Source organism: Chanodichthys erythropterus, chromosome 2 (assembly GCF_024489055.1).
Source record: "Chanodichthys erythropterus isolate Z2021 chromosome 2, ASM2448905v1, whole genome shotgun sequence".
NCBI lineage: Eukaryota > Metazoa > Chordata > Actinopteri > Cypriniformes > Xenocyprididae > Chanodichthys > Chanodichthys erythropterus.
This window is the reverse complement of record NC_090222.1, coordinates 9,636,968-9,781,146: the sequence shown is the minus strand read 5'-3', so window position 1 is coordinate 9,781,146 and position 144,179 is coordinate 9,636,968. Positions and strand designations below refer to the sequence as shown.

At 39.7% G+C, this 144,179-nt stretch overlaps 3 protein-coding genes across 9 annotated transcripts; all 3 read right to left on the bottom strand.

Moving 5' to 3' along the window:
• Positions 1-24,452: 24,452 nt before the first annotated feature.
• Positions 24,453-28,851, bottom strand: LOC137024569 (uncharacterized). The gene is made up of 10 exons (XM_067392276.1): positions 27,911-28,851; positions 27,318-27,435; positions 27,042-27,086; positions 26,648-26,921; positions 26,397-26,569; positions 26,174-26,250; positions 25,707-25,887; positions 25,309-25,557; positions 25,020-25,191; positions 24,453-24,770 (listed from the first exon to the last, which is right to left on the bottom strand). Exons 5-10 carry the CDS (start codon positions 26,533-26,535, stop codon positions 24,737-24,739), a joined length of 852 nt encoding a protein of 283 aa, XP_067248377.1. The 5' UTR covers positions 26,536-26,569; positions 26,648-26,921; positions 27,042-27,086; positions 27,318-27,435; positions 27,911-28,851; the 3' UTR covers positions 24,453-24,736.
• A 19,941-nt stretch (positions 28,852-48,792) lies between these two features.
• mal2 (mal, T cell differentiation protein 2) lies at positions 48,793-125,025 on the bottom strand. 6 transcript variants are annotated; one of them, XR_010896409.1, is made up of 5 exons: positions 124,643-125,025; positions 124,181-124,351; positions 123,250-123,423; positions 53,093-53,190; positions 49,613-49,707 (listed from the first exon to the last, which is right to left on the bottom strand). XR_010896409.1 is itself a non-coding variant. In XM_067400722.1 (4 exons), exons 1-4 carry the CDS (start codon positions 124,760-124,762, stop codon positions 49,558-49,560), a joined length of 615 nt encoding a protein of 204 aa, XP_067256823.1. In that variant the 5' UTR covers positions 124,763-125,025; the 3' UTR covers positions 48,793-49,557. The 6 variants fall into 6 exon arrangements, 4 of the variants coding, with proteins under 4 accessions (XP_067256823.1, XP_067256831.1, XP_067256854.1 ...); XR_010896408.1 differs by lacking the exons at positions 49,613-49,707; positions 53,093-53,190 and adding exons at positions 79,502-79,878; positions 80,836-80,991; XM_067400722.1 differs by lacking the exon at positions 53,093-53,190 and having other exon boundaries at positions 48,793-49,707.
• A 1,085-nt stretch (positions 125,026-126,110) lies between these two features.
• Positions 126,111-132,058, bottom strand: colec10 (collectin sub-family member 10 (C-type lectin)). Of its 2 annotated transcripts, XM_067400703.1 has the most exons (6): positions 131,936-132,058; positions 130,303-130,374; positions 128,224-128,295; positions 127,721-127,774; positions 127,486-127,581; positions 126,111-126,993 (listed from the first exon to the last, which is right to left on the bottom strand). In XM_067400703.1, exons 1-6 carry the CDS (start codon positions 132,048-132,050, stop codon positions 126,587-126,589), a joined length of 816 nt encoding a protein of 271 aa, XP_067256804.1. In that variant the 5' UTR covers positions 132,051-132,058; the 3' UTR covers positions 126,111-126,586. The 2 variants fall into 2 exon arrangements, with proteins under 2 accessions (XP_067256804.1, XP_067256812.1); XM_067400711.1 differs by lacking the exon at positions 127,486-127,581.
• Between the last annotated feature and the right edge of the window lie 12,121 nt (positions 132,059-144,179).

The following is a 144,179-nucleotide window of genomic DNA, read 5'->3' as shown; positions in this document are numbered from 1 at the left end:
TAGTATGCCTGAGTTACAACGGCTTCCTTTTTCATGGCGGAACAAGAGACTTTGTCATTCAGCCATGGACACGCCCTTCAACGAAAACTCTAGATCTTCGCAATTTAACGTCACAAAGGCCTTTAGATTAGACTGACAAAAAATGACATTGATCTGATTAAATCTCCAAGAGGAGTTAATCACAGTGTAAAACATGTCATTTCCTGTTGCCCCCAGGTGGCGCTATGACTGTAACTGAATATTGTTATGAAGATGTCTTCAGGTCAGGATATGAAGTTTGGGGCAGATCAGACATTGTATGCCCGAGTTACAACAACTTCCTGTTTCATGGCGAAACATAGAAATTTGCCAGGCCGCCACGGACACGCCCTTCAGCAAAAACTCTAGATCTTCGCAATTTAACGTCTCGAAGGCCTTTAGATTAGACTGACCAAATATGATGTTGATCTGATTAAAGTTCTAGGAGGAGTTCATTAAAGTACAACGCCTGGAAAAGGCAAAAACTGCCCAAATTTTGCAAAGAAAATTCAAAATATCTCACTTCCTGTTGGTTTTCAGATTTCACTCCAAGAGACTTTTTTGTAAGTATTGGGCTGTTAAATGTGTGTACCAAATTTCATACCTGTACGTGAAACGTAATGTCAGGGGCACTTTGTTGAAATTTTTTAGGTGGCGCTATCGAGCCATTTTGCCACACTTAATTCTGAAACCCATATCAGACGTAAATTTTCACCACTTCTGACGTATCTGCAAAGTTTCATGAGTTTTCGAGTATGTTTCGGCCCTCAAAAAAGTGATTCACCTTACATGGCGAAACATCAGACTTTGTCGGTCACCACGGACACGCCCTTCAACGAAAACTCTAGATCTTCGCAATTTAACGTCACAAAGGCCTTTAGATTAGACTGACAAAAAATGACATTGATCTGATTAAATCTCTAGGAGGAGTTAATCACAGTGTAAACATGTCATTTCCTGTTGCCCCCAGGTGGCGCTATGACTGTAACTGAATATTGTTATGAAGATGTCTTCAGGTCAGGACTCTAATAAAACATGTGAAGTTTGGGGCAGATCAGACATTGTATGCCCGAGTTACAACAACTTCCTGTTTCATGGCGAAACATCGAACTTTGCCAGGCCGCCACGGACACGCCCTTCAGCAAAAACTCTAGATCTTCGCAATTTAACATCTCAAAGGCCTTTAGATTAGACTGACCAAATATGATGTTGATCTGATTAAAGCTCTAGGAGGAGTTCGTTAAAGTACAACATGTGGAAATGGCAAAAACTGCCAAAATTTTGTAGAGAAAATTCAAAATATCTCACTTCCTGTTGGGTTTACAAACTTTGCACCCAGGGGCTTTTTTGTAGGTATTGGGCTGTTACATCTGTCTACCGAATTTCAGAACTGTACGTGAAACATAGCACGAAGGGCGCTTAATTGAAATTTTGTAGGTGGCGCTATCGAGCCATTTTGCCACACCTAATTCTGAAACCCATATCAGATGTAAATTTTCACCACTTCTGACGCGTGTGCAAAGTTTCATGAGTTTTCGAGCACGTTTAGGCCCTCAAAAATGTGATTCATTTTGGAGAAGAAGAAAATTTTGGCTGAGCAATTCCAATAGGGTCCTCACACCATCGGTGCTCGGGCCCTAATAATAATAATAATAATAATAATAAACGGAGCAATTCCAATAGGGTCCTCACACCATCGGTGCTCGGGCCCTAATAATAATAATAATAATAATAATAATAATAAACGGAGCAATTCCAATAGGGTCCTCACACCATCGGTGCTCGGGCCCTAATAATAATAATAATAATAATAATAATAATAATAATAATAATAAACGGAGCAATTCCAATAGGGTCCTCACACCATCGGTGCTCGGGCCCTAATTAAAGCTGCAAGCAGCGTTGAGAGGGCCCTCGCACCCGGGCTCACCGCCACCCGTTGGCCTCAGGAAAACAGTGAACAGTGGGCGTCATGCATTTAAGTGAGTGAATACAGGAGAATTATGCCAAAGTCATTTCGAAATGCCACACTTCCTGCGGCCAACAGGTGGCGCTTTCACCGTAACTGAATTTTGCCATGTTGATGTCTTCAGGCCAGGACTATCATTGAACACGTGAAGTTTGAAGCAGATCGGACATTGTATGCCTGAGTTACAACAACTTCCTGTTTCTTTTGTGGCGTTAATTGCATAAATTAGCACTCAGCCAAGTGTTGCATGATTTAACGTGTTTCTAGCATGTCTGGTACTTCGTGGCATGATGAAATGTGAATCTGGTAGTGAATTACAGTATAAAGCATGCCACTTCCTGTTGCCAACAGGTGGCGCTATGACTAGCTGAATATTGTCATATAGACGTCTTTAGGCTAGGACTCTTATCACACAGATCGGACATAGTATGCCTGAGTTACGACAGTTTCCTCTTTCATGGCGAAACATCAGACTTTGTCAGGCCGCCACGGACACGCCTTTCACCGAAAACTCAAGATCTTTGATATTTATCATCGCTAAGGTCTTGAGATTAGACTGACAATATTTGATGTTGATTTGGTTAAATCTCTATGAGGAGTTAATCACAGTGCAAAACATGTCATTTCCTGTTGCCTGCAGGTGGCGCTATGACTGTAACTGAATATTGTTATGAAGATGTCTTCAGGTCAGGACTCTAATAAAACATGTGAAGTTTGGGGCAGATCAGACATTGTATGCCCGAGTTACAACAACTTCCTGTTTCATGGCGAAACATAGAACTTTGCCAGGCCGCCACGGACACGCCCTTCAGCAAAAACTCTAGATCTTCGCAATTTAACGTCTCGATGGCCTTTAGATTAGACTGACCAAATATGATGTTGATCTGATTAAAGCTCTAGGAGGAGTTCATTAAAGTACAACGCCTGGAAAAGGCAAAAACTGCCCAAATTTTGCAAAGAAAATTCAAAATATCTCACTTCCTGTTGGTTTTCAGATTTCACTCCAAGAGACTTTTTTGTAAGTATTGGGCTGTTAAATGTGTGTACCAAATTTCATACCTGTACGTGAAACGTAGTGTCAGGGGCACTTTGTTGAAATTTTTTAGGTGGCGCTATCGAGCCATTTTGCCACACTTAATTCTGAAACCCATATCAGACGTAAATTTTCACCACTTCTGACGTATCTGCAAAGTTTCATGAGTTTTCGAGTATGTTTCGGCCCTCAAAAAAGTGATTCACCTTACATGGCGAAACATCAGACTTTGTCGGTCACCACGGACACGCCCTTCAACGAAAACTCTAGATCTTCGCAATTTAACGTCACAAAGGCCTTTTGATTAGACTGACAAAAAATGACATTGATCTGATTAAATCTCTAGGAGGAGTTAATCACAGTGTAAAACATGTCATTTCCTGTTGCCCCCAGGTGGCCTTTAGATTAGACTGACCAAATATGATGTTGATCTGATTAAAGCTCTAGGAGGAGTTTGTTAAAGTACAACATGTGGAAATGGCAAAAACTGCCAAAATTTTGTAGAGAAAATTCAAAATATCTCACTTCCTGTTGGGTTTACAAACTTTGCACACAGGGGCTTTTTTGTAGGTATTGGGCTGTTACATCTGTCTACCGAATTTCAGAACTGTACGTGAAACATAGCACGAAGGGCGCCTAATTGAAATTTTGTAGGTGGCGCTATCGAGCCATTTTGCCACACCTAATTCTGAAACCCATATCAGATGTAAATTTTCACCACTTCTGACGCGTGTGCAAAGTTTCATGAGTTTTTGAGAACGTTTAGGCCCTCAAAAATGTGATTCATTTTGGAGAAGAAGAAAATTTTGGCTGAGCAATTCCAATAGGGTCCTCACACCATCGGTGCTCGGGCCCTAATAATTAAAGCTGCAAGCAGCGTTGAGAGGGCCCTCGCACCCGGGCTCACCGCCACCCGTTGGCCTCAGGAAAACAGTCAACAGTGGGCGTCATGCATTTAAGTGAGTGAATACAGGAGAATTATGCCAAAGTCATTTCGAAATGCCACACTTCCTGCGGCCAACAGGTGGCGCTTTCACCATAACTGAATTTTGCCATGTCTTCAGGCCAGGACTATCATTGAACACGTGAAGTTTGAAGCAGATCGGACATTGTATGCCTGAGTTACAACAACTTCCTGTTTCTTTCGTGGCGTTAATCGCATAAATTAGCACTCAGCCAAGTGTTGCATGATTTAACGTGTCTCTAGCATGTTTGGTACTTCGTGGCATAATGAAATGTGACTCTGTAAGTGAATTACATCCTGAAGCATGCCATTTCCTGTTGCCAGCAGGTGGCGCTATGACTAACTAAATATTGTCATATAGATGTCTTTAGGCCAGGACTCTTATCACACATGTGAAGTTTGGGGCAGATCGGACATTGTATGCCTGAGTTACAGCAGCTTCCTCTTTCATGGCGAAACATCAGACTTTGTCAGGCCGCCACAGACACGCCCTTCAGCGAAAACTCAAGATCTTTGAAATTTATCATCGCTAAGGTCTTGAGATTAGACTGACAACATTTGATGTTGATCTGGTTAAATCTCTATGAGGAGTTAATCACAGTATAAAACATGTCATTTCCTGTTGCCTGCAGGTGGCGCTATGACTGTAACTGAATATTGTTATGAAGATGTCTTCGGGTTAGGACTCTAATAAAGCATGTGAAGTTTGGGGCAGATCCGACATTGTTTGTCTGAGTTACAACAACTTCCTTTTTCATGGCGAAGACATCAAACTTTGTCAGGCCGCCACGGACACGCCCTTCAGTGAAAACTCTAGATCTTCGCAATTTAACGTCACAAAGGCCTTTAGATTAGACTGACCAAAAATGACATTGATCTGATTAAATCTCTAGGAGGAGTTTGTTAAAGTACAACGTCTGGAAAATGCAAAAAACGGTGAATTAATTCAAAATATCTGACTTCCTGTTTGGTTTCGGATTTCGCTCCAAGAGAATTTTTTGTAGGTACTGGGCTGATAAATGTGTGTACCGAATTTCAAAGCCCTAGTGTAATGTAGCGAGTGGGGCTGTACGTTAGATGGCGCTATCGAGCCATTTTGCCACGCCCAATTCCGAAACCCATAACAGACGTAAATTTTCACCACTTCTGACGCGTGTGCAAAGTTTCGTGAGTTTTCGAGCACGTTTAGGCCCTCTAAAATGCGATTCACTTTGGAGAAGAAGAAGAATAATAAATATAGCTGCGAGCAGCGATGGCGGGCCCAAGCCCGGTGGCACGGCCACCCCGGTGGCTTCAGGGAAACTGTGCACGGCGGGCAATAGGCATTTAAAACGGTTAAACATCAAAGGACTATGTCAAATTCACTCCACATTTACTGCACTACAAGGTGCCGCTATAGAGCCCCTCCTCCCTGCTCATTTTCAAAGGTTTACATGTGCCAAGTTTTAACATTATTCTGATGAATTTTGAAGCAAATCAGGTAAAAATAAGAGGGTGATCTCAATGTATGCTGAAAGTGACACATTTTCTGCTTCCAGTTGGTGGTGCTATGACTTTGAATCACAATAGTCAAATCCATGTGATCAGCCTTGTACAACGAAGACTAAGCCAAAGTTTCATCAAAATCAATTAATGTATGCAGAAGTTATAACACTTTGTTTCCCTTTTCTTGCCATAAATTCGTTGCCTCGCCACGGCCAAACCGTTTGAGGTATCCAAAATCCGTTTGCAATTAAACAACTTCAATGTGTTAGCAACAAGTTAAAAAAAGCTTGGTGTAAATTGGATAAACCCTGTAGGAGTAGTAGTATAAAATTCATAGCCTGTTTTTTCAAAAAATTAACATTCAAACAAAAATAGCCGACTTCCTGTTGGTCGGAGCTAATGAATGTAAATTAGAAAATTGTCCGGCTTGATGAGAACAATATGTGTACCGAGTTTGGTGACTGTAGGAAAAACTAACCCCCCCACTTTTGTCAAAAGGTGGCGCTACTGAGCCCCTCCACGACGCCCATTTCTATGGCTTTGTCCATGTCTACTGGTTGACAATATTGATGTGTGTGTCGAGTTTCATGCAATTTGAAGCATGTTAAGAGCCTCAAAAACACTCAAGAATATTATTACAGTTTGACCTGTTGCCATGGCAACAATATTTCAAATATCAAAAATCCTGTCATAGGTCTACATCTGCTGTGTATTGACATTACACTGATGAAGTTTGAAGCAAATCAGGTAAAAATAAGAGGGTGATCTCAAAGCATTTTAAAAGTGATACACTTCTTGCTGCCATTTGGTGGCGCTATAACTTTGACTCACAATAGTTACATCCATGTGATCAGACTACTACAACCAACACACTCCTGAAGTTTCATAAACATCAATCAATGTATGTAGAAGTTATAACACATTTCCTGTTTCCCTTTTCTCGCCATAAATTCGTTGCCTCGCCACGGCCAAACCGTTTGAGATATCCAAAATCCGTTTGCAATTAAACAACTTCAATGTGTTCGCAACAAGTTAAAAAAAGCTTGGTGTAAATTGGATAAACCCTGTAGGAGTAGTAGTATAAAATTCATAGCCTGTTTTTTCAAAAAATTAACATTCAAACCAAAATAGCTGACTTCCTGTTGGTCGGAGCTAATGAATGTAAATTAGAAAATTGTCCGGCTTGATGAGAATAATATGTGTACCGAGTTTGGTGACTGTAGGAAAAACTAACCCCCCACTTTTGTCAAAAGGTGGCGCTACTGAGCCCCTCCACCACGCCCATTTCTATGGCTTTGTCCATGTCTACTGGTTGACAATATTGATGTGTGTGTCGAGTTTCATGCAATTTGAAGCATGTTAAGAGCCTCAAAAACACTCAAGAATATTATTACAGTTTGACCTGTTGCCATGGCAACAATATTTCAAATATCAAAAATCCTGTCATAGGTCTACATCTGCTGTGTATTGACATTACACTGATGAAGTTTGAAGCAAATCAGGTAAAAATAAGAGGGTGATCTCAAAACATTTCAAAAAGTGATACACTTCCTGCTGCCAGTTGGTGGCGCTATAACTTTGACTCACAATAGTCACATCCAAGTGATCAGACTCCTATAACGAACACACTCGTGAAGTTTCATAAAGATCAATATATGTATTAAGACGTTATAACACATTTCCTGTTTCCTTTTTCTCGCCATAAATTCGTTGCCTCGCCACGGCCAAACCGTTCGAGATATCAAAAATCCCCTAGCAATTTTTAATCATCAGTGTCTTGACTTCATGCTGACCGAGTTTGGTGGCGATCGGATTAATCGTCTAGGAGGAGTATATCAAATTCCAGAGCATGCGTTTTTCAAACAACCCTTAATAGCTGACTTCCTGTTGGCGTGGCGATTAACTTAGAGCGCGAAAGTTGTTCGGCCCGATGAGGTCTATATGTGTACCGAGTTTCATACTAATACGTGCAAGCATGTTTAATATATGGACCAAATTTTCAGACTTTTTTCAAGGGGGCGCTGTCGAGCCCCCCTCCCACGCACGGGTACCAGCCTCTCCGGCGTCCTAATGGCCGCGGATTCCAATGTGTGTGCCAATTTTCAAGAGTTTTTGAGCATGTTAAGGCCCCCAAAAAGCCCCGGAAGACGGAAAAAAAAATAAATAAAAAAAAAAATAATAATAATCCTTAGAAGAACAAGAGGGCCCTGCGCGAATTTTCGCTTGGGCCCTAATAATCCTTAGAAGAACAAGAGGGCCCTGCGCGAATTTTCGCTTGGGCCCTAATTAAAGCTGCAAGCAGCGTTGAGAGGGCCCTCGCATCCGGGCTCACCGCCACCCGTTGACCTCAGGAAAACAGTGAAAAGTGGGTGACATGCATGTAAGCGAGTGAATACAGGAGAATCATGCCAAAGTCATTTCGAAATTCCACACTTCCTGCGGCCAACAGGTGGCGCTTTGACCGTAACTGAATTTTGCCATGTTGATGTCTTCAGGCCAGGACTATCATTGAACACGTGAAGTTTGAAGCAGATCGGACATTGTATGCCTGAGTTACAACAACTTCCTGTTTCTTTTGTGGCGTTAATCGCATAAATTAGCACTCAGCCAAGTGTTGCATGATTTAACGTGTCTCTAGCATGTTTGGTACTTTGTGGCATAATGAAATGTGACTCTGGTAGTGAATTACATCCTGAAGCATGCCATTTCCTGTTGCCAGCAGGTGGCGCTATGACTAACTAAATATTGTCATATAGATGTCTTTAGGCCAGGACTCTTATCACACAAGTGAAGTTTGGGGCAGATCGGACATTGTATGCCTGAGTTACAGCAGCTTCCTCTTTCATGGCGAAACATCAGACTTTGTCAGGCCGCCACAGACACGCCCTTCAGCGAAAACTCAAGATCTTTGAAATTTATCATCGCTAAGGTCTTGAGATTAGACTGACAACATTTGATGTTGATCTGGTTAAATCTCTATGAGGAGTTAATCACAGTATAAAACATGTCATTTCCTGTTGCCTGCAGGTGGCGCTATGACTGTAACTGAATATTGTTATGAAGATGTCTTCAGGTTAGGACTCTAATAAAGCATGTGAAGTTTGGGGCAGATCCGACATTGTTTCTCTGAGTTACAACAACTTCCTTTTTCATGGCGAAGACATCAAACTTTGTCAGGCCGCCACGGACACGCCCTTCAGTGAAAACTCTAGATCTTCGCAATTTAACGTCACAAAGGCCTTTAGATTAGACTGACCAAAAATGACATTGATCTGATTAAATCTCTAGGAGGAGTTTGTTAAAGTACAACGTCTGGAAAATGCAAAAAACTGTGAATTAATTCAAAATATCTGACTTCCTGTTTGGTTTCGGATTTCGCTCCAAGAGAATTTTTTGTAGGTACTGGGCTGATAAATGTGTGTACCGAATTTCAAAGCCCTAGTGTAATGTAGCGAGCGGGGCTGTACGTTAGATGGCGCTATCGAGCCATTTTGCCACGCCCAATTCCGAAACCCATAACAGACGTAAATTTTCACCACTTCTGACGCGTGTGCAAAGTTTCATGAGTTTTCGAGCACGTTTAGGCCCTCTAAAATGCGATTCACTTTGGAGAAGAAGAAGAAGAAGAAGAAGAAGAAGAAGAAGAAGAAGAAGAAGAAGAAGAAGAAATATAGCTGCGAGCAGCGATGGCGGGCCCAAGCCCGGTGGCACCGCCACCCCGGTGGCTTCAGGGCAACTGTGCACAGCGGGCAATAGGCACTTAAAACGGTTAAACATCAAAGGACTATGTCAAATTCACTCCACATTTACTGCACTACAAGGTGCCGCTATAGACCCCTTCCTCCCTGCCCATTTTCAAAGGATTACATGTGCCAAGTTTTAACATTATTCTGATGAATTTTGAAGCAAATCAGGTAAAAATAAGAGGGTGATCTCAATGTATGCTGAAAGTGACACATTTTCTGCTTCCAGTTGGTGGCGCTATGACTTTGAATCACAATAGTCAAATCCATGTGATCAGCCTTGTACAACGAAGACTAAGCCAAAGTTTCATCAAAATCAATTAATGTATGCAGAAGTTATAACACTTTGTTTCCCTTTTCTTGCCATAAATTCGTTGCATCGCCACGGCCAAACCGTTTGAGATATCCAAAATCCGTTTGCAATTAAACAACTTCAATGTGTTAGCAACAAGTTAAAAAAAGCTTGGTGTAAATTGGATAAACCCTGTAGGAGTAGTAGTATAAAATTCATAGCCTGTTTTTTCAAAAAATTAACATTCAAACCAAAATAGCTGACTTCCTGTTGGTCGGAGCTAATGAATGTAAATTAGAAAATTGTCCAGCTTGATGAGAATAATATGTGTACCGAGTTTGGTGACTGTAGGAAAAACTAACCCCCACTTTTGTCAAAAGGTGGCGCTACTGAGCCCCTCCACCACGCCCATTTCTATGGCTTTGTCCATGTCTACTGGTTGACAATATTGATGTGTGTGTCGAGTTTCATGCAATTTGAAGCATGTTAAGAGCCTCAAAAACACTCAAGAATATTATTACAGTTTGACCTGTTGCCATGGCAACAATATTTCAAATATCAAAAATCCTGTCATAGGTCTACATCTGCTGTGTATTGACATTACACTGATGAAGTTTGAAGCAAATCAGGTAAAAATAAGAGGGTGATCTCAAAGCATTTTAAAAGTGATACACTTCTTGCTGCCATTTGGTGGCGCTATAACTTTGACTCACAATAGTTACATCCATGTGATCAGACTACTACAACCAACACACTCCTGAAGTTTCATAAACATCAATCAATGTATGCAGAAGTTATAACACATTTCCTGTTTCCCTTTTCTCGCCATAAATTCGTTGCCTCGCCACGGCCAAACCGTTTGAGATATCCAAAATCCGTTTGCAATTAAACAACTTCAATGTGTTCGCAACAAGTTAAAAAAAGCTTGGTGTAAATTGGATAAACCCTGTAGGAGTAGTAGTATAAAATTCATAGCCTGTTTTTTCAAAAAATTAACATTCAAACCAAAATAGCTGACTTCCTGTTGGTCGGAGCTAATGAATGTAAATTAGAAAATTGTCCGGCTTGATGAGAATAATATGTGTACCGAGTTTGGTGACTGTAGGAAAAACTAACCCCCACTTTTGTCAAAAGGTGGCGCTACTGAGCCCCTCCACCACGCCCATTTCTATGGCTTTGTCCATGTCTACTGGTTGACAATATTGATGTGTGTGTCGAGTTTCATGCAATTTGAAGCATGTTAAGAGCCTCAAAAACACTCAAGAATATTATTACAGTTTGACCTGTTGCCATGGCAACAATATTTCAAATATCAAAAATCCTGTCATAGGTCTACATCTGCTGTGTATTGACATTACACTGATGAAGTTTGAAGCAAATCAGGAAAAAATAAGAGGGTGATCTCAAAACATTTCAAAAAGTGATACACTTCCTGCTGCCAGTTGGTGGCGCTATAACTTTGACTCACAATAGTTACATCCATGTGATCAGACTCCTATAACGAACACACTCGTGAAGTTTCATAAAGATCAATATATGTATTAAGACGTTATAACACATTTCCTGTTTCCTTTTTCTCGCCATAAATTCGTTGCCTCGCCACGGCCAAACCGTTCGAGATATCAAAAATCCCCTGGCAATTTTTAATCATCAGTGTCTTGACTTCATGCTGACCGAGTTTGGTGGCGATCGGATTAATCGTCTAGGAGGAGTATATCAAATTCCAGAGCATGCGTTTTTCAAACAACCCTTAATAGCTGACTTCCTGTTGGCGTGGCGATTAACTTAGAGCGCGAAAGTTGTTCGGCCCGATGAGGTCTATATGTGTACCGAGTTTCATACTAATACGTGCAAGCATGTTTAATATATGGACCAAATTTTCAGACTTTTTTCAAGGGGGCGCTGTCGAGCCCCCCTGCCACGCCCGGGTACCAGCCTCTCCGGCGTCCTAATGGCCGCGGATTCCAATGTGTGTGCCAATTTTCAAGAGTTTTTGAGCATGTTAAGGCCCCCAAAAAGCCCCGGAAGACGGAAAAAAAAAAAAAAAAAAAAATATAGCTGCGAGCAGCGATGGCGGGCCCAAGCCCGGTGGCACCGCCACCCCGGTGGCTTCAGGGCAACTGTGCACAGCGGGCAATAGGCACTTAAAACGGTTAAACATCAAAGGACTATGTCAAATTCACTCCACATTTACTGCACTACAAGGTGCCGCTATAGAGCCCCTCCTCCCTGCCCATTTTCAAAGGATTACATGTGCCAAGTTTTAACATTATTCTGATGAATTTTGAAGCAAATCAGGTAAAAATAAGAGGGTGATCTCAATGTATGCTGAAAGTGACACATTTTCTGCTTCCAGTTGGTGGCGCTATGACTTTGAATCACAATAGTCAAATCCATGTGATCAGCCTTGTACAACGAAGACTAAGCCAAAGTTTCATCAAAATCAATTAATGTATGCAGAAGTTATAACACTTTGTTTCCCTTTTCTTGCCATAAATTCGTTGCCTCGCCACGGCCAAACCGTTTGAGATATCCAAAATCCGTTTGCAATTAAACAACTTCAATGTGTTAGCAACAAGTTAAAAAAAGCTTGGTGTAAATTGGATAAACCCTGTAGGAGTAGTAGTATAAAATTCATAGCCTGTTTTTTCAAAAAATTAACATTCAAACCAAAATAGCCGACTTCCTGTTGGTCGGAGCTAATGAATGTAAATTAGAAAATTGTCCGGCTTGATGAGATCAATATATGTACCGAGTTTGGTGACTGTAGGAAAAACTAACCCCCCACTTTTGTCAAAAGGTGGCGCTACTGAGCCCCTCCACCACGCCCATTTCTATGGCTTTGTCCATGTCTACTGGTTGACAATATTGATGTGTGTGTCGAGTTTCATGCAAATTGAAGCATGTTAAGAGCCTCAAAAACACTCAAGAATATTATTACAGTTTGACCTGTCGCCATGGCAACGATATTTCAAATATCAAAAATCCTGTCATAGGTCTACATCTGCTGTGTATTGACATTACACTGATGAAGTTTGAAGCAAATCAGGTAAAAATAAGAGGGTGATCTCAAAGCATTTTAAAAGTGATACACTTCTTGCTGCCATTTGGTGGCGCTATAACTTTGACTCACAATAGTTACATCCATGTGATCAGACTACTACAACCAACACACTCCTGAAGTTTCATAAACATCAATCAATGTATGCAGAAGTTATAACACATTTCCTGTTTCCCTTTTCTCGCCATAAATTCGTTGCCTCGCCACGGCCAAACCGTTTGAGATATCCAAAATCCGTTTGCAATTAAACAACTTCAATGTGTTCGCAACAAGTTAAAAAAGCTTGGTGTAAATTGGATAAACCCTGTAGGAGTAGTAGTATAAAATTCATAGCCTGTTTTTTCAAAAAATTAACATTCAAACCAAAATAGCTGACTTCCTGTTGGTCGGAGCTAATGAATGTAAATTAGAAAATTGTTCGGCTTGATGAGAATAATATGTGTACCGAGTTTGGTGACTGTAGGAAAAACTAACCCCCCCACTTTTGTCAAAAGGTGGCGCTACTGAGCCCCTCCACCACGCCCATTTCTATGGCTTTGTCCATGTCTACTGGTTGACAATATTGATGTGTGTGTCGAGTTTCATGCAATTTGAAGCATGTTAAGAGCCTCAAAAACACTCAAGAATATTATTACAGTTTGACCTGTTGCCATGGCAACAATATTTCAAATATCAAAAATCCTGTCATAGGTCTACATCTGCTGTGTATTGACATTACACTGATGAAGTTTGAAGCAAATCAGGAAAAAATAAGAGGGTGATCTCAAAACATTTCAAAAAGTGATACACTTCCTGCTGCCAGTTGGTGGCGCTATAACTTTGACTCACAATAGTTACATCCATGTGATCAGACTCCTATAACGAACACACTCGTGAAGTTTCATAAAGATCAATATATGTATTAAGACGTTATAACACATTTCCTGTTTCCTTTTTCTCGCCATAAATTCGTTGCCTCGCCACGGCCAAACCGTTCGAGATATCAAAAATCCCCTGGCAATTTTTAATCATCAGTGTCTTGACTTCATGCTGACCGAGTTTGGTGGCGATCGGATTAATCGTCTAGGAGGAGTATATCAAATTCCAGAGCATGCGTTTTTCAAACAACCCTTAATAGCTGACTTCCTGTTGGCGTGGCGATTAACTTAGAGCGCGAAAGTTGTTCGGCCCGATGAGGTCTATATGTGTACCGAGTTTCATACTAATACGTGCAAGCATGTTTAATATATGGACCAAATTTTCAGACTTTTTTCAAGGGGGCGCTGTCGAGCCCCCTGCCACGCCCGGGTACCAGCCTCTCCGGCGTCCTAATGGCCGCGGATTCCAATGTGTGTGCCAATTTTCAAGAGTTTTTGAGCATGTTGAGGCCCCCAAAAAGCCCCGGAAGACGGAAAAAAAAAAAAAAAAAAAAAATATAGCTGCGAGCAGCGATGGCGGGCCCAAGCCCGGTGGCACCGCCACCCCGGTGGCTTCAGGGCAACTGTGCACAGCGGGCAATAGGCACTTAAAACGGTTAAACATCAAAGGACTATGTCAAATTCACTCCACATTTACTGCACTACAAGGTGCCGCTATAGAGCCCCTCCTCCCTGCCCATTTTCAAAGGATTACATGTGCCAAGTTTTAACATTATTCTGATGAATTTTGAAGCAAATCAGGTAAAAATAAGAGGGTGATCTCAATGTATGCTGAAAGTGACACATTTTCTGCTTCCAGTTGGTGGCGCTATGACTTTGAATCACAATAGTCAAATCCATGTGATCAGCCTTGTACAACGAAGACTAAGCCAAAGTTTCATCAAAATCAATTAATGTATGCAGAAGTTATAACACTTTGTTTCCCTTTTCTTGCCATAAATTCGTTGCCTCGCCACGGCCAAACCGTTTGAGATATCCAAAATCCGTTTGCAATTAAACAACTTCAATGTGTTAGCAACAAGTTAAAAAAGCTTGGTGTAAATTGGATAAACCCTGTAGGAGTAGTAGTATAAAATTCATAGCCTGTTTTTTCAAAAAATTAACATTCAAACCAAAATAGCCGACTTCCTGTTGGTCGGAGCTAATGAATGTAAATTAGAAAATTGTCCGGCTTGATGAGATCAATATATGTACCGAGTTTGGTGACTGTAGGAAAAACTAACCCCCCACTTTTGTCAAAAGGTGGCGCTACTGAGCCCCTCCACCACGCCCATTTCTATGGCTTTGTCCATGTCTACTGGTTGACAATATTGATGTGTGTGTCGAGTTTCATGCAAATTGAAGCATGTTAAGAGCCTCAAAAACACTCAAGAATATTATTACAGTTTGACCTGTCGCCATGGCAACGATATTTCAAATATCAAAAATCCTGTCATAGGTCTACATCTGCTGTGTATTGACATTACACTGATGAAGTTTGAAGCAAATCAGGTAAAAATAAGAGGGTGATCTCAAAGCATTTTAAAAGTGATACACTTCTTGCTGCCATTTGGTGGCGCTATAACTTTGACTCACAATAGTTACATCCATGTGATCAGACTACTACAACCAACACACTCCTGAAGTTTCATAAACATCAATCAATGTATGCAGAAGTTATAACACATTTCCTGTTTCCCTTTTCTCGCCATAAATTCGTTGCCTCGCCACGGCCAAACCGTTTGAGATATCCAAAATCCGTTTGCAATTAAACAACTTCAATGTGTTCGCAACAAGTTAAAAAAGCTTGGTGTAAATTGGATAAACCCTGTAGGAGTAGTAGTATAAAATTCATAGCCTGTTTTTTCAAAAAATTAACATTCAAACCAAAATAGCTGACTTCCTGTTGGTCGGAGCTAATGAATGTAAATTAGAAAATTGTTCGGCTTGATGAGAATAATATGTGTACCGAGTTTGGTGACTGTAGGAAAAACTAACCCCCACTTTTGTCAAAAGGTGGCGCTACTGAGCCCCTCCACCACGCCCATTTCTATGGCTTTGTCCATGTCTACTGGTTGACAATATTGATGTGTGTGTCGAGTTTCATGCAATTTGAAGCATGTTAAGAGCCTCAAAAACACTCAAGAATATTATTACAGTTTGACCTGTTGCCATGGCAACAATATTTCAAATATCAAAAATCCTGTCATAGGTCTACATCTGCTGTGTATTGACATTACACTGATGAAGTTTGAAGCAAATCAGGTAAAAATAAGAGGGTGATCTCAAAACATTTCAAAAAGTGATACACTTCCTGCTGCCAGTTGGTGGCGCTATAACTTTGACTCACAATAGTCACATCCATGTGATCAGACTCCTATAAGGAACACACTCGTGAAGTTTCATAAAGATCAATATATGTATTAAGACGTTATAACACATTTCCTGTTTCCTTTTTCTCGCCATAAATTCGTTGCCTCGCCACGGCCAAACTGTTCGAGATATCAAAAATCCCCTGGCAATTTTTAATCATCAGTGTCTTGACTTCATGCTGACCGAGTTTGGTGGCGATCGGATTAATCGTCTAGGAGGAGTATATCAAATTCCAGAGCATGCGTTTTTCAAACAACCCTTAATAGCTGACTTCCTGTTGGCGTGACGATTAACTTAGAGCACGAAAGTTGTTCGGCCCGATGAGGTCTATATGTGTACCGAGTTTCATACTAATACGTGCAAGCATGTTTAATATATGGACCAAATTTTCAGACTTTTTTCAAGGGGGCGCTGTCGAGCCCCCCTGCCACGCCCGGGTACCAGCCTCTCCGGCGTCCTAATGGCCGCGGATTCCAATGTGTGTGCCAATTTTCAAGAGTTTTTGAGCATGTTAAGGCCCCCAAAAAGCCCCGGAAGACGAAAAAAAATAAAAAAATAAATAAATAACGAGCAGCGATGGCGGGCCCAAGCCCGGTGGCACCGCCACCCCGGTGGCTTCAGGGCAACTGTGCACAGCGGGCAATAGGCACTTAAAACGGTTAAACATCAAAGGACTATGTCAAATTCACTCCACATTTACTGCACTACAAGGTGCCGTTATAGAGCCCCTCCTCCCTGCCCATTTTCAAAGGATTACATGTGCCAAGTTTTAACATTATTCTGATGAATTTTGAAGCAAATCAGGTAAAAATAAGAGGGTGATCTCAATGTATGCTGAAAGTGACACATTTTCTGCTTCCAGTTGGTGGCGCTATGACTTTGAATCACAATAGTCAAATCCATGTGATCAGCCTTGTACAACGAAGACTAAGCCAAAGTTTCATCAAAATCAATTAATGTATGCAGAAGTTATAACACTTTGTTTCCCTTTTCTTGCCATAAATTCGTTGCCTCGCCACGGCCAAACCGTTTGAGATATCCAAAATCCGTTTGCAATTAAACAACTTCAATGTGTTAGCAACAAGTTAAAAAAAGCTTGGTGTAAATTGGATAAACCCTGTAGGAGTAGTAGTATAAAATTCATAGCCTGTTTTTTCAAAAAATTAACATTCAAACCAAAATAGCTGACTTCCTGTTGGTCGGAGCTAATGAATGTAAATTAGAAAATTGTCCGGCTTGATGAGAATAATATGTGTACCGAGTTTGGTGACTGTAGGAAAAACTAACCCCCCCACTTTTGTCAAAAGGTGGCGCTACTGAGCCCCTCCACCACGCCCATTTCTATGGCTTTGTCCATGTCTACTGGTTGACAATATTGATGTGTGTGTCGAGTTTCATGCAATTTGAAGCATGTTAAGAGCCTCAAAAACACTCAAGAATATTATTACAGTTTGACCTGTTGCCATGGCAACAATATTTCAAATATCAAAAATCCTGTCATAGGTCTACATCTGCTGTGTATTGACATTACACTGATGAAGTTTGAAGCAAATCAGGTAAAAATAAGAGGGTGATCTCAAAGCATTTTAAAAGTGATACACTTCTTGCTGCCATTTGGTGGCGCTATAACTTTGACTCACAATAGTTACATCCATGTGATCAGACTACTACAACCAACACATTCCTGAAGTTTCATAAACATCAATCAATGTATGCAGAAGTTATAACACATTTCCTGTTTCCCTTTTCTCGCCATAAATTCGTTGCCTCGCCACGGCCAAACCGTTTGAGATATCCAAAATCCGTTTGCAATTAAACAACTTCAATGTGTTCGCAACAAGTTAAAAAAAGCTTGGTGTAAATTGGATAAACCCTGTAGGAGTAGTAGTATAAAATTCATAGCCTGTTTTTTCAAAAAATTAACATTCAAACCAAAATAGCTGACTTCCTGTTGGTCGGAGCTAATGAATGTAAATTAGAAAATTGTCCGGCTTGATGAGAATAATATGTGTACCGAGTTTGGTGACTGTAGGAATAACTAACCCCCACTTTTGTCAAAAGGTGGCGCTACTGAGCCCCTCCACCACGCCCATTTCTATGGCTTTGTCCATGTCTACTGGTTGACAATATTGATGTGTGTGTCGAGTTTCATGCAATTTGAAGCATGTTAAGAGCCTCAAAAACACTCAAGAATATTATTACAGTTTTACCTGTTGCCATGGCAACAATATTTCAAATATCAAAAATCCTGTCATAGGTCTACATCTGCTGTGTATTGACATTACACTGATGAAGTTTGAAGCAAATCAGGTAAAAATAAGAGGGTGATCTCAAAACATTTCAAAAAGTGATACACTTCCTGCTGCCAGTTGGTGGCGCTATAACTTTGACTCACAATAGTCACATCCATGTGATCAGACTCCTATAACGAACACACTCGTGAAGTTTCATAAAGATCAATATATGTATTAAGACGTTATAACACATTTCCTGTTTCCTTTTTCTCGCCATAAATTCGTTGCCTCGCCACGGCCAAACCGTTCGAGATATCAAAAATCCCCTGGCAATTTTTAATCATCAGTGTCTTGACTTCATGCTGACCGAGTTTGGTGGCGATCGGATTAATCGTCTAGGAGGAGTATATCAAATTCCAGAGCATGCGTTTTTCAAACAACCCTTAATAGCTGACTTCCTGTTGGCGTGGCGATTAACTTAGAGCGCGAAAGTTGTTCGGCCCGATGAGGTCTATATGTGTACCGAGTTTCATACTAATACGTGCAAGCATGTTTAATATATGGACCAAATTTTCAGACTTTTTTCAAGGGGGCGCTGTCGAGCCCCCCTGCCACGCCCGGGTACCAGCCTCTCCGGCGTCCTAATGGCCGCGGATTCCAATGTGTGTGCCAATTTTCAAGAGTTTTTGAGCATGTTAAGGCCCCCAAAAAGCCCCGGAAGACGTAAAAAAAAAAAAAAAAAAAAAAAAATAATAATAATCCTTAGAAGAACAAGAGGGCCCTGCGCGAATTTTCGCTTGGGCCCTAATAATAATAATCCTTAGAAGAACAAGAGGGCCCTGCGCGAATTTTCGCTTGGGCCCTAATTAAAGCTGCAAGCAGCGTTGAGAGGGCCCTCGCACCCGGGCTCACCGCCACCCGTTGGCCTCAGAAAAACAGTGAACAGTGGGCGTCATGCATTTAAGTGAGTGAATACAGGAGAATTATGCCAAAGTCATTTCGAAATGCCACACTTCCTGCGGCCAACAGGTGGCGCTTTCACCTTAACTGAATTTTGCCATGTTGATGTCTTCAGGCCAGGACTATCATTGAACACGTGAAGTTTGAAGCAGATCGGACATTGTATGCCTGAGTTACAACAACTTCCTGTTTCTTTCGTGGCGTTAATCGCATAAATTAGCACTCAGCCAAGTGTTGCATGATTTAACGTGTCTCTAGCATGTTTGGTACTTCGTGGCATAATGAAATGTGACTCTGGTAGTGAATTACATTGTGAAGCATGCCATTTCCTGTTGCCAGCAGGTGGCGCTATGACTAACTAAATATTGTCATATAGATGTCTTTAGGCCAGGACTCTTATCACACATGTGAAGTTTGGGGCAGATCGGACATTGTATGCCTGAGTTACAGCAGCTCCCTCTTTCATGGCGAAAGATCAGACTTTGTCAGGCCACCACAGACACGCCCTTCAGCGAAAACTCAATATCTTTGAAATTTATCATCGCTAAGGTCTTGAGATTAGACTGATAACATTTGATGTTGATCTGGTTAAATCTCTATGAGGAGTTAATCACAGTATAAAACATGTCATTTCCTGTTGCCTGCAGGTGGCGCTATGACTGTAACTGAATATTGTTATGAAGATGTCTTCAGGTTAGGACTCTAATAAAGCATGTGAAGTTTGGGGCAGATCGGACATTGTTTGTCTGAGTTACAACAACTTCCTTTTTCATGGCGAAGACATCAAACTTTGTCAGGCCGCCACGGACACGCCCTTCAGTGAAAACTCTAGATCTTCGCAATTTAACGTCACAAAGGCCTTTAGATTAGACTGACCAAAAATGACATTGATCTGATTAAATCTCTAGGAGGAGTTCGTTAAAGTACAACGTCTGGAAAATGCAAAAAACTGTGAATTGATTAAAAATATCTGACTTCCTGTTTGGTTTCGGATTTCACTCCAAGAGAATTTTTTGTAGGTACTGGGCTGATAAATGTGTGTACCGAATTTCAAAGCCCTAGTGTAATGTAGCGAGCGGGGCTGTACGTTAGATGGCGCTATCGAGCCATTTTGCCACGCCCAATTCCGAAACCCATAACAGACGTAAATTTTCACCACTTCTGACGCGTGTGCAAAGTTTTGTGAGTTTTCGAGCACGTTTAGGCCCTCTCAAATGCGATTCATTTTGGAGAATAATAATAATGATAATAATAATAATAATAATAATAATAATAATAATAAACGGAGCAATTCCAATAGGGTCCTCACACCATCGGTGCTCGGGCCCTAATAATAATAATAATAATAATAATAATAATAATAATAATAATAATAAACGGAGCAATTCCAATAGGGTCCTCACACCATCGGTGCTCTGGCCCTAATAATAATAATAATAATAATAATAATAATAATAAACGGAGCAATTCCAATAGGGTCCTCACACCATCGGTGCTCGGGCCCTAATAATAATAAATAATAATAATAATAATAATAATAATAATAATAAACGGAGCAATTCCAATAGGGTCCTCACACCATCGGTGCTCGGGCCCTAATAATAATAATAATAAGAATAATAATAATAATAATAATAATAATAATAAACGGAGCAATTCCAATAGGGTCCTCACACCATCGGTGCTCGGGCCCTAATAATAATAATAATAATAATAATAATAATAATAAACGGAGCAATTCCAATAGGGTCCTCACACCATCGGTGCTCGGGCCCTTATAATAATAATAATAATAAACGGAGCAATTCCAATAGGGTCCTCACACCATCGGTGCTCAGGCCCTAATAATAATAATAATAATAATAAACGGAGCAATTCCAATAGGGTCCTCACACCATCGGTGCTCGGGCCCTAATAATAATAATAATAAACGGAGCAATTCCAATAGGGTCCTCACACCATCGGTGCTCGGGCCCTAATAATAATAATAATAATAATAAACGGAGCAATTCCAATAGGGTCCTCACACCATCGGTGCTCGGGCCCTAATAATAATAATAATAATAATAAACGGAGCAATTCCAATAGGGTCCTCACACCATCGGTGCTCGGGCCCTAATAATAATAATAATAATAATAATAAACGGAGCAATTCCAATAGGGTCCTCACACCATCGGTGCTCGGGCCCTAATAAACGGAGCAATTCCAATAGGGTCCTCACACCATCGGTGCTCGGGCCCTAATAATAATAAACGGAGCAATTCCAATAGGGTCCTCACACCATCGGTGCTCGGGCCCTAATGACAATATTGGTTTCTCAGCTAGTAGGATTGATAACCATGCACCATGAAGCGTTTCTAGATGCGCGATCGGGGTTTATGGACGCCTACCAGTCTCCTTGTTAACCTGCTTGAGCCTAGGCTGGGTAGGATAACAGGATGAGGAGGGAAGGTAAAGTGAGTGTCATACTATTTTGAAAGAAGTGTTCCGTTTCCCAAATATTTGTTAAATATTTCTCAAACGCTCTGCTTTTATGACTTTCACAGGTACAAATCCAAAAACCACCAGCAGTAGTCAAACCAGAAGAGGACAGCTGAGAGGGGAAGAAAGAGAGTGGAGTTTTTTTCCAAAGTTTGGAGAAATTACAGGGTTGACAAAGTGGTGGCGCTTATTATAATTATAATCAAATTAATCAATCAAGTATCATCTGAATTAGGGAAGCCCAAATCCTAATTAATGACTAATGAATCTAAAATTTCAAAGCAATAATGTTTAGTTAATGATTAAAATTGACAGATGTTTGTAAGCAACTACCACTAAATCCACAAATATCCTTACCATATGAAAGCTAAACTGCAATTGATTATGAACTTGATTTTCAATTAAAATTGAAATCGATTAAAGTTTCCAATCAAAAATTCATATTCCCAGATGTCATTAAAATCAGTGAGAGCAGTTACAAATAACAGGAAATGTCCTCCAATGTAATCAGGATGATTGCTAATTGCTAAAACCAAAAGATCAACTTTAGGAGAGAGACAACTCCTCAACAAATGAGATTAACAAAACAGGTTATTAATTTAACATTTGTCTTTCTCTCAAATGGGAGGAGATGAGAAAAGATAAGATGTGTAAGTTAGAGAGAGAGAGAGGTGTAAGTTAGAGAGAGAGAGAGGTGAAAGTACTAGAGTGAATTAAAGTTCAGTAAGAAAGAAGTCATTCCAACATTACAACATTGCGTTCAGACCACAAAATGCTATGTTAGCCATTAGCTCTTTAGCAATGCTACTAGCTTTACATAGACTGTAATGCAACCGCGCTAGTTTTAGCTAGCTCAGCTTATGCTAGGCTTTGTTTACACACAGTTAAATATGGCGCTTGCAGACTGCGCATGCGCACTTAAAGGTTATCCCGGAAAAGGTTTCTTAGGGCTTCCGGGTTACAGCTTTCACTGTCGTGGTGACTGTGACGCACAACAAAGAATACAATTGTTCTATACTCTTTGCACACAGATAACAAACAACAAAAGCATAATAATTATCAAACTGACGGCGCAGTTCACATTCACAATGAACCATTCAGCTTCTCATGTTTCAGAGCTGAACAACACCCACACGTTAGAGTGAGGCACATTAATCCACAGATTTTTTTGCAATTAATTATAGTAACATTACCGAGATCTCGGCGATCTGAAATATTCGTGTCAGTTTCTGGACACGCAACAACATGCAGGATTTACTGCAACAAATTACTTGATCAAGAATTTTCAAAATAATCCCATTCAAATCAAACTCGCACACGCACAGTATTAATATCTCATCTCACAAATGAGCGGATATAGGCGGCACATTAGGTAGCTACTCTCTAATGTAACCATGCAGGGATTTTAGCTTAGTTGAAATAACATTGGAACACGCAATATTATCCACTATAGCTACAAGGCCTTAAAGGAACCAAAGCAAGGAACACGCTTACTCTGTCCTGGTGCGCTCTCAGGCGACTTTCTTTTAGTCTTGGCAGACAATCTTAGATTCATTTACGGCAGTTTTAAAGGTGCCCTTGAGTGATTTGAAAAAACATTTTAAATTGTTCCCTGATATCTACATAGAGGGTATGTGGCTTTTTTATGGTCGAAAATTGTCCAGATATGGTTTTACAGCTCCATTTATAACCCCACAAATAGCCCCTAGAATGAAAAGGTCTGTTTTTGCCTTATTTGGAAGGCTCATGAATAGTAATATGGTGCTCCGCTCTGATTGGCTGTTTTCACTCTTTAGCGAACAAATCTGTACTGTACAGCGTGAACGATGGAGGGTTTTGGTATTCAACCTTATATGTTTGAGCCTGTTTCTGACGAAGATGCAGATGTAGAGGAACAACCAATTTTGTTGCGATTGGCCATGGACGTTTCTGAGTGGCAAGTTAGTCTTTATTTTCAGTATGAACCTGCAAAACGTAACTGTTACGTCAATGGAACTAGCATATAGCGTTAACTTTACACTATAACTCATAACGTCAGTATTTGCAACTTTGTTTTTAGCATTGTAAAAAACAATTAATTGTAATAATGTGTCGCTGTATGGTTTTACAATGATAGCTTCTTCACTTTGCAATAACAACTCTAAACAACGAACTGTGTAGCGCGAAAATTTGTTTCTAATATATTGACATTACCGATATGATTTTAAATTTGATTTATTTAGCCAACCAAAGTAAAGCATAGAAGACATTCCAAAAAAGCAGTGTCATGTTTACTACTCAGCTGCTGTAGTGTGATTACGATTTAGCTATTAGTAACAAAAACTTACATCGTCTATAAATATCTTTTTCCACAGGTGTACGTGTGGAAATTGTGCACGTATGGCCCTCGAGAGAGAGAATATATGTTGCAGGGAAATACCACAGGTATTTTAAACTACACTGGATAGTAATTTTTTAAACCTATGTGTGGGATTTCTGCTACTTCAGTAGTATGGAAGGTTTCTGTAAATAACAGTGCCATTATGTTTTTTTTCTTTTGCAGGTCACAAGAAGAATGGGCCAAGTTCTGAATCAGATATCATGCATGACAGACCATCCCGGCCTTGAACCTGTATGTCTCAATATATATTCATTGCAAAATGCAATGAATGTTTATAGAGCTGACCATGGGCCAATTAGACTCAGAAGGATGGAAAGGTAAGGCCAATTTCACACACTAGTTACATGTTTTGTAAACTGAATTTGGGTCTGTTGGAATTATCTTTGTTTCAAATGAAAAAGCATGCAATAATGACAAACACACATTGATGTGACACTTTTATTGTGTCTCAGCATAATATAAAATGATGCAAACTAATTTAAATGCAACACCACAACAACAAAATAAATATAAAAATAAATAATATGTGCTCTCCCTCCTCTCCTTCTGTTCCTGTAGGCAGTGCAGATACTTGGCGTACAGGTGGTTTGTTAGCTGGTGCTGGGGTTACCTCGGACAAAGCATTCGTATTGTCATCCCTTCATGTGTGGTTCTGCGCATTAGAAGGGAATTTTCTTATGCTGCAGGCCAATATGTTGGATTCAGGCCACCCCTTGACTGAAACGTGACACGTGCTCAGCAATGGCTTCTTCCATGGAAGGCCTGTCATACTGAGCAGTCAGGTCCGGAGGCACAGGAATCCGCTGTATGGCATCCAGATATGGAAGGGGATCGTGTACAACCTCTTCAAAAACAGTATTCATCAAGTTGATGACATAGCCTGTGAAGGATGAGAATTCCTTTTTTTTTAATTTATACATTTAATTTAATAATTTGTACCTTTGTAAGTCTTATTTAAAATAAAAAAATTTTGGAAAAGCTTACAAAATGTTGGATCTGTTTTTACTGGTTTGACAGTATGTCCTCCCTTTTTCGAAACATCAGTATAAGTATAAAACATCAGTATACCCCCCTATTACACATAACTGTTTTTTTGTGTTGTGTTCAAGTTGTGAGGGAAAAGACATACCTGCATAGCATTCCAATGAAGGGGAAGACAACATTTTTGGGTGCAAAGTGCAAGATGACTTTGTGAAAGGACTCCACAGTTGATGTCTGGTAATGTGGACTCAGCTTCTCCACATCTGAAAGCACTCTCTTGTTTATCAGGACCCTTTGAAGCCTATTCAGTGCTGTAGAACCTTAGGGAAAATCAGTGTGATATTATTGATAAAACACATGAATGTTATAGGATTACATAAATGCCCCCTTAATGCTTTAGACTTTTTATTGGCAATTAACACATTGAGGTTACACACCTGGATGAAACCACTTGCTACGGTCCTTAGACACCCGTTGTTCATGTTGACACCTAGGGAACGCTGGGTCAGAATGTATGTGAATGTCTTGAATGTGGTTGATGAGAGAGGTCCATTTGGCTACCTTCTCTGGTCCTGAATCCGAGCTGGTGGCACACCAATACAGGTGGTTGGTGATGCTCTTATGCCACTTCTTGACCAAACTACAGTCCTTCTCTCTGGAAATTTTCTCCACCTTCTTTGTCAATCCTAATTAAGTGAATTTGACAGGTAAAATAAATCATATATTTTTTTTTAATTTTTAATTTTAATTGCAGTAGGCTTTTTCCAAATTATGGATAGCTACTTTAACCATGAATAATTTAAAAAATATTTTCTGTCAAAGACGCAAGCATTACCTTTCGCCATGTGCCAGACGTCATAATAGTGGTTTATTTTTCGGTCCTTTAGAAACTTTTGTATCTGGGGGTGACGTTCAGTAACAATGCAGTCCAACTTTATACCGCTTTCCTCCAGTAAATCCAGGCTTCTTTTAAGGCCCTCCTTCTCCATGTGGTAGCTTCCCCCTACCTCGTTGCTCTGTGTGGAAACAAAAATGGTATATTTAATATCTCCGTAAATTACATAGGTAGTATGAAGTGTTTAAAAAATAAGGTTTTCTGCTCTATGTTATGCATGCTGTATTTTATCTCTGAAATGTGCATAGATTTAAAAACTATAAATCATAAAAACTATATCATAAAAACTGAAACTACAGATAAAGATGTCAACTGACAACATGACATTTAAAAAAAAGGACTATAATTGCAATTTTTACGCAGTTGTACATAACATGACTTTTATCCATCGTCTGCTGTTGAAATACCTGCACCAGCTGTATGTCTACAATATTGTTGGTCTGCAAGTTCATCATGGTGTAGCTCCCATATTTTGCAGAATGTCCTGCAATAAAAAAAATAAAAAAAATCATTTTAAAACAATGCAGAGTTGTTTATAAAACCCCCCCAAAAATCACCTCCATATTTACAAGGCCTTTTCAAAACCAAGGTTGGGTACATACAAATAGAAAATTAAATAAAAATGTGAACCTGGTGAGTCTGCTCGCATGTCACCACCAAGAATGACATTCTTGTTCTCGCGCAGGTAGTGCAGTTGCAAGTTTCGTTCCTCATTCCACTTGTAGATAATGGCAGGTTCGAGTCTTGGCATGCCTTCTAAAAGCATCATATGTATGTGTTTTCAGGTACATCGCCCTGAACACCTGTAAAAACACAGTTATAAAATATTTAGTTGCCCTGTCTAGCTTTGACTTATTTGGTGTATATAAATGATACAATACCTTCTGCATCTTCAGAAAGGAAGCTCCACTGAAATAGACGGCAGCAGATAGCTGAAGGTTGCCCACAGGGGTGCTGCCAATGACAGGCTGACTCCTCCACTGTCTGAAGAACTCACAATGAGGGCACAGTTGGTCAATGGCTATGAAGGTCCCTCTTCTGCGTGGGCAGACATTACAAGCCCGGGTGCAAACAGGACAACTCTCAAACAGGCTAAGGAGACATTTTTCAAAAACTATGTACTTTGCATCCTTATGGAATGGCATTGATGTGGCACTGAAAGAAAAACAAAACAAACAAAGAAACAACATTGTGCATGTTAGTGAAAACCTCAATACAAAATAGTTTGTGTGTATTAATTACTGTATTGTTAGAGACAAATATAACTTTACTTACAAAACATGTGATCCACACTTTGAGGTGAGATGTTCACCTGTATACCTTCCAATAAAAATAAAAAAATAGTAATGATAATAATGTTAACCAATACTACATTTCAAAAACTGGGCACTAGCCATCATTACTGTACATCAGCAGATGGATCTTGTTGATTATGAATGGAAATAAAAATAGCAACTGACTTAGTGAGCAAAACAAGCTTGCATTGCATAATAGTACACATTAAATATGTCATTATGCAGCACATACGCACTTAATGATAACTAACGTTACCTTTGCTTCGAAGGTGGGACCTCATTGTGTTCAAAGACAGTTGTGTTCCTTTACATGAAACGATAGGAACATCTGTTTGACAGCCTACATCCTTTGTACGCGGTGATGTACTCTGAATCTGAAATACAAGCGTGCAAAATTGTCATACAAGTTCTCAAAAATAAAAATATTTGAAAAAAGTGACTAAATGTCTTATCAAATGACTATCGTTTCAGCTTGAACGGTGTAGAAAGTTAGCTAGAAGGATCGAGTATCTGTAGCTATCTGTAAGCAAATAAACTAACATAGTTAGCTTCGGTGTAATGTGTTGTTGGTTAAATATAGGTCAAATTATAATTATATCCGACAAAAGAGAATTGACATATGTATCTACGGTTATGTTATAGATTTATATAACAAAGACAGTAATAAATTTTAACCTCACTGTTAATAGTAGTTACGTAAACTTTGCTATTTGTTACTGTACTAGCATCTTGCATTGGATCTAGACAACACTGGGTACATGGTCGTTAATGTTGTTAGCACACTAAGAAACTTTACATTTAATCAGAAATAGTTTCTACAGCCAAGATGTGGATAAAAGCACTACTTACTGCTTGCGGGAATATAGTTGGAATTGCCCCTTTCTTCAGTGTCAAACGCTGAGCGAAGCCTGCTTGATATTGTCCCAGGTTAGAAAAGCTGTCCGCGGTGAAATGGGCAGAACAAACTAACAACTTTGAGTTAAATTGTTCCGGTATCCGGTTATAGATGAACATCAGCCATGCCTTTTGACTGTTTTTTTCTGGAGGAAGACTATGAAAAGTTTTCACATCCCCTGCACAGCCTGGAACATAACATTTATTTCCATGATCTGCCATTTTCGCTGTTATCCTCGCTTGGCTTGTTTCTTCACTCTGCCTGCAGAACTTCCGATGATTCCGCTGGGCGGTTCCGCCTGGCCTGGATCATGAGCATATGCAAATATTGGGGGCGGAGTCCCCGACTGTTACGTAACAGTCGGTGTTATGTTGAGATTCGCCTGTTCTCCGGATGTATTTTAAACAAATGAGATTTATATAAGAAGGAGGAAACAATGGAGTTTGAAACTCAGTGCATCACTTTTCCATGTACTGAACTCTTGTTATTTAACTATGCTAGGGAAAATTCAATTTTTGATTCGAGGGCACCTTTAACAATAACAACAAAATGTACAGACAAACAACTCGAGTTCAGATTTCATTCATCCACAGCGCCTTATGTGCAATCATTGTTATGACTATCAAAAGCCTCATTTCTGTTTCTAATCTATCTTCCGGATCAATAGAAAAGATACAATCACACAAGTTACTTGTTTTGTGTACAAATTAGATTAAACTGCCCGCATTCTCCACCAAATAATATGTAAGGACTTTGCCTATTTATTAGCTCAATTAAGTATAAAGAATTAAGTTACAGGGAATAAGAATCAAATCAACTGTAATTGATTCACTGTAAATGATTCAGAATTAATATTTAACAATTCATCAATTATTCGTCCAGTGAAAATTTGAGGTTAAAGTATTCTACCAATTCTGGATAAAATATTATTATGTGGCCAACAGTAACAATATTTTATTATGATTATTATAAGCAAGAGGTAACTTGATCTTTTAAGTTTAAGGCAGTAATTTGACACACAGCACAAGAAACTCGTATATGTGAAAATCAAAACAAGATTTATTGACTACTTCTAATGATTACAGGAAACTAAGGCTAAACACACACACACACACATTCATACGCACACACACACACACACATTCACGGAGTTGATATGAGTTATGACGGAAGTCCCAAATACTAACTAAACATCGCAGCCTGAGGAAAACCACAAAAGCAGAGCTTTGGCTTGATTCTTTAGGTTTAACCCCTCTGGGGTCTGAGGCTGATTTGGGGCCTGGAGAAGTTTTGACATGCCCTGACATTTGTGCTTTTTTCAGTTGTTCATAAACATATTAATGGAAAAAGTGTCATTACACTGTATTCAGCACAAACTAGGCTACAATAAGTGTAGTGTGGGAGTGTGAAGACCGCGAGAGGCTGCCCGAGGCGGTGGTGCTGGAGCCTAGTGACAGGTGGGACGGAGAGCTCGAGGCCGTGCCCCTGGGACGAGGTGGGGTGGCTGCCGTCCTGGACCTGGAGGGAGCGGAGGAGTCGCCGCCGTCTGCCGTGGGCCGGAGCCTGCTGCCGTCTGCCCTCAGTCGGAGGAGCCATCGCCGGCCGCCAGGAGGCGATCGAGGATCGGGCCGTCCACCGAGCGTCCAGTGCCACCGCATGGCACCGCGAAGAAGAGCCTCTTGGCAGGCTGAGGACCGAGTGGCAGTGTGTCTGGGAGCTGGACCCAGAATTTTTTTTTCTCTTTCTTTTTCCTCTCTCCCCTCTCTCGTCCTGTCGCTCCCCTTGCTTCCGTCTCCTTTCTCTCGTCTCGTCTGTCCTTACCCCCAGGTGCTGCGGCCGCCGAGACAGGCCCCGGGGGGGGGGAGTAAAACACAGTCGCGGGAGTACCCCCCGGCCTGCGAGGGGCGTTGGGGGTATGTGACGAGCAGGGCGGGCGAGAGCCGTGAGGGAACGGCGAGTCTCTCACGGAGGAGCTCCGGAGGCATAAAAGGAGGAGCGACATCAGTGAAGGACGAGAGAGGACCAGGCCTGGACTTTATGTTATGGTTTTGTTATGTTTGTGTGCATTACTTTCGTTTTGTTCTTTGTTTATTTTATATTAAAGTTTGGTTCAACGTTCGCGGTTCCCGCCTCCTTCTTCCCACAACTATTAACCTTGTTACAAACCTTCTGTGATGTCTCAAGCTCATTATGATATATGAAACATACAGAAAAATATTATTACAATATAAAGTAATGGTTTTATATTATACTTTAAAATATAATGTATTTATGTGATGCAAAGAGTCTGAATATAGGCTTTTAGTTTAAAAGCATGCACATTTGGAGAAATATTGGATTCTCATATGCTTATGTCAATTTTCTATACAGAGGAGTTAGTTATTCTATATTCATTGTCATTACTATGAGCGCTGGTGTTTTCAATTCATCCTTGAAGTCGGAGGGCGCTCTGTGCATTTTTAGTCCACAAATTCATCTAAAAGAAGAAGAGGCTATTCCATGAATGGAGTTTCCAATTCATACTGCAGCCGGAGGGTGCTAAAGAAACAAAAACTCATCTAAAATCCATCTATAGAAGAAAAGAAAACAGGAACTAACTGCATTTCTTCTTGAGCTCGCTAACCATGACTTTTACATCCAGATAAACACTTTTCAAAACAATAAATACACGATTGAGATGATGAATGCATGTATTGCCTCTGAATTTGCGTCTGAATAGCGCTGGGTCCGTGGGCGTGGCCGCATTAGCGGATAATGAGCTGAATCACGGACTTCTGACATGGCTCTATTTTCATACAGATTACATAAACACAGAAGGTTTGTTTTTGAAATTTACTTACATAATTTAAAACCTGTCATCTTAACGTTTTTTTAGACATAAGTTTAATTTTTCTGTGATTAGTATTCACTAAGTTACAGTTCATTTTCTGAGAACTATCAGATTGGATTTCGTTCAGAGGGAGAGGAGAAATCACGCATGATGTTAGTTTTCTTTATTTTACAAAAAGCACAACATTGTGTTGTTACTCTGAGTGTATACAAATAAAAGACGATATTCTATAGTTTCAATTGATATATTACTTATGTCTCTATGACAAAAAATGACGGAGTATTTTAAGTCTGTTTTGCTGCAATGTGAAAAAAAACCTGCAAAACGTGCCGGCGCGTTTTCAGACCTCAGAGTGTTAAAGGAGTTTCACCAGTTTCCAGCAAGAGAGAGAAGTTTGCTTGTACCTACGTCTGCTCTGACAGCTGAGGTAATCGGGTTGTTCTGCGACTCGCGTGCAGCGGAGTCCCGTTCTGGATTGGCTGTCTTTCAGGTGACGTCTTCTCGGGAAAGCCCCTCGTGGGTTGCGCGGAAGCTTTAAAGTTGTTGCCGGCTGGTGAAACGCGCTGTTCTGAGCAGTTTTCTTCTTTGGAGACTTTGGTCAGATATTTCACGGGGTGTTTTGGAGTCTTTATGTGACGGCTGTTGAATGGTCAGCGGCGTGGCTCGTGGATGAAGTTGGCGACTGTTAGATGGAAAATCAGCCACGGTAAAGGATCTTCTCAACTTCTTTTCAGCATCGCGTGATCACATCACATCACGTGATATCTGTGGAACATTCTCCTGTTTTATTAACAACTTTATAATGTTTCTTAATATCTTCCTGATACTGAATTTCAATGTTTCATTCACACAGAATTACAGAGAATTATACATTCTGCATTTGGAACTCAAACATGACACACTTCTTACACACATATTACTAGACTGACCTAATTAAACAATGATTATAATAGAAAGAAGATGCATACAGGAATACAAACATATAATGCATTGAATCCAACATGTTAGTAATCACATCATAGCAAGTGTTATTCTGGATATAGTTAATACTTTAAATAATCGACAATTGTCCCTTTTGAGATTCAAGATTGAGTCCTTAAGCATAGTTTAAACTTTGACCGGAGTAACGAGTGACCGGGTCAAAATGGATTGCTCAACACAAAGGAGGTATAGATAGGACAGATTCGTCTTTAAATCAGTTGATGGGTGTTTTCCTGTTCCGTCCGATAATACAAGAGGGTTTTGTGAGAGAATCAATAGATTTAATGTGATCAGACCCACGTGATAGGTTCTGATTAGTTTATTGCTGATGAGCTAAGAAGTCCTTTAGACAGAGTCCTTTGTTAAGATAAGTCACATCATCACTTCTGTTAAGGCTAGGTGTTTCCTGTCACGAAATGGATCTTTTGGACCAAATGAAGCTTTGTTCAATCATGTTGTTCATTGATAAAGTCATTGGTAAGTTCTGTCGAACGAGGCCCTACATCAATATCGATTCTAATATTAGATCTAAACTATGACTACAACAATGAGTGGGTCCTGACACATGTTGTCTAACTCCAATAGAGTTTAGAATGTCTGTAAATGCCAATCCCAATGTGTTTTTTTCATTATGTACATGGATATTAAAATCACCAACAACAAGGACTTTATCCAAAGCTAGTACTAACTCCAATAGAAAATCAGCAACTTCTTTGAAAATCAGAAAATCTCCATAGGCTAGTGCAGTTCCAACTCACCAGCCAATCAGCTCACGCAGAGCCCTGCTCAGCTTCTGGCTTGTGCAGTTGCATTGCTTTGTTCAATTTTACATATGCTTCAAAATCAGAGAAAAGGGAGTTTTCCCCATTGCGTCTTCATTGCAATACTCATTCCCGAACCAAAACTCCATCAGGTTAAATCAAGAAGCATTTTCTAGACAAGTAAAAATTATTGTCATGTTTTCAGAAAAAATAAGTCAAAATTAAGTGAATCTTTCCTTAAAACATGCAAAATAATCTGCCAATGGGGTAGGCAAAATAATCTTGTTTTCGGTTGAAATAGCTATAGTCTTTTTTTATTTTTAATAAAAGTGTTTTCTATCAAATTTGTTCGGGTTTAAATAATGGGGACAATCTCAGAAGGATGAACAAATAATGTTTTTGGTCATCACATTAAAAACAAACATTTGAAGTGCTGGAAAGATAGGTTACAGCCCATATGGAAAAGTTTTGTTAAAAACATATGTGATTCTTATATGTTCCAACAAAATATTATTATAAGACATATATGCTGCAAAAACCGCATATACAAATTGCATAATATTTATGTGTTTTCAATCCTGTCATATATGTCCCACATATAACTAAAGTCTTACAGATTTTCATGATGTAAAAACATAGGCCTATGAATGTCCGCTATATCTCTGAAGATGTGTATAAAACATAGTGCATCTGTATAAAGCTGTACTTCACTCATGCCTTCGCTCTTATCTTGTCCTAAGTGGAGCCCTATATATATTAATTACAAAATTAACATTTTAATTACAAAACTAATTAATTAGATTAACATTTTAACGTGGGATGACACTTGGTGACTTTAGTCGCATTAGCTATGTGAACACAAAAATCATGGACATGATTCAAATATGTTAAAGGGTCAGGAGGAAAATTCACACTTGGCTCCTTCACGGTTAAAAATGACTGCCATAGGAAATTAATGGGAAATACGAAAACATACAAAAACTCTGAGAATGTTTTGTTGGTACAAACTACAAATAACCACTGTGCAGAAAAAAGTGCACAACAATGAAGGGTTCACGCTCTAAAATATCAAGAGTGCAAAACAGACACATCCACCCCACACTAGTGTGACTATAAAACAGCAAGTTTTTACAAATGGGAAATAATCAAGAAAATCAAGAATTCAGCCGCTCTGCAGGAATATGCACTATGCAAACAGCAAGAAGTTTACACACGCACACAAATGAACTGGTGTGGCTGTAACAATTATGGTAACATTGAGCCAAAAGACTTTAAAAAGAGGTTGAAATCAGATCTGATTCTGGCCCAGATTAATTGATGTGTAACCCGGGTAACCTAAGAAAAGGAAAACAAATTCTAGAAGAAAAAGAGATTCATCCATTCACTGATTCGTGCTGCAATGAGAGACACCCCTAAGAGCCAATAGTAGCGGCGTATTCATATGTCCCGCCCACTGGTCGCGCCGGCGCTGCTTTCAGCATGAGCAGATGAGAGCGAGTCAGAGCAGAGCAGAACAGACGGACCAGACAGTTTCTCCAGAAAATCCATTGATCTAACTGGAAATGTGAGTGAGTGCACTGAAAGTGGAGCTTTTGAAGTCTATGTGTCAGCCTGAAGCGATGTCGTCGGAGACGGAGACAGAGAAGAAAGAGAGACGGAGCAGATCCCAGAGTGTTTGAGCACTGTGAGTAATCTTCCTTGTGTGAATAAAGATATGATTCTATTCTGCTTTAGGGAGTGAAATTCCAGATATTAATAAGAATCAGGGGCGATTCTAGGGTCAGAGCTTTAGGGGTGCGGAGCACCCAATGAGCCCCACTGTCACCCACCCTCTTTTCACACAAAAACAAAAAATATGTCTATTGAAAAATAACTTTATCATTTTAACATTGATTCAACTAACTCCAAAATACAGATTTTCTTTTTCCTTTTTTTTGAGACCTTTTCAAAACACCAGCTTAATTGTGAAAGTTCACACAGACAGCCCCCTGTAACAAACACAACACCTTCTTCACTCAAATGGTTTTCCTGACCGTTAACTCCATGTGCCTCCTTTTGTATGAACAGTCATCAGATTGGTTAGATTAGATTAAGACTTTTACTCACTTTTTCTATTGCATTACATATTTGTAGTTTACATGACAGAGATCTTACCAAACATTTTAATCTTACAGTTTTTAAATTGTTTACACACTAAAAGTGTTACTATACGCCTGCTCACTGAATCTTGTCAATACCTTCTTTCTATGTTGCAAGTAACAAAAATAAGATTCTAACGAAGAAACAGTCAGATCAAACCATAAGAGATATTGTGGTCATGTCCAGACATGTAGGGGTTTCCACGTTGCCACATTTCAAGTAATAAATAGTTCAAATAAATAAATATATTTTATAAGCTGTTTTGCTCATGGGACAAATTTCGCTCAGTTAGCACAAACACACACACAATTGGTTCTATAAAAAGGAATTTATCTCTAGTTTCAATTAAATGATTATAAATAAAATATATAAGACAATGAATAATAACAAATATGTTACTAACATTTCTTTAAACCTTTATAGTTATAGTTTTAGCTAAAAGAAAATATAAATACAAATAAATAAATACCATAACTTTAAAATGTTAGATAAAAAAGTTCTAAAAAACTTTTAAATGATTATAAATAGTATTTATGATTGTATATAACACTCCCTACAATAAACGTGCTTTTAAAACAATGTTAAACATTTATTGTAGTTTTTAGTTAAATAAAAGTATAAAAGATCTTATATTTGAAGATGTAACTACTTAGGCTATATGATGTATATTTATTAAATGCAATAAGTTGAAACATAAACTCTCTCTCACCCTATCTCTCTAACCACTTCTCACACCAAGGTGTAGAATGTGAGACCGTCACAGCAGTGGGGATTCCATGTTTTATAGGGGGTTTTCCAGAGACATGATGAAGACAATGAATAATAACAAATATGGTACTAACATTTATTTAAATCATTTTAGTTATAGTTTTACCTAAATTAAATGTACAGTATATATATATATATATATATATATATATATATATATATATATATATAAATACATATAAATATGAAAACAACTTATATTTTCAGAGAGCTGACAAAGTAGTCCTTTATGCAAAGATAAAAAATAAAATAAAAGTGAAATAAATAGTTGTATCATAAACAAGACACTCCCAGATCCTCCCATGCAGGGATAAACTCCAGTGTGAAATGATGCTTCAGACTCTCACATGGACGGGTGGAATCAGACTACATGAGCCTCTGTGTCACAGCATATGTTAATATGAAATATAAATTTATATGTACATATAAATATGAAAACAACTTATATTTTCAGAGAGCTGACAAAGTAGTCCTTTATGCAAAGATAAAAAATAAAATAAAAGTGAAATAAATAGTTGTATCATAAACAAGACACTCCCAGATCCTCCCATGCAGGGATAAACTCCAGTGTGAAATGATGCTTCAGACTCTCACATGGACGGGTGGAATCAGACTACATGAGCCTCTGTGTCACAGCATATGTTAAGACCGCCAACTCCTTTCCAGTGAATGTTTTTGTACTAAATTTATTTCAAAGCACAATCTTAAAAGTTCAAAAATGATCTTTTAATTTTAAAAGGTTGTTTAAATCCAGTCTTTAAAGATTTAATAATCTTTTTTTTTTTCTTTCTGGAAGTCTGCTGTATAAAGATAACATCTGACGAACGATGGTAGAAACGATTTGCTTAAATTTTACCTAAAGTATTATTTTTATTTTTATTCATCAAGAACTGTAAAATGTTGAAATCAAAAACCTGTACATAGTTGTCTTAGATCTTATTTCTCAAAGATTGAAACAGTATTTTCGTCCATGCAACACACAACGTTTTTGAAAAATCTGTATGTTTTTAAGATAAACTGCGAATGTTTAATTCGATTTTTAAAAATTCAAATGTGAAGGTGTCTGTGTGTTTGATGCCTCACAACTCTCACCTAACCTCGAACGAGGGCTTAACATTGCTCTTGTTTAGCTTAGGTTGAATCTTTAAGAAATTCACACATATTCAAACAGAGACCAGGTGTTCCTCTATGCTGTTCCCATGAAAAAAATTTGTCTTGAGTGAATATTTAATTTTACTCGTCTTAATTTGAAGCATTATATTATTTTAAACTTCAAATAAAAAAGTGGTCATATGTTGTCATACTCTTATGGTGTGCCTGAACTCAGCATCTGACATAAGTGCAATACTAGATCATGGCTACTGCAAAATAAGTTACATTCAAAAATTAACTTTCACTGTTGTTAATTTCACTCAATCCAAAAAAAAAAACAAACAAAAAAAAAAAACTTGCAACTACATGAACTTAATTTAACTGAGTTGTTTTTTACTAAAAATGAATATTGTCAGGTTTACTTAATACGTGTTTGTTCAGTCAACTTAACATTGCTGAGTGAAACACACAGATTAATGTAGACATAACTAACTGGGCAGTGGATCCGTAGTTCCCGGCATGCTTTGCAAGGGTCTGCATTAGGAGAGAAAATTTTCCGTTTTTCAGTAAAAAGAAATATGTTGGTTGTTTATGATAGTGTTTAATGCTCAGTTATGTTGGACATTTAGAGAAGTTTCTGTATTGTTTTTGAATTTTGTGGTTACCATTATGCAGAAGAGTGTCGCCTGTGTTTAGGCTGTGTGCACTCGGATATGCATGTTTAGGATTGAATTCTTGCTCGCAGTTCAAAGGAGTTTGATCATTAAGTTCATTTTGAGTGCATTTTGTATAACAAATAGGTAACTCAATAAGGTAAATTAAGTCAAAAAATGTATTCACCATACATAAGCATGACATAACAATAAACTGCACATATATATTATGTAACTGACAAATTCAAATGATTTGCATTTACGTTCTATCAGCTTTAAATTGTTATTTGTACAAATTACTCAATATAGTTGCTAAACTTTTTATTTTTATTTATTTATTTATTTATTTTTGTTAGTAAAACCAGCAGTTCAGTTTTGAATGAGGTCTTTATCAGTGTGGAAACATACCCTTTACTGAAAATATACAAAGATGTATAATATCGGTTATCTACTCAAAAATAGATGTAGAATTTTAAAAATGTTGATGCGATAGTTTGTCTGTTGGTCGCAGTGATGACTCTAGCAGGAAGAATGCCCTTTTGCAGGGTGTTAAACACCGTAGTCATTAATTTCAGTTGTTTATTTATTTATTTTTCAACTGAGTGAATTCACAAATGTGAGTTTCTTTCAGAAGAGTTCCTGAGAGAAAATTTAATTGTGCTTAAAAACCAAACATTAGGCCAAATCATAAAATTTAAGCAAATCGTTTCTACCATCGTTCGTCAGATGTTATCTTTATACAGCAGACTTCCAGAAAGAAAAAAAAAAAGATTATTAAATCTTTAAAGACTGGATTTAAACAACCTTTTAAAATTAAAAGATCATTTTTGAACTTTTAAGATTGTGCTTTGAAATAAATTTAGTACAAAAACATTCACTGGAAAGGAGTTGGCGGTCTTAACATATGCTGTGACACAGAGGCTCATGTAGTCTGATTCCACCCGTCCATGTGAGAGTCTGAAGCATCATTTCACACTGGAGTTTATCCCTGCATGGGAGGATCTGGGAGTGTCTTGTTTATGATACAACTATTTATTTCACTTTTATTTTATTTTTTTTTTTTATCTTTGCATAAAGGACTACTTTGTCAGCTCTCTGAAAATATAAGTTGTTTTCATATTTATATGTATTTATATATATATATATATATATATAATAAATAAATATATATATATATATATATATATATATATATATATATATATATATATATATATATATATATATATATATATATATATATATACTGTACATTTAATTTAGGTAAAACTATAGCTAAAATGATTTAAATAAATGTTAGTACCATATTTGTTATTATTCATTGTCTTCATCATGTCTCTGGAAAACCCCCTATAAAACATGGAATCCCCACTGCTGTGACGGTCTCACATTCTACACCTTGGTGTGAGAAGTGGTTAGAGAGATAGGGTGAGAGAGAGTTTATGTTTCAACTTATTGCATTTAATAAATATACATCATATAGCCTAAGTAGTTACATCTTCAAATATAAGATCTTTTATACTTTTATTTAACTAAAAACTACAATAAATGTTTAACATTGTTTTAAAAGCATGTTTATTGTAGGGAGTGTTATATACAATCATAAATACTATTTATAATCGTTTAAAAGTTTTTTAGAACTTTTTTATCTAACATTTTAAAGTTATGGTATTTATTTATTTGTATTTATATTTTCATTTAGCTAAAACTATAACTATAAAGGTTTAAAGAAATGTTAGTAACATATTTGTTATTATTCATTGTCTTATATATTTTATTTATAATCATTTAATTGAAACTAGAGATAAATTCCTTTTTAAAGAACCAATTGTGTGTGTGTTTGTGCTAACTGAGCGAAATTTGTCCCATGAGCAAAACAGCTTATAAAATATATTTATTTATTTGAACTATTTATTACTTGAAATGTGGCAACGTGGAAACCCCTACATGTCTGGACATGACCACAATATCTCTTATGGTTTGATCTGACTGTTTCTTCGTTAGAATCTTATTTTTGTTACTTGCAACATAGAAAGAAGGTATTGACAAGATTCAGTGAGCAGGCCTAGAGTAACACTTTTAGTGTGTAAACAATTTAAAAACTGTAAGATTAAAATGTTTGGTAAGATCTCTGTCATGTAAACTACAAATATGTAATGCAATAGAAAAAGTGAGTAAAAGTCTTAATAAAAACAAAATAAAACAAATGGAATATTTTCAGTAGGTGTCAGAAATGAGGTGTCATTTTTTGGGGGGTCTCCCAGGTTGTCAGTGTCAGGGGAGGGAGGGAGGAAGGAAGGAAGGAAGGAAGGAAGGAAGGAAGGAAGGAAGGAAGGAAGGAAGGAAGGAAGGAGGGAGGGAGGGAGGGAGGGAGGGAGGGAGGAAGGGAGGGAGGGAGGGAGGGAGGAAGGAAGGAAGGAAGGAAGGAAGGAAGGAAGGAAGGAAGGAAGGAAGGAAGGAAGGAAGGAAGGAAGGAAGGAGGGAAGGAAGATTTAGCTTTCATCCCTCGATAATGAACCATAAGAGGTGTTATATCCACCCTAACTCACTCTTAATAGTTTGACACATTGCAAACCAATGCCAATGCCATTGCAAACCACTCTACCAAGAGTTGGACCGTCCCACAGCAATACGGGAAACAAACTCATTTTCAGTTTGACTGGCGAATGGACTGCATGCATCTCAACTCAACTAGTAAGTTGCCTTAAAAATAATATTTCAGCTTATTACATAAAATTACTATTTCAACTGCGTTACTTAACATCAGTAATATTTAATACGGTTTCAACACCCTTTCATATGTTGCATTTATCATCATACTTTTCTTAAAGTTAAAAATATCTTAAAGCTTCAAAAATATGATTTTATCTTGATTCATAAAATTGATATTTCAACTGCGTTATTTAACAGTACTTTTTAAGGTGGAAATATATATATTTTCAAAATACATATATTTTCAAATAATTTCTATTTATTTTACATTTAACAGAGTTGGTATCACTAAATGATTTTAAGGGTATTTTAAAGGATCTAGTTTCTGAGTCATTTGATTGTAATTGTTTTGAGTGATTTTATGTATTTCTGTAAATTATTGTATTTGCTATATGTTCAACTAAATGTAATGCCTCTTGGCCCTCTTGCAAAAGAGATTTTAAATCTCAAGAGTTTTATTTCCTGGTTAAATAAAGGTTTAATAATAACAATTTCAGTTTATTTCATCTTATTTCATATAAACACTATTTCATATGCTTTAATACTGTTTCATATAAACCCTTTCATATGTTTCATTTATCGTCATACTTTTCTTAAAGTTAAAAATCTCTTAAAGCTTCAAAAACATTATTTTATCTTAATTGATAAAACTGATATTTCAACTGCATTATTTAACATCAGTACTTTTTTTAAGCTGGAAAACAAACTTCTCAAAGCTTTCAAAATACTTTTTTTCATATAATTTCTATTTCTTTTACGTTTAAAAGGGTTGGTATCACTAAATGATTTTAAGGGTATTTTAAAGAATCTAGTTTCTGAGTCATTTGATTGTAATTGTTTTGAGTGATTTTGTGTATTTCTGTAAATTATTGTATTTTGCTATATGTTCAACTTACAGTTTTTTTACAGACGCTAGGACACATTTTTCAATACTTAGGTCACTTTTGCAAAACTCTTCACACAGTTCTCCTAACCAACTTTCAGCTTGGCAAATCAGTTCATTTCACATTCAAAATGCACTACAACTACCAAAACACTTTATTCATGTCTCAAATCAACTCATTCTTCCAGAGCACTAGCAAAGGTTGATAGCCGACAAACACACTTTGTCACCCTCAAAACAATTACCTAAAAAACACTAACAACATGTAGCATTATACAATGTTTTCTTGTGTAAAACAAGGACACATTTGTGTTTATAATTCACTGCAATATATGTTACTGGAATAAATCAGACATGATGCAGAATTCTTTGACATTTTATGTAGTTTATTTATTTATTTATTTATTGCACTGAGTAATTCCAAAATACAAGAATTTGTATACACACCATCCACTAATACAGATACAATTCAATTGTTTTTATAGCATTTAATTTTAAGATTTAAAATATATTTCATTAAAATATTACTGTAGGTATGTCGCAAATTGCTGTCTTATTCAGTTCCCTTTCGTGGGAACTGTCGACGCTGCGTGGTAACGCATTGGGAACCTTCTGCGTGATGTCGTCACTGAAGCACTCATGTATCTAGCCAATCGCGAAGCGAGACGTCAGAGACGGGTGACGTCACGGACCAGGAAACTATAAAGCACACTCGGATGCAGAGCACGCCAGCTTCTGTGTCTTCAGCAAGCGCTCTATGTTATCTTGTGTGTCTTATTTGGTGTTGTTTGTCCTGCTTATTTTTGGAACATTATCTCTTCGTCTGAGGACAAGAGTGTTATTGTGCACCACACATATATATATATATATATATATATATAGTGAATAAAGACACGAGTGAAATGGCGGAAGGCAGACAATTTAAAAAGTGTGTTCACCCATGCACACGGTTTATTCCAGATGGGGACACTCATGAGATGTGTGTTGTCTGCCTGGGGGTTGAGCATGCACAGGCAGCTCTCGAGGGGGCTGTCTGTGTTCATTGTGAGAAGCTCACCCTCAGAGTTTTAAGATCACGCCGGGCACTCTTTCACGATAAAGAGAGTGCTCCGGTCGGCGTTCCCCGCGGATCGGGTCCCGCTGTTGCTGAGGCGCAGCGGCGGCTTCATTCGTGGGGTTCGCAAATGGAGCTGGCAGAGGGGGTTGAGACGGGCCCAGCCTTATCTCGCCCTTTACCTGCCAGCCCCAGTGCCTCTTCTCAGGCGGCGGAAGCACGCGCTGCGGTTTCTGACCCACAGAGAGAGGCACCCGCGCTTCATCTCTCTTCCTCTGAGGAGGTTGATGTGATGAGCGTGGGGGAAGAGGAACCGCCATCCTCTTCCCCAGCACATGAGGAGCTCCTGGAGGTAGTGACCAGGGCTGTTGCCAAATTAAAAATTGACTGGCCAGCAGAGCGGGCAGATACTAGACCAAAGAGTAAGCTGGATGAGCGCTTTCTGCCCGCTCGGTCACTACCCCAGCGTCGGGGTTTGCCCTTCTTTCCGGACCTCCACACCGAGGTCTCGAGGTCTTGGAAGAAGCCGGCATCATATCGTGTCTTCAGCCCCCAGACCTCAATGTATAGTAACATCGTGGGGCTGAAGCAGCAAGGCTATGCGGCGATGCCTCGGGTGGAAGAGACGCTTGCGGGCTATCTCTCCCCCGAGTCTGCGTCGTCGCTGAAAACCCCGACGTTGCCCACCAAGCCATTAAAAACTACATCAGGCTTGGTGGGCAAGGCTTATGCGGCAGCAGGTCAGGCAGCGGCATGTCTACATACCATGTCGCTCCTACAGGCATATCAAGCTGACCTGCTGGGGGAAGTGGAGAATAGCGGGGAGGCCACGTATGAGTGCATCCAGGAAATCAGGGTGGCAACTGACCTGGCTCTCCGTGCCACCAAAGAGACGGCAAAAGAAATCGGCCGCTCTATGGCAGCATTGGTGGCTACGGAGAGGCACTTGTGGCTGAACCTCTCGGACATAAGGGAGCGTGACAAAGCCTCCCTTATGGACGCGCCGCTGTCTCCTGCGGGCCTCTTCGGCGACGCCGTTACAACAGTCGTCGAGAGGTTCCAGGAGGCTAAGAAACAATCTGCGGCGTTCCAGAGGTTCATCCCCCGCAAACCAAGAATCCCTCCCCCCGAGGCTGATGAGCGGGATCAGCCTCGGCCGTCAACGAGCTCCTCAGCGCACCACAGAGCGCAACAAAAGATTAGCGTGGCCGCTCGTGCTCCCCCGCAGAGAGCTTGGGGATCGGGTCGGCCCGCTCAGCCGAAGCCTTCTAGGGGCAGAACGGACCTGCGCGCCGTTATCCTGGCCCGGAAGGCTTCGAAGCGGTCCTGATGTCTGTGGGTCAGGAACCGATGAGGGCGGCCCCCTCCGAAGGGAGCCGGCGAAAAATACATCTAAAAGCCGCTTCCCTTCGGCGCCCTCAGGGGATCGTTATGCCAACCCTGCCACCCAGGGTGCGTCAGGGCGCAGCGGTCTCCACCGACCCTCCGAGGAGGGCCGGCCACTTGATTCGATTGTTCTCTGCCGGTGCGCCGCTTCAGAGCGTCGAATCAGGTGCTCAAAAAACACCAGAGGCCAGTCTCGAGAGACTGGTTCCCTTAGTAAATTTTCTGGTAGAATGGAAACTTCTTCCGAATATATCAAAATGGGTGCTGCTCACTATAAAAGAGGGTTACAAGATCCAGTTCGGGTCTCGCCCGCCCAGATTCAACGGGGTTCTTCCCACAGTGGTAACCCCCGAGCAGTCTCTGGTTATGGAACAAGAAGTTGCGACACTTTTGCGAAAAGGAGCTATAGAAAGGGTTCCTCCTCCCAGCAATCAGTCAGGGTTCTACAGCCGTTACTTCATTGTTCCAAAGAAGGATGGAGGTCTACGACCTATTATAGATTTACGTGTGCTAAATCGCTCAATACAAAAGCTCAAGTTCAAGATGCTGACACTCAAACAGATTATACCACAGATCAGGTCCGAGGACTGGTTTGTGGCAATAGACCTGAAAGATGCTTACTTTCATGTGTCCATCCATCCTTCTCACAGGAAGTTCCTCAGGTTTGCTTTCGGGGGCGAAGCTTACCAGTACAGGGTTCTTCCGTTCGGCCTATCATTATCACCCCGCACATTCACGAAATGCGTGGACGCAGCTCTGGCTCCGCTGAGGATCCAGGGCATTCGCATACTGAATTATATCGACGATTGGTTGATTCTAGCTCAGTCAGAGCAACTAGCAGTTCAGCATCGAGATGCTGTTCTGTCCCATATGAAGAGGCTTGGGCTAATCCTAAACCGGGGTATGTCCCAAAGGTCCCTACCAATGTCCCAGGCCCCATTGTGCTTCAGTCTTTCTATCCTCCTCCATTTGAATCTGCGGATCAGGAAAAATTGAATCTGTTATGCCCAGTAAGGGCTTTGGATACTTATGTCCACAGAGCTGCCCTGTGGCGTAAGTCAGATCAGTTGTTTGTCTGTTATGGGTCCCCTAGAAAAGGGGGCCCAGCATCAAAACAGAGAATGAGCAAGTGGGTGGTCGAGGCCATCTCACTTGCATACGAAGCGGCCGGACAGCCCTCTCCCTTGAATGTTCGCGCCCATTCTACCAGGGGTATGGCGGCATCAAAAGCTCTGATGTCAGGAGTCTCCATGAGTGACATATGTGATGCAGCTGGATGGTCATGCCAGCACACATTTATTAAATATTATAACCTTGATGTTGGCTCCACTCCGGGGTCCTCTGTCCTGTCAAGATAACCTTGGCAAGTGCTTGAGCTACGGCTCAGTTGGGATTGCGTTCCCAATGCGTTACCACGCAGCGTCGACAGTTCCCACGAAAGGGAACGTCTCAGGTTACAGATGTAACCCTGGTTCCCTGAGTAGGGAACGAGACGCTGCGTCTCTTGCCGTACCCCTGCACACTTGCAAGTGCTTGCTTCAGACTTACTTAGAAGCTGGCGTGCTCTGCATCCGAGTGTGCTTTATAGTTTCCTGGTCCGTGACGTCACCCGTCTCTGACGTCTCGCTTCGCGATTGGCTAGATACATGAGTGCTTCAGTGACGACATCACGCAGAAGGTTCCCAATGCGTTACCACGCAGCGTCTCGTTCCCTACTCAGGGAACCAGGGTTACATCTGTAACCTGAGACGTTTTGTATTATGTTATTGTTTTGAACATGAGCTCAACAGTTTTGAAAACAGTATGTAAGCATGTGCAAAATGGCATGTATGTACAAAGAGTTTTGGCAGTTGTTGTGTCTGAGTGAGAAAAGAATTCATGAAATTTGAGAGATGTAGTCACTGAATGCATTTTGTGCCAAAGCAATGGTAATTAATCCTCAGTTTAGCCCACGTAGACTTCTGTTGTGCTCACTGTGTGAAGAGTTTTTCAAAAGTGACCTAAGTATTGAGAAATGTGTCCTAGCGTCTGTAAAAAACTGTCTGTCTTGGCCCTCTTGCAAAAGAGATTTTAAATTTCAAGTTTTATTTCCTTTTTTAAATCTCAAGTTTTATTTTAAATCTCAAGTTTTATTTTAAATAAAGGTTTAATAATAATAATTTCAGTTTATTTCATCTTATTTCATATAAACACTATTTCATATTTTATTAACCCTTTAAGGAGAAGTCATATTGAGACTATAGTCTCTTTTCCAATGCTTTCTTTAATACTGTTTCATATAAAAACTTTCATATGATTCATTTAACAACAGTGCTTCTTATTTATTAATCTTGTTTGTATTGTTTCATTTACAGACATGTGCCGGAATGCGGATATCATCGTGTCAAAGTTCATACGTTCAATCATCAAATTCCCACCGCCTGTTATAAATATTCCCACACCATTTCACATCCAATGCAATCGTCAGATTGCCCACCACACCTGTATAAACACCCTCAACACCATTCCACTTCCTGAACATAAAAACATATGACGCTCATAAACACAATCCAGAAACAGATGGTCACACTTCCTGTCATAAACACAGTCCGGAAACAGAAGGGCATAAGGTCACACTTCTTGTCATAAACACAGTCCGGAAACGGAAGGGCATAAGGTCACACTTCCTGTCATAAACACAGTCCGGAAACGGAAGGGCAAAAGGTCACACCTGTCAAGTCATCAATCAAATTTGACACAAGGTGCAGGGTATCATTACTCTCGCCTGTTCTCACCTGCTGGGAGTGACAAAAGGGCTCATTTACATCTCATTTAGATAAGCCATACCCCCTGTAAAGCTGCATGGTTGCATAGCAACGACAGACGCAAAGGGGAAAAATCGGACCGCATACTATTAATAATAAAGGATAATGTGCATTGTAAATGTCAGTAATTTATCTTTTTTGACATTAGAACTTTTTGAACAGGATTCTGTGATAACCGTATAGTCCTGGTTTAGACCTCAGTTAGTGGTTAGACCTGGTTTGAGTCAAAGGATTAAAAAAATCCTGTACATTAAACTCTTCAATACTTTTACTTTTGACTTATAACGCACATTTTATGGCTATGGATACTTTATACTTTTACTTACGTAGGAATTTAATCTGATACATTTACTATTACATTGGTAAATCCTTGTTAAAAAGTAGTAGCTGGCTAAAATTATTAGCGTCACATTCAATTCAAGAATAGTAAGGTTTACATGAGCTAAGTCATTCACACCAGTCAATTCAAGCAGTTGAAGCGTTATTCAAATTAACATGCTAACATTACCATCTAAAAGCCCATTATAGTAATGGGGGTTTTTGGCAAGTGATACGATGCTAACGATTACAATTAAAATGACAGTCCTGAGCTAGCTAATAACAATAGACACATGAGATAACGTGTAGCCTACGTGTTCTTAGAATGAACACAAAACAACAAACTTTGATGTTTATGGAAACTCACCCCATAAGAAACATAAAAGATCTTGTTGCCTCCAATGAAATAAGTTGTTCGGGCATACTTTCTCTTTGTTGGGATCTTCTTTGTGGATGTAACCATCTCCGAAGTTTGCACTATGCGTCTGTTTGCCTCTAAATGTCCAATAATTTGCATTTCCTATCACTCTTTTTCCGCACCTAAAGAATCCAGCCGTATGTTGTACTTTAAAACATTTTCAGTGTAACGGCCACGGTTCAGCTTGTCTGCGATTATTCTTTGCGGCGTCCATCTTCATTAAATTTTGATATCAGCTAGAGCCGGCCAGAGCGCTGCATACTAAGTAGCCATGCTTCCCTTGGAGGGCGGCGGCAATAACAAAAGAAACAAAAGCTGGCGTATCCGATTCCAGTATGGAAATACAAACAGACAATGACACGCCCCTACTGCGAGATAGAATCTCTGAAAAACAATCCAATTTCAACCTCAAAATGTACGCTTTTAAATAAACCAATACTGCTATCTAAAACACGGAGATGCTTCTTCATGATCTCAACTAACAGATTCTGCAAAAAAACGAAAATCGCCAATTTTGAAAAAAAAAAAACGCTTCTTTCTCAGTTGGCTCAATAGTTATGCTGCCGACTTGTGTCCCTGGTTTCCGTGACAGGTCACAAATATCAATTCAGCCAATCACATGGCAGTGAATCAATGCATTTTAGGCATGAAGACAGGGTCAAGATTATCTGCTGAAGTTTAAACTGAGCATCAAACTGGGAAAGAAAGTTGATTTAATTGACTTCGAACATGGCATGGTTGTTGGTGCCAAACGGGCTGGTCTGATCTGATGGGATTTTTGCATACAGTCATCTCTAGGCTTTTCAGAGAGTGGTCAGAAAAATACTAAATATCCAGTGAGTGGAAGTTCTATGGGCGAAAATGCATTGTGAGCTATGACTGTAGAGACAATTGGTCTGCTTTGGGAAAATGCAGCCCAGGCTGGTGATGTAGTGGTGTGGGGGATATTTTCTTGGCACACTTTGGGCCCCTTAGTACCACTTGACCATAATTTAAATTAGGGATGTCCAGATCCGATCACGTGATCGGAATTTGGGCCCGATCATGTGGTTTCAGACTCGATCGGAATCGGACAATACCTCCCGATCAGGACTCGGATATATATGTATTAGGGGTGCAACGGTTCTCGGTAAAAAATCTAACCATACGGTCACTTACGGACCGCACTTGCTCTGCGGTCCATCTCGAATGACGACGCATCTATTGGATAATATGGTTTGTTTAAAATAGCAACATGGAAAACAGACAGAGTTCAGATAATGTATGTTTCAGTCGATGGATGCACAAAACGTTACAACAACGATAATCAGAAAGCGTGGACAAAACAGTCACTCTTTGTAAACTGTTAACTGCGAGTGCCGTCTGCTCTAATGTCCAGTCATTTACGCCGTCATCACCCAGGTGTTGATAGCGCGCGAGCGCAGGTGAGACCTGAACAGCACACGTTGCTATCTGTGTTTAAACTAACTCATTTAAGCCTTGCTGATTTAAACCTTAAAGAACAAGACGCGAAAGAGAACTCGCATGCGCTGTGAGAAGATTTGTGTGCGCTCATCCGAAGCGTGCACATGCTTATTCCAGTCAGCGCGCAAATACTGAGTTCTCTTTCAAGTCTTGCGCTTCGGCGGCCAAATTCATACAAAAATTATGTCAACATGCCCGTCCTAGCGAGTATCCTAGCAAACATAGTCGGTTATGTCTTAAGTGAACGTATATTAGTCGAGAAAGACAGCGCATGTGGAACAGTATATGTACTGGATCGTGCATGTCTTAAAGGGAAAACAACTATTCCTGCTGCCTGTATTTATTCAAACAACAAATAACAAAGAAATCACTCACTACTCTTGACTGAATAATTTTTGTAACTTCAATAATGATTAATCTTTATTTATTTTATACAGTAAAGATAATATGCAGTGATATTTTATATTTGATTGCTATTTGAAAACTGTTAGATACCTGAAAAACCTGAAAATCACTGTTCCTGGATCTGTTTTTTCGCTCTTCTTTATTCTTTTTTATGTAGGCTATTAAGTATCGGATCGGGACTCGGTATCGGCAGATACTCAAAATCAAATGACTCGGACTAGGACTCGAGGGCAAAAAAACGTGATCGGGACATCCCTAATTTAAATGCCACAGCCTACCTGAGTATTGTTGCTGACCAAGTCAGTCCCTTTATGACCACAGTGTACCCATCTTCTGATGGCTACTTCCAGCTTGATAATGCATAATGCCACAAAGCTCAGATCATCTCAAACTGGTTTCTTGAACATGACAATACTCAAATATACTCAATATACTTTACTATACTTAAATGGCCTCCACTGTCACCAGATCAGCCGACACCAACAACAAATGTCTAACCAATTAGCATTAGGGGGTGTATGATGGTCGAGGAGACAGAATGAGCAAGAGGGAGATTTGAGAAGAAGAAAAAATGCAGAAAGAGAGATACAAAACACAATACAATACAATTGATGGCAAAACTGAATTTCAGCATTTTCAGCATTATATGAATAGAAAGTTCAAAAGAACAGCATTCATCGTGACAGACGTGAAAGGGTCTGAGGAAGCCGTGGAGAATGTTATACTGCCTGTAATGTCATTCAGCATGACTGGTTTGGTGGTTGGTCAGTGATGGTCTGGGGAGGCATATCCATGGAGGGACGCACCAACCTCTACAGGCAATGGCACCCTGGCTGCTGTTAGGTATCGGGATGAAATCCTTGGACCCATTGTCAGACCCTACACTGGTGCAGTGGGTCCCGGTTTCCTCCTGGTGCACGACAATGCCGGGTCTCATGTGGCGAGAGTATGCAGGCAGTTCCTGAAGGATGAAGGAATTGATACCATTGAATGGCCCCCACGCTTGCCTGACCTAAATCCAATAGAACACCTCTTGAACATTATTTCGGTCCATCTGACGCCGCCAGGTTGCACCTGTAGGAACTGTGGACGAACCAGACAAATGAATCATTCAGATGATTCTTTCAAAACATAATTCTAATTCAGAATTGAGGTTCCGGCTCCGGCCCGTCTGCAGATAAAGCCAGGCTGATTACTTTTACGACACATGCTTCCTGATAGCAGAAGCGACATACCAAAGGGTCACCCAAGAAGACAGAGAGACAATCCAGACCCTTTTGTTTCCTTACTTCACAGAACAAATAAAACTGCATCAAAATTGTTCCAACAATTTTAATGGACTTATCAAACATCTTTTAACTACATACATTTTGCATTATGTGTCCACAAGTACTACCTGTAAACAGTTAGGCTTTAGAACACTCACAATTCATGTAAATGTGTTAACTCTTGACTGAAAGACTGAAAGTATGCCTTATTTGGACTTCATTTGATTCTTTCCCCCTTTCCTATATCCTGACTTGAATGAAATCTGTTTAAAATGTATTGTATCCCATTTAATAGAAATTATGTTAAAATGGCACTCTCTGCTGAAGCAGAAACAGGATGTAACACTTATGTTTTATTGGGGGCAGAGGAAGGCCCTCTTTAAACAGGACAATGTCTGATTGGCCAAGACTCCTCAGAGGTGTGACAAACAACTAAGTTTAAATGATCATATTGCAAGATAGTGAATCGAGAGAAGTTGGTTAGTAAACGAGAAAGGAGTTGGTTCTGTTCTGGGAAAAGAAGCCAAGACAAGTACCAAGAACAATGGAGTGACAAGAAGAACAGACAAGCCGCTCATTCAAGCAATTCAACCTTCACTCACTTTTCTTTTATTTACTTAATTTTCCTTTACCGCTGAAAGTCTTGTGTCCTAAGTTTCGCCGCAAAGTTCAACCAACGACTTTTGCCGCTTCAACTCCAGCGACAAAGATACTTCATTCATTGTTCCACACGGACCTGATCTGGACCAATCATCGACTTGGGAAACCCCTCTCTGCACGACGAGGGAAATTCACCTTTAAGTCAACGCAAGCAAGTACCTCCAGATGAAAACTGAACTGGTGCATTTAAATGAATGATTCATGGTTCGTTCTGGTCTTTGAAATGCATTGATAGGAATTCGGTTAATCAGATCACTCTCTCTCACTCTCTCTCTCTCTCTCTCTTTCAAAACTCTTTCTCTCTCATTTCCTTCTTACTGCAACGCGTATGAATGAATGTATGTATGTGTGTGTGTTCGTGGTAGATTAGCTTGTGTTAGAATAAATAAAATCTCTTGTAGATTTTAAAAGAAAGTGTCTTGTATTATGTGCTTTATGATTTAATGTCTTAAACTGTGATCAAGCTTCCTGCTTTAATCAGGGTTTTCATCCGATTGTCGGATATTTATATCCGTTACAAGAGCTTATTACGGCTCGAGCAAATGAACGCTGGACGAATCAGTTGCTCGGTCGTAATATAAACAACTCTTTATAATTCCCTAAATATTTCATTTGAGCTAATTTTACTTCCTAGGGTGTTTTCCCTACACACCTCAGACTGTCCAGACCCAGTGATGCCCTGTTCCAGATCTGGGAGGAAATACCCCAGGACACCATCTGTCATCTCATTAGGAGCATGCCCCGACATTGTCAGGCATGCATACAAGCACCTGGGTACCATAAAAACTACTGAGTACCATTTTGAGTTGCTGCAATGAAATTTCAGTAAAATTGATTAAAATTCAGTAAAACTGCATCATTTTATTCAGTCCTCTGTAGGTTAATAATTTTCATTTCCATCAAACGATGTGGCATCCTTTCATTCCTAACACATTACCCAGTCCATATCAGTATAGATAATCCAGCATGATATTTTTCACCATTGAGATATTAGCCATTTTCTCTCCCCAACGTCATGTCTGATCAATAATAAATCTGATCAGATTTCAATCGGATATGCACAAATATCGGATTTGGACTGACAGTCTGAACATAGCCTATGACTTACAGTACGGTTTGGTCTGTGCTTGAACCACTGATTTAAAAAAAAAAAAAGGCCTTAGAAAAAAAAAAAAAAAAACAATAGGGGTCATTTACCATAGATATACTGCTAAAAAAAAAAAAAAACAAAAAAAAAAAAACACCTGTAAGATCTTTGTTCATCTTCGGAAACACAAATTAAGATATTTTTGACGAAATCCGAGAGTTATATGACTAGTGGTTCAACCTTAATTTTGTGAAGTGACAAGAATACTTTTTTGTGAGCAAAAACAAAACAAAAATAACGACTTTATTCAATAATATCATCTTTTCTGTGTCATTCTCATACATTGTTTATGTCCAGCACTCCCAGGATCTACATCAGAATCTGAGACTGAACTTCTACGTGAATCACACGAAAAAGATGTCCACAAAAGATTGCATGCTTCTTTAGAATCACCCTGCCTCGCTGCTGAGTGGTTTGCTTCTGTAAGCTCTGTATACTTTTTTGTTTTGATTCTCTATTTACTATCATTCCTTGTTTGTTTATATTGTTAAATATAACTTACTCACCACCATATATCAGATATATCTAATATTGTCTAATATTCATATTATCATATTAATCTGACATCACTAGCTTTAATCTAAATCATTATCTTTAGCACAACGCGCTTGCATTTCGCTAGCCTGTTAACCTGGCATACATGTTTGCGGCCTTTTTTTCTTGTGCACACTCAAGATACATGTTTTTACAAGTCCATCAAAGGATGTGGTGAGTTGGATCAGTCAATAAACATTGTAAGTCATGTCATCCTCACCTGTTATTGTCACTTGCACTGCCTGCCACATGTATAACATAGCCTTCTCTGTCTGCGGTGAGATTTACACATGTGATGTGTGACGATTTGCACAGTTATTAATCAATTTATGGGTGGAATATGAATATAATAATTCATAAGGTTTTATGAATTATTATTATGCACATACCGACCCAAGGGGGAATTAACCATATATGGTGAATTAACTACAACGAATTATAATCAATCACATATATGATTAGTTCTGTTTTAATAATTATGCAGAGAACTATCAGTCCGTCCAGCAAACCGATAAGTTCCACAGACTCTTACGACAGACATATTACCTTCTGGCCACGAAGATAAATTTCTATGGTAACATCCACATGTAAAGCCAGGATATTAGAATCAGAACGTTAAAGTGACTTGGTTGTGGCTAAAAGAGCAAGTGAACAAAATAAGCGTGGATATGATGAATTTAATACACAGAACGGGTAATACAAAGGTTACGGATAAATGGACACAAGTAGATACAAGTACATATAGGTGAAAGTAAAGGCAGAAACGAAAGAGATGATCAAAGCATGGCAAATTGCAACAGTCACCTTTAAGAGCCAGCAAGGAAACTCAGCATTTAAGATTGTAAAATGTTATACTTGCATAGGTTCGTTGGGGTGCTTAGAGTTTCGGAGCGCTCGGTTTGATAGTTGTTTCTTCTTCCGGAGGTTGTTTCAGCGAAGTTTCAAACGAAGGTTTAACTGTTGTAATATGACCGGAAAATAAAGAAGAGAGTCAGTCTTGACGGCAGGAACTCGTGCAGAAAACTTGTTCAGAAAACTTGTGCAGAAAACTTGTGCATCGAAAAGACGTGTGTCCTGGTATTTTAAGGACAACAGGCTAGGACGCCTTCTTGATAACGTCCTCCAATGATAGCGTTGCAATTTAGCGGTTTTCCACATCTCTTTGTCCTGTCCAACGAGTTAATTTATGGTATGTTGAATCAGTGCATTTCTTATTATTAAACATTGAGCGATGCATTTGACAGAAATGTAATGTACATGAGTGAGTAGCTCGGACTCACAGCTTTACGGAGAGATCAAACTTGACAGGTGTCTCTCATCCCATAAAGAAGATACACTTTCTACTCTAATACTATCGTTTAACATGAAAACTAACCTACTACAGCCAATTCTACGATTCTACATTAGTAACACATACATGCAACAAGCACCATAGTGGCAGATACACTCATATTTGCAGGTATAATATTTGTGTATACAGTCTTTATGTAGGGCTTTGTATGTGTGTGTGTGTCTGTGGGTGCGTGCGTGTATTTTCGTTTTTATGACCGTTTGGAATTCGGTCCTGTCTCCACGAAACCCAATCCGTGGGGTTCGCATCTCCTTTGAAGTCACAGAGGAGAGTTTTGGGACTTGTCGAAATAGTCATAAAAAAGAGTCTCGTGATCCATTAGTGTCTGCCGGGCCGGAATCGATGTAAGATTTACAAACCAAAGTTCCGTGAATTGAGGCTTAAACACAGTTTGTGGTGGGACCTGCTCATCCTTGAGACTGTGCAGACCCTACAGATTCATGCAGGGAGATAGTCAGAGAATGCAAGAGCTTTAGATACTGCTTTGAATCTGACTAGCTTAGTGATCTCTGTACATTGTTCGGTTCCATTATTTGAACAAATAATAAAGCTTGGTTTGCTTAAGATTAGATCCCTTTCTACAAAATCACTCTTTGTAAATGATATGATTACAGATAATAAACTAGATGTGCTGTGTTTGACAGAAACCTTGCTAAAACCAGACAATTACCTTTTTCTAAACGAGTCCACCCCTCAAAGTTACTGTTAAAAACATGAGCCTCATCTGAAAGGCAAAGGGAGGGGTGTTGCTGTGATTTATAGCAATATCTTCAGTATTACTCAGAGGTATAATTTAAAATATAATTCTCTTGATGTGATGGTGCTTTATGTAACATTATCTAGTGTACGTGATAAATCCCGATTTGTGCTGGCTACTGTATACAGGCCACCAGGGCAGCATTCAGGCTTTATCAAAGAATTTGCTGATTTTATATCAGAGTTAGTACTGGCTGCGGATAAAGTCCTTATTGTTGGTGACTATCCATGTAAATAATGAAAAAGATGCACTGGGAGTGGCATTTAGAGTATTCTAAACCAGGGATCGGGAACCTTTTTTGACCAAAGAGACAATTCATTTTTTGTTAATTAATTTTTCTAAAAGAGCCAAAGTAGGAAAAAAAATGTGTAATATTAGTATATTAGTGTAATATTATTTAAAAAATATATATATATACATGTATATATATATATATATATATATATATATATATATATATATATATATATATATATATATATATATATATATATATAAATATGCAACAAACAATAAATAAGTTGCAATATTTCGTGGAGAGAGAGCCTGATTGCATACAGAAAGGCCTTGAAAACTGCTAGATCTAATTTTTTTTCAACCATCTTAGAAGAAAACAAACACAACCCAAATTATTTATTTGATACTGTGGCTAAATTAACGAGAAATAAAGCTTTAACCCCAGACCTTTCCAAACAACACAGCAGTAATGACTTTATGAACTTTTTTACGTACAAGATTGATAATATTAGAGAGAAAATTATAACTATTCAACCATCTACTACAGTATCACTGTTATATGTTCACCCTGTTTTGGACTTCTGTGTTGTACCATTTCCCACCACGAGTCTGTTACCTTAGTTACTGATCACCTTCATTGTCACTACCAGCTGTGTTCAATTACCCACCTCGTTTGCCTGTGTATTTAAGTCTTGTGTTTTCAGTTCAGTATTGTCTGGTATCGTTCATTGTATGGTTGTCTCATGTTTTCCAGTTTGTGGATTTCCTTGCCTGTGGATTTATTAAAAGACTGTCATTCCTTCATCTTCCTCGTTGTGCATTTCTATACAACCATAGCTGTAACAATCACATCAGACAGTGCATTGTAGTGTCCCTAAAGGAAAAACTCCATTCATTCATTCATTCATTGCTATAGGAGAGGAAGAATTTCTTGTAAACTTGTTGTAGCATCTGGACCAATCATACACACACAAATTGTTCATTATATTTAACGAATAATCCAGCAAACTCACTCTCTCAACAAAGGTCTGTGAACCATCCCCCAAACACTGTAACAAATGCAGTTCCCTTTCGTGGGAACTATCGACGCTACGTCGAATGACGTGATGGGAACCCTCTGCATTTTGTGTTCGTGAAGCACCTCTGTATCCAACCAATGAGGAAACGTGACGTCAGAGGGGGGTGACGTCACAGACCAGGAAACTATAAAGCATACCCAGAACAAAGAACGCTAGCTTCTGTTGTCTTCAGCAAGCGCTCTCTGTATCTTGTGTGTCTTATTTGGTGTTGTTTGTCTTATCACATATAAACAAGTCACAATCTCTTTGTCTGAGGACAAAAGTATCTCAGACCAATCCATATATTTATTAGGGGTGACCCTGAATAGTCGACGAATCGAATCTTCGATAGGAGGAGCCTGATTCGACTACCAATCTCACAGTCGAATCTTCACAGAGGTGTTATGAGAAGATATATGGGGGTGCTCAATATCTGATTGATTTTACATAGACATACTGGTTCTTTCCCAATAGGTTAATATACAGCCTATTATGTTAATACCATAAATAAAAATGTGAAAAGAAAGAAGCTTTTAATAAATATTTTTAATGTGCGTGAATAAATCCAACCCTGTGACCGATTTAAGTTTCACTTCCATCATCCGTCACCGGCAGAGGAGCATCTTTGCGGCAGGGATTAAATCTTTAACAATGTCTTGGATAAAGTGTACAATTGGATGCACTTTGAAATGGTAAAAGATGATCCAAAAAACATATGATGCAAGTTGTGCCAACAGCTCATGTCCTAGGACTCAACAACGACAAACACTGTGGCGCGCTTCGAGCGGACTATAGCGCGCTATTTGAAAAGACTCAAACGGACACAGGCAGATTGCGTGAAAGACTGGATTTTTCTTTCTCAATCAGGTAGGGTAGCTACAAATGATTTCAAACTATTTTAGATGGATGTAATTTGATTTTTGAATGTTTAGCTAAAAAGACTGCCACTCCAGTTCAGCGTTTATTGTCTCTGCAGTTAAAAAGACAAAGTTGACAATTCTGACTATACTTTCGTTATTTTAATAATTTCTTTTTTTTAATTTATTTATTGATCACTCTGGGTTATCTAATTTAATTATTTGTGGCTTGTATTTTGAATACATGTTCCCCTGCACTTCAGGCATTTTGCAGTTTGACTCAATCATATTTCTGTTCTAATTCAATTCTGTAAATTAATGTTTGATTAAAAAAAAAAAAAAAAAAAAAAATATATATATATATATATATATATATATATATATATATATATATTATTTTTATTAAATTAATTTAAATTTTTGGTGCATCAATGTTGCGCTGTAGAGTTAAAGCTTGCTTGCACAGACAATTTAGCTGATGTAATTTGATTTGCCGACATATGAAATGTATATCTGCAGTGTGGCTTTTCTGCAGTTATTTTTATATATATATTTTAAGGTTTATTGATCCAAAATGTTTTTTTTTTTTTTTTATATAATTCAAGTTTTTATTATTTTCATCCGGTACATGACAAATTCATACAAAACACAGATTACAGATGTGTATATACACATAAGGCCAAGATATATATACAGTGGTTGCAATCAACAAAAATAAACAAATACTAAATGAGGGAAAAGGGACAGATAGGAGGAAAAAAAACAAAAAAAAACAAAAAAAAAAACGGAAAAACACTGATCTTACATACACGTAGTACAAAATAATAATAAGTCAAAGTTATTGTGTCACATAGGACCAAAAATCTTCCCAGACAGGGATACCCACTGGGACAGATGCTCTGTTCTTATTATGTAGTTTGCAAAGCAAATGTTCATACGAGGCAGTCTTTGTCATTATGTTGACCCATTCTTTTAACTCTGGGGTTTTGGGAGTTTTCCAGTGTTTCAAAATGACTCTAGCCGTCACAGAGACCCCCACCATAATCACTGCAAACTCTCCATTTGAAATATTTGGCATCTGCTCCCTATGTCCCAATAGGCACAGTTTTGGTGATAATGGTATTGTTGTTCCAAGCCATTTACTCAAAATATTTAAAGTTTGGTCCCATAAAGGCTGAATAATTGGTCACTCCCAGATACAGTGGATAAAGTCCCTCTGTCTTTTTGACATTTCCAACAAGCATTATTATTTGTCAAACCCATTCTATTTAGTCTAAGAGGTGTCAGATAAAACCTGTGTATAATTGTGTACTGTGTAAATTGCCCTCTGGCTTCTCTTACGTATTTACCTGCATTTGACAAAATATTTTTCCAATCTTCGTCCCCAATAACAGCCCCAAAGTCCTTTTCCCATATTGTCTTTAAATTTGTCCAAACATTGCTGAGCACATGGTTGGTCGTCCTGTAGAATATAGAGGCTTTTTGTTGGTAATGAGGCAGTGTTAGGAAGTCCAAGATATGGTTTCCATCCGTGTACTGGATTTTTGTAGAAACACAATTTCTAATTTGCAGGTATTTCCAGAAATGTTCTTTTCCCTTCAGATTATACTTCTGTACAAGGTTATTAAAGGACATAAACACACCCTGTTCAAATAGATCTGCCACAGTGCATAAGCCATTCCTATACCATTTCTTCCAGTACAAAGGTGATTTCCCAATACAAATAGCAGAATTATGCCACAGGGAAGAGTATGGTTGTTTACATTGTGATATTTTATGCATCTTGTGAATTTTCGCCCATACCTCTCTGGAATGCTTCATAATAGGATTTGTGGTAATGTCTGAACACTGAGACAAATGCTCAATAGAGCTGTATGGCCAAGACAGAGTTTTCTCAATAGTAACCCAATCTAATTGAGTATTATTGTTCCAATGTTTGGCCAATTTGGCCATTTCAAAAGATACCTGATAGAGCTGAGGGTCAACCCAACCCTCCCTTATCCCGAGAAGCACATAATTTGTTAAGCTTTATCCTGGGCCTTTTCCCGTTCCATTCCCCCATAGAGTTAACTGGATTTTCTCCCATTTCTCCAGGTTATTTCTTATGTTTTGTAGAAGTGGTGCCAAATTTAACCTAGGAATCTCATCTAAATCCCTGCTTATCTTGATACCTAGATATTTTATCCCTTTTGGGATCCATCTGAAGCCAAATTTAGTTAGTACATTTGCATTACATATTCCGGATAGGCATAGCTTCAGATTTTGTCCAGTTAATCTTATATCCAGACACTTTAGAATAGGATTTAACTGTCTCCATTAAATGAGGTAAAGACTTGTCTGGATCTTTTACTAAGGCCAAAATGTCATCAGCATACAGTTTGAATTCTTTGTCACCTCCCTTTATGCCTGGAATGTTTATATTATCCCTAATAGCGATGGCCAATGGTTCCAATGTCATGTTGAACAGTAATGGCGACAGCGGACATCCCTGTTGTGTCCCCCTGGTAAGATCAAAAAGTGGGGAGACTTTACCGTTGGTAATCACGCATGCCTTAGGTGTTTTATACAATGTTTGGACCCACTTTATGAAACATGGCCCAAACCCAAAATTTGACAACGTTGTAAATAAAAATTCCCAATGAACCCGATCGAACACCTTTTCTGCATCGAGTGAAAGGGCAACAGTTGGTTCGGGTTCTTCACTGTTCAGCCAAATTAAGTGTAGTAACCCTCTCATGTGGTCTGTTGATGACCTATTCATCATAAATCCAACTTGATCAGGGTTTATAATATTGGATAACACCTTCTCTAGCCGTAACGCCAGAATTTTACTTAAGATCTTACAATCTACATTAATCAGGCTAATTGGTCGATAATTTGAAGGTTCAGTGGAATCTCTATCTTTCTTAGGAATCACAGATATTAGAGCATTGTTAAAAGAAGGGGGAAGAGATCCCCTAGTATATGCCTCATTATATACTTCTGTTAGGATGGGTGTAAGTAAATCTATATACTGTTTATAATATTCAATAGGGAGCCCATCTAATCCTGCTGATTTACCATTCCGCATAATAGATACAGCTTTTCTGACTTCAAGTTCTGTTATTGGACCTTCTAACAAACTCACCTCCTCTGAGGACAGTTTAGGTAGTTTGAGATTGGAGAAAAAACTTAACAACTCTTCTTTTTTAGGATTAATATCGGCAGTGTACAATTCCTTATAAAACTGCTGTAATACATAATTTATTTCCTTTGTTGAGGTAACTACTGTATTTCCTTTCTTAATAGCTGCTATTAAATTACATGTATTCTTCTGCTTCAACTGTCTGGCTAGCAGTTTACCAGTTTTCTCCCCATCTTCATAGAAAGTAGCTCCCAGTCTGAACAGGACGTATTCTACCTTTTTATTATACATTTCCTGAAGTTCAAATTTAAATTTACAAATATCTTGATATAATTGATTTGAAAAGCATTTGGATAATTCTTTTTCATAATTCTTAATTTTGTTATCTAATTCCTGTATTCTGTCCAGGCCCTCTTTTCCGTTTAGATGCATAGCCTATTATCTTTCCTCTTACGTATACTTTAGATGCCTCCCATTCAGTTGATCTTATATCAGTACTACCAGTATTAATTTAAAAAAAAGACTGTAAATCTTCTTTTAACGATAAACTAAAGGCCTCATGGGATAGAAGTGAAGTGTTTAATCTCCATCTGCCTTTTCTCTCTTTGTCACAGTTAATATCAATGCCTAACTTCACAGCAGCATGATCTGATAAAGCGATAGAATTTATTTTGCAGTGTGTAACATGCTTTGTCAAGGTATTCGAGATCAGAACCATATCAATTCTGGAGTGGGATTTATGACAATGTGAATAAAAGGTGTATTCCCTCTCGCGCGGATTCACAAGATGCCAAATATCCACTAACCCATTATCTTCACTGAGCATATGAATTGCTGCTCTGTCATTAGGATGTGGTTGGTTACTAAATTTACTTTTGTCTAGAAAAGCATCCCAAACTTGGTTAAAATCTCTGGCCAGAATTATTTGACCTTCCATTTCCCCAAAGTCTTGTTTACTTCATAGAAAAAAATAGGATCCCCTATAGTGCGTAGATGTTACACAACATCACTTTGATACCGTTTATCTGGGCCTGTACACAGACCATTCTCCCCTCACAGTCTTTAACCTCACCAGTCAGAATAAAATTTAGTTTCTTGTTCACTAGTATAACAACGCCATTCCGCTTGCTGGAAAAGGAACTATGAAATACCTGTCCGACCCACCCATATTTCAATTTTAGAGCCTCTTCCCCTTTAAAATGTGTTTCCTGGATAAATGCGATATCCACTTTATTATGTTTCAAATAAGTCATAACTTTGCCTCTTTTTATAGGATTCCCACAGCCTTTTATATTCCAAGACATGCATGTTATATAATGGAGACAAGAAAAAGAAAAGGGAATGCCAAAGCCACTGTTGTGTATATAACATTAGACCTGTATGTACATTGCAACCTAGCAAGTATAATAACATATTTTTAATAGAAAACTTTGTCATGACCAAACCTTTTTTCATAAATTTACAAAAAACAAAACAAACACAATTAAGTAAGATAAAATGCTCCCTTAAAACGCAAACTGGGAGCTCTGACCGATGTCTGGTCTTTAAACCAAAAAAAAAAAAAAAAGCAAAAACCGTTGCAAAAGCAACACGCAACAACAGAAAATAACTCCTACTGGTCCGCGGGGCACCCCTCATGCAGCCAGTTGTCGCTGTCCAGCTGCACGCCGCTCGGGCAGCACATCATCTAAAGCTCAGAACCCACTCGCGATTAACTTCCACTCATGGTTGACTTTTTTATGTTCCTCACCGTCCATACGCATTACTGTCTAAAAAGGGCATACCTGTTTATGTCTCATTATTGCACAATGTGCTGATGAAATGCTCCGCTTCCTCGATGCTGGTAAAACTACGGTTTCCCGCTATCCTGAGATTTACTTGGAAAGGTAGAAAAGCAAGCGTGTACCTCACATTTAGCTGTTGGAGCGCTTTCTTGGCAGGTAAAAACATCTTTCTTTTTTCAGCCAGCTCTCTCGTCATGTCGGGAAAAACAGATAGCTTAGCATCTTCCCATTCAATTCCACGGCGCTCCCGCGCGGCTCGCAGTACTTTCTCCCGCACTGACTGTCTCAGAAAAGTGATTATAATAAGGGTGATAATCAATAATCAATATGTAACCTCTTTTATTATTAACTGATTTGAGTGATTTGTTTCATATACATCCATAGAATGATTATGTGGTTGTTGAAATGTTCTTTTCAGAGGTTCTGCTGATGTCTGTGTCTTTGTCTGTCCATTTGGAGACACTCTCACCATATGTCCAGCCATAGATCCATGTTTCTCTAGCACCCTGGACAGCTAGGTCACAAAGGTCACCCTAGTAGCTGTACTACGTGACTTTTCCTCATTTCACAGTGGTATCCTGTCTCTATGTCCTTCTCTACAGAATAAAGATGAATATTATACGTAATTCTCTACAGAACTAGAACATGTTATCTTATGTTTTGAGAAACTTTCTTGTTATAGTTGGAGCCTGGGTGGACTTCAACCTTGGAGGAGCTGTGTATCTGTGGATGTGTGCTAATAATCTGTGCAGGTCCGGACAATTGGCAGTTCAAGCTGGAGACAGAGAGACGCCACCTCACGACCCTAAAGGGACATCTCGTCCCTAAATCTAGGGGTCCCACGTCAGATTCTAGACGCCTGGAGATACGCTTCCGACCATCTGTGGAAACTTCTAATCTTGTCTATCTTCTCTTAACCAATCAGAATCCTTTTTACCTTAGTAATGACGTAGTTAGTTGACTCTGTTAGAGTATAATTGGTGTGGAAATGTGAATGTAAGCAGAGCGGCCTACGAACTCCTTGTGAGACCTGAAGCTGACTTCTGCTGATGAAACTGCAAACTATTCTTCAGTAAAATTTCTTCTATTGATTGCATCTCTGACTCCGGGTCTTTCATTCAACATATCTGGTCGAGGGTCCTAAAAACTGTTCGTTCCCCAACAGTTTTTATGGTGGAGGATTGAGCGGGCAATCATTCTTCGGTGACATCCCTGGCTAAACAACAAACAAGGTAGGAAGCTGTTTTATTATTTGGTTAGGGCTGTCTGAGTGGAAGAGATTGGGGAAGGAGAACGGCAAAGCTTCGCTCAGACGTGAGTGAGGAGTACCGTAGAACCGGATTTGGAGGCCGGGGAGGTACACTAATTATACTAGCTTCATGATATTGATGATCATTGAATTTGATAGTATAAGAAGTCGCTGAAGCCACGTGACGGCAGGCAGCGCATCGGACGCACTCCAATAGAGGGACACAAAGTGTTTAAAAAACACTGCGTGGTGTACAGAGGTACCCCTACAGGGAGTGTAAGACACTGGATTTGGAGGCTCCAGTGGCACCGTTAACCTAACTCTGTCTCTTCCACATCAGATAGGGGGACCACCGAGCTTAGTGAATCAGACAGTTAGGGATTAAGTTATCAGTTAAATACAAGATAAAAAGAAACATTAAATAGATATAGGGTTTCTTGTTTGCCTGGGATGCATCTGGAACGATTCCGAGATAAATAAAAATTATTGTGACCCTAATTGACTTGTACCAGTATATGTGACTTGGTGGTTTTGGAGAATACTTTGTGGTTTCATCACGTAGAAGTACAGCTTTTGTTCTGATCAAGAACCGCCTCAAACCTATTGCTGATAACTCTTTTTGTGTGGGTTTCAACTGTGACCAACAATGGCTGACAAAGTAAATAATTTGATCAGCCCTGATACCAATAATGAGATAAAAGAGAGCACTCGCTGTAAACAGCTTTGCTCTGAGGCTCTCACTTCAAAGAAATATGCAGAGCTAATCAAGAAAATGGTTAGTCAGGGTTTTGATTCTGATTGGAATGTTGTTCAACAACTTGACTGGCTACAGACCAAGAAAGAGCCAGAAAGATTCAAATTTCTAGCTGTTTGTTCTTATTCTTGGATTTGCAAAATGGGAGGTGTACATTTAACTTCTGAAAAGAAGATCCCAGACGTAACTGAGGGATGGTACAGTTTGATGGCTCAATGTGACAAAATAACTGAAGTCACAGGAATTGATGTAGGGTGTGATCTGAGTGGTTTGAGTAAAGGGCTTGAAATAGTGTGTGAAAAAGCAGATAAAAACCTGAAGTGTGAATCAAGGTCCACCTTATCTGCCCCCTCCACTCCCTTTCTCTCTTCTCAGGCTTTTCAAGTCACGGCCGCTTCAGGCAGTGTCAAACAGACTGAGAACCAGACTGAGAGTCCTTATGCAGAGGCGCGCCGATTGCTAGAGGTCACTGACCACAGTACCCCTCCCCCTTATGTTGACCCTATAGAGCTTCCTACTGTGCAAGCAAAGCCCAAGGCAGCACCTGGGCTCGCCTCGGCTGCCCCAGTCAGACACACCGCCGTCTATGACAGAGACGCGGAGATGGGGGCTGGGGCAGAGCGGGGAGAATGGACTAGGCTCTCAGCATCTGAGAAAAACAATTTGCTTGCAGGTTTGGAATCTTTTAAGTTGTTCAACCCAAACAAACATGTGTGGGATAAACTTGAGGCCATGGCTAGACAGCAAAATTTGGGAATAGCTGATGTCCGGTCTCTGGTAGAAAGTTTAGTTCCTACGAGCAAATTGCGTGATGTTCAGAAAATCCGCATTTACCCAGCCGTCCCATACGAATGGCGAGAATATTGTATAGCTTATGCAGACTTTAAAGATGAAGTGAAAAACCTTTTGGGTCGGGGCTCATTTCCCTGGACCAGTGTGACTCAAGTAAAACAAAAACCTGGTGAAAACCCCTTAGAATATGTTGAGCGTTTCCGTGCTGCATATGACAATTACTGTGCTGCAAATAACACTCGTGAAGATTATGACTCTGCCATTGTGATCGAATCAGCTACAAGCGGGCTGAGCAAACAATACAGAGACCTGTTTATGAGCAGCTCTGTTGATTTTCCCAATTGGGAGAGTCTGCTCCGCTGGTGTTCAGTAAGCTGGAGTCGATCGCAAATGTCAGAAGATTCCAATACTGGTAAAGTATCTGCTGCTGCAGTTGAAGCCGAAACAAAGCCACAAAACACTGTAACATGTTTTAATTGTGGGGAGCCGGGTCATTTCTCCCGTGAGTGCACTGACCCACTTTCTAAGTGTAACAATTGTGACAGGAATGGCCATCTGACAAAATTCTGTCGTGGTAATAAACAAAAAGGTCAGGGAAGGAAGGGAAATAAGGGAGATAAGAAGGAACCTTCCAGGGCCTCCACTCTGTCTGAGGCTGATATTGAGAAACTGAGAAAGCTGTTAAGTGACTAGGGGTCAGCGGCCTCCGGTTCTTGTGATAACACTGATCCTCGCCCTTTCGTTCACGCATTGTTAGGAGGCCGGCAATGCATAGCTTTGATCGATACAGGGGCAACTGTGTCAATCACAAATATTGATCTCGAAACAACTTCTGAATCTCCTGTTCCTCTTACTATTGCTAATTCTGAGCATGTGTACTGGACTGAATTTTGGGTTGGGAAAAACACTGTGGGAACGATAATTGGTGTTGACATTTTGAGAGAGCTAGAAGCTGATGTTTTGCTTTCAAAAGATAAGCTCGTGCTTGGCTGCAATGAAACAATTCGCTTATCTCAATCTGGTCCCCACCATGAGAAAGGGTGTGCTGTGGCTGAGACAGTCAGTATAACTGAAACTCGTCCTGAGTGGAAGTTTGTGATTTCTAAATTTCCTGAAGTTTGGGCAAAAGACAAATTTGATTGTGGTCTTGCACAGGTCCAGCCACTCAGCATACCGGGTCCCATGCATGAAGCCAAACGTCAATATCCTCTGATGAAAATGATGCTCGAATTGGAGCTGAAAATGTTGTAAAAGAACTACATAAACGGGGGATTGTCATTCCTTGCTCCTCCCCCACCAACTCCCCCATGTGGCCTGTCAGTAAGCCAGATGGCAGTTGGCGCTTGACTATTGACTATACCGCTTTGAATGCTGTCTCTGTGAAAATGCACCCCCTGGTGGCCAACCCAGCAACTATTTTACATGAGATAGGATCTGAACATTGTTATTTCACTGCTTTGGACATTTCTAACGGTTTTTGGACTTGCCCTTTAGCAGAAGCAGACCAAGCTAAATTTGCTTTCAGCTGCGGTGGTCGTCAGTGGACCTGGAGTCGCTTGCCACAAGGATTCTGCAACTCACCGACACTGTTTCATCAGGTACTGGCATCATTCATTGACCCTATACGAAAGACTGTTGAAATTGATGGCTCTGTTATCTTACAATATGTGGATGACATTTTGATTGCTAGCCCCACAAAGTTCAAACATTTGACTGCTGTACAGAATGTTTTGAATGCCCTCAAAAACGGGGGTTTCAAGGTGAACCTGAAGAAAGCTCAGCTAGCACGACCTGAAGTAACATATTTGGGTCAGATTGTCGGGGTTCATGGTCGATGCATTACCCCTGACCGAATTAAAGCCATCATTGAACTTCCAAAACCAAACACTGTCACTGGTCTGAGGCAAGTAATGGGATTACTAAATTACTGCCGCCAGTATGTTTCTGAATACACTGAACTGTCTAAACCTCTTACAGAGGCTTTGAAGGGAGGAAAACCTGGACCTGAGCTGATCGACTGGACGGAAGAGATGGAGGATGCATTTGTGAGTATCAAAGAGACTCTTGCTTCCTCTCCAGCACTAAGACATGCTGATCCAAGCAGACCGTTTCATCTATGGACCTGGGTGGGAAACAAGGCCTACTCAGCTGCCCTGGGTCAGAGGGTCCCAGGAAGAAACTCCTATGGGATGGTCGGATATTATTCTGCCCCGATTCCTGTTTCCCTGGCAGGACAGCATCCCTGTCTGCTGACATGTGACTGTGCCGAGTGGGCAGTGAAAATCACAGAGGATGTTGTCGCTCATCAAAAGGTTGTATTACACACCAGACATCAAATTCTGAAACTATTGACAAACACTCGCTTAGGCTCTATTTCTAATCAACAACGAGCTAAGTGGGAAACCACCCTCCTGAGTAAGAATGTGGAAATAAAAAATGACTGTGAAACTGCTATCAATCCTGCCTCTCTGTTACCAGATGAAGGGACTGCACACAACTGTGTCCAACTGCTCGAAGAGGACAGCCAGAGCCCCCTCCACTCTGAACCACTTCCTAATGCCATGAACTTGTTCGTAGACGGGTCCAGTTTCCATGACCACGGAGAACGCTTCACAGGCTGGGCGGTTGTAAATGAACATGGTGAAACTGTTGATTGTGGTTCTCTTTCAGGTGGGGGGGCTCAGGTGGCAGAACTGGTTGCTTTGACACGTGCACTGCAGTACGGCAAGGAAAAAAGAGTCAATGTGTACACTGACAGCCGTTATGTGTCTGTGTGGAAACGACGAGGATTTCTAACCACTGCCGGTCTTCCAATCTCTCATCAGCAGCAGGTAATGGAGCTTATGGCAGCATGTGATCTTCCCACAGAAGGAGCTGTTATCAAAGTCACGGGACACGCCAAGGACAGTTTTCCAGAATCAAAGGGAAATCAAGCCGCCGATGCAGCTGCCCGAGAGGCTGCAAAACTAACTGAAAAATGTGTGAGTGTAATGGCTCTTTCTCCTAAAGGGGAGGAGAATTCCAGAGACATTTTTGAACTGTATGCTGAAGATGATGCGGAAGAGAAAGAACAATGGGTTAAGTTAGGCGCACAAAAGAGGTCAGATGGACTTTGGAAATTTAATGAGCGCTATGTTTGCCCTTCTTCTGCTCGTACTGAATTAATGTCTTTGTATCATGGCTTGGCACATGCGGGTCCTGAAAAATTACATGCAATGATCTCAAAAACATGGTGGTGGCCAAAGATGAGAACTGCTTGCACTGATTTTTGCAAAAGATGTTTAGTATGTCTAAAAGTAAACTCATCTTCAAAACTAAAAATTCCTTTAGGACATGCACCCCGCCCACAGGGTCTGTGGACACACCTACAAATTGATTTCATAGGTCCACTGCCTCCTAGTGGAGGATACACTTACATATTAATGATTGTTGATCAATTTTCTAGATGGGTGGAGGCGTTTCCGCTGAAAAACTGCACAGCAGATGCAACAGCCAAAGTTTTGTTGAATGAAGTTTTGATGGGGTTTGCCAGATGGGGTTTGCCAGTGCAAATGGATTCTGATCAGGGCACACACTTCACAGGGAAGGTCATGAAAAATGCTATGAAGTTAATGGGGGTAAAACAACATTTTCACATAGCTTTTCGGCCTCAGTCGAGTGGTTCGGTCGAACGTTATAACAGAACACTAAAAACTTCTCTGAGGAAGAGACTGTTGGAGTGGGGAAAGGGATGGCATGCTGCCATCCCAACAATTCTGTTAAGCATGAGAGCCAGCCCTAACAAAACCACACAGATCAGTCCCTTTGAGATAATGACAGGTCGCTACATGCGTTTGCCGTGGCATGCTCCTTTGCAACATGAGGGACCATCTGGGCCATTGAAAGATGCTTTGCAAAATTATCTGAAAGCTTTGGATGATAGTTTACGGGACACACGAGTCAGTGTCAGTATCAGACAAGCAGATAAAGATAACACTGAGCAGAGAAACATGCCTGTCCTGCCTGAAATAGGGGACAGTGTTATGCTACAGAGAGAAATCGTCTCTCCTCTAGGTCCAAAATTTGATGGGCCTTATCAGGTATTGTTAACGACTAATACTTCTGTTCTTCTGGATAGAGGTGTCCTAGGTACCGTCTGGAGGCATTGGTCACAGGTGAAACCACTTGAAAAGGGCCACAACCAAACTGATAGCTCATAACAACTATAATACCTCATGTGCCTTGAATGAGAGGAGTATTCAGATTTTATATACTCACTGAAACAAAATAACTGATGTGTTTTACTACTTTAATTCTGGAACCAGTGTTTTATTATTATTACAGATGTCTGGACCAGAAGACATATTGAAGCTGCTAATTCTTCAAGAAGAAGTGCGAAAAGAGAAACGACTGAAAATGAGACGGGCTTTTATACGACTGGTAATCCCGCTCTCTTTGGTAATGTTAATTTTGATCGCATTATTGTTCTTGTTGTGGATTCAAATTTCTCTCTGGACAGGTCGATTTCATGCTTTTTCAACCAATTGGGACTGCGAAATAATTGACAACCGTCCATCATGGGTTCAATATCCATGCCTAAATTCAACTGAGGGACTAAATTTAATTCCTAGTATGTATCAGAAAGTTAATGATTGATATTATCGTTTGGACGGCAACGAAACGGTGACCTTTTGGCTCGGTCGCTCCCCAAATTATCCAGAGAACACCCTCATCATGCAAAACGGTCGATGGATGAATGATAGTGGGCTAGATGTTTTTGACAGTAACTTTAGCTCACTGAGTTGGATTCCTATTACCATAGCCAATGAGAATCAAAGTGTTTGTCAGTCCAGACTAGACAGAGTTCATAGGTATGTGATACACCAGACATTCGCTAAGGGTAGATCTGAACGAGCTAAACGAGCCGCTGATAAGTCTGAGGACTCCCACGTAATTATGGGAGGGAAAGCCGTTCGACTGCCATTGTATCCCAGTGCACCTGACCCCCGCCATATTATGTCATATTACCTTCCTAAGGCTAGGGATCAATTTAGCTTTAACAAGGTGGTTAGGATGATCGCCCAGAGTTATATGTACTCCAATGTTGTGTTCAGAGAAGATCCTAATTCTGACTGGTACCACAAAGTGTTAAAGGATAAATTTCTGATGAGGTGGGGAGTTTTGACCCCAACTAAGGTTCATTTGGTCCGATGGGACGCTGATCGATCCTACGGAGCAGTTTGTGACAGGTTAGGTCGGATGGACAAGACTGATAAGCAAAACTTTGACCTAAATGGAAGTAATAATGATTTACCTCTTGTGAATGCTCTCTCCCTCGCATGGCCTAGATATACCAGTTTTGATGACCCGTGGAAAGAGACGGTACATGTGGAGCGCTGTCTGGGTAAGGAGATCCAGCAGTAGTTTATTCAAACCTTCCCACCAGAGCAGACTACTAAATGTAAAAATGTCGCTGCCAGCCTCACAGGTGTCAAGGATTTGCCCATTCCATGGGAAATTTGTAATGCTTCATTTGTTAAGCCAGATTACACGTGGGCCAGTATGATGGATGTTTTGTATCAGTATGATTTTGCTATTGCCATGGCTAACAAATCGATAATCAGGATAGAACAATTACATGATCACCTCGAGCGTAAATGTAGTAGCCCCACCTCTATGGTCTACAATGTTACTGCCTGGATGCATATTAACATGCTCCATTTGTTCTTAGAAATAGCAACCAGTAGAGTGGCTATCTCCCGGGTACCTGTGACTGTTGATGATTTGGTATGGAAACACGTTCAACCATTTCAGGCGTTTATGTGGCCGCAGGTGTCTGAAGTGGCATTAGGAGATGAATGGTTTGATCGAGAGAAACAATTCCGTCAATTCCTGAGACCTATTCCGTCAGTTGAGGAGATAAGAGAGATCCATTCAAAACCAGATACAGGTAACTGTGCTAACCATAAGTTGGTGCATCTGATGGGACCTTCATGGTACCCCGCAAAGAAATGCAAACACGGTAATTGTGCCGAACTTGCTCTATGTTTTGCTGAAATGAAGCACAAGACTGAGTATTACCCGGAACTGAAAGCTAAACAAGCCAGGGGCAAATATATTGATTCGTTCCTTAAGCAAATGAAAACGACTGATGCATTTGCAGGTTATGAATATTTGAATTCGGTGTGGTTGAGATCCAATGGGTCCCCATTTGTCACGGAACCAGACGGGCCTTCTAGTCTTGCCGTAGCTTTTATGGTAGCTTTCAGTATAGGTTCAGCTTTTACTGATGTTACAGAAACGGTGGGAGAGTTTGTAGAAGAAGCCTGGGAGGAATTTGTGACTGCGTCGGAAGATATGGCCCTGGGTATTGCGAAGTATATATTATATGCCTTTGGGGCATGTATGGGATTGGTGGTGCTGTGTTTGTGTATATGGTTGTGTGTCCGTTTTTGTTTCTCATACATTTTCAGGTCTGCCTGCCGAACAGTTAATCCTGCGGAGGAGGAGGCTAAATTGCTGAAGCTGACCAACCACTTGAACAACCAGCTGGCCAAAGAAAAGATCAATGCCCTGTTGTGAGTGGAAGGTGGGAGAGCCCCTGCCATGGGGACCGGAATTTTTAGTTTCCGGCTTGTCCATGATGGGGTGAAGAGACAAGTGTGACCCGTCAGGGGAGCATGTGTCACCGACTCCGCCTTCCGTAGTGACCTCACTGAATAGACCGGACGTGGCGGTATTGGACCACACACTTTGGTCTAAACGGGGGAGTGAAAGGAGATAATCAAAATTCCCTTGCCTCTTCACTATATATATATATATATATATATATATCCTTTTTTGAATGATTGATGTGAGTGATTATAATAAGGGTGATAATCAATAATCAATATGTAACCTCTTTTATTATTAACTGATTTGAGTGATTTGTTTCATATACATCCATAGAATGATTATGTGGTTGTTGAAATGTTCTTTTCAGAGGTTCTGCTGATGTCTGTGTCTTTGTCTGTCCATTTGGAGACACTCTCACCATATGTCCAGCCATAGATCCATGTTTCTCTAGCACCCTGGACAGCTAGGTCACAAAGGTCACCCTAGTAGCTGTACTACGTGACTTTTCCTCATTTCACAGTGGTATCCTGTCTCTATGTCCTTCTCTACAGAATAAAGATGAATATTATACGTAATTCTCTACAGAACTAGAACATGTTATCTTATGTTTTGAGAAACTTTCTTGTTATAGTTGGAGCCTGGGTGGACTTCAACCTTGGAGGAGCTGTGTATCTGTGTATGTGTGCTAATAATCTGTGCAGGTCCGGACAATTGGCAGTTCAAGCTGGAGACAGAGAGACGCCACCTCACGACCCTAAAGGGACATCTCGTCCCTAAATCTAGGGGTCCCACGTCAGATTCTAGACGCCTGGAGATACGCTTCCGACCATCTGTGGAAACTTCTAATCTTGTCTATCTTCTCTTAACCAATCAGAATCCTTTTTACCTTAGTAATGACGTAGTTAGTTGACTCTGTTAGAGTATAATTGGTGTGGAAATGTGAATGTATGCAGAGCGGCCTACGAACTCCTTGTGAGACCTGAAGCTGACTTCTGCTGATGAAACTGCAAACTATTCTTCAGTAAAATTTCTTCTATTGATTGCATCTCTGACTCCATGTCTTTCATTCAACATATCTGGTCGAGGGTCCTAAAAACTGTTCGTTCCCCAACACTATGGTTCTTAAGCATTTGAACACGATCCCACAACACTTTTATCTTCTTTTCTTTAGCATCTTTATCTGTCGCCAGTCCCCCTGTCACGTCCTCCAGTTGTGAAATACGGCCCTCCGCCTCATCCATCCTGACTTGCAGCCCGTTCACCGTATTTTTTAACTCGGTCATTGTCTCTTTGATAGCGATTGTGTCCGCTGCAACTACCTGAAGGGTCTTACTCATTTTGGTAACTTCAGCGAAAACTTTCCCCAGGCTCACTTTCGCGTCAGTCTGTTTTTCGGGCGGGTTCAGATCTGCTTTGGCCTCCATCGGAGGTGGAGTACGCCTGGTCGCCATGCGGTTTGCTTCCTTGAAATATTTGGATGTCGTCGTCATCGTAATATCGACGGAAACGTGATTAAAATCCTAGAATCCGGATCATGGACGTTTTCAAAGTATTTTTCAACAAGATGTCAACTATTTCTTCATAAATTATATATTAATTGGCGAGTGGATAAGAGCTTATCTAGAGAGCCGCCATCTTGCTTGAGGTACTCACGTGACTCCGATCCAAAATGTTTTTATTCGTTTTCTTCTATATATTTGTGTGGTGTTGTGTACATTGTGGCTGTGAATGTTTATCCACATTGCCTTTCATTTGTTTAAAAAAGATAAAATAAGATCATTGTCAGTTTCGTCTATCACTTGACAGGCAGTTTGGTCGGTTTATTAGAAAGACGTTTCTCTGTGCTGTGTGTGAAAGAAAATAAAAGTTGTCTTAAGCCGCGCCCGCGGGTAGGCTATAGGCCTTAGGCCTACTTCATTTTCCGTGTCCCTCTCCATCTCGTGCACAGTTCAGCGCGCGGCCCTTTCAAAGTCCGTGCACACTCTCTAGTGGACTGCTGTTTTTCAAGCTCAAAACCCCCCCCCCCCCCCCCCCCCCACAACATATATGATTCGACTATCAGTCGAATATAGGCAATCGGATTCGACTATGTAAATCCGTAGTACTACGCCCTTTCTCTGCCTTCACCTGCCAGGTTCAGTGCCGTCGCCCAGGTGAAAGCACGCTCTGCGGTTTCTTCCCCCGGGTTGAGGCACCGATATTCACATGTCCAGCTCTAAGGAGGTGGATATTGTGATATCGATCTGAGGATCGCCACCTCACAGTCACACACATATCGTGTTTCAAAATCACACGTTTATAACAAATCAGCAGTGAACAGCAGTTGATTTTTTTCCCCCTGTGCTACACTACAAAGCGAGTGGGGATACACACGATTTATGTGTCATTTGCTGGGAGTGGAGCATGCACGTCAGCTCACAACTGATAGTGACAGTGTTCATTCATAAAAATGTCCCGAAGAAAAGTATGCACTAGCTGGAATTTTGTAGCTCCACTCCTGTTGGCTTTATTCTCGAGGGAATAAAAGTCTAATGCAAAGCTCGCATCTCGCGCTTGCCAAGGCAGCGCATGGATTGGGTTTTCATTAAAGAATATATGGCTCGGTAGATTAAGTCTGCAAGAATGAATATACGGCTCGGGTCTTGCGTTTGCCGAGGCTGCGCATGTATCACGTGTCCGTAATTATGCATGCATGTGTGTGTATGTATATATATTTATATATTAAGGGATCTGAGCAGACGGGAGTTTCCCTTTCTCTCTTTCCCTAAAATATATATTTATAGAAGAACTGGCTGCATTTAATTTGAGGATTAAATGAAATATTGAATACATTAAATTCTGAGGAATTTAAAAGAAAGTGTCGCCACCCTTGATCCCCCGCAGAAAGCTTGGGGACAGGGACAGGGACAGGCGACACAGCCGAAGTCTTTGTGGGGTAACACAGAGCTGCGCACTGTAATTATCACCAAGAAGGCTTCGAAGAGGTCCTGATGCCAGTGGCATGGGACATTGGAGGGCAGCCCCCTCCAGAGAGGGTTGGATATTAAAATACTTGGTACCCATCCCTCTTTGGCGCCCTCAGGGGGCCGTTCTGCTAACCCTGCCACCCAGTGTGCTTCAGGGCGCAGCGGTCTCCACCGATCCTCCGAGGAGGGCCGGTTATCACTTAATTCAGCTGTTCCTTGCCGGTTCAGGGCGCCGAGTCAAGTGCTAAAAAAACACCAGAGGCCAGTCTCGAGAGACAGGCAGAATGGAAACTTCTCCCAAATATTTCAAAATGGGTGCTGCTCACAATAGAAAAGGGTTACAAATTCGGGTCTCGCCCACCCCAGTTTAATGGGGTCCTTCCCACAGTGGTGGCCCCTGAGCAGTCTCTGGTAATGGAACAGGAGGTTATGACGCTCTTGCAAAAAGGAGCTATAGAAGGGGTTCTCCTCCCAGCAAGCTGTCAGGGTTTTACAACCTATACTTCATTGTTCCAAAGAAGGATGGAGGGTTATCCCACAGATCAGGTCCGAGGACTGGTTTGTTGTGATAGACCTGAAAGATGCTTACTTTCATGTATCCATCCATCCTTCTCACAGGAAGTTCCTCAGGTTTGCTTTCGGGGACAACATCGAGATGTTGTTCTGTCGCACATGAAAAAGCTTGGGCTGAGGCTCAATGCCAAAAAGAGTGTGCTGATTTCGAGTCAGATTGCAAACTATCTAGGAGTAATCTGGGATTCTACCACAATGCAGGCGCAGCTGTCTCCTGCTCGTGTGAATTCCATTCTCGGAGCCATGAATGGGGTGAAGTTAGGCCAGTCACTCACTGTAAAACAGTTTCAGAGACTGTAGGGTCTGATGGCAGCTGCGTCCAACGTGATTACTATTGGCCTTCTGCACATGAGACCCTTACAGTGATGGCTCAGGACCAAGGGGTTTTCCCTGAGGGGAAATCCTTTTCGCATGATCAAAGTCACGCGGCGATGCCTTCGTGCTCCGGTCATGTGGAAAAAGCCTTGGTGCCTGTCCCAGGGACCCGTGCTGGGAACTCCTCGTTGACGCGTAATGTTTATGACAGATGCTTCCCTCACGGCGTGGGGGGGGGGGGGGGGGGGGCTATCATGAGTGGTCACTCGGCTCAGGGTCTATGGGAGGACCATCAGCTCTCCTGGCACGTAAATCGGCTGGAGATGATGGCGGTGTCTCTAGCACTGAAACACTTCCTCCCAGACCTGAGGGGCCACCATGTGTTGGTCCATACAGACAACACGACGGTGGTCTCTTATGACCAGTCACTCACTGTAAAACAGTTTCAGAGACTGTTGGGTCTTATGGCAGCTGCGTCCAACGTGATAACTTTTGGACTTCTGCACATGAGACTCTTACAGTGGTGGCTCAGGACCAAGGGGTTTTCTCTGAGGAGAAATCCTTTTTGCAAGATCAAAAGTCATGCGGCGATGCCTTCGTGCTCTGGTCATGTGGAAAAAGCCTTGGTTCCTGTCCCAGAACCCATGTTGGGGACTTCTCGTCGTTGCGTAATGCTTACGACGGATGCTTCCCTCACGAGCTGGGGGGCGATCATAAGTGGTCGCTCAGCTCAGGGTCTCTAGGAGGACCATCAGTTCCTGGCACTTAAATCGGCTGGAAATGATGGCTGTATTTCTTGCAGTAAAATACTTCCTCCCAGACCTGAGGGCATTAAAATGTGGGAGTAGACACGCTGTCGAGGCAGGGGCCGAGGCCCGGGGAATGGACTCTCCACAATGAGGTGTGGAGCTCACTTTGGAAAACTTTGGTCAAGCTAAAATCGACCTATTTGCTTCAGGGGAATCAACCCAGTGTCCACTGTGGTTCTCCCTATCTCATTCAGCACCACTGGGTCTGGATGCCATGGTACAGAGTTCTGGAGAAAGTATGCCAGGAAGGGGTCAGTCTAATATTGATAGCCCTGTACAGGCCAACCAAAATATGGTTCTCAGACCAAGTGTCCCTTCTAGATGGCTCCCTGATGGAGCCTCCTCTCAGGCAGGACCTACTGTCTCAAGCGGGCGGCATGATAATTCATCCACGCCCAGAACTATGGAGACTATGGGCCTGGCCTCTGAGGGGGCCAGGCTCATAGATGCTGCTCTCCCAACTGAGGTTGTGGAGACCATACTCCACTCCAGAGCTCCCTCCACGAGGAAGTGTATGCGGCCATTTTGGCCATACTCCTCTAGGGGATTCCTCGGTAGGTCGAGACCCCCTTTTTATACGCTTCCTCCGTGGTACTCTGAGGCTGAGGCCTTCAGTACATACAAGGACTCCGGCCTGGGACTTGGCCGTGGTATTAGAAGGGTTAGCCGAGGCTCCCTTCGAACCACTAGAGGAAGTTTCAGAGAAATTCCTCACCCTTAAAGACCATATTTCTACTGGCTATTTCATCTCTTAAAAGAATAGGAGATCTTCAAGCACTTATAGCTGCTTTGTTTGTTTGGAATTCGCACTTGGAGTGGTCAAAGCGTTCATGCACACTAGACCAGGCTATATGCCTAAGGTCCCCACCAACGTCCCAGGTTCCATCGTACTTCAGGCCTTCCATCTTCCTCCATTTACAACTTCGGATCAGGAGAAACTCAATCTGCTCTGCCCAGTGAGGGCTTTAGATGCATGTCCACAGAGCTGCCCTGTGGGGCAAAACAGATCAATTGTTTGTGTGTTTTATGGGTCTCATTAGAAAGGAGATCCAGCATCTAAGCAGAGAATGAGCAAGTGGGTGGTCGAGGCTATCTCACTTGCTTATGAGGGGGCCGGACAGCCATCTCCATTAGCTGTCCGTGTTCACTCGACTAGGGGTATGGCGGCCTCAAAGGCCTTAATGTCAGGAGTATCCATTAATGACATATGTGGTTCTGCTGGATGGTCATCCCAGCACACATTTATTGGTTTTACAACCTGGACGTAGGCTCCTCTCCGGGGTCCTCAGTTCTGTCTACAAGATAACAGACAGGTACTTGGTGATACGGTGTAGTTGGGATAGCATTCCCATCACATTATTCGACGTAGCGTCGATAGTTCCCACGAAAGGAAACGTCTCGGGTTACAGATGTAACCCCTGTTCCCTGAGTAAGGGAACGAGACGCTACGTAACGTTGCCGTACCCCCGGCATACCTGTGAGCGTCTTGCTTCAGACATATTCCAGAAGCTAGCGTTCTTTGTTCTGGGTATGCTTTATAGTTTCCTGGTCCGTGACGTCACCCGCCTCTGACGTCACGTTTCCTCATTGGTTGGATACAGAGGTGCTTCACGAATACAAAATGCAGAGGGTTCCCATCACGTAATTCGACATAGCGTCTCATTCCCTTACTCAGGGAACAGGGGTTACATCTGTAACCCGAGACGTTTTCACCGAGACTCTGGTTATAGGACATAGGAAAACTGATTAGACTTTTTACGACCCAAAGGAATTTGCAGAAAATCTTGACTGTCACATAACCACTTGAGCAATGTATAAACATGTATCCAATTTTCCCATCTCATGATTTTCCTTTTATATGGTTTGGCCTATGTATTAATTCTCTCTTTTGAACTTTTTTGTATTAATGTTTCAGAGTTTCATACTAACATGGGTATCATATTTGTCTCTATGAACTCCAATCTTCATTCTCGATTTGTTCATTTACATTACATTTTGCTAACTCTGTGACACATTAGTATTGCAAGAATATATAAGGTTTTCTCAAACTTTCAAAGTACAAAGAGTTGTAAAAAGTTCCTTCCAAAGGCTCATTATTTGATACCCCCCCCCCCCCCCCTTTTTTTTTTTTTTAAAGAAGGGTGTGTTAGAACTAAACTGATGGTTTGCTCAAGGCTGTTGATCTGCTGAATTTCAAACAATGCTATAACTTACTGCTTTCCTGTATTCTGGATAAAACATTATTAAAATGATTCCAGTTTGTACGGATCTGCAGAAATGACTAATAATTCTGTATCATGCGGGCCAGACAAGTATTTTGGCCATGTCACTATGTAAAGAAAGACTATGCATCTGCGCACATACACATTCAAATGCACATACCTATAGACTAAACACTTAAATGAATGGCAAGAATGTATTAAAAGTCTTCTGTTTTCAGTTAAAAAGGTGTAATTTATGCAGCCCCTAAGTTAATAATTAATGATTTTTTACAAAGGAAGTGATTTAATCAAAATCTTACTTTAACTCGATAATAACTTTTTCCTAGAGCTGCCGTAAAGCCAAAACAATCTTTATCTATAATTATAATATAAATGCAATTTGTTCCATACACATTACATTGCTAACAAATCATGCAACATCCTTATGTTTTAGAATAAATATATCAAAATATCCATAAAAATAAAATTGTTTAAATTACTATAAAGTTTTTAGAATAGAGTTGATTAATTCATTTCCCCTGGCCAAATACTATTTTAATTGTTTTAAACAAAACAAATCAAATTTATGCAGTTTTGCTGATAAGGTGAACATATCTTTTAGAATGTTTAGGCTATTTTAGTGGAAACAAATAGGCCGACTTATTTATTGCAGTGTAAATACAATTGTCTGACAGCACGTCACTGACAAAGTAGGCTATTTTAAAAAGGAAATGTGCAAATCTTACCATTTTCTTTAAACTGTATCCTTCAAATACAGTGGTATTTTTCATAATTGTTTGAAAATGCCTTCACAAAACATCAACACCTCCATGCAGCTGCGGTTGTCCAGTAAGCTACAGTATTATCATTGGACCTAATCAAAGTGAACAAAAATATGTTATTCTACCACCGAATCCAAAAGTGTCTGCCATAATTTCGAAGTAAGTGTGCATCACTGATCACCATTCTCACTAAAAATATTTTGTCATAACATGAGATCTGCAGTTTAATTTAAAGAGGATTATTGTGGGCCGATCACTCAAACAGCTTGTCACAGGAAAAATGATCATAAATAGCACATCCATCTAAATTCATATCATTTTTGTTTTAATTCTGCGTAATGACAATGTAATTTCAGTGCTTATCACCATTAATTAAAAAAAAGTCGAATATTAATGTATTAGTGTATATCAAAATGAAAACAGAGTTTAAAAGTTCTGTTTACTTCATTACTTTTCTCACTGTAGTAAAATAGTTCTTATGCATGGGTCAGAGTTTGCATGCAGGTGCAACAAATTTTCCCATCAATTTTGTTTTTATAAATCCCATCTTTTGCGTAGGAAGTGGCGTACGCCTCTTTCAGGGCATGTTTCAAAAACCTGTGCTGGGACAGGAGAAGAGAGCTTTTGGTTGCCTGTTTTATTCATTTATTTATTTATTTTGGTTTATTGTTTGTTTGTTCATAAATTTCCTATGGCAAATTTCCTGATGACAAAGACTTAACTCTTTTTGTGAATCATAGAATGCTGTCTCTTTTAAAAAGTGAAGTTAGATTGTTTAACCCGTTTAGCCTTTTTTATGACTAAACCGGTTGCACAGTGATCAGACAGGTTACGCCTGGCAGCTAATAATGTAAGCCGTTTACTACATATTCACACTGCTGGAATTAGTTCACCATGTGCTTCACTGTCTTTAGATGCTGAAAAAGCCATCGATAGGCTGAAGTGGCAATACCTCTGGACAGTACTGGAATACTTTAGGCTAGGTAGAGATTATAATAATATGATCAGAGTTTTATACACTTATATTTCTACCCAAACTGCTGTTATTACAAAGCATTGTGATGGTGCAACTATTTTGGTAAATGGTAAATCTAATTAAATTTTAATGACTGTAATATAAAATAACAGTATGAATCTCTGTAATAAAATGTTTTTATTGTTATTTAAATCAGTATCAATTAAAGGCAATATGTGTTAAAGAGTGAAACATGACCAGGTTTTCTTAAGATTCAACAGGTACTGACCCAACTACCACCAACAATTTGATTAAGCTGTTAAAACATTTGCATAACATTTCAAAATAACCTCTGTGAAATCTCTGTGATCAGTATATTACCTGGATATATTTATATTTTTAAATTTCATACAAATGTATAAACTACACTTTTTTTCCTAGGAGTTTCCTCTCCAACAATTTCCCATGTTTGTTCAGTCTTACTCTCCTGTCAAAAAAAAAAAAAAAAAAAAACAATTCTTAGGTCAACCAAATTTTTGCAAAATTTTGCAAATGTTGCAATACTTTAGACCAGCATGACAGATAACCCTTGGCTGTCATGATTTACTGATGACAGACTTTTAAAACATATAAAAGGTTTAAAAACTTGCAATTCATAATAATAATAAAAAAGTAAAACATTGTTTAATATTTGCATATGAAATGAGACATTAATACAAACAAATCTTCATCAACGGGGTAAATGATTCATCATCACTCTAATCCATTTAATTGACTCCTCTGTAACTGGCATTTTGCAGTGTTTTTAACAGTATATTGTGGGTACTGTTAGTATCTACACTGAGCTTGCTCTTTAAAAAACAAACAAACAAAAAAAAACAATAAAGGAACCAGGCAGGTCCATTTTATTTTTTGGAATTCATGAAAAGTATGAATTCTAGTAGCCACATTTCACCAAAATAGAAAATTCCCACAGGCTATTACAAAAAAAAAAAAAAAAAAAAAAAAAAATGGTTTATTATAAAATGTAACACGAGTTAGGAAAAAAGTTGTATTATATTTAATGCTTATTACATACACAGTTGCATCTAACTTAAGATGTGTAAGCACAATTGTCATAAAAATAGTTTTTGCCTTGGTTTTGTTAGAGAAATGGTTAATACAGGTGAAAAAATTTATTTACAATTTGTTTCTGGAACTGATAATATATCTAAAAATATTACAAATAAGGTCAAATCAAAATCTAGCACCTACTGGTGAAATATTGTTCCTCTCTGACCACCAGTGAAGTTTAAGGATAACCAAGTAAAACAAGTAAAATTTAAATATGATTGTTTATCATTTTTGGACAAATCATCAAAAAAATATTTTACAGCTGTTAAAATGACTCTTTACTTTAATGTGAAGAAAGACCTTTGTGGTAAACCAGTGGTGACATTATCACCTTGTGTAATGTCCATAATAGTACAGTTGACGTTTGAAGACATTCGTCTTATGAATGGGTCACATATGGTCCATTTTTTGTGTGCTATTTTCTCCATCTCCTGAAGCCCATGAACATACTACAGCCATAACATAAAGTCACTATAAAAGCAAATATCTGTGGAGAGAGAAATAACAGAATTATTTACATACTGTAAGTGTTTAGTATTTTAATTGCTTGAAAGCAATTGCATGCATGGCTCACATAAATATAATTTTGTTTCTGCTTTAAAATGTGAATGGTGAAGGTTGCATGGACCTTTTTGAACACTGTTCAAACTCAAACAGGTAGAGTATTAAATGTTCAGCACATAGTTTTATAGCTGATTGACTTCAAAATTAAAAACTGTTCAGAAAAAAAAAAAAAAAAAACTTTTTGGATAAGCTGCCTTTTTTGGACAATCTACTTTAAGCCTTCTTTAAACAAAATAAGATGAAGTGGAGGAGGAATAATACAACAGTGCTTGACCCAAGGACAAAACAATAGCCTGGTTTTGAATCAAAAACATTTTAGATCACCTGTCACTCCAGTGATTAATTCCAACCCGAACTTGTTGCAAAATGTTAGATAAAAAATGCTTATGGACATATAAATTATTGGATAGAGGGTTTTTCCTGGCTCAAAATAAGATGGAGGTAGTAAAATCCTGATCACGGCAGTAAAAAGCAAGTATTTTAGGTATTTTAAAGGTGACCTATTATGCCCCTTTTCACAAGATGCAATATAAGTCTCTGGTGTCCCCAGAATGTCTGTGAACTTTCAGCTCAAAATACCCCACAGATCATTTATTATAGCTTGTCAAATTTGCCATGATTTGGGTGTGAGCAAAATCAAGCCGTTTTTGTGGGTGGGTTGCTTTAAATGCAAATGAGTTCATGCTCCCCACCCCCAAGCTCGCTCATCATTCCTATAGACCTTATTTACCAGAAACAAGCAAACTGTTGCGCCGCCATCTTTATAAAATTGTCTTTGAACTTCCGTTTTGTGGATGCTCTGTACATTTCTATGGCATCGCTGTCAAAGAATAATTAGTTTGTTAAGTGGATTTACTTGCTGTAGAGTTTATGAAAGTTATCATGAGCATTGTTATGTTTAAAGCATATGTCTTAACAAATGTCAGTAGATTTTAAAATGAGCAGTTCATTCATAAATGTAAGATCGCTGTGGAAATACAAACCGGAAGTCAAAAGACGATAGTTGCGCCCCAAATGACGCACTATACACTATGCACTCATCCATGTAGTACGTGAACTGTATAAGGTTATATTGTCATTTAACAACGGTGTCCGATCCTCCCTTCCCCTCCACTACGTAATTAAAGCTGCGACAGTTGAGTGCACAAAGTGTCCAACATTCCACACTTCGTTTTTTCAATTAATTTAGTGCATCATCCGGGTATTTAAAGTGCACTTTTTCTTTTTGGAATTTTCTGTGTGAACGCACTACTCGCACTATTTATACTTAAAAACGTCATAGAATAGTGCATAAGTACGCGAATTGGGACGCACCTAATGAGCGCAACGCTGAATAGGGGCGGGGCTACATAAGTTCTATAGAGATCACTAAGACATGTGACCAACTGGACGGCAACGTCATCAGAACGCAAAGAATTATGGGTATGTTTGGCCCGTTTACATGGGCTGGCATAGCAGGCTAGTGTTCTGGCATAAAAATAATTAAAAATTAGCGTGAAAAACAGAATATAATCCTACAAAATGCAGCGGGCTAAAGAAAACATTGTCGGACTATACCGCCTAAATCTAAATCCTAATGCAAAGACTAGATATGATGAGAAAATAAAGGGAATCAAAGGACTGGATCCTTACGAGCAGAGTGACTGGTCAAGGGACGTCAAACTGTTGCCCAACTTCTAGCACCCATATTAAATATATATGATATTAAGTGTTAGTGCATACACACTAAGTTTTCAGTAACTTCAAGTCGCAGCAGCAGGCCCAGGTATTTTTTACAGATGGATGGGTCCAGGATCTGGAGATTGTAAAAGTGGGGTAGAAAACTGTCGTCCGTTCAAAGGTATGCTAATGTTTTAAGCACCACACAACTCGCTCTCTCTCTCATCTATCTGCTTGCAGTCAGAATTCAACAAACCAGCGTGTGTGTGTGTGTGAGAGAGGCGCGGGCGCAATCGAACAGTGGAAACATAAAAACATACTCCGTCATTTTGTTCATACATGACATCAACTGCAAAGTACACTCACAATAAAACACAACATTGTGCTTTTCTCAAACTGTAAACTTGTCAAACTGTAACCTACAGCTGTCACCCAACCAAAATCACACACACGCTTGGTTTGTTGAATTCTGACTGCACGCAGATAGAAGTGAGAGAGAGCGAGTTGTGTGGTGCTTAAAACATTAGCATACCTTTGAACGGACGACAGTTTTCTGCCCCACTTTTACAATCTCCAGGTCCTGGACCCATCCATCTGTAAAAAAAGACCTGGGCCTGCTGCAGCGACTTGAAGTTACTTTATAACACAGCAGGTAGACAGCATCTTGAACACTGCGTTCTTCCCTCCATGCAAAGAAATCTGGCACCTTATGTATGTTTGTGCCGCAGATTCCCAAAATGCTTTGCGTTCACCACTGGGAATACGTCATGATGACGACACATTAGCAATCCTTATACACTGAGGCATACATAAATAATACAGCTCACACAGCAAATATAACTTGCAAAATGGATTGTTACAAACTGTTCCTGATGCAGCATATAACATAGTATGGCATGTATTTTGTGGATGTTTGCTAAAATTCGATTCTGAATGATTTTGATAGCGTGATGCACGGCTAATGTGGCTAAAGCTACACATTGTTAGAGACTAGTGATGGCGAGATGAAGCCTCATGAAGCATTGTAGCTTTTCAGCCAAGTGGTTCACAAAAGGGTTCATTTCCCGAGGCTTAATTTGCTCTCACAATACCACCTGGTGGTCAAAGAGTGTAAAACAAGCAGATACACTACAGATGACCTGATGTGATCTGTGATAAACTTTATTTTGCACCAGTTAAGGCTTAGAAATAACGGTGAAGAAAAAAAGTCTAAATTCAATGGCGCAATATTTTTTTGTTAGAGCGCATTGTTAGAAACTGCGCCTCTGGGCGCGTCCACAGTGCGCGTTGACTTTGCTTATTACACACAGGGATGCGCATCACACAAACATGCCAAATATTAAAAACAAAAGGATTACAGTGTAAAAGAATATTATTGTGTAGGCTACATAAATATAAAAATGTAATGATGAATAGTCATTGCATGTATTAGAATTAGGTTACCTATTTTCAATTCGGCCTATTACTACTTATAATGATGAACGAAATTGGCTAATTAATTGAACAATCATGCCAATACACACACATATATATTAACTGACTCATCGCGTGGAGCTATTTGAAAGCCTGCATTTGCAAGCACGCTTTAACTTTGCGCACAAGCAGATCGGTTTCTTCATTTGAAAGCGTTCAGCTTTTCCGCCAAGAAATTCCGCCATGTAAATAGCAATCCGCCATGGCAGGATATGGAATGGGAATGGGAGATGACACTCTGATTGGTTTATTGAACATTACGCCCATTACTCATTAAGAGAATAGGGACAACCCATTTCAAAAATGCGCCCCGGCGCACCGACCGTTTTTCCGTCGTTAAAATAGCAAAAGTGGATTGGAACACGCCCTGAGTGCACCTGCGCCATGCGCTTTACACTTTGCATATAGATCGTTAAAATAGGGCCCATTGGCTTCAAATGTGTGTAAATAAATTCTTTGGTCATAACAGGCAGGAGGGGCGATTATTATTATTCTAAAACCACAAATTCTGAGGGGATCCCATGGTTTATATATATGTCAAAATGTTGCGCCAAGATTTGAACCGCATCCTGATCCAGTAAGGCAGAAGCGAGGCTTCAAACGTCATCAATGACGTCATTGATCTAAAGTGATACAAGCCTCGATACGCACTTCACTAAAAGCTTCCGGGATTTCTCAACACACACTTCGAAGCCTCGGCACAGAACGTAACATCACTATTAGAGACACTTAAAAAGAATGAAGATGTGTTTATGAATTATACAGACTACACTTGTTTTTGGGTTAAAAATGAAAATAACGACATGGCTCTGGTCTCTGTGAATACAGTACGAAACAATGGTAACTTTAGCAATGTCCTAACCAAACATATTCAGGAAGACAATTTGCAAACATCATGAAATAAATATATATGAAATTGGATCAGTTGGTATCGATCCATCTTTGAGAATCAATTTCTGTGCAAATCCTGTGTTTTACTGACGATCGTGTGAAGCATTCTAGTGTTAATGACTTACACATACTGGTATATGAATGTATCTAGCCACATTCCCTTCATAAATAAAATTGCACCACTGCATCCTTAGTGGCTCAGATGCCAGGATTTAATGGAGATTCGTATGTTTGCTATTATAGCAGTTCACAGATCAGTGATAACGTTTACATAGACATATGTGACCAGTCACGGAAAGTAGGGACACAAGTCGGTTCTGGGGCATTTTGAGATATTCACAGATTCTGAAAGTGTAGTCTCTAAGCTTTCCAACGATCTGTAACACACGGAAATCTGATAATATTTGGAGAAGTTGTGGCCATTTGAAGGTAGGCACTCAAAAAAGCTCAAAGGGCAGAAAATGACCTCTAATTTTGCAGTTCTCGCCTGTTCTCACCTGCTGGGAGTGACAAAAGGGCTCATTTACATCTCATTTAGATAAGCCATACCCCCTGTAAAGCTGCATGGTTGCATAGCAACGACAGACGCAACGGGAAAAATCGGACCGCATACTATTAATAATAAAGGATAATGTGCATTGTAAATGTCAGTAATTTATCTTTTTTGACATTAGTACTTTTTGAACAGGATTCTGTGATAACCGTATAGTCCTGGTTTAGACCTCAGTTAGTGGTTAGACCTGGTTTGAGTCAAAGGATTAAAAAAATCCTGTACATTAAACTCTTCAATAAATACTTTTTCTTTTGACTTATAACGCACACTTCATGGCTACTTTTACTTACATAGGAATTTAATCTGATACATTTACTATTACATTAGTAAATCCTTGTTAAGAATATTAAGTAGTAGCTGGCTAAAATTATTAGCGTCACATTCAATTCAAGAATAGTAAGGTTTACATGAGTTAAGTCATTTACACAGTCAATTCAAGCATTTGAAGTGTTATTCAAATTAATAGCAGATGCTAACATTACCATCTAAAAGCCCATTATAGTAATGGGGGTTTTTGGCAAGTGATACGATGCTAACGATTACAATTAAAACAAAAGTCCTGAGCTAGCTAATAGCAAAAGACACATGAGATAACGTGTAGCCTACGTGTTCTTAGAATGAACACAAAATGACAAACTTTGATGTTTATGGAAACTCACCCCATAAGAAACAGAAAAGATCTCGTTGCCTCCAATGAAATAAGTTGTTCGGGCACACTTTCTCTTTGTTGGGGTCTTCTTTGTGGATGTAACCATCTCTGAAGTTTGCACTACTATGTGTCTGTTTGCCTCTAAAATGTCCAATAATTTGCATGTCCTGCTACTCTTTTTTCCGCAGCTAAAAAATCCAGCCTTATGTTGTACTTCAAAACATTTTCGGTGTAACGCTCGTCTGCGATATTCTTTGCAGTGTCCATCTTCATTAAATTTTGATATCAGCTAGAGCCGGCCAGAGCGCTGCATAAATAAGTATCCACGCTTCCCTTGGAGGTCGGCGGCAATAACAAAAGAAACAAAAGCTGGCGTATCCGGTTCCAGTATGGAAATACAAACAGACAATGACACGCCCCTACTGCGAGATAGAATCCCAGAAAAACAAGTCGATTTCAACCTCAAAATGTACGCTTTTAAATAAACCAATACTGCTACCTAAAACACGGAGATGCTTCTTCGTGATCTCAACTAACAGATTCTGCAAAAAAACAAAAATCACCAATTTTGAAAAAAAAAAATGCTTTTTTCTCAGTTTGCTCAATAGTTGTGCTGCCGACTTGTGTCCCTGGTTTCCGTGACGGGTCACATATCTATATCTTATACCACACATATTAAAATTAAATGAAAGCATGCTTTTGGTGCATAATATTGGTGCAGAAACAACAGCTCAGGGAGGTCAAAAAACACATGAAGAGAAGTGTGAGGATTATAACTATATTTAGGGCCAAAGCCGAATGGCTAAAGGCCCTATTGCTTTCTTTAGGATTATTATTATTAGGGCCAAAGCCCTGTAAAGGGCTGAAAGCCCTTTTGTTTTCTTCAGGATTATTATTATTAGGGGCCAAGCACCGAAGGTGCGGAGGCACCTATTGTTATTGTTGGCGTTATTTTTTTTTTTTTTTTTTTTCTTCTTCTTCTTCTTCTTCTTCTTCTTCTTCTTCCGCTCTTGAAGTCTATGACAGCCCATAGAACCGCTTGTGGGAAAGTTATGAAATTTGGCACACAGTTAGAGGACAGTCTGATCTATGTCCATAGCAAATTTGGACTCTCTAACTCAATCCCTCTAGCGCCACCAGCTGTCCAAATTTGCACTTATGTTTATGTTAATAACTTTTGAACCGTAAGGGTTAGAAACAAAATTCTTTTTTCCTCTGATTCATTGGCTCAAGCCGAATTTAAAAAAGAATGATATCCAATTTTCCCACTTCGGCCATTTTGAATTTTGTGCTAAAATGCTGTATTTTACGAACGCATTAGCGTATCGTTACGAAACTCGGTATGGGTCATCAGCACAATGCCCTGAAGGAGCCTGAGAAGTTTCGGACCAGCGCCACCTTGTGGTAAAAAGTAATAACAAAATGTACAAAGATCTTAATAACTTTTGACTGTATTCACCAATTGTAATGAAACTGGTCTCAGTAGATTCCTTGGGTCATGCTGAGAACATAGATATCAAATTTGCCATAGTCAGCTAAACTTCCTGTCCGCCATATTGTTTTTCTTTAAAAACCTACTTTTTCGAACTCCTCCTAGACCGTTGCTCCGATTTTCACCAAAATTGAACCGTGTCATCTTCAGACCATGCAGACAAAAAGTTATGGATTTCAAGTCGATATGTCAAACCGTTTTCGTACACCGGAGCAACAAATCTGAGGCATGATGCAAAACGACGATTGCACCCTATGACGTCATTTTCCGTCATGAAAATTTTTCCGCCATTTTGAATTTTCTGAAAAACGTACTTTTTCGAACTCCTCCTAGGCCGTTACTCCGATTTTCATGAAAATTGAATCAGATCATCTTCAGACCATGCTGATAAAAGGTTATGGAATTCAAGTTGATTCCTCAAAGCGTTTTCGAAAAACTCACGAACGAATTGTACGTAGTGCTTGCGAAAACAGAAGTAAGGCTGTATCTCCGCAACACTTTATTGTATTCAGACCAAACTTGGTACATGTCATCACAAGCATGTCCCGAGGCACCATGCAGCGTTTCGGCGCAGCGCCACCTACTGGTGCGGAGATATGAAAAATGGGTATTTTTGCTTATAACTTCTGATGGGTTTGTCCAAATATCATAAATTTCGGGGAATCATGCCGAGTCGAATGATATCCAATTTTCCCACTTCGGCCATTTTGGCTGTCGGCCATTTGGAATTTTGTGCTAAAATGCTGTATTTTACGAACGCATTAGCGTATCGTTACGAAACTCGGTATGGGTCATCAGCACAATGCCCTGAAGGAGCCTGAGAAGTTTCGGACCAGCGCCACCTTGTGGTAAAAAGTTATAACAAAATGTACAAAAATGTTAATAACTTTTGACTGTATTCACCAATTGTAATGAAACTGGTCTCAGTAGATTCCTTGGGTCATGCTGAGAACATAGATATCAAATTTGCCATAGTCAGCTAAACTTCCTGTCTGCCCTATTGTTTTTCTTTAAAAACCTACTTTTTCGAACTCCTCCTAGACCGTTTCTCCGATTTTCACCAAAATTGAACCGTGTCATCTTCAGACCATGCAGACAAAAAATTATTATCGATATGTCAAACCGTTTTCGTACACCGGAGCAACAAATCTGAGGCATGATGCAAAAACGACTCTTGAACCTGTATCTCCGCAATGCTTTATTATATTTAGACCAAACTTGGTACCTGTCATCACAAGTATGACATGAGGCAACATGCAGCGTTTCATCACAGTGCCACCTACTGGTGCGGAGATATGAAAAATTGATATTTTTGCTTATAACTTCTGATGGGTTTGTCGAATGATGTCCACTTTTCCCACTTCGGCCATTTTGGCCGTCGGCCATTTTGAATTTTGTGCTAAAATGCTGTATTTTATGAACGCATTAGCGTATCGTTACGAAACTCGGTATGGGTCATCAGGACAATGCCTTGAAGGAGCCTGAGAAGTTTCGGACCAGCGCCACCTTGTGGTAAAAAGTTATAACAAAATTTACAAAAATGCTAATAACTTTTTTTTTCTAATTGCTCACTGCTGCTGTTGGTCTGATGCTCCCAGCCATGTTGGCTGGCTTCTTGTGCCGTTTTTGTGCTTGGCCCTGTAATTGCTGCTTGCAGCTATATTTATTATTATTATTATTTCAAATTGCATGAAACTCGATACACACATCAATATTGTCAACCAGTAGACATGGGCAAAGCCATAGAAATGGGTGTGGTGGAGGGGCTCAGTAGCGCCACCTTTTGACAGAAGTGGGGGGGGTTAGTTTTTCCTACAGTCACTAATCTCAGTACACATATTGTTCTCATCAAGCCGGACAATTTTCTAATTTACATTCATTAGCTCCGACCAACAGGAAGTCAGCGATTTTGTTTTCAATGTTAATTTTTTTTAAAAACAGGCTTTGAATTTAATACTACTACTCCAACAGGGTTTATACAATTTACACCAAACTTTTTTAACTTGGTGCTAATACATTGGAGTTGTTTAATTGCAAAACGGATTTTGGATATCTCAAATGGTTTGGCCGTGGCGAAGCAACAAATTTATAGCAAGAAAAGGGAAACAAAGTGTTATAACTTCTGCATACATTAATTGATTTTGATGAATCTTCGGCTGTGTCTTCGTTCTACAAGGCTGATCACATAGATGTGACTATTGTGATTCAAAGTTATAGCGCCACCAACTGGCAGCAGGAAATGTGTTATTTTAAGGATGCTTTGAGATCACCATCTTATTTTTACCCTATTTTATTACCCTATTACCCTATTACCCTAATTAAATAATGTCAAAACATGGCAGATGTAGACCTTTGAAAAGAATCGTGATATCTCAAACACAGTTGCCTTGGCAACGCATCAAACTTTAATATTCGTTTTGAATGCTTTTGAGACTCTTAGCATGCTTCAAATTGTTTGAAACTCCACACACACATCAGGATTGTTAGCCAGTAGACATGGGCAAAGCCTTAGAAACAATAAGGGAGGAGGGGCTCAATAGCGCCACCTTATAGTGCAGTAAATGTAGAGTGAATTTGACATAGTCCTTCGATGTTTAACCGTATTAACTGCCTATTGCCCGCTGTGCACAGTTGCTCTGAAACCACCGGGGTGGCAGTGCCACCGGGCTTGGGCCCGCCATCGCTGCTCCCAGCTCTTGATCTTCTAAGGATTATTAGGGCCCAAGCGAATTAGCGCGCAGGGCCCTCTTGTTCTTCTAAGGATTATTAGGGCCAAAGCCAACGGCTGAAGGCCCTATTGTTTTCTTTAGGATTATTATTAGGGCCAAAGCCAACGGCTGAAGGCCCTATTGTTTTCTTTAGGATTATTAGGGCCCAAGCCAATGAAATGGCGAAGGGCCCTCTTGTTCTTATAAGAATTATTATTATTATTAGGGCCAAAGCCAACGGCTGAAGGCCCTATTGTTTTCTTTAGGATTATTATTATTATTAGGGCCAAAGCCCAAGGGGCTGAAGGCCCTATTGTTTTCTTTAGGATTATTATTATTAGGGCCCGAGCACCGATGGTGTGAGGACCCTATTGGAATTGTTCCGTTTATTAGGGGCCAAGCACCGAAGGTGCGGAGGCACCTATTGTTATTGTTGCCGTTCTTTTTTTCTTCTTCTTCTTCTTCTTCTTCTTCTTCTTCTTCTTCTTCTTCCGCTCTTGAAGTCTATGACAGCCCATAGAACCGCTTGCGGGAAAGTTATGAAATTTGGCACACAGTTAGAGGACAGTCTGATCTATGGAATTCAAGTTGATTCCTCAAACCGTTTTCGAAAAACTCACGAACGAATTGTACATAGTGCTTGCGAAAACAGAAGTAAGGCTGTATCTCCGCAACACTTTATTGTATTCAGACCAAACTTGGTACATGTCATCACAAGCATGTCCCGAGGCACCATGCAGCGTTTCGACGCAGCGCCACCTACTGGTGCGGAGATATGAAAAATGGGTATTTTTGCTTATAACTTCTGATGGGTTTGTCCAAAAATCATAAATTTAAAAAAGGTCTCGTTGGATTCAGGGAATCATGCCGAGTCGAATGATATCCAATTTTCCCACTTCGGCCATTTTGGCCGTCGGCCATTTTGAATTTTGTGCTAAAATGCTGTATTTTATGAACGCATTAGCGTATCGTTACGAAACTCGGTATGGGTCATCAGCACAATGCCCTGAAGGAGCCTGAGAAGTTTCGGACCAGCGCCACCTTGTGGTAAAAAGTTATAACAAAATGTACAAAGATGTTAATAACTTTTGACTGTATTCACCAATTGTAATGAAACTGGTCTCAGTAGATTCCTTGGGTCATGCTGAGAACATAGATATCAAATTTGCCATAGTCAGCTAAACTTCCTGTCCGCCATATTGTTTTTCTTTAAAAACCTACTTTTTCGAACTCCTCCTAGACCGTTGCTCCGATTTTCACCAAAATTGAACCGTGTCATCTTCAGACCATGCAGACAAAAAGTTATGGATTTCAAGTCGATATGTCAAACCGTTTTCGTACACCGGAGCAACAAATCTGAGGCATGATGCAAAAACGACTCCTGAACCTGTATCTCCGCAATGCTTTATCATATTTAGACCAAACTTGGTACCTGTCATCACAAGTATGACATGAGGCAACATGCAGCGTTTCATCACAGTGCCACCTACTGGTGCGGAGATATGAAAAATTGATATTTTTGCTTATAACTTCTGATGGGTTTGTCCAAAAATCTCTGCACTGCTTTGACATATTGACACCAAACTTTTGCGATTGTCATTATCACCTCACTCTGACCATACCACATTGATTTGGTCACAGCGCCACCTATTGGTGGAAAGTGATGAACCAGTGAATCCTCATTTTTGGTCATTTTTCAGCTCGTTTGCCTAAAATGATCTTAATAGGTCTTTAATTGCTCACTGTTGCAGTTAGTCTGATGCTCCCAGCCGTGTTGGCTGGCTTCTTGTGCCGTTTTTGTGCTTGGCCCCGTAATTGCTGCTTGCAGCTATATTTATTATTATTATTATTAGGGCCAGAGCACCGATGGTGTGAGGACCCTATTGGAATTGCTCCGTTTATTAGGGGCCAAGCACCGAAGGTGCTTAGGCACCTATTGTTATTGTTGGCGTTCCGTACGCTTATTATTATTCTTCTTCTTCTTCCGCTCTTGAAGTCTATGGCAGCCCATAGAACCGCTTGCGGGAAAGTTGTGAAATTTGGCACACAGTCAGAGGACAGTCTGACCTTTGTCCATTGCAAATTTGGAGTCTCTAACTCAATCCCTCTAGCGCCACCAGCTGTCCAAAGTTGCACTTATGTTTATGTTAATAACTTTTGAACCATAAGGGCTAGAAACACAATTCTTTTTTCCTCTTATTCCTTGGCTCAAGACGAATCGAACGCACCATAGGACGTCATTTTCCGTCATGAAAATTTTTCCGCCATTTTGAATTTTCTGAAAAACTTACTTTTTCGAACTCCTCCTAGGCCGTTACTCCGATTTTCATGAAAATTGAATCAGATCATCTTCAGACCATGCTGACAAAAAGTTATGGAATTCAAGTTGATTCCTCAAACCATTTTCGAAAAACTCATGAACGAATTGTACGTAGTGCTTGCGAAAACAGAAGTAAGGCTGTATCTCCGCAACGCTTTATCGTATTCAGACCAAACTTGGTACATGTCATCACAAGCATGACCTGAGGTACCATGCAGTGTTTCGGCGCAGCGCCACCTACTGGTGCGGAGATATGAAAAATGGGTATTTTTGCTTATAACTTCTGATGGGTTTGTCCAAAAATCATAAATTTGGTCTCGTTGGATTCGGGGAATCATGCCGAGTCGAATGATATCCAATTTTCCCAATTCGGCCATTTTGGCCGTCGGCCATTTTGAATTTTGTGCTAAAATGCTGTATTTTACGAACGCATTAACGTATCTTTACAAAACTTGGTATGGGTCATCAGCACAATGCCCTGAAGGAGCCTGAGAAGTTTCGGCACAGCGCCGCCTTGTGGTCAAAAGTTATAACAAAATTTACAAAAATGCTAATAACTTTTGACTGTATTCACCAATTGTAATGAAACTGGTCTCAGTAGATTCCTTGGGTCATGCTGAGAACAAAGATATCAAATTTGCCATAGTCAGCTAAACTTCCTGTCCGCCATATTGTTTTTCTTTAAAAACCTACTTTTTCGAACTCCTCCTAGACCGTTGCTCCGATTTTCACCAAAATTGAACCGTGTCATCGTCAGACCATGCCGACAAAAAGTTATGGATTTCAAGTCCATATGTCAAACCGTTTTTGTATACCAGAGCAAAGAATTTGAGGCATGATTCAAAAATGACTCTTGAAGCTGTATCTCTTCAGTGCTTTGACATATTGACACCAAACTTTGGAAGTGTCATTGTCACCTCACTCTGACCATACCATAACAATTTGGACACAGCGCCACCTATTGGTCGAAAGTTATGAACCAGTAAATCCTCATTTTTGATAATTTTTAGCTCTTATGCCTAAAATGATCTTAATACGTCTTTAATTGTTCACTGTTGCAGTTGGTCTGATGCTCGCAGCCGTGTTGGCTGGTTTCTTGTGCCGTTTTTGTGCTTGGCCCCATAATTGCTGCTTGCAGCTATATTTATTATTATTATTATTATTATTATTATTATTATTATTATTACTATTATTATTATAATTATTATTATTATTATTAGGGCCAAAGCCCTGTAAGGGGTTGAAGGCCCTTTTGTTTTCTTTAGGATTATTATTAGGGCCAAAGCCCAAGGGGCTGAAGGCCCTATTGTTTTCTTTAGGATTATTAGGGCCAAAGCCCAAGGGGCTGAAGGCCCTGTTGTTTTCTTTAGGATTCTTATTATTAGGGCCAAAGCCCTGTAAGGGGCTGAAGGCCCTATTGTTTTCTTTAGGATTCTTATTATTAGGGCCAAAGCCCAAGAGGCTGAATGCCCTATTGTTTTCTTTAGGATTATTAGGGCCAAAGCCCTGTAAGGGGCTGAAGGCCCTTTTGTTTTCTTTAGGATTATTATTAGGGCCAAAGCCTAAGGGGCTGAAGGCCCTATTGTTTTCTTTAGGATTATTAGGGCCAAAGCCCTGTAAGGGGCTGAAGGCCCTTTTGTTTTCTTTAGGATTATTATTATTATTAGGGCCAAAGCCCAAGGGGCTGAAGGCCCTATTGTTTTCTTTAGGATTATTATTATTAGGGCCCGAGCACCGATGGTGTGAGGACCCTATTGGAATTGTTCCGTTTATTAGGGGCCAAGCACCGAAGGTGCGGAGGCACCTATTGTTATTGTTGCCGTTCTTTTTTTCTTCTTCTTCTTCTTCTTCTTCTTCTTCTTCTTCTTCTTCCGCTCTTGAAGTCTATGACAGCCCATAGAACCGCTTGCGGGAAAGTTATGAAATTTGGCACACAGTTAGAGGACAGTCTGATCTATGGAATTCAAGTTGATTCCTCAAACCGTTTTCGAAAAACTCACGAACGAATTGTACATAGTGCTTGCGAAAACAGAAGTAAGGCTGTATCTCCGCAACACTTTATTGTATTCAGACCAAACTTGGTACATGTCATCACAAGCATGTCCCGAGGCACCATGCAGCGTTTCGACGCAGCGCCACCTACTGGTGCGGAGATATGAAAAATGGGTATTTTTGCTTATAACTTCTGATGGGTTTGTCCAAAAATCATAAATTTAAAAAAGGTCTCGTTGGATTCAGGGAATCATGCCGAGTCGAATGATATCCAATTTTCCCACTTCGGCCATTTTGGCCGTCGGCCATTTTGAATTTTGTGCTAAAATGCTGTATTTTATGAACGCATTAGCGTATCGTTACGAAACTCGGTATGGGTCATCAGCACAATGCCCTGAAGGAGCCTGAGAAGTTTCGGACCAGCGCCACCTTGTGGTAAAAAGTTATAACAAAATGTACAAAGATGTTAATAACTTTTGACTGTATTCACCAATTGTAATGAAACTGGTCTCAGTAGATTCCTTGGGTCATGCTGAGAACATAGATATCAAATTTGCCATAGTCAGCTAAACTTCCTGTCCGCCATATTGTTTTTCTTTAAAAACCTACTTTTTCGAACTCCTCCTAGACCGTTGCTCCGATTTTCACCAAAATTGAACCGTGTCATCTTCAGACCATGCAGACAAAAAGTTATGGATTTCAAGTCGATATGTCAAACCGTTTTCGTACACCGGAGCAACAAATCTGAGGCATGATGCAAAAACGACTCCTGAACCTGTATCTCCGCAATGCTTTATCATATTTAGACCAAACTTGGTACCTGTCATCACAAGTATGACATGAGGCAACATGCAGCGTTTCATCACAGTGCCACCTACTGGTGCGGAGATATGAAAAATTGATATTTTTGCTTATAACTTCTGATGGGTTTGTCCAAAAATCTCTGCACTGCTTTGACATATTGACACCAAACTTTTGCGATTGTCATTATCACCTCACTCTGACCATACCACATTGATTTGGTCACAGCGCCACCTATTGGTGGAAAGTGATGAACCAGTGAATCCTCATTTTTGGTCATTTTTCAGCTCGTTTGCCTAAAATGATCTTAATAGGTCTTTAATTGCTCACTGTTGCAGTTAGTCTGATGCTCCCAGCCGTGTTGGCTGGCTTCTTGTGCCGTTTTTGTGCTTGGCCCCGTAATTGCTGCTTGCAGCTATATTTATTATTATTATTATTAGGGCCAGAGCACCGATGGTGTGAGGACCCTATTGGAATTGCTCCGTTTATTAGGGGCCAAGCACCGAAGGTGCTTAGGCACCTATTGTTATTGTTGGCGTTCCGTACGCTTATTATTATTCTTCTTCTTCTTCCGCTCTTGAAGTCTATGGCAGCCCATAGAACCGCTTGCGGGAAAGTTGTGAAATTTGGCACACAGTCAGAGGACAGTCTGACCTTTGTCCATTGCAAATTTGGAGTCTCTAACTCAATCCCTCTAGCGCCACCAGCTGTCCAAAGTTGCACTTATGTTTATGTTAATAACTTTTGAACCATAAGGGCTAGAAACACAATTCTTTTTTCCTCTTATTCCTTGGCTCAAGACGAATCGAACGCACCATAGGACGTCATTTTCCGTCATGAAAATTTTTCCGCCATTTTGAATTTTCTGAAAAACTTACTTTTTCGAACTCCTCCTAGGCCGTTACTCCGATTTTCATGAAAATTGAATCAGATCATCTTCAGACCATGCTGACAAAAAGTTATGGAATTCAAGTTGATTCCTCAAACCATTTTCGAAAAACTCATGAACGAATTGTACGTAGTGCTTGCGAAAACAGAAGTAAGGCTGTATCTCCGCAACGCTTTATCGTATTCAGACCAAACTTGGTACATGTCATCACAAGCATGACCTGAGGTACCATGCAGTGTTTCGGCGCAGCGCCACCTACTGGTGCGGAGATATGAAAAATGGGTATTTTTGCTTATAACTTCTGATGGGTTTGTCCAAAAATCATAAATTTGGTCTCGTTGGATTCGGGGAATCATGCCGAGTCGAATGATATCCAATTTTCCCAATTCGGCCATTTTGGCCGTCGGCCATTTTGAATTTTGTGCTAAAATGCTGTATTTTACGAACGCATTAACGTATCTTTACAAAACTTGGTATGGGTCATCAGCACAATGCCCTGAAGGAGCCTGAGAAGTTTCGGCACAGCGCCGCCTTGTGGTCAAAAGTTATAACAAAATTTACAAAAATGCTAATAACTTTTGACTGTATTCACCAATTGTAATGAAACTGGTCTCAGTAGATTCCTTGGGTCATGCTGAGAACAAAGATATCAAATTTGCCATAGTCAGCTAAACTTCCTGTCCGCCATATTGTTTTTCTTTAAAAACCTACTTTTTCGAACTCCTCCTAGACCGTTGCTCCGATTTTCACCAAAATTGAACCGTGTCATCGTCAGACCATGCCGACAAAAAGTTATGGATTTCAAGTCCATATGTCAAACCGTTTTTGTATACCAGAGCAAAGAATTTGAGGCATGATTCAAAAATGACTCTTGAAGCTGTATCTCTTCAGTGCTTTGACATATTGACACCAAACTTTGGAAGTGTCATTGTCACCTCACTCTGACCATACCATAACAATTTGGACACAGCGCCACCTATTGGTCGAAAGTTATGAACCAGTAAATCCTCATTTTTGATAATTTTTAGCTCTTATGCCTAAAATGATCTTAATACGTCTTTAATTGTTCACTGTTGCAGTTGGTCTGATGCTCGCAGCCGTGTTGGCTGGTTTCTTGTGCCGTTTTTGTGCTTGGCCCCATAATTGCTGCTTGCAGCTATATTTATTATTATTATTATTATTATTATTATTATTATTATTACTATTATTATTATAATTATTATTATTATTATTAGGGCCAAAGCCCTGTAAGGGGTTGAAGGCCCTTTTGTTTTCTTTAGGATTATTATTAGGGCCAAAGCCCAAGGGGCTGAAGGCCCTATTGTTTTCTTTAGGATTATTAGGGCCAAAGCCCAAGGGGCTGAAGGCCCTGTTGTTTTCTTTAGGATTCTTATTATTAGGGCCAAAGCCCTGTAAGGGGCTGAAGGCCCTATTGTTTTCTTTAGGATTCTTATTATTAGGGCCAAAGCCCAAGAGGCTGAATGCCCTATTGTTTTCTTTAGGATTATTAGGGCCAAAGCCCTGTAAGGGGCTGAAGGCCCTTTTGTTTTCTTTAGGATTATTATTAGGGCCAAAGCCTAAGGGGCTGAAGGCCCTATTGTTTTCTTTAGGATTATTAGGGCCAAAGCCCTGTAAGGGGCTGAAGGCCCTTTTGTTTTCTTTAGGATTATTATTATTAGGGCCCAAGCGAATTAGCGCGCAGGGCCCTCTTGTTCTTCTAAGGATTATTAGGGCCCAAGCGAAATTTCGCGCAGGGCCCTCTTGATCCCCTAAGGATTATTATTAGGGCAAAAGCCCAAGGGGCTGAAGGCCCTATTTAGGGCCCAAGCGAAAATTCGCGCAGGCCCCTCTTGTTCTTCTAAGGATTATTAGGGGCCAAGCACCGAAGGTGCTTAGGCACCTATTGTTATTGTTGGCGTTCCGTACGCTTATTATTATTCTTCCGCTTCTTCTTCCGCTCTTGAAGTCTATGGCAGCCCATAGAACCGCTTGCGGGAAAGTTGTGAAATTTGGCACACAGTTAGAGGACAGTCTGACCTTTGTCCATAGCAAATTTGGAGTCTCTAACTCAATCCCTCTAGCGCCATCAGCTGTCCAAAGTTGCACTTATGTTTATGTTAATAACTTTTGAACCATAAGGGCTAGAAACAAAATTCTTTTTTCCTCTGATTCCTTGGGTCAAGACGAATCGATTGCACCATATGACGTCATTTTCCGACATGAAAATTTTTCCGCCATTTTGAATTTTCTGAAAAACGTACTTTTTCGAACTCCTCCTAGGCCGTTACTCCAATTTTCACGAAAATTGAACCAGATCATCTTCAGACCATGCCGACAAAATGTTATGGAATTCAAGTTGATTTCTCAAACCGTTTTCGAAAAACACGCAAACGAATTGTACGTAGTGCTTGCGAAAATAGACATAAGGCTGTATCTCCGCAACGCTTTATCGTATTCAGACCAAACTTGGTAACTGTCATCACAAGCATGACCTGAGGCAACATGCAGCGTTTCGGCGCAGCGCCACCTAGTGGTGCGGAGATATGAAAAATGGCTATTTTTACTTATAACTTCTGATGGGTTTGGCCAAAAATCATGAATTTGGTCTCGTTGGATTCGGGGAATCATGCCGAGTCGAATGATATCCATTTTCCCATATTGGACATTTTGGCCGTCGGCCATTTTAAATTTGGTGCTAAAATGCTGTATTTTACGAACGCATTAGCGTATCGTTATGAAACTCGGTATGGGTCATCAGCACAATGCCCTGAAGGAGCATACCAAGTTTAGGACCAGCGCCACCTTGTGGTCAAAAGTTATAACAAAATTTACAAAAATGCTAATAACTTTTGACTATATTAACCGATTGTAATGAAACTGTTTTCAGTAGATTCCTTGGGTCATGCTGAGAACATAGATATCAAACTTTCCATAGTCAGCTGAACTTCCTGTCCGCCATATTGTTTTTCTTTAAAAACCTACTTTTTCGAACTCCTCCTAGACCGTTGCTCCGATTTTCACCAAAATCGAACCGTATCATCTTCAGACCATGCTGACAAAAAGTTATGGATTTCAAGTCGATAAGTCAAACCGTTTTCGTATACCAGAGCAACGAATTTGAGGCATGATGCAAAAATGACTCTTGAAGCTGTATCTCTGCAATGCTTTATCATATTCAGACCAAACTTGGTATGTGTCATCACAAGCATGACCTGAGGCATCATACAATGTTTCAGCACAGCGCCACCTACTGGAGTGGAGATATGAAAAATGGCTGTTTTTGCTTATAACTTCTGATGGGTTTGACCAAAATTCATCAATTTGGTATGGTTCATCAGGACAATGCCCTGAAGGAGCCTGAGAAGTTTCGGACCAGCACCACCTTGTGGTCAAAAGTTATAACAAAATTGACAAAAATGCTAATAACTTTTGATAATATCTACCGATTGTAATGAAACTGGTCTCAATAGATTCCTTGGGTCATGCTGAGAACATAGATATCAAATTTGCCATATTCAGCTGAACTTCCTGTCCGCCATATTGTTTTTCTTTAAAAACCTACTTTTTCAAACTCCTCCTAGACCTTTGCTCCGATTTTCACCAAAATTGAACCGTATCATCTTCAGACCATGCCGACAAAAAGTTATGGATTTCAAGTTGATAAGTCAAACCGTTTTCGTATACCGGAGCAAAGAATTTGAGAGATGATGCAAAAATTACTCTTGAAGCTGTATCTCTACAATGCTTTGACATATTCAGACCAAACTTGGTACGTGTCATCACAAGCATGACCTGAGGCATCATACAGTGTTTCGGCGCAGCGCCACCTACTGGAGTGGAGATATGAAAAATGGCTATTTTTGCTTATAACTTCTGATGGGTTTGACCAAAATTCATTAATTTGGTATGGGTCATCAGGACAATGCCCTGAAGCAGCCTGAGAAGTTTCGGACCAGCGTCACCTCGTGCTCAAAAGTTATAACAAACTTGACAAAAATGCTAATAACTTTTTTTTCTAATTGCTCACTGCTGCTGTTGGTCTGATGCTCACGGCCATGTTGGCTGGCTTCTTGTGCCGTTTTTGTGCTTGGCCCCGTAATTGCTGCTTGCAGCTATATTTATTATTATTATTATTAGGGCCAAAGCCCAAGGGGCTGAAGGCCCTTTTGTTTTCTTTAGGATTATTATTATTAGGGCCAAAGCCCTGTAAGGGGCTGAAGGCCCTTTTGTTTTCTTTAGGATTATTATTAGGACCAAAGCCCAAGGGGCTGAAGGCCCTTTTGTTTTCTTTAGGATTATTATTATTATTAGGGCCAAAGCCCAAGGGGCTGAAGGCCCTTTTGTTTTCTTTAGGATTATTAGGGCCAAAGCCCTGTAAAGGGCTGAAGGCCCTTTTGTTTTCTTTAGGATTATTATTAGGGCCAAAGCCTAAGGGGCTGAAGGCCCTATTGTTTTCTTTAGGATTATTATTAGGGCCAAAGCCCTGTAAGGGGCTGAAGGCCCTTTTGTTTTCTTTAGGATTATTAGGGCCCAAGCAAAAATTCGCGCAGGGCCCTCTTGTTCTTCTAAGGATTTTTTTTTTTTTTTTCGTCTTCCGGGGCTTTTTGGGGGCCTTAACATGCTCAAAAACTCTTGAAAATTGGCACACACATTGGAATCCACGGCCATTAGGACACCGCAGAGGCTGGTACTCGGGCGTGGCAGGGGGGCTCGACAGCGCCCCCTTGAAAAAACTCCGAAAATTTGGTCCATATATTAAACACGCTTGCACGTATTAGTATGAAACTCGGTACACATATAGACGTCATCGGGCCCAACAACTTTCGTGCTCTAAGTTAAGCGCCACGCCAACAGGAAGTCAGCTATTAAGGGTTGTATGAAAAACGCATGCTCTGGAATTTGATATACTCCTCCTAGACGATTAATCTGATCGCCACCAAACTAGGTCAGCATGAAGTCAAGACATTGATGATTAAAAATTGCCAGCAGATTTTTGATATCTCGAACGGTTTGGCCGTGGCGAGGCAACGAATTTATGGCGAGAAAAGGGAAACAGGAAATGTGTTATAACGTCTGCATACATATATTGATCTTTATGAAACTTCACGAGTGTGTTGGTTGTAGTAGTCTGATCACATGGATGTGACTATTGTGAGTCAAAGTTATAGCGCCACCAACTGGCAGCAGGAAGTGTATCACTTTTTGAAATGTTTTGAGATCACCCTCTTATTTTTACCTGATTTGCTTCAAACTTCATCAGTGTAATGTCAATACACAGCAGATGTAGACCTATGACAGGATTTTTGATATTTGAAATATTGTTGCCATGGCAACAGGTCAAACTGTAATAATATTTTTGAGTGTTTTTGAGGCTCTTAACATGCTTCAAATTGCATGAAACTCGACACACAAATCAATATTGTCAACCAGTAGACATGGGCGTGGTGGAGGGGCTCAGTAGCGCCACCTTTTGACAAAAGTGGGGGGGTTAGATTTTCCTACAGTCACCAAACTCGGTACACATATTGTTCTCATCAAGCCGGACAATTTTATAATTTACAGTCATTAGCTCCGACCAACAGGAAGTCGGCTATTTTTGTTTGAATGTTAATTTTTTGAAAAAACAGACTATGAATTTTATACTACTAATCCTACAGGGTTTATCCAATTTACACCAAGCTTTTTTTAACTTGTTGCTAACATATTGAAGTTGTTTGAATGCAAACAGATTTTGGATATCTCAAACGGTTTGGCCGTGGCGAGGCAACGAATTTATAGCAAGAAAAGGGAAACAAAGTGTTATAACTTCTGCATACATTAATTGATTTTGATGAAACTTCGGCTTAGTCTTCATTGTACAAGGCTGATCACATGGATGTGACTATTGTGATTCAAAGTCATAGCGCCACCAACTGGAAGCAGAAAATGTGTCACTTTCAGCATACATTGAGATCACCCTCTTATTTTTACCTGATTTGCTTCAAAAATCATCAGAATAATGTTAAAACTTGGCACATGTAATCCTTTGAAAATGGGCGGGGAGGAAGGGCTCTATAGCGGCACCTTGTAGTGCAGTAAATGTGGAGTGAATTTGACATAGTCCTTTGATGTTTAACCGTTTTAAATGCCTATTGCCCGCTGTGCACAGTCTGTGCACTGAAGCCACCGGGGTGGCGGTGCCACCGGGCTTGGGCCCGCCATCGCTGCTCGCAGCTATATTTATTTTTATTTTTTTTCCACGTTTTTGGGGTTTTTGGGGCCCTTAACATACTCAAAAACTCTTGAAATTTTGCACACGGATCAGAACCCGCGGCCATTACAGCCGTAGAAAAGCTGGTACCCGGGCGTGGCAGAGGGGCTCGACAGCGCCCCCTTGAATTGAGTCAGAAAACGTGGTCTATATATCAAACACCCTTGCACATACAAGTATAAAACTCGGTACACATATAGACTTTATCGGGCCGAACAACTTTCATACTCTAAGTTATACGTCACCTCAACAGGAAGTCAGCTATTATGGGTTGTTTGAAAAACGCATGCTCTGGAATTTGATATACTCCTCCTAGGCAATTAATCCGATCACCACCAAACTCGGTCAGCATGAAGTCAAGACATTGATGATGAAAAATAGCCAGCGGATTTTAGATATCTCGAACGGTTTGGCCATGGCGAGGCAACTAATTAATGGCGAGAAAAGGGAAACAGGAAATGTGTTATAACTTCTGCATACATTGATTGATCTTTATGAATCTTCACGAGTGTGTTGGTTGTAGTAGTCCGATCACATGGATGTGACTATTGTGAGTCAAAGTTATAGCGCCACCAACTGGCAGCAAGAAGTGTGTCACTTTCAAAATGCTTTGAGATCACCATCTTATTTTTATCCGATTTGCTTCAAACTTCACCAGAATAATGTCAAGACATGGTGAATGTAGACCTTTGAAAAGAATAGTGATATCACAAACACTGTTGCCATGGCAATGCATCAAACTTTAATATTAGTTTTGGAAGCTTTTGAGACTCTTAACATGCTTCAAATTGCATGAAACTCAATGCACACATCAGAGATATCAACCAGCAGACATGGGCAAAACCGTAGAAACAGGCGGGAGCAGGGCCTCTATAGCGCCACCTTTTGACAAAAGTGGGGGGGGTTAGTTTAACCTACAGTCACCAAACTCGTTACACTTATTGTTCTCATTAAGCCGGATAATTTTCTAATTTACAGTCATTAGCTCCGACCAACGGTAAGTCTGCTATTTTGGTTTGAATGTGGATTTTTTCACTAAACAGGCTCTGAATTTTAAACTACTACTTCTAGGGAGTTTATTCTATTCAGACCAAACTTTTTTTACATGTTGCTAAGACATTGAAGATGTCAAATTGAAAACGGATAATGGATATCTCGAACCGTCTTGCCATGGTAATAGATTGAAGTAATGTAAAAAAGGTAAACGGAATGACTCATTTTCTCTATTACAAAAAAAACACTATACACAATTAATTTATATATAGAATAATATAGATGTTTGAAATAAACACATTTTATTCATTTTCTTCCAATTCAAAAAGCATGTGTAATTAAAAATAGGCAGATTAATCCATTTTTCAATCAAATATAATTAATGTCATACATAGAGTAACAACTAGAAGGCAGCATATACCTATTTTTAAAACAGGGTTGGATAAGTCAAACATATATAATCATTTTGATATATATAGAACAAATAATTTGTTTTAATTATACTGTTTGTGCAGGTATATTTAAAAAAAATATCAAAGACTACTTTGTCATAATTAAGATTTTTTTTGTTTTGTTTGTTTGTTTAAAATGATCTTCTCAGTCTGTCTCAGTCTCTCTCCCTCTCTCTCTCTCTGTCCTCCCCCATATTACCTCAGGCTCATTCGGGTGTGTGTGTGTGTGTGTGTTGGTTTTTGTGGTTTACGAGGACTTTTGACCTGAATACGCACCAGCATTACGGGGACATTTGGGTTTATGAGGACACAGGCCATGTCCTTGTAATTCCGGCAATGTAGATGCCTTTCTCTATGTCCCAGAAGCACCCTCTCCAATTTTCGCGGCATGTCCTTATATACCACAAAAACCTGATTTTATACCATACACTGTGTATCCTCTGTGTATGAGAGTGCGCCCCTGCAGCCGGGTCCTGGTACTGTACCAGCGTCATCGAAAATTTGCATTTTTCACACAAGTGTAAGTATTGAGGCCTGTGATTGGTCAGATCGGTACTGGTAGGCGGGAAATCACGAAAACAAGATGGCGCCGACGGGCGGAGCCTAATTCCGCAGCCCCTATTGGTTGCATACGCAATGAACAACAAGCGAGACAAGATGGCGCCGGTGGGCGGAGCCTCATTCAGCTTCAGCTTCAGCATAGGTGTGTATAACAAGCGAGTTAATGCAAAATACTAATTATTTAAGTGTTATTGCCTATAATTTTTCATTTGTGAATTAAATATATGAATAAATAGTGATCCTCGATTAAAAATATCCCTTAAATGTCATGTAATAAAGTATAAAAGTAACTTGAACGCTGTTTACTCAGTATTTATACAGTTTATTTAGCTCGTTAGCATATGCTATTCATGTAAACACAACCACACATTAACTCGTGCGCTCACATCACATATATTTATTATTATTATTTTAATCCCGCGTATATTATATTAAGTATGGTTTATAATAAGAGTTTTCGCGTTCATTTCCTGTTTGGCCCGGATAGAAGCTGCACCTGAGAAGACATCTGAGCACCTGATGGAGGCTACTGTTATTTTAAAGGTAAGTTCTTCTGCTTTTTAAATGCTTGTGGGTCCGTTTGGCTTGTTTGTTCATGTTTTGTATGCTCTTTGCAGCTCGTTTTACAGTTATAAAGCAGCTAGCTCGCGATGCTAACGGCGCTAGCGAGATTGTGATTGTGTTTAAAGACTGTCATGAGGGAATCAGCGATGCTTGTCATTTTAAACTGGTTTTCGATTTAACTATAATTGTAACTGCATCATTTTCTGATCGCATGCAATAACCTAGCCAAGCCATCATAATAAGGCGTTGTCATGACTACAGTCGGCATTTCACCCAGTACAGTATCCTCACATACCAGCCTACTGTAAATATTACTACAGTTCTGCTTGATTTAAAGACATTAAGAAACAAAGATTTACTGGCTATGATAAGATGTATCAGAACTGTCAGTCTTATTCAGTCAAATTAATACTGTCAGTATTATTGTCTATAATTTATCAATTGTAAAAATTTATGAAGGAATATTGATCCTCAATTATATATAATTCTTAAATATCATACAATAAAGTATGAAAATAACTTGCTGTTTACTATAATTTATCTTTTGATGTTTATACTAAAAACAGAAGATGACAGAAGACACATCAGATCATGCTGAAGTGAAACAGTGATGGAGAAAGCCCAATCTCTGGAGGAAGATACAGTATTCACAAAGATTCATCAGTGATTTCACCTGTGTCAGGTATATTATATGTTATTTACAGTCATGATTTTACTTGTTTTATTATTAAAGGTTAAATGTTACTCAGGGTAATAGGGCTGCACAATATTGCAGAAAAACTGACATTGCAATATTTAGTTTTTCTGCAATTTATATATTGCGATATGAAAACAATTCCACCAGATGAATTGAATAGCTCTATTTGAAAATAATTAATCATTCTAGGATGATTGGGATAATTTTGTAGGGTAGTGCATCTGCTTAGAGAATAATAAACGAATTACAAGCTTAGATAAACACAATAAAAATAAGATACAAATTAAAATAAGCAGTGCTTTATGTTTTTCAGGTTAATCTAACTGTATTGAGATACACACATTGAGGAAAGCATGTATGGGTCCAATATTATATGCATCCGTTTTCTTAATTGTTTACAATACAGAACTGACTGTTTTCGCTGAGAGTGTTTGTTCAAGCTCAAAGATAAGAGAAAGAGAACTGAACTCTGTGCAAGTTCATATTGTGTTTGATGTTTAAATTGACAGGACTTAAAAACACAAGCAAATGATAAGCTTTCACTCTATGATGGTTAAACTTTGCAGTTAATACGTGAATCACATGCGCTCTTAACCGGGGGGCAGCTGGACCGTTCGGATCAACTACGATCCCTACCCTTGACATTGCACATCCTGTGATGTGACTTTTGTGGATGCACACATCGGGATACAATGCTAAAACCATACATCGTGCAGCCGTAGTCCGTATGGATCGCAGATCAACTATGATCCCTATAGCCTACTTGACTTCATTTATACTGCAATGTCACACCCACAGATAGGTATCAGTGACAAAACTATATATTGTGCAGCCCTACATGGCTTTATATATGCATTAGGGCTGCACGATATATCGCATGTGATTGTCACGCGCATTTCGTCAGTAAAGCCGGTTCCCTGATTACTGCTAAATCGCCATCAGCTGCTTTCAAATGGAGCGGCATTTAATAGACAGAGCCGTAGATCACTGAAAATCGCGTTCATTATCGAAGGCGATTCATCTGCGATATGAACGCGATATTGCGTAGCTTGTCAGTGAACTACGGCTCTGTTTTATGAGGACACGTGTTTTATGAGGACATCATGAGAACATGTTCTTCATGTTTGACTTGACTGAAGAATCTCAGTGTGTTGTTAGATTGACAGAAGCCTGGTCTATGAGGACACTAGTTTTACCGGGACTCTGGGGTGCACCCATATGGAAGATTGGGATCGATACTGATAACCCATAATTCACAGCTCACTGTAGCAGATGTCAATATTGAAAACTCATCATTGTGTTTGTTAGATTAGATATTGAGTAGGTAAAAAGAAGCACCCTCAGTTGAAATTGACTTTCAATGAGTAATACTGCAATGAATAATTTTTTTTCTTTATTTTGATTTGATTTTTATTTGCTTTTCTTTCTTATTTTCAGATGGTAACTGAGAAGAATCAGATTCAGAAGAATAAGATACAGCAACAATAAAGGTATCAAATAAAGTAAAGTAATAATTGAGTTAGTCCTTAAAGGTGCTAAAGAGGATGTTTTGTTTTATACATTTTTGCAATATTACTTGAAACTGTGTTTACTAACTGATAAAACACTATTTATTAGGTGCACTGAAAGTAATAATATTATACAATATATATACAACATCTGTGCACGAGGTAGGGCCTTAAAAACATCAGCCAATCGCGTAAACGATTGGCCCTCTGGCTTGTCAATCACTGCCGTGACGTTCCTTGTGAGAGACTCTCCAGTAACTTTCCACACTCCACAGGCGCTGCATGCAATGTTTTTGTCAGGAGACAGGAGTAACAACTGCAGATTATGAGTTACCTGCAGTGAGTCCGACATAATGAATCCACTAACACGACACAGCGAATGCCGGTGGTAAACACTCGTGCTCCAATACTCGTGCACGAGTTTTGGGAGGCGTTCCCTCGAAATGAGCTGTGAAGGAGGGGGGTTGTTCTTACGCATGCGCTCATTTCAAAAACTCACTAACAGTCTTTCGTTTCTCAGTCGACGAAAAGATCCTCTTTAGCACCTTTTAAAGAATAGAACAGATTTCAGTGTTTCTAAGAAGCAGATTGTTTGCCACAGTTATCAGTCACTGAATTATGATTGTGTGTGTGAAAAGTGAGTCATGATCACTTACTGTACAACTAGCACACCTCGTTTCACCACTATCATACCCCTAACCTAACCCTAACCCTGAACTCAGGGCGCCATCCAAATGTATCTAGTTATCAGTGTCCTGGTAAAACTAGTGTCCTCATAGACCAGGCTTGTGTCAATCTAACAACACACTGAGATTCTTCAGTCAAGTCAAACATGAAGAACATGTTCTCATGATGTCCTCATAAAACACGTGTCCTCATAAAACAGTTGTAAAGCTACACACAACCTGACATACTGTGATGAACACACACACATAATGTAATGAACATTACCATGGGTTTTTAAATATTGAAATATTGATTTGAAATGGATCTATTTTGTGATCTTGTATATGATCTCAAACCAATATTTCATGTGCACATATTTATTGATCGGAAGCTGTGAATGGGGGACACTGATCATCCTGTCCATGTTTAATTTGCATTAATCACTGTCTGACTGTACATTATCCCTTTGATATATTTCATATATACTGAAGGTTTGTAACTCTTAGTTGAAGTGATTGTATATAAAGCTTTATTTCTTATTTTCAGATAAGCCATGAGACCCCGCTGTCATCAGTGACGATTGTGCTGCTCTTACTGTTGGACTACACCAGGTAAGTGAGAGTTGTGCTGTAAGAGAATGAGCAAATGTAGCAGAGACACTTGTGAGATCTAGGCTGTTAACATATTCAGACCAGTGTTTATGTCTAATTTGATGTTTGCAGACTCTCCGTGAGGTTGGACCCTCTGCTCTCAAAATGAACACTCTGTCCCAGTCAGAAGTCAGAGATGTACAGAAGGTATTGTTTTTCTTTTTGGAAATCAAATTAGGCATGTGCAGATAAATCTAAATCCAAATTCTAATATACTTTGAGAGCCTGATTACAAAAACAATAGACAGTGTCCCAAACACTTCAGCATAAATCAAACATATACAGTACAGCAGTCTAGTTTGAACCAGTATAAGATTCCTTTACTTTTACAATTATTTTGACACTACCGTTCAAAAGTTTGGGGTCAGTAAGAATTTTTAATGTTTTAAAAGAAGTATCTTCTGCTCACCAAGCCTGCATTTATTTGATTAGAAATACAAACAAAACAGTAATATTGTGAAATATTATTCCAATTTAAAACAGCTGTTTTCTTTGTCAGTATACAGTAAAGTGTAATTTATTCCTGTGATCAAAGCTGAATTTTCAGCATCATTACTCCAGTCTTCAGTGACACATGATCCTTCAGAAATCAATCTAATATGATGATGTGATGCTCAAGAAACATTTATTATTATTATCAATGTTGAAAACAGTTGTGTACAATTTTTTTTCAAAATTCTTCGATGAATAGAAAGTTCAAAAGAACAGCATTTATTTAAAATAGAATATTTTCTAACATTATAATTGTCTTTACTGCCACTTTTGATCAGTTTAACTCATCCTTGATGAATAAAAGTATTGATTAATTTTATTTCTATCCCCCAAAAAATAAAATTAAAATTCTTACTGACCCCAAACTTTTGAACGGTAGTGTTTAATGTTACAAAAGATTTAGATTTCAGACAAATGCTGTTCTTTTGAACTTTCTATTCATCATAGCATCATTAAATAAAAATGTAAATACGTGTTTTCAACATTGATAATAATCATAAATGTTTCTTGAGCAGCAAATCATCATATTAGAATGATTTCTGAAGGATCATGTGACACTGAAGACTGAAGTAATGATGCTAAAAATTCAGCTTTGATCACAGGAATAAATTACACTTTACTGTATACTGACATAGAAAACAGCTGTTTTAATTGGAATAATATTTCACAATATTACTGTTTTGTTTGTATTTTTAATCAAATAAATGCAGGCTAAGTGAGCAGAAGATACTTCTTTTAAAACATTAAAAAAATCTTACTGACCCCAAACTTTTGAATGGTAGTGTACATTCATATGGCCAATTTTCTTTATTTAAAAAAAGTGTCAACACTTTACAGTAAAGTTTATTGTTAGTATTAGTTAACATGAGCTAACAATGAATGAACAAATCCTGTAGAAGTTTTATTAATCTTAGCTAAGGTTAATCTCAACATTTCCCAAGACATTTTAGGATCCAGTGTTTTATCTGTTAACCTAAAATATGCGTTCATGTTAGTTCACAGTGCATTATTAACTCACATTTACAAGGGTTTTGCTCATTTGATTCATGTTAGTTAATACAACAACAAATGAGACCTTATTGTAAAGTTGCAAAAAATATATATATATTGCCTCACTACTACTACTAATAATAATAATAATAATAAATAAAATTAAATAAAAATGCAAACAAGTTATTGGTCAACATTACTTAGGCTACATAAAAAGAAACACAATACATGTGCTATGGATGAATAAAATGAAAGCCTGTTGGGAAATGATTTTACTCAAACCATATTGTTGATGAAAATAAGAACAATACAAGTTGTAATGTTTTTGAAAAAAAAAAAGTGTATATAAACATCTTTATTAAACATCTTTAGCATTACTGTTTCAAATAACACTGTTTTAGCATGAACCTGAAGAGCTGAATGAACACCCATAAACCAAAGCGCTTTGTTAGATGGTTTTAGCTCAACGGGATGCAACTTATATATGATAAAGTAGATATTTATACAAAAAAAATTACAACTTATACCTGCACAAAATCATGCACAGATGTACATGAATTAAGTCACAAAGTGTGAACTCCTGTTCTGGATACGCTCCCCACAACAACACACTAAAAAACGGCAACTAATCCAAAATAATTCACAGCATTTTATTACAGTCGTGTTCTCATTATAATGTTATGTATATATGACAGTCCCAGCCATAGTTATTAACGTTATCCATTGCTGTTTGAGATGATCACCGGTAGGCCTACAATGAAGCGCTTTACTGAGCGTTCATTAACTCAACCAAATGCATCCTATATGAGTTTAATCAGATATATATACACAAAATAAAAAAATACAACTTATAATTCCACAAAAGGCTGCGAATGCACAAGCAAACTGACTGTGCTAGTCATAAAGGTGTAACTCCGCAGATGCGCTCTTCGCGTAACAACGCTCTGATTTCACAGATTTGTGATTCACCTTAACTGTATCTTCCTTCAAGCAGTTCAATACTATCATGGAGAACAACGCACATCATATAATCCATTATTTATCAGTGTTAAAATATCGGCCTAGTTCGGACTGAGAATGATAACATTAAAATGAGCATTTATCGGCCAGTAAGATATGGTGGCTGATATATCATGAATCCCTGATTGGTTATGGCAGTATATTTATAGAGTTTTAACTATATGCATGATTCTAACGTTAACTTATGTTACTGTTTTAAATGTGTAGGTCACTACTATAACGCATTAGTTTGATCACTATTAATACTGAGTGGTTTAAAATGTACCATCATACCTGAAGACATTTGTGTTGAGCATGTGAACACAATAGCCAATCGGATGTGTTTGTTAGTCTGTATGAGTTTTTGCTTAGCGCGAGTGCTGCATGTTGAATCCTTTCATTATAACCAACAAAGTATAGACACAATGCCAATAAGAGATAAAGTGCACAACGCAGACAGACACACACACAACTTCATTTATTATAACGGACGTTTCTGCAGAAGTGCAGCTTTGTGTTTCTCGTGTTGTAATTGATAGCTTCAGTGGCTAATATGGCAGCGATCTTTGCTTTCTGTAGGCCTATATAACACATTTGTTTATGCTGCTAACTACACATTGCATAGTTTCTGGATTGACAAATGTATTTATATGTGCGATTAAATTCAATTGATGCTGATAACCATAGCAATGGGTGGATCAAAATAATCTTGATGCTGTGTGTCAAATGATCTTTTTATTAAGTATTGGAGTGTAAATGTAAAAAATAATAGACCTCCCACTTTTGCAATGTAATGTATTACTTTGTTCATTTGTTCAAACTGGCCACTCAGTGACTTTTTACTTTTAAATGTACAGATATTTAAATATAAAATGGTTCTAAGCTCTTTCTTTTGTCATCTGTCCTGACAGAATTAATTATTTCATTTGTGAATGAATAGGACATGTTGATATTCCAAACTTTTTCTTCGCATTTATTGTGGATTTACTGACAGTACTGTGCTCACAGTTCACATGGGTACAGTATTTTGTACTGTGGATACAGTGTTCATCCACCACCACCAAAGACCATTTCTGACCCAGGAAAAACCCTGTAATGTAAAATAGTTTTCATTGTATGTTTTCAGTTGACAGTGATCAATCAGTGTTAATCAGTGTTAAGTATCTGTACTGCTTCATTTGGATCATCTCTGAATCCTTTGTCTGTAGTAGAATGTTTATTTTTCTTTCTTTACCTTGCTTTCAGGTGAGCCCTGAGAAGGACCAGTTATCAATGGACAATCAAGACGGTGTTAGACGGAGAAGGTAATAAAAAGAGCATTGCATCCTTTTAGAAAATGCTAGTCTAGTGAGAACTTTTTCACATAATCTTTGGGCCTGTTAACACCTGGTCATTTCATGTGTTTTTTACTGATTTGTTCAAACAATTTCATTTACGATTGGCCACATAAATGTGTCTGTACAGAATCAGGGGCCATATTCACAAAACATTTTAGTGCTAAAACTAGCTCCCAAATCTGTAAAAAGTTAGGAGTAGTCAAGAGGACTCCTAAATCACTAAGACCAAATCACAAACAATCCTAATGGCTGTTGATGCCAATCCGCCCAAAGACACTGAACACTATTGAGACAATAGCGATAGAGCCTTGGGTGCTGAACCTTTTCTTCATACATGTAATAAATATTTGGATTTATAGATTTGAATTTATGAAAAAATGCCAAAAATCTATAATAAATAAATAAATAAAGTCCAATTACCTGTAGCAGTTGTTTTCACAAATTCACACTTACAAATAATTGAATAGAGTAAAAAACCAAGTGTAATAAGTGTATTTGGCGTCCTGTTCAAGGCGGTCGAGGGATCAGAGTTTGAAAATTTAGCCCAAATCCATAGTACTTCCTCATATCTCCACTGAGAGTGAGAAACGGGGTGGCGACGGGATGCAGAAAACGGTCGAGGTAACTATAGATGAGATCGGCTCTAGTCAGTGTATATATACCTCCTCTCGAGCCAATTAGACCGCTTGAATGTGCTCCTCCCAAACTTTGTTTATAAAACATCATTTGACACTTGAATTCTGCAATCTCTCGAGACGCAGACATGTAAGAGGCTGACAATTAGCTGAACGTATACTAGTTTAATTGACCCTTCGCCAGGAGTTTGATTGACAAACAATCTAACCAATTATAACGCTAAATCCACCATTTTGTCCTACAAAGCAGTCAGGAGTTTAAGATTAACCTCGGTGGACTTGAACTTGAAAAATGGTGTACTGATGTCTTTCTGTGTTTTAAACAACATTCCTTCTGTTGTTCATTCATGTTTATTTGATGCTATAAATGAACTAGTAGGAAGAGATGATCGATTCACGAGCCGCTTGAGCGGAGGCGCTACAGCGATCTGTCTTCAATTCCCGCGCTATACGCAGATTTAACAGTATTCACATCATTAAAAGCTACCGCTATGAGCTCCATTTTATTGATCATGAGCAGCATCAGCACTGGTCAAATCATTTATTCTCACATCTTTTAATGAAGATGATTGTGTGTTGAGCGTTTTCAACTTTTTAAGTTTCATTTGAGGTATTTTGCACGTCAGCTTACTGAAGAGATACTCATCTGTTCATCTGCGCCAATGCATGCTGCAGTAATGCTGTCATATCTTTCTATAACATTCCTATAACACATTCTCACATGTTTATTATTTAGTATTTTTGGGAGGAGTAAAATGTATTATTGTATAAATGTATATATTGTTTTAGACAACGTCCAAAGTGATTTGAGCGATCGGATTTAAATCCGTCTCGAATGCGTTTTGGAGGGCATTTACACCTGGTCTTTTCATTATTGCATAGCAATCCATTCAGAGAAAATGCATGAAGTGACCAGGTGTAAACAGGTTTAAAAAAAACGTTTGAACCAAATGAGCTGAAAATATTTTTATATGCCTCATAATAGTGCTGGGCGGTATGACCAAAAATTTATTATCACAGTATTTTTCAAAATTATATCGGTTTCACAGTATATGACGGTGTGTGTGTGTATATATATAATATATATATATATATATATATATATGACTGGGCGTTAACCACATTTTCTACTGATTGAGAGAGGAAATACTGCAGTAGATTGACTAGAATGCCCTGTTTTACTGTCATGATGAGTGAATATTGTAGAAAGATTCTACATTAGAGTTAATACAGGTTTACAAAACCCCACAAAATGATGCTGTGGGGAGACAACAACCAATAAAACACAGACCTGCAACACATTCATTACAGACACATGAATATTAAAATATGACCATAAAGATAGAACAAAAAAAGAGTTGAGGGCACTTTAAGCATTTTAAAAATCTAACGCTATATAACAACAAACTGCCAAAAATAGGGAGAAACGCGGAAGAACATTTAAACTGTCTAAGGATATTTTCAGTACATTTAAGAGCACTACAGTCTCTGAACAAATGACACACGTAAGTTTAACACAGAAAGCAGTTAAATTTTTGACCATTCTTCTTTGAATTGTCAGTCTATTTATTAACTCACATCGTCTTCTGTGTAGCAGAATAATCCATCGTGTCATCGCGGTCGTGATCAGACGTACAGTTCAGTGTCCTTTGCATAACGTTGCATTTCATTTGAAGAAGACGTGATGAAATATGTGTGCATACACGCTGCTGGCTCATGTTTAGAGTATTAGAGTATATGAAACATGCTCGCTCCGGTCTATATAATATGATCCATGTGGAGAAAGTTGTTAATCTCATCACGGAGATCAGCGCAGAAACCGCTCTATCTCGCTTGCTGGTTGAATTCTCAGCTGTAATCAAGGACTGAATCCGAAATCGCCCCCTATAACCTCAAATAGGGCATTATTTGAGGCGACAGCCATTTGTAGTGGCGTCCGAAACCATAGTGGACGTTATTGAGTGCACTCATTCAATCCCACAATGCACCACAATGAGTGTACAGCCGATGCACACACAACGGCTGTCCGAATTCACTCACTCGTTTTCATTCATTCTTTCAAGTGAATAATATAAGTGGATAACATAGGGAATAGTGAATGAGGATTTAGGGGGTGATTTCGGACTAACTGTGATGTGATCTCAGCTGTGCTCTCACTACAGTGCAACAGTGAAACGGGACGCTCTCAAACAGTGACGGGCTGCGCCACATTCTGAACATTGGTTAAGGTTAACATACAGGTATTGCGGTATCATCAAAATTCATATCATAACAAAAATAAATACCGGTATTCGGTATGAACCCGTATACCGCCCAGCACTACCTCATAATAAGATAAATTTTGGTCTTTGTGTTTTGTTTCATTGCTTTGGCAAAGCATTTCAAACAAACTAAAATCAACAGCACGATGTGGCTTTGTGCCCTTATCAAATTGCAAAAGCTGATAATTTGGAGATCACACTTTGTTCACTCGATCATCTTGTGATTCTGTGTTTTCCACGTCTCAGTTCACAGGGAATGAATGTAGTGAACTCTATCTCAGCAGTTTAACATGCATTTGGGAACGCAACGAGCACCAGTTACACATTTCACATTCGCATTATTTACAAAATTTGTGTGGCCAGTTGTTTCAAGTATTTCACCTGATTTGTAATAAGATGCATTTATAAACCTGTTTTCACTGAAACAGCTTAAGCGAAGAAATGAAGACAGAAGTATTGTAATGTCGTATTGTAAAATAGTTTTTCATTTACAGTAGTAGTATATTTCTGTCTTGGCAATAATTCTAATAATAGTCATCTAAAAGTATTAGTTATTATTATTATTATTTTTATTTATTATTAAACAGCATAAAGTTTCATAAATTACTTTTGAAAACAGGTTAAACTGAAGATGTTCTTGTGTTTTAAAATTCTGTTTTTCTTCAAGATGAGATCAGTATGATGGATCCTAATGCCAGTGATCCTGATGAAAGTGTTTCTCAGGAATGCTGGTGCGTCTCCAGTAATGCTGGTATGTGTTAAATAACAGGTTTATGTTTATTATTATTTTAACCCATTATTATTTTAGATTATTGCCATAAATACAATGCATAGATACAATTATATATTTATAGTTCAACTTAACATTTGTATTTTCACGAAAGAAAAATGGTTTTAAGCCAGTTATTTATATCTATTGCTGTAGTGTGTCAGTAGGAAATATCAGTTTATATTTCCAAACATTCCTTTTGCCATTAATTGTAATAATTAATGAGCAATAATCAGTTATTATATACAGAGATTTTTTGCACTTATATAGTGCAACTTTTCTATAAGAATATTATTGGAATCAGGGTTGCACCAACATTGTAAATCTGGTTGATACAAATGAGTTTATAATTTTTGTGTTGGTAAAACACTTGGAGATGTTTAAAGGGATAGTTCACCCAAAAATGAAAATTTGATGTTTATCTGCTTACCCCCAGGGCATCCAAGATGTAGGTGACTTTGTTTCTTCAGTCGAACACAAATGATGATTTTTAACTCCAACCATTGCCGTCTGACAGCTGTATAATGGGTGTCAATGGAAACACAATTTATAAGAGTCAAAAAACATGCACAGACAAATCCATATTAAACCCTGCGGCTCGTGACGACACATTGATGTCCTAAGACACAAAACTATCGGTTTGTGTGAGAAACCGAACAGTATTTATATAATTTTTTACTACACCATGTCCAACTGCGTTCAGCACTCGGTTAGTGAGGTCTGATCGCGCTCTGACAACAGCAGTGATGTCTCGAGCATATACTTCAATGAATGCTAGACATTACTTCCGCTGTTAGACCGTGATCAGACCTCACTGGTGTATTAGAGGTAAAAAATTATATAAATACTGTTCGTTTTCTCGCACAAACCGATCTTTTTGTGTCTTAGGACATAAATGTGCCGTCACGAGCCACAGGGTTTCATTTGGATTTGTCTATGTATATGTTTTGACTCTTATGAATTGTGTTTCCATTGACACCCATTATACAGCTGTCAGACGGCAACGGTTGGAGTTAAAAATCATCATTTGTGTTCTACTGAAGAAACAAAGTCACCTACATCTTGGATGCACTGGGGGTAAGCAGATAAACATCACATTTTCATTTTTGGGGTGAACTATCCCTTTAACAGGCTAATAACATTTAATCTCCAGAATAATATTTTGTGTCACTTGAAATTTTATTTTTAGATATCAGGTGTATAACCAGTTTTAAGTTCTAGGTATTTGAGAGTTAAATCTTAGTTTCCTGATCAGTATGTACTGATTTCTTGCAGATGTTCAGAAGATGCCCATTTGGAAAACTGCTGAGTTTGTCAAGGTACCTGAGGTTTAAATTAGAGTACAACCATCATTGTAAGTACATGAGCTTTGATAGAGTGGGAGCTTAATAAAGTATGTATCTGTACAGAGAATGAGAGTTCGGCAGAAATTAAAAAACGGAAAGGAAAAGGACAAGACGGAAAGGACAAAAGGTTTGCTGGTCAGATGCTGAAGTTACAGCTGTAATTGATCATTTTAAGGCACATATGACCAAAGGAAAATTGTGGACAAAACACAAGAGATTTTGTAAGAAATCAAGGAATTAGCTTGAAATGAAAAGCACAAAATAAGTGATGTTGCATTGTGTCTCATTTGATGCTGTTGTATAAGGATTATTATTTTAGTTGTTGGTTATGTTAGTTTCATTCTAGAGCATGAATATACTAAGACTTCACTCTGTAAATCTCTAAAGTTTAACTGTTCTTTAAAGCAGTAGTTTGTCACAAAAACATGACAATTTAATATTCAACATTATTATTGATCTGACTGCATTGACACTATTGTATGAGAACTGAACTGAGCTGGACGATGACATGACTGTTGTCTCCAGAGCTGCTGCTGCTGTATAGATGAAATGAACTAAATTAATAACTGATGAGTTTTACAACGTAATTGAATCAACACTGAACTGACTCTGGCTGAACAATGACACGATACTCTTCTAGAGCTGCTGTACAGCCCAAACAATCTTTGTTGAACAGTGTTCCTGTTATGAGGGCTGCTTTGAAACAATATGTAGTTTAAAAAGCGCTTTATAAATAAAGGTGACTTGACTTGACTCAACAATTCTGTTCACATTTTTTCAAAGTTTTGAATGGTTGCCATTTCAATGTCAAAACAGTAATATTGCTGTATGCTTTCTGATTACACAGATTACACAGTTGTCCATGAGTTATTGACCTAGTTTTTTAGTTGTGGATTTCATTTTCCCCTTAAAATGCCATTCCATGATGGTATTACATGGTTAAAACCGGAAAAACTCAATGTTTATGTTGTTATTTTAAGTCATAATTAAAGTACTTCTAATACACACTGGTCCCTGTAATGTTGGAGTGTGTCAGGTGTGTATTGTGTTTAACATCAGGTACTCATTAATCACCTCAGTCTTAGTAATACACCATATCGTCAGGTTTGTGTGTTGTGTGTGGTCATGTACCATTAAACATGCTGGTCCCTGTAATGTTGGAGTGTGTCAGGTGTGTATTGTGTTTAAGATCAGGTACTCATTAATCACCTCAGTCTTAGTAATACACCATATCGTCAGGTTTGTGTGTTGTGTGTGGTCATGTACCATTAAACACGCTGGTCCCTGTAATGTTGGAGTGTGTCAGGTGTGTATTGTGTTTAAGATCAGGTACTCATTAATCACCTCAGTCTTAGTAATACACCATATCGTCAGGTTTGTGTGTTGTGTGTGGTCATGTACCATTAAACACACTGGTCCCTGTAATGTTGGAGTGTGTCAGTTGTGTATTGTATTGAGGAACCGGTACTCATTAATCACCTCAGTCTTAGTAATACACCATATCGTCAGGTTTGTGTGTTGTGTGTGGTCATGTACCATTAAACACACTGGTCCCTGTAATGTTGGAGTGTGTCAGTTGTGTATTGTATTGAGGAACCGGTACTCATTAATCACCTCAGTCTTAGTAATACACCATATCGTCAGGTTTGTGTGTTGTGTGTGGTCATGTACCATTAAACACACTGGTCCCTGTAATGTTGGAGTGTGTCAGGTGTGTATTGTATTGAGGAACCGGTACTCATTAATCACCTCAGTCTTAGTAATACACCATATCGTCAGGTTTGTGTGTTGTGTGTGGTTATGTACCTGTAAAACACACTAGTCCCTGTAATCCAGAGAAATGACATGTTTTGTGTATTGTACAATAGGTGTCCTCATAAATCAGGTTGTACCCAAAAATCACAATTATGTCATAGGCGGGAACATTTTTGGATGGGCGGGAATGTCCTTGTATACCACTGATATGTCATGTTGTCATATTTTCCGTTCTGTTGTGTGTAAAGAAACTTTAAAGCCAGATTTGTGATCTGCAGATCAAAACAAAATTTTTGATAGTTTTATCATCACTGTAGGGCATCGGGAAAGGTGTGTCCCCCTAAACCACAATCCTACTGGTTTGAGCATCAAAGTCCTCGTAAACCACAAAAACCAGTATGTGTGTGTGTGTGTGTGTGTGTGTGTGTGTGTGTGTGTGTGTGTGTGTGTGTGTGTGTGTGTGTGTGTGTGTGTGTGTGTGTGTGTGTGTGTGTGTGTGTGTGTGTGTGTGTGTGTGTGTGTGTGTGTGTGTGTGTGTGTGTGTGTGGGTGGGGGGGTGTCTGTGTGTGGGTCTATGTCTGTGTCACACTGTCTATATATCTTTTTCTCTCTCTGTGTATTCATATGTGTGCTTTACAGTCTTATTTTTTTCTAAATATTGAGTTATTTATTTTTAACAATTACAATGAGAATTTTTTAATTATTTATTTACTGATATAATTCAAATTTATTATGTGAAAGTGGCTGTTTAAAATAAACTTGCATAAGTGAGCAGAAAATTCAAGATATGAACCTTATTAATACCTGAGACTGACATCAAAATTGTCTTTGCAGGTTCTGTGATTTGGCTCTATTTATTATTTATTATTTTTCCATTTTATTTTTTATCTTATACCACACATATTAAAATTAAATGAATGCATGCTTTTGGTGCATAAGATTGGTGCACAAACAACAGCTCATGGAGGTCAAAAAAACACATGAATAGAAGAGTGAGGATTATACAACATCAGCAATCATAGACATTCACACTATGGCTGGATTAGTTATTTCAGAACATTGTGGAGTTTGCACAAATATCAGTATATATAATTTGGTCTAGAATTCTTATAGGGGTTGTCTGAAGCCAACTTCAGACTGCATGATTTTCAAACTAGTCTGGTCACTGTCCTTTTCACACTGCATTACTTTCGCTTTCAATTCAGACGCTGTTGTGTTCAAAATGCATGATGGATCGGCGACAGAAGGTTTCACACTGCATGAATTTAGAATAGGAAGAATCGCCGACACATCTGTCTGGCACTCAAACTACGTTTCACAACCAAACACACGGGAGATGTGACAAGGAAACAACACAATATCACGTATGCAAGACTGGAGTTCTCAAGTGAGACTGGGTTTATTATTAAAAACGGTAACCCGCAAGAAGCTTGCAATACGAATGGCCTGTGTGCTGATTTGCAGCGAAAACAAGAGAAAAAAAAAGAAGAATATGGAGGAGGAAATGGTTGGAGAGACTGTGACAGAGCACTCGCATAACAGAGCACTGATTTGCCTGTGATTTCAGATTTTCAGGCGATTTCACAAAACCTGTCTGCGAGCTAAAATCGGGGCTAAAATCATGCAGCCTGAACTCGCAATGAGAAAAAACCCAGACATTTCAGATTATGATGATATTCTGCACTCATTTGAAATAGACTTATAACATTCTGTGACATGAAAGTCATCTCAATTTAAACGATCTCATGCATGTGGCTTTTGTGGTTTGTCATCATAGGAGCATCAGCCGCTGCAGTGAATGTGGTTTGAAATTGACATAGTGCTTTTATATTTAATTGTTTTAAATGCACATTGCCCGCCGTGCACAGCTGACCTGAAGCAACCAGGGTGGCGGTGCCACCCGGCTTTGGCCCGTCATCGCAGCTCGCAGCTATATTTAGGGCCAAAGCCCTGTAAGGGGCTGAAGGCCCTTTTGTTTTCTCTAGGATTATTATTATTATTATTAGGGCCCAAGCCAATGAAATGGCGAAGGGCCCTCTTGATCTTCTAAGGATTATTATTAGGGCCCAAGCGAATTAAGCGCGCAGGGCCCTCTTGATCCCCTAAGGATTATTAGGGCCCAAGCGAATTAAGTGCGCAGGTCCCTCTTGTTCTTCTAAGGATTATTATTATTATCATTTTCTTTTTCTTTTTTTTCGTCTTCCGGGGCTTTTTGGGGGCCTTAACATGCTCAAAAACTCTTGAAAATTGGCACACACATTGGAATCCGCGGCCATTAGGACGCCGCAGAGACTAGTACCCGGGCGTGGCAGGGGGGCTCGACAGCGCCCCCTTGAAAAAAGTCTGAAAATTTGGTCCATATATTAAACACGCTTGCACGTATTAGTATGAAACTCGGTACACATATAGACCTCATCGGGCCGAACAACTTTCGTGCTCTAAGTTAGGCGCCACGCCAACAGGAAGTCAGCTATTAAGGGTTGTTTGAAAAACGCATGCTCTGGAATTTGATATACTCCTCCTAGACGATTATTCCGATCGCCAACAAACTCGGTCAGCATGAAGTCAAGACATTGATGATTAAAAATTGCCAGCGGATTTTTGATATCTCGAACGGTTTGGCCGTGGCGAGGCAACAAATTTATGGCGAGAAAAAGGAAACAGGAAATGTGTTATAACATGGATGTGACTACTGTGAGTCAAAGTTATAGCGCCACCAACTGACAGCAGGAAGTGTATCACTTTTTGAAATGCTTTGAGATCACCCTCTTATTTTTACCTGATTTGCTTCAAACTTCATCAGTGTAATGTCAATACACAGCAGATGTAGACCTATGACAGGATTTTTGATATTTGAAATTGGGGCCATGGCAACAGGTCAAACTGTAATAATGTTCTTGAGTGTTTTTGAGGCTCTTAACATGCTTCAAATTGCATGAAACTCGACACACACATCAATATTGTCAACCAGTAGACATGGACAAAGCCATAGAAATGGGCGTGGTGGAGGGGCTCAGTAGCGCCACCTTTTGACAAAAGTGGGGGGGTTCGTTTTTCCTACAGTCACCAAACTCGGTACACATATTGTTCTCATCAAGCCGGACAATTTTCTAATTTACATTCATTAGCTCCGACCAACAGGAAGTCGGCTATTTTTGTTTGAATGTTAATTTTTTGAAAAAATGAATTTTATACTACTACTCCTACAGGGTTTATCCAATTTACACCAAGCTTTTTTTAACTTGTTGCTAATACATTGAAGTTGTTTAATTGCACTTGACACAGTACTTTTATTTTTAACTGTTTTAAATGCCCATTGCCCGCCGCGCACAGATGCCCTGAAGCCACCTTGGTCGCGGTGCCACCGGGCTTTGGCCCATCATCGCTGCTCGCAGCTATATTTAATGATTAAAACCTTTAGTTCCACTCCGTTCTTCACATATAAATACCGTATGGCTTCAGAATACTTGGAATGCAACACAAATTTATCCTGTTTTTGGTCTGTTTTTGCAATAAATACTTGGGACTGTACTTTTATTGGCATGTAACGTGTTTTATATTGTTGAAAAGTGGTTAGGTTTAGGGTAGGGTTGGGATAAGGTATGAAATATAAATATCAAAATATCTATGAAAGTGTAAATGTTTATAAAATAATTTCTTCTTTTACAAATAGAAGCAAAGAATTAAATGTGTCTTGATCTGATGCACTAGGTAAACAACTGAAATCAATGCTGTACCCTGCTCATTAAAAAAAAAAAAAAATTATGCTAAAGGGGTACAAAAAAAAAAAAAAAAGCAGGGGGGAAAAAAGGTAGGGTTAACAACTCACCGCTGCAGCAACATTAATGCTGTATTCCCGATAGTCCAGAAATGTCATTATATTGCCCCGGGGTCTGCGTATACAGATGGTGCTGTTTGCATATGTACCTGCAGATGAAACTGTAGCCTCCAGCAAAAATGCACCAAAATAAAACAGCAAAGCGATGAAATGGTAGAACATATCCTGTAAATGGAAGACAATTTATAATGTTTATGATGTGTACAGATCAACAAATCAAAGGATGGATAACATATAATAATAACTAAAGGCCTATTCTACAGTTTGGCTGTATCTTCTTATTTTTCTTCTTCCTCCTTGTCCTCCTCTTTTCAGGGGGCCAGCTTAAAATGCTTAGTGTAAGATTAGAGTTTGAAAATCCCCCACTGATTTACATTTTTCAACAACAACAAACATGACAAAAAAAACACTTAATTAGGGCAAATTTGTTAGTTGTGGTGGAAATGACACCATATGTTAGATCAAATAATCATTTTAATGAAGTGTAATAGCTATGTAATAACTAACATAGTGATTATATAATGGATTTTCATATTTAATATTTAAACAATAAAATACATTAACACGTGTGTGTGTGGGAGGTGGGGGGGTGGGATTAAATAATAAAGGCATAGTAAAAGGCATAGTTTCTAATATGTTTTTAAAATTACCTTTACATTACATAAATAAAGATCTAGTTTTAATAGTTTTTGTAATTTTAAAGTGAACTGCTAGCATATAAAATATCCTGAAAAAAATGACCTTAAACAAATCTTGCAAGCACTTGTATTTCCTGCTCTACCAACCCTGTGACCTTGATCCAGGTGCTTAACACCAAACTTTACTTGTCCTGGCAATTAGTAATCTACACTAAAGTTTCAACTCCATGTATGTGTCGGAGCTAGTCTGAGAACTGTGCATTTGTAAAGTAATACATACTCACCATGAAATTCCAGTCAGTGTTAATTTTGTCAGCCAGGCCCAGCAGAAACAGGGCGAGGTATACAGATGAACAGATGAACATGGTTACCGACACAAACATCACCCATCCCTGCAACAATGGCACGGACACATTCGTCGATGCTACTAATATCCACACCAATCCTCCAAACACCTAGTGTTTAAAAAAAAAAAAAAAAAAAAAAAAAATTCTGAATTTCAAAGACCTCAAAGTTTGTGTAAAATAATTGGTGTGTACAGACATAATAAATATAGTTTTACTATATTCTCTGTCAGACTATCAAGTACAAATCATCATAACAGCCTTATTATTTTGACTTCCATTTTTGGCCATGTTTTTAGTTATTGAGATGTATACTGCCATAATACTAAAAGGGACAAAAAAGTTTAAACCTAAAAGTTTAACCTAATATGTATTGAAATAGCTATAAACAACAACACTTACAATTTCCAAACAAATCAGGGCCCCGGAATACGTCCTAAGTATTTCCACTCCGAGGGGTAGAGAAATAGTCGGTGCTGGGAAGGAGGTAGTGGCTGGGTTCGGTGTTTCCGCCATCCTCATTCAGCTCAACAAGCACAGGTTGAACAAAGACTAATGCATAGGAGAATCCTGCTGGAGTCATGTATCAGGAACAGGTCTGACAGGTGTGCAGCCACTCCCATTTTGTTCTGTCCTTTCTCACTCCCACAGTTCTGCCAATCCCCTGGGATTGAGGGCATTCGGTTTCATTTAATGTGAATAAATACCTACTTTAAAAAGTAGATATTTAAATACCTGTTTAAAAGGAGGTTTTTATTTTCCTTGCACCATATGATTTTCCTTCTTCTGTTTGGCCATGTACAAAAATAACAGAACAGTTTCACAACTTTAGTTAATGATTAATGCATATGCTTAGGTTCAACATACCTGAGTAAATATTATGTTACACCCCAAAATGATTTTAAAGAAAAGCCCAGATAATGTATATTTCTTCCAGTGTTTGTGGAGTTATAAAATTCATGTATGGAGTTTAAAAGGATTTGTTTGGCTTTCTGAAAAGGTGATTTTCAACAGAAAGCATTCATCTGTGAATAGAGGTGAAGTGCACAGGCCTATTCATAAATTATTGCCCAGTTTTGTGGATAAGACTACTGTTTTAGTGACTCTTTGTAAAATTATGAGGGATATGCTGAACACTCATTAATGTGTGCAGAAATTTTAAGTTTGATTAGGCATTTAGCATTTATCAGAGCTACTTATAAGAAGTACTTTAGATTCACATGTGACATCGCCATGATTAACAGATAGCAAGCATGCAATTCTAGTTATCTGCTGGGAAAAGAAGTACTATCTGTTCAGATACTGATAAGTATTACCTTATATCCATAATAACTAATTTGGCTTTTATTATATTTTGTTAATGATAAAGCAAAAGTATTATTGAATTATAAGAAGTGAGACTTGAGTCTGCAAATGAATAATAAAACAGCTGTTAATTTATATTGTACTTAAGGAACCATTTACAGTAATCAGAAAATAATTTGACTGCAGTAGCTTATTGTAATTTATTTATTTATTTAATTAGTTTTGCCAGTATTTTGTCATAAAAAAAAAAAACATGACAAGATCTAACAAGGAAGGATTTAGAGTGAAAAGTTTTCTACATTTACATTTAAACTTTTAGCAGGTGCTTTTATCTAAAGCGACTTACAAATGAGGAGAGCAATAGAAGCAATATATATATATATATATATATATATATATATATATATATATATATATATATATATATATATATATATATATATATATATATATAATAGTAAGTAAGTGTTAATGGGTCAAGTGTTGCTGAAAAAGATGCATCTCCAGCAGTTTCTTGAAAATGACTTAAAGACTCAGCAGCTCGGGTTGAGTTAGGCAGGTCATTCCACCAGCAGGGAACAGTCCAGGTAATGGTCTGTGAAAGTGATATTATGCCTCTTTGCAATGGCACCACAAGGACGCAACTTGCAGAACACAAGTTTCTGGATGAAACATAGGTCTGAAATAATGAGTTTTGGTATAGGGGTGCCGAGCCAGTGGTTGTTCTGTAGGCAAACATCAGTGCCTTGAGTTTGTTTCCAGTGGCAATTGGCAACCAGTGCCAATCTAAAGAAAATGGCATTGACACTTACAGAACCCTTGTTATCTTGTTTACTTTTTATTCAGTTTAAGTGATTAAAAGGGTGGTGGGTAATTTTAATCAAATCAAAAACATCAAAACATTTTTACAAAAATTCAAAAGAAAGTGATATATGAGACAAGATATATGACATTTACTCATACATTAGCTTAGCATATTAAAATAATAATAATAATAATAATATAAAAATAAAAGTCTTTCCCTCTGTGGCCATTAAACCATCAAAAGACTAAAGTTGCTGAAGTGCTTTTGTTTTTGACAAACTCACATATGTAGTACTGTGCGGCTCCACAATCTACCTGACTCCAGCCTCCAGTACTACCAAGCTGCATACAGCCACCTTTACTGCTGTGAGACCCCTGCAGAGCCCAGACTGTGGGATTCAAGAGGGGCTTACCATCAGCATACATGTACCCCACCTCTGTCACCCCTACCTGTAGTCCTATGAATACATGAGTAAGATCAGCTTCTCTGATATAGTTGGCCAGCAAAGTGTTTGTCTCTGTAGATCTGGGCATAGCAAGAGACCCCCCACGCAACTTGCAGTTTAGAAGTGAGTCTTCATACCTCCGTGCCTCTGTCACCAGCAGGTAAAACTTGTTCTCAGTCTCTCTGATACCTAGAACCACTTTAATGAAATTGACAAAACATAGTACTGGTTAGTGTCTTGTAAACATTTGTCTGTGTTTTCAGGAAAAATAATTATGACATGCAATACGGAATGGGGCTGTTGTCTCAGCTCAACTAGTATTAATTTTGCATGGGAGCAAAGCTCTAAAACACACAAAAAACATCTTTCAGTTATAAAAGTCTATTTTTGCTGCATGATGATATGAATTATGAGGTTTTGAGTCAATAAATATATTTATTAATCATTTCTAACACTATTTGGCATTTGTTGTGAATTAAAATTTATTCATACAGTTAGGTTAATCAACAAATTATAATGCATTTGTTAAAGAGTAATTAGTCAATAATGAAATCAGTGTTTTTTTTTTTTTTATTGCACCATTTGTGTAAAGGTCTAAGAGAGTTAAAACTTTAAGGTTTGTGTATGGTTTCTTATGTTGACTAATATCATGGAAATGGCATGATTATCACAATGGAAAACAAGTCTCACCATTCTTAAGAAACCTGACAGCATTTCTCAGTTTGCTTATATTGATGTCCATCTGTCTGACAACCTTTCTGTACCTTCCACAGTCACAGGTTGTTCCTGTCACACAAATTGTGCAGCCTTTAGGTTGTTATCATCATTCATCAAAAATAATAAATATGAAGAAAATCTAATACCTAACTGCTTTATTCAGAGATCTGACAGAAGTATTTTTTATTATATAAAATGCATTCAGTACCAGGCTTTCCTTTTAACCCTGGGAGACCATCAACTCCTTGTTGTCCCTTGTCACCTGTCACAGTAACATATTAACAGTTACAGTTTAACCTCTCACATTTCATTAAAACATACAGTCTAATTTAATTAAATATTAGCCACTAATTATTAATATTACAAGCTCCAATCAATTATTTATAGAATCCAGTAATAACAGTGAATAACCAGTAGATGGCAGCAGTGCACATACTTCTCCCTTATCTGCAAAGCAAATCAGTCAGTCTCCAACTAACCATGATTTTCGTTTTGAAACATTAGTGTTTATGAAAATAAATCTAAGTCTTTTCTTTTCTTTATTCTTTTCTTTTCTGTTCTTTTGTTTTGTTTTCTTTTTTGATTATGCAATTATTTTCAGAGCAAGCAAAGAATCATTTCAAATTATGTATCAATATATCAGATACAGTGTTAAGTTATCAACATAGCATACATAAACTAAAAGCATTCAGTCTCCATTTAGTCTCTAACCTCTCATTCCTCTAGGGCCCATCTTTCCCATTTGGCCCATCTCTCCTTTTTCTCCATATTCACCGGTCAGGCCTATGGAAGAAGAGAACAAGGTTACTGGTTATCTGACTCTGCCGAAATTGTCTCATAAGGAATCAAGCACACTATCAAAGCAAAATAAGTCTTGATACATGCATACTCTTTTAGCCTCAATCATTGCATTTTGCAAAATTATATTGTGTCAGTAGTCTTTGATATAAAACTGGTTAAATTACATTTTCCAGCTCATTAAAAGGTTTGAGACAGCTGTTTTTGGTACTGCTAGTGACAGCCTTGGACCAAAGTTCCTAATTAAATATCCATCTGGAAATGGGTAATAGGCATTCCTGAGTTTTGAAAAGCAATAATAGCATACAACTGCCAAAGCAATAATAGGATACAATTGCTTTCATTTCTGTTCTGTCATTCAGTATCATCTCTGTGATTACTAATTTTGGCTGAGTGGCACTGACATTCTCATTAGTATTTTCTCATACTGTATGCATCTTTTTCTTTTTCTTCTTCTTCTTCTTCTTCTTCTTCTTTTTCTTTTTAAACAGAAGAAAGTGTTTCAGTTGCTGTTTGCCATCTCTGCAGTGATTGCTCCATTTATTAAAATATTTAATTTATTGTGCAAACTATGTTGGAAAACTGGAATGATAATGTCCTGTACTTGTTTAAAATGAATTAAAGCATGGTTTTGCCAGTCAAACTCACTAATTCTCAGATTTCCTCTTTTCAGATTAACATTTAGCTCCCATGTATAACATTTTGCTGATATGTTACATTTAGATGCATAGATAAAAATACAACTAAAATTTGCTGTAAACAGCCATTCTAAAACTTAATGCCTCTGTGGTCACTCTGTAGATTGTAAAAACAGGCTAACAGCCTTCCTGGCATTTTTTTTTTTTTTTTTTTTTTTTTTTAGTAAAGTACATTTATGTTTGGAAGAGAGGGCATGTTTTGATTGCAATTCCAGGCGTTCTTGTACTGGTTCGATTAACAGCTTGCCTGGAAGAGGCTTGTCTGCTGCAGAGCTCTACAGATTACACTTCCATCTTTGAACACATGGCGACACCACTGCCCCTGGCCTCAATTAACATGTGTGCCTGCCACTGACGTGACTTCCCTCAAGCGAAGATGTGGTCTGGCAGAAGCAGACTGTCTTCCAGCTACACTCTGATGGCCAGTAAGGGCAAGGACACATCAAACAGCTAACTTCAGGTCAAACTTAGTACAGTAATACACATGCTATGCTACCACTTCTTCAGAGAGTTACAGAAGAGGCTACTGTCTAACATTTAGGAAATTCCGACAGCTTGATCAGTGTAATACACATCAAGAATCTTGTTGTCTGAGCAGCGTTACTGCTTAATTTTATAAAAATACATGGTTTATTCCACAAAACTCCCAAAAGTTCACAAAACTCCAGATTACTTATTGTACCTAAGATTTCAAAGTCAAAAAGGAAAGCTCTTTTCACATTTGGCTCCTAAACTCTGGAAAGGCCTTCCTGAAAATATGTGGAGCTCAGATAATACTGTCTCAGTTTAAATCTAGATTAAAGACACAACTCTTTAGCCAAGCATTCACATAACAAATCTCATAACAGTCTTACAGTTATGTCTGATGAAAGTTTAACAATTGCAAATGGTCATCTGCATCTGAAATAATATGAATAGCTACGCTAATCCTTCTCCTTTGCTTTCCTATTTCTGTGTTGGGATGCCCATATCAAAGATACTACACCATTGGACCCAGATGCAGGCCCTCACTGCAGATGATACCAAAAACATATGGATTTGCAAGACTCCATAACATTCACAATCAGTTTTGTGAAAAGAGCTATATAAAATAAATATGAATTAAACAGAAAAAGTTTTTTTTTTTTTCATTAACGGCACAGAAAAAGCAACTACATTAGAAAGCTTTATTAAAGCAGCTGATTTGAGTTTACTGGATATTTTTGGCTATGAACAGTAAACAGACATGCTTAACCAACTTCCCTATAATCTATCACTGATTCATTAAATAACAAACCAACAACGTCTCAGAGACCTCGCTGGCCAGGTGGGCCGGTTTTCCCCATTCTTCCCTCTTCACCGTCTGCTCCCACCCCACCTGGATCACCTGTTAGATGAAGACAAAGTTAGAGATTGGGGCCTCTCAAACAGAAAATGTACAGACAGGTCTTACCCAAACACTCTTCTCCATTACATTGCAGCTGTTTAAATACAGACAGTTATTCAATATCAAGAATGGTGAATTTATTGGCATTGCCAAAACTATGAGCCGTGGGGAGAGACATTTCCTCTTAACAGTTTTTTGTTTGTTTATGAAACAAACAAAGCTATATATGTGTATATGTGTGTGTGTGTGTGTGTGTGTGTGTGTGTGTGTGTGTGTGTGTGTGTGTGTGTGTGTGTGTGTGTATAATATACAGTCAATCCAAAATTTATTCAGACATCTTGAACATTTTATTCATTAATTCAGTTTATTCACTATAGTTAAAATAATAATAATAATAATAATAATAAATAAATAAATCAAATATGACAAGATCTCAGAGTTAAACTGTCAAAAAAACAAATCTTAATTATGTCAGATAACACTTAAGCAAAACATGGTCAGGTCAAAGTGTTTAATTTTTTTTTATTATTTTTACTAGTAGTCCACTCTATGAAGAATTTTTGAGTATAATATGTCACAGTTTGCTTTATTTTGCTATCCTCACTTACATAAATGAACTATAGTGTCCTGCACCCACTAGTAAAAATATATCAAAAATGTCTGAATAATTTTTATATATAGACGAAATACTTCCAAGGCACTCACATGGTAAAGTAAAAAGCCTTTAATGAACTGGGCTTAAATCATTAAAACAAGTTAAAAATAGATGTACGCATTTCTGCAACACAGCCTTCTTCAGGATATATATATACACACACACACACGCACACACATCTCCACATCTCATATCCAGAAATAGCATCAGTTCTTATATGCGTACTGTTTAACGTAATGGAATGATCACTGACACGTTAATATTCCATGCTATTTCCTTTGCTGACACTGTGATCCTTTCAGTGACAGAACCAACTTTTGAACAAAGACACATTGTTGGGTTTTACCAGCAGGGTTCCTGTAATACGAGAAGTTACTGTAACACATTAAATTGATGATTAATCTGTATATCCAGTATGACAACAACCAACCAGCAGTGAGCCAACAATGTAAAAAGTTTTAATCTGTAAGAGTTAGCTTAAAGAGCTATTTCTACATTATTTAGGTCTATATAGTAATGCCCTCCAATAGACAGGTCATTCATCCAGGGTGTTTCCCTGCCTTTGGCCTGAGGCACTGAAATAGGCTCCAGCATCCTGCTTAGGGCAAGCAGTTTGGAGAATAAATGTTTTGAATAAAATAAATTTAGATGTTACCACATGAATTATCATAGCGATTTCATAGCGATGATTTTAGCAAAGTGAATGTTATTTATCCACACTAATATTTAATGATAATGTTTGACCAGAGCAAATAATAATAATAATAATAAGTTACAAACTGGCTTTTCTGAAATCTGTAATAGTAAAAAAGGTTAAAGGATGATTTAAAAAGGTGATAAAAACATTTTTCATAAAAAAATAACAATAAATATATATATATATATATATATAGGTATAACAAATACCTTTTGATCCAGGGAGAATGCTGTTGGAACAAATTTCGGTTGTAGTACAATAAAGGTATAAATTACAAAGAAATATAAATAAAAAAGGTTTCCTGCTAAACGTTTGTACATCCATGACTTGAATTGGAAACTTTGCTCTGTTCTCAAGAGGAGAATGAAAAGGGAGTTTTACATAAGTTTACCAGACCTTATCATATCTGTGTTTAGCTTTCAAACAACACTGTCCAGAACGCAGACTATCTCCTTGCACTACAAGTGAGGAATTTGGTTGTGTGAAGAAATGTTGCCATCCTGAAGATAATTTCTGAATATGGCAAATATACATACTGTATGAAAGAAGATGGCTTGCTTATTATATGTTTAGAAATGTTAAGAAATGCTTTACTAGTAGTCAAAATAAAAGTGTATTACTGATCTATTTTGTACAATCTGTGAATAACAAAGCATTTATTGATTACTTTAATGTTGTGAACACCAGTCAAGATGGCTTTCTAGGGACCAGTTTACGACAGGGCCCCTCTCTAACTGCCGGTGTGTAGGAAGATGTGCCACACCGTGATTGGATCTTTGGTGAATGAACATTAATAAATGTTCAGCAACATCAGATAAGATGTTGGGACAACTACCAGACAGCTCTTCCAGAACAGGAAGGGGGACTTTCTGCACCCACCAAAACCAAGGAGAAGACTTCTCATTGGACGACACATTGACTCTAGCCATTAAACTCATTCCTAAGGTTTAGGCAAGGACTGCCATAAAAATTCTTTCAGGACCTCCTGGATGGAGCAGCAGAGACTGAAATAAAGAGAGGCCACAGAGATCTATCTAAATCCATTCATACCTATGTTTGGAGGCCTTAATTTGGAGGCCTAAACTGCATCACATACTCCATCTTCATGCAAAAGCACAGTTTATGTTAATGGTTACTGACTGCTAAACCAACAGGTCATGGGACAGACCAGTTAAGAGATAAACAAATGCATGGACGATGATTTAACCATTTCATATCGTGTTTGGTGTCTATCTGCTCCCTACGATGCCTTTAATAATTTGAAAGAGGTTTGGTAAAGAAATAATGCATGGGTAAAATGTTAAAGACACTAATTTAACACTGTACTTTATGCTATGCAAATGAGTTCCACACTAGGGTGGGCAACACCGGGGCTGCTTCAGATAACAGTAGCCAATCACACTTCAGGATCGGCAAGGCGCCACATTTCAATCTCCTCCTCATCAGAAAGGGATAAATATGTCCCCCGGGTAGACACACCCTTGTTCTGCGTTTCCAGCTCGATGGGGAAGGAGACATTAACAGACACTCCACGTCCTGAGTTTCTGACCTGACGAGGAAAGAGACTACAAGACGGTTAAGGTGAAGCTTTTGCGAGCAAAACCTTTTACATTGCTTTCAGCTGCACTCTAGCTGCAAAAAGGGCCCAGCATTGAGGGACTTCATCTGACCCCTACGGCTCCTACAGCAGCGCAGCCCAGTCCGCAAAGGACCTCTAAATCGGCAGACATTGCCTGTACCACACGGCTCCTCAGCGACGCAGCCAGCCTGCAAAGGAACCTGTGAAGATTCATCTGACCCCGCTGCCCAGTCCATCCTAAAGGACCCTCTTGGCGCAACCGAAGTTCAGCATCCTCCAGCCCAGTGTGGCACGACTACTGGATCGCAACTCCGCGCCCTCCCACTGCACGCAGCCTGCATCATCAGTGGAAGACGTCTAACTCTACTAGTTGACCGGACTCTCACAAATCCTTCAGATAAATCAGTTGACCGACTCCCTCCATTTTACATTAATTCTGAATTACTGAACAGCTCTTTTGGAGTGTTCTTAAATTGTTAGGATAATATTCTTAACTGGTGCCCCGTATTACAAAAGGAGGGAGGGGTCATCTGATACCGTCATAACCACGCCTTAAGTGACACATGATCAAAAATCACTATGTCACAGGTGAATGGAGTAAAAATTACTACATTGTGGTGCCCCGTGTGAGGACAGCTAAGATTGAAATGAGTCTTTGATTCATCAACACAACAAATTCACTTAAAAGGTTGCAAGAGTAATTACTTTAACAGGAAGCTAAAATTCTCAGTTCGGTCAGTTACCGTTTGCTTAGCAGGTGGTCCCTCCCAAGCCTGATTCATAGTTTCCTCACTTAGCTCTGTGGTGCTATTTATGAATGGGATTTGTTGCAGTTGAATTGTTTGCAGTAAATAGAATTGTTGTTTGAGCTTTGGACCATTGTACAGTGGCATAATTCTGGTAAAGTGTTTCCTCATTCAGGAAACTATAGTGTTAGCAGAGGTTGTAATCACTAATTATAACTAATGCTAGTACTAAGCATAGCAAAGGGCTCAGATACCTTGTAAGTCTATCAAAAAGTTCTGTGTGAACTTAGATAAGTGTCAGATAAGGGAGTTCCCTCTGACCACTCATAGCCAAGGGCTAAAATCCTCATCACTAGTCAGTGTGAGACAGTGTCCCAGTGACACCAATCTATCAACACTTTTGTGTTAAGTACTGAGATTAGCTAGTTGCTAGGTGCAGTACAGTAACTGTCAAAAATGGCAGAGTTAACCCTACCTGAACAGCTGGTCGTAGACCTGACCAGTGCTGTGAATCCAGGTTACATAGATACCACTAAGGGTTTGAATTATGATGAAATCAGCCTCAAAACAACACAGCTAACAGCTGAAGCAGCAGTACCTCGCTAATAAAACTCCTCTCTAGCTTAGCACTAAATTGGGCTGCTCAGTTAACCCAAGCAATAGACAGAGTTTCCCTTGCTAATGAACAGTTAAAAGATAGGGATATGACTATCCAACAGCTAAAGAGTGAGCTGGCTGATCTGCGTCATGCAAATGACCATTTGAAGGTTGAAACCAATAGGTTGTCTGCAGAAAAAGAAGACTTGCAGTATATTACAGACAGCCAAGGAGCAGAAATCAATAGGCTAAAAGATGAAAATCTAGACCTAGAAACTGAGCTTAAACAGCTCAGGAAAGAACGCTCAAGTTCAGTCACTGTACCCAGTAGCCAGGATACAGCCGCTCTGCAAACAGAGCTGGCTCAGGCCCTAAATGATTTGTCAGCACAGGCAGACAAATTAAGGATAGTGAGGATCAGTGAGAAGCAGGCCAAAGATGACTTAAAGTCAGCCTTGTCTAAAATTTCTAGTTTGAAAATGGACCTAGAAATGGAGCACAAACTGTGTATTGATGCCCGTGAGCAATCAGAGTTGTTTAACCCTCTGGAGTCTGAGGCTGATTTGGGGCCTGGAGAAGTTTTGACATGCCCTGACATTTGTGCTTTTTTCAGTTGTTCATAAACATATTAATGGAAAAAGTGTTATTACACTGTATTCAGCACAAACTAGGCTACAATAATATGTGAGGAACATGTATGTACATGTTTGTGTTTTTGAAGGAATAACATTTATGCGTGGTTGTTGAAAAAACAAAAAACTTAAGTCACTGAAATAAGGCCAAAAAAGTATAGTAAATCTGTGTTCACAAGACTTTAGGGTATTGGAGGTTGTAAACTAGAGTTTTTGCTTTAAAATTATGTAAAAATTATGCTGCTTACTCCTTCATATAAAACAATATATTGATTTAGTTTTTGTAAGACACTTTTTGCCAAGAAACACAGTATGCGAGGAGGCGTGAATCACCACTGAAAATGGGCCATTCTCACCTGAGAAGACACAAGAATTGGATAGTAATGAGCTGAAATGACTTGCATATTAATGAGGCATTTCAGTCAGGTAGGCTGTGAATGTGATGTCTGTGATGTCTCAAGCTCATTATGATATATGAAACACACAGAAAAATATTATTACAATATAAAGTAATGGTTTTATATTATACTTTAAAATATAATGTATTTCTGTGATGCAAAGAGTCTGAATATAGGCTTTTAGTTTAAAAGCATGCACATTTGGAGAAATATTGGATTCTCATATGCTTATGTGTCACAGACACGTCAGGTTCCAACCTCCACCAATCACAACGCACGCCATCTCCCGAGTACTGATCACCGCCACCTGCACCTCATTACCTCACTCATCATCTCCAGTATAAAGCACACACACACACAGCACTACTTGTCCGGTCTCGTTCGCATATACCCAGTGTGATGCTTACCTCAAGGACTACTCTTCATACCTGTCTCCAGCGTGTCTCCTTCCCATTGTGTTCCTCGTCTGCTGTGTGTGGGTGTTTACACCAACTCCATGGTTCTCCAGCGATCTCCAGTCTTCAGCATTACTCCAACTACAAAAGAAAGGACAGTAATTATCTCATTCATATCTACTCCACGAATTCCAAGTATCTGTTCACTCACCTGTTTCATCCATTTGCTCTGCTGTGGTTAAATAAACTCTACATTACCTATTACGTCTGTGTTCGTCTCCAGTGTACTGTAACATTATGTCAATTTTCTATACAGAGGAGTTATATTTATTTAATATTTATTGTCATTACTATGAGCGCTGGTGTTTTAAATTCATCCTTGAAGTCGGAGGGCGCTCTGTGCATTTTAGTCCACAAATTCATCTAAAAGAAGAAGAGGCTATTCCATGAATGGAGTTTCCAATACATACTGCAGCCGGAGGGCGCTAAAGAAACAAAAACTCATCTAAAATTCATCTGTAGAAGAAAAGTAAACAGGAACTAACTGCATGTCTTCTAGAGATCGCTAACCATGACTTTTACATCCAGATAAACACTTCTCAAGACAATAAATACACGATTGAGATGATGAATGCATGTATTGCGTCTGAATAGCGCTGGCTCCGTGGGCGTGGCCGAATTAGCGGATAATGAGCTGAATCACGGATTTCTGACATGGCTTCTCTTTTTTTTCCTCCTTCACTGCCTCCGTACGCCAGTCTCATGGCCAAACCGGCGCCCTACTCAGGATCGACGGAGGATTGCAGCGGATTTCTGCTGCAATGCACACTGGTCCTGGAGATGCAGCCGCACCTGTACCCGAGTGATACATCTAAAATTGCCTTTGTCATCTCTCAACTCAGCGGTAAAGCGTTAATGTGGGCTGATTCCATCTGGTCACAACAGGGTGCAGTTACGCAATCATTTTCAGCGTTCATCTCTCACTTCCGGGAGGTGTTTGGGAAACCCATCACTGATTCGTCTGTTGGTGAGAAACTTTATAATCTTAAACAAGGATCTATGTCTATCTATGACTATACTTTACAGTTCAGAACGCTTGCTGCAATCAGCGGATGGAATGAACAAGCGCTTATCACCACCTATCGGCAAGGATTGAATACTCGGGTACGGCTGCATCTCGCTGCATGCGGATTATAACATCGGCCTTGAGAAGTTCATCCAGCTTTCCATACGCTGCGCCACTCGCATGCAAGCGTGCATCCAAGAGCACCAGGACCAGTACAACATCAACGTGCCCTCCTGTCGATCCGAACCCGTCAGCACTCCAGAACCAGCCCAAGAACCCATGGAACTAGAACATTCACGATTATCTTCTGAAGAATGACGCCGTCGTCTGACTCTACGTCTCTGTCTCTACTGTGGTGAACCTGGGCATGTCATTGCTGCATGCCCCACTAGACCTCCACGACCCCTGGTGAGTGCCATTATTCCCGCTACACATAAAATGAAACCACTTACCACTGTTGTCATTCTTACTGCCGCCAATGTCTCTATTTCAGTGGTCGCGCTCCTCGACTCGGGGTCTGCCGGCAACTTCCTCTCTGGGGCCATCTGTCGTCAACTTCAACTCAAAACGTCTTGGGTTACGAGTGTAACCCTTGTTCCCTGAGTAAGGGAACGAGACGCTACGTCAGTGACGTGATGGGAATCCTCTGCATTTTTGTGTTCGTGAAGCACTATTGTATCTAACCAATGAGAGAACGCGACGTCAGAGGCGGGTGACGTCACGAACCGGAACCTATAAAGCATGCCCGGAAACAAAGAACGCTAGCTTCTGTGACATGTCTGAAGTAAGCGCTCCAGGCATGCTGGAGGTACGGCAACGTGACGTAGCGTCTCGTTCCCTTACTCAGGGAACAAGGGTTACACTCGTAACCCAAGACGTTCCCTTTCGTGGGAACTATCGACGCTACGTCAGTGACGTGATGGGAACGCTGTCCCAACTACGCCGTGCCTCCGAGTGCCTGGCTACTATCTTGTAAAACCAAGCACCCGGAGTTCTACTCACATTAAGATTATAAAATCTGATGGTGTGCTAGGATGACCATCCAGCAGAACCACATATGTCATTAATGGATACTCCTGACATTAAGGCCTTTTAGGCCGCCATACCCCTAGTCGGGTGAACACGGACAGCTAATGGAGATGGCTGTCCGGCCCCCTCATAAGCAAGTGTGATAGCCTCGACCACCCCCTTGCTCATTCTCTGCTTAGATGCTGGACCTCCTTTCTAATGAGACCCATAAAACACACAAACAATTTATCTGTTTTTCCCCACAGGGCAGCTCTGTGGACATATGCATCTAAAGCCCTCACTGGACAGAGCAGATTGAGTTTCTCCTGATCCGAAGTTGTAAATGGAGGAAGATGGAAGGCCTAAAGTACGATGGAACCTGGGACTTTGGTGGGGACCTTAGGCATATAGCCTGGTCTAGTGTGCAGGAACGCTTTGACCATTCCAGGTGCAAATTCCAAACACAAAGAAGCAGCTGAAAGTGCTTGAAGATCTCCTATTCTTTTAAGAGATGAAATAGCCAGTAGAAATATGGTCTTTAAAGGTGAGGAATTTCTCTGAAACTTCCTCTAGTGGTTCGAAGGGAGCCTCGGCTAACCCTTCTAATACCACGGCCGAGTCCCAGGCCAACGTCCTTGTAGGTACTGAAGGCCCCAGCCTCAGAGTACCACGGAGGAAGCGTATAAAAAGGGGGGCTCGACCTACCGAGGAATCCCCTAGAGGACTATGGCCAAAAATGGCCGCATACACTTCCTCGTGGAGGGAGCTCTGGAGTGGAGTATGGTCTCCACAACCTCAGTTGGGAGAGCAGCATGTATGAGCCTGGCCCCCTCAGAGGCCAGGCCCACAGTCTCCATAGCTCTGGGCATGGATGAATTATCATGCTGCCCGCTTGAGACAGGAGGTCCTGCCTGAGAGGAAGCTCCATCAGGGAGCCATCTAGAAGTGGCACTAGGTCTGAGAACCATATTTTGGTTGGCCAGTACAGGGCTATCAATATTAGACTGACCCCTTCCTGGCGTATTTACTCCAGAACTCCCGGGAGCAGAGCGAACGGGGAAATGCATACAGACGCAGCCTCGGCCACGTCTGTACCATGGCATCCAGACCCAGTGGTGCTGAATGAGATAGGAAGAACCACAGTGGACACTGGGTTGATTCCCCTGAAGCAAATAGGTCGATTTCAGCTCGACCAAAGTTTTCCAAAGTGAGCTCCACACCTCAGTATGGAGACTCCATTCCCCGGGCCTCGGCCCCTGCCTCGACAGGGCGTCTGCTCCCACATTTTAATGCCCTCAGGTCTGGGAAGAAGTATTTTACTGCAAGAAATACCGCCATCATTTCCAGCCGATTTAAGTGCCAGGAACTGATGGTCCTCCCAGAGACCCTGAGCTGAGCGACCACTCATGATCGCCCCCCAGCCCATGAGAGAAACATCCGTCGTAAGCATTACGCGACGACGAGAAGTCCCAAACATGGGTTCTGGGACAGGAACCAAGGCTTTTTCCACATGACCAGAGCACGAAGGCATCGCCGCGTGACTTTTGATCTTGCGAAAAGGATTTCCCCTCGGAGAAAACCCCTTGGTCCTGAGCCACCACTGTAAGAGTCTCATGTGCAGAAGGCCAAAAGTTATCACGTTGGACGCAGCCGCCATAAGACCTAACAGTCTCTGAAACTTTTACAGTGAATGACTGGTCAAGAGAGACCACCGTCGTGTTGTCCGTACGGACCAACACGTGGTGGCCCCTCAGGTCTGGGAGGAAGTGTTTCAGTTCTAGAGACACCGCCATCATCTCCAGCCGATTTATGTGCCAGGAGAGCTGATGGTCCTCCCTTAGACCCTGAGCCGAGCGACCACTCATGATCGCCCCCCCAGACCGTGAGGGAAGCATCTGTCGTAAGCATTACGCGACGACGAGGAGTTCCCAGCACGGGTCCCTGGGACAGGAACCAAGGCTTTTTCCACATGACCAGAGCACGAAGGCATCGCCGCGTGACTTTGATCATGTGAAAAGGATCTCCCCTCAGGGAAAACCCCTTGGTCCTGAGCCACCACTGTAAGGGTATCATGTGCAGAAGGCCAATAGTAATAACGTTGGACGCAGCTGCCATCAGACCCAACAGTCTCTGAAACTGTTTTACAGTGAGTGACTGGCCTAACTTCACCCCATTCACGGCTCCGAAAATGGAATTCACACGAGCAGGAGACAGCTGCGCCTGCATCGTGATAGAATCCCAGATTACTCCTAGATAGTTTGCAATCTGACTCGGAACCAGCACACTCTTTTTGGCATTGAGCCTCAGCCCAAGCTTTTTCATGTGCGACAGAACAACATCTCGATGTTGAACTGCCAACTGTTCTGTTTGAGCTAATATCAACCAATCGTCGATATAGTTCAGCACGCAGATGCCCTGGAGTCTCAATGGAGCCAGCGCTGCATCCACGCACTTCATGAACGTGCGGGGTGATAATGATAGGCTGAAAGGAAGAACCCTGTATTGGTAAGCTTTGTCCCCGAAAGCAAACCTGAGGAACTTCCTATGAGAAGGATGGATGGATACATGAAAGTTAGCATCTTTCAGGTCTATCACAACAAACCAGCTCCTCGGACCTGATCTGTCCCTTCTTTGGAACAATGAAGTATAGGTTGTGAAACCCTGACAGCTTGCTGGGAGGAGAACCCCTTCTATAGCTCCTTTTTGCAAGAGCGTCATAACCTCCTGTTCCATTACCAGAGACTGCTCGGGGCCACCACTGTGGGAAGGACCCCATTAAACTGGGGCGGGCGAGACCCGAATTTGTAACCCTTTTCTATTGTGAGCAGCACCCATTTTGAAATATTTGGGAGAAGTTTTCATTCTGCCTTATTTACAAAGGGAACCAGTCTCTCGAGACTGGCCTCTGGTGTTTTTGAACACTTGACTCGGCACCCTGAAGCGGCGAACCGGCAAGGAACAGCCGAATCAAATGATGACCGGCCCTCCTCGGAGGATCGGTGGAGACCGCTGCGCCCTGAAACACACTGGGTGGCAGGGTTAGCAGAACGGCCCCCTGAGGGCGCCAAAGAGGGATGAGTACCAAGTATTTTAATACCCAACCCTCTCTGGAGGGGACTGCCCTCCAATGTCCCGCGCCACTGGCATCAGGACTTCTTCGAAGCCTTTTGGAAGTAATTACAGTCCGCAGATCTGTGTTACCCCACAAAGACTTCGGCTGTGTCGCCTGTCCCTGTCCCCAAGCTTTCTGCGGGGGACCAAGGGTGGCGACACTTTCTTTTAAATTCCTCAGAATTTAATGTATTCAATATTTCATTTAATCCTCAAATTAAATGCAGCCAGTTCTTATATAAATATATATATTTTTGAACAGACTGAATATATTTAGAATACAAAAAAGAATTATAGCTCGTAATAATTCGCAAGGTATTTTAGGGAAAGAGAGAAAGGGAAACTCCCGTCTGCTCAGATCCCTTAATATATAAATATATATACACATATACATACACACACATGCATAATTACGGACACGTGATACATGCGCAGCCTCGGCAAACGCAAGACCCGAGCTGTATATTCATTCTTGCAGACTTAATCTACACGCTGCCTCGGCAACGCGAGATCCGAGCCATATATTCTTTAATGAAAACCCAATCCACGCGCTGCCTCGGCAAGCGCGAGATCCGAGCTTAGACTTTTATTCCCTCGAGAATAAAGCCAACAGGAGTGGAGCTACAAAACTCCCGCTAGTGCATACTTCCTCATGGGCTGGAGATGAGGATGACGGTCCCTCATCACCACCCTCGACACCTTCAACATCAACCTCCTCGGAGGAAGATATATTCAGTGTCGGTGCCTCCCTTTGCGGGGAAGAAACCGCAGCGCGTGCTTCCACCACCAAAGGAGAGACACTAGATCTAGCAGGTAAGGGAAGCGATAAGGCAGAGCCCGTCTCTCCCCCCTCTGCTAGATCCATTTGTGAACCCCACGAGTGCAGCCTTCGCTGTGCCTCGGCAGCAGCGGGACCAGACCCGCGGGGAACACTCGCCGCGGCGCCCTCCTCAAAGAGCGCCCGGCGTGAGCGCAGCGCCCTGAGAGTGAGCCACTCACAGTGCACACAGACAGCCCCCTCAAGAGCTGCCTGTGCGTGCTCAACTCCCAGGCATTTCACACACATCTCATGTGTATCTCCCTCCACGATGAATCGCGGGCAAGGATGTGCACTTTTCTCCGTCATTTTATATATATATATATATGTCTATTATGTGTCTTATTTCACTTGTTTAGAAACTCTTGTCCTCAGACAAGAGATCACTTTCTGGCGAGATGGTAGACAGACAACAGTAAATAAGACAGACAAGATACAAATAGCGCTTACTGAAGACAACAGAAGCTAGCGTTCTTTGTTTCCGGGCATGCTTTATAGGTTCCGGTTCGTGACGTCACCCGCCTCTGACGTCGCGTTCTCTCATTGGTTAGATACAATAGTGCTTCACGAACACAAAAATGCAGAGGATTCCCATCACGTCACTGACGTAGCGTCGCTAGTTCCCACGAAAGGGAACCACTCCGTCTCCAACAATCTATAAGATCAACTCTATAACCGGTAGACCCCTCAGTCGTAAGAGCGTGTGTAAAGTGGCTGGACCCGTAACTCTCCAAGTGGGTCTTCTACACCGTGAGGAAGCTCATATGCTGGTTCTGGAGGAATCAACGGCTGACGTGGTTCTGGGGCGCCCCTGGTTGGAGCAGCATAATCCCACCATCTCCTGGAAATCGGGCGAAATCCTGAAGTGGGGCGACACTTGCTTCTCACGTTGCCTGATGGAACTTCCTCTTCCACCATCATCTCCACCTGATCTATCTCTCTGTGCCACTTCCATCGAAAGTCCAATGGAACAACGTTCAGTGGATATCCCCAAGTGTTACGCCCCCTTCAGCGATGTCTTCTGTCCACAACGGGCTTCCAAGCTGCCTCCACACCGGCCATGGGACTGTGCCATCGACCTGCTTCCGGGTGAACCAGTACCAAAGGGTAAGATATACCCACTTTCCATCCCGGAGGAGAAGGCCATGGAAGACTACATCAAGGAAGCCCTCGCCCAAGGTTACATCAGACCGTCTACTTCCCCTGCTGCTTCCAGCTTTTTCTTTGTGGCGAAGAAGGACGGAGGCTTGCGGCCATGTATAGATTATCGAGCACTTAACAAAATCACTGTGAAGTTCCGTTATCCCCTTCCTCTCGTCCCAGCAGCCCTGGAACATCTCCGTGGTGCCACTATATTCACCAAACCTCCGCAGCGCGTACAACCTCATCCGGATACGTGAGGGGGACGAGTGGAAAACCGCTTTTATAACACCTACTGGACACTATGAATACCTCGTTATGCCGTATGGACTGGTCAACGCCCCCTCCGTATTCCAGGACTTTATTCATGAGGTGCTCCGGGAGTTTCTCCACCGATTTGTCCTAGTCTACATCGACGACATTCTCATATACTCCCGGAGCCAGGCCGAACATCGCCAACACGTTGCGGAGGACTTGGTCAGTTGGTCTGGCTATCTACGAGGGACATCAGAATGCGTCTGCCCTGCAAAAAGCTGAGTCCCAGGTTCATTGGCCCATTCCCCATCATCAAGCAGGTCAACCCCGTCACATACCAACTTCAACTGCCACAAGGGTATCGTATACACCCCACTTTCCATGTGTCACTACTCAAGGCTCACTACCCTTCTGTTTCCCCCACAGGACCTGACGTAGTTCCCGCCGAACCCCCCCCTTCCACTCATCCTGGAGGACGGAACTGCCTACGAGGTTCACGAGATCTCTCTTTTTATACAGATTACATAAACACAGAAGGTTTGTTTTCGATTTGACTTACATGATTTAAAACCTGACATCTTAACGTTTTTTTAGACATAAGTGTAATTTTTTTGTGATTAGTATTCACTAAGTTACAGTTCATTTTCTGAGAACTATCAGATTGGAGTTCGTTCAGAGGGAGACGAGAGATCACGCATCATGTTAGTTT

Bases quoted from the DNA above. Each gene is read 5' to 3' on its own strand.
- LOC137024569 (XM_067392276.1), bottom strand. From the start codon at position 26,535: ATGATGCTTTTAGAAGGCATGCCAAGACTCGAACCTGCCATTATCTAC. The intron at 25,558-25,706 runs GTAATGCTTGCG...TCACTTAATTAG, and splicing joins CGTCTGGCACATGGCGAAAG to GATTGACAAAGAAGGTGGAG. The intron at 24,771-25,019 runs GTATGTCTTTTC...CATCCTTCACAG, and splicing joins TTCATTGGAATGCTATGCAG to GCTATGTCATCAACTTGATG.
- mal2 (XM_067400722.1), bottom strand. From the start codon at position 124,762: ATGAGGATGGCGGAAACACCGAACCCAGCCACTACCTCCTTCCCAGCA. The intron at 124,352-124,642 runs GTAAGTGTTGTT...TTTAAACACTAG, and splicing joins CCCTGATTTGTTTGGAAATT to GTGTTTGGAGGATTGGTGTG. The intron at 123,424-124,180 runs GTGAGTATGTAT...TTCCATTTACAG, and splicing joins ACACTGACTGGAATTTCATG to GATATGTTCTACCATTTCAT.
- colec10 (XM_067400703.1), bottom strand. From the start codon at position 132,050: ATGGATGTACAAACGTTTAGCAGGAAACCTTTTTTATTTATATTTCTT. The intron at 130,375-131,935 runs GTATTTGTTATA...TTCATCTAACAG, and splicing joins CATTCTCCCTGGATCAAAAG to GTGATCCAGGTGGGGTGGGA. The intron at 127,582-127,720 runs GTACTGAATGCA...TTTGTGTGACAG, and splicing joins AGGGTTAAAAGGAAAGCCTG to GAACAACCTGTGACTGTGGA.